Source organism: Dermacentor andersoni, chromosome 1 (assembly GCF_023375885.2).
Source record: "Dermacentor andersoni chromosome 1, qqDerAnde1_hic_scaffold, whole genome shotgun sequence".
Classification (NCBI taxonomy): Eukaryota; Metazoa; Arthropoda; class Arachnida; order Ixodida; family Ixodidae; genus Dermacentor; species Dermacentor andersoni.
In genome coordinates, this window is record NC_092814.1 from 239,871,984 (window position 1) to 240,016,162 (window position 144,179).

Below are 144,179 nucleotides of genomic sequence, written 5' to 3' on the forward strand. Positions count from 1 at the left end.
AGTTCACTTAATTTAACCTAATAACAGAAAAAGGGGGACAACTATGTTACTTTTAATTTTTTTTTTGCTTTCTTGCCTTGCCTTTAACTTCTTAACATGGCGCCAAGAGCATCAGACAGCTTATATAGGCTTGGTGTCTATTGCTCTAGTAGTCACGCTAACACCTACGAATATTTTTCGTCCAATCATATTTCCGTTGACGTCGTTCTTGGGCGCAAAGAAAGGAGACGTACTTGGGGCGGGCAGGGCGGGTTTGAAGTCGTCACTACACTATGTGCATCGAATCATAATTACGTTTACAGTCTCTGGTGTCAACAGCCGCGTACAAGAAACGTGGGCAGGAACTCTTTCAAAACAAACGAATGGATACCGGAAAGCTCATTGTGAGTTTCCCCTCGTAGCATCATGAGAGATATATCTACACGTTCAGGCTTAATACGGCCAATAACCACATTTCGCCAGTGCCTGATGAGCTAGCTGCTCTATTAATATAATTCAGAAAGAAAAAAAAATGTTCTGTCGCCGTTTGTCCAGAACGCGCCTTGCCGCGAAATATGCGTTGACAAGCTTCGGTGATCCGAATGACATATATTACCAATATCTGTTTAAAGGAAAGCTTGTCAAACCTGTTGATGAAGAGGCTTTTGTTGCATCTGGTCACGCAAAAACAGTACATGAATGCATCTTCGGTACTTGTTTCAGGCCCACCCGAGTGTTCGAGTCAGAGGATCCGAACACAGTTTCGAACCTGTCGAATGCGCCAGCGAAAAGTGCGTGGCTCAGCCGGTGCCTCATCTGCACTGTCCGTTCTGCAGCAAGAATTCCGTGTTTAAGGATGCACGTATTGTCAAAGCGCACTACAGGGTCAAGCATGTCGACAAAGGATTGTACTTCGCTGGTGAGCAATAACTTGCATTGTTGTCTTGCTTACTATAGGCTGCACTAATATGCACAGGGACCGTTACCCTGCGGATGGTCCAAATATCTTGCAGCTGAAATGCACCCCCCCCCCCTTTTTTTTTCTCCTTCTCGCTACAGGGTTAAAAATGCTGCGATGCTCTGCTACTTGCAGAATATCGGGGAGCATTAAGGGTGAAAAAAAGTTCAGAGGGCCCCACTGGCACTGCTATAAATGCAGGAATGGTTTTTGCAGACGTGATGAAGCAATGAAGCATTTCGAGACGCATTTCAAGTTGCCACAGACAACATTTCAGATTAACATAGTTCAGGTAAGTTCAGGTAGTGCATTGTAATAGGTAAAATCACCTGTGAAACAATGATCAGGGAATGGCACGAGAAATGCTGACACTTGCATGTGGTCAGCAGCAAAACAAAAGCGCAATATATGCAGACAGTAGTTTGAGCTAAATAAACTATGGGTGGTAAAGACAATAAAATGCTGTCACACTTAAGTGAGCTGAACTGATTATTTATTGTTTTTCTAAAATGACCATATACTAAAGTTCTTTATCAAAGAACCCATTGTTTTGCCTTTTGTTTAAGGTGCACTGTTCACAATCTTTGTAATCATTTTAGCAATTATATGCCATTGCAATGAAGCATGTTATTACTTATTCCTGTAGGAAAAACATAGCAGACAACTGGTTCAATATGCGAGACCTTCACTGTCAGTTATGCTCCACCAGAATTTATCTGTATGTGCAGTCATACAAGACGCTACATACTGTATTACGTTTAACAGTGCCATCATATTGCAGGATGTTAACGAAGGAATGGGACTTCAGTCACGTCTAGACAGCAGTTCGGTTGAACATTCAGAATGTCAGATGTCCTCTGCATCTGATATTAGTACAGATATGGACTCAAATACAGCAGTTGGTAAGTCTACTTGCATTTTCAGTCACTCTTTACACACATTTCAGGTAGAGCAATTTTACGCATACAGGCAGTGCCGTGAACAGAAATGTAGGGCTTTTGATGTCTTACATTTTTGATGAGTGCCTCCAACGACCGATCGTGATGTCCTGAGTATTTTGAATGTGCTACAACTCAAGCATTAGAACGACAGAAAACTGAGCTAGTTGGTAAGGATTCATTATGCAAAAAGGTGAGGCGTGCAGACAGGACACAAGAGAAGAGAAGTGGACAACACGAACGCCGACTATCAACTCATAGTCTGCGTTCGTTTTGTCCACTTCTCTTGTGTCCTGTCTGCACGCCTCACCTTTTTGCACAAGAGTCTTCTCACCGCGTTGGTCCTGCTGTCAATTATGAAGGTGCTGCTGACTGCGTTCTTTTGTTTCTTTAGCTCGTTAGTGTTCTTAGGGTACTTCATGCACTTCCTGGGGGCTAGCTATCTATCTACGTATGTTTGTATCTAACCATTTTTCCACCAGCCTGGGTCACTGCATAGTATATGGTCGAATGTGTATTGCATCGGGCTGCTGTGTTGAGAGAACAGAGTTCGAAACCAACCATTGTGAACCAGCTTGGGTCACTGAGCATGTGGCACTGCCATACATATGTGCCGCTCTTCAACAAACCTCTTTCACGCCAACCTGGGTCACTGTTGGTGTAGGACTGGGGTGGTACCACTGTTCAATGAAACTTGAGGCTTTTATTTTTATTAATTTACATGCCTCAAAATAAAAAAGAATGTTCAATGAAACTAGCCTGTTATACCTGGTGGCACGGGCTGGGGTAACTTGGTTTGAATTTTTCTGTTTAACCCCAACATAATATATGTTCAATCCAACTGACACCAACTTAGAGTACTGGCTATATGTGCCAATCGTTCTGTGCTGGTCTTCAGTCAACCTCTTTGATGCACACTTGGAGTACTGGGTATGCCCCACAGAGAATTTGCCGCTCTACAACGACAAAAGAATCCTTTAAATTTCTCCCAAGCTTGTCCGAATCAAACCCATGCCGAGCACAACCTTTACAGCCACGCCACTAAATGGCACAGCATGTGCAGTGGAAAGCACCAAAGAGGAGACCAGCTGCATTTTGACCAACCGATTTTGCTTTGGGGAATATTGACCAGCTGAATGTAGGATTAGAAAACATTTAAATTTCACCTGTGCTGGGTGGAACCTAACCCGATTCACACTGGTTACTCAAGGACAACAGCCCAGCACTTTAACGTTTTCGCAAGCTGTGCCACAAATGCATTGGGTATGCGACGCTCTTCAATAAACCTCTTGCCAACTTGGGTCGCTGAGTATGTGTCATGGGGCCATGTGGCCAGCAAGGGAACAGTTCTCAGCATTTGCAACTGCCAGTGTGCCATGCATCTCATCTCGGAGGCCGTGCACGGACTTCTCAACAGCACTGCTAGATGGCGCAGCTTGTCCAGAAAAAAAGCACGTATAAGGAACCCAGCTGCCGCATAAGGCGTTTCACAGCATTCACACTTACCAGCGCATTATACGTTTCGGAGGCCAAGTGCAGGCATCATGGCAGTGACCCTAGATGGTGCTGGGTGTTCATAGGGATGTGCGATTGTAGGGTCCCTGTGCAGTACATGCCTCATAGGTAACAAGTTTCATTAGTGGCAATGTGTTGTGTTGCTATATTGCTTCAATGCTAAACACATTTCCGTCGACAGTCGTCGTGAGATAGGTTCTCCCGAAATTTTTTTTTTCTAATTCTTTTAAAAACTCTCTGAGGCAGAAAGCTCTTTCGACCTTCTAAATGGATTTCATGAAAAGGTGGAAATTACCTGCATTAGAAATTGCAGTGTCCAGGTGGCTAATTAAAAACATTCTCTACTTAAGTTAAAGTATAATTATTCATCTTAGGACACATGCTGCAATTGCACAACTGAAGCCAAATGGTAGTCAAGTCTCAGCTGCTTGACAGAAATCCTAAGGCTCATACCATTGCTTTGGGACAATCCTAACTGGAATGTCAATGCATCATTGGCATAACAGTTTGTACCAAATAGTTAAAGGGAAGCTCTTGGGAAACTGGTAACCAGAACGGGAAACTGGTAACTGGACTGCCAATGTATTTCGTAGTACATTTTATGAACAGATATTTGAAAAGTGGTGCTTTTAAAGTTTCTCCTAAGGAGACATGACTTCACTACTGCTTGTCTTCTATTCTGCGAATTTAACTTTATACTCAAGTGAATAATTATAGACTTAATTAGTGAGTCTCATTAATCAGCTACCCAGAGGTCGTTATTTTCCATGTAAGTAATGTCTGCCTCTTCAGGTAGTCCATTCGCACAGGCTGAATTGTGCTGTGGGCTCAACATAATTTTTTAAAGATTGTTTTGAAGCAAACATTAGAAACCAGAGTTGCGTCATCAGTAGGAGCTATCACGACTACACACTATTGGCATGTAAAAGCTCCCTTCACAGCTTATTCTCCTCTGTTCAGTGAAAGAAAAGGTTATGCTGTGGTGTCCCGAAGTATTGCACGAGTGAATAACACAAGCAAGGGCACAAAGTCTTCTTCTGGCTGTGGATAGCCCAGAGGATGACATGTTCTGGTCCACAACAGTATCAAAGATATTTCTTAAGGTTGTGATTAAGACCTTCAGGGTCAAGAATATCTCCCTCCTCCTGTGTAGGCAAGGTCTGCATATTTTTTCTTGTTTGCAAAAAAAGAATTGCTTGTTTTGGTTCCTAGCTGCATGCCCTTGACAGTCTGAAAGGATTGTCAAGGGTATGACAGCCAAGTTTTTTAGAATAGCAGAAAACTATAATGCAAGCATAAACATTTACAGTGCTTTCTAGATGTAAATGTGTAAAGTGCAAGCAAATCAATCCAGTGCTGTATCCATATCACTACACAAATGCATCACTAAATTGATTAGTGAGTGTTTTCACTTGTTGGATGCATACATTCAAAGGGGTTTGAAAAAATTAGATCCCTAAGGAGATTCATGCCATCTTCAGCTGCAATTCACGTACACATTGCATGCACAGCATCAACCACACTTTGCTTTTCTACACACTCTAAACAAAAGTTTGTACCCTTTGGAGCTTATCTTGTCCCTAAACAGTAATCGTCGTCTATCTTGCGTACCTCTTTTTTCTTTAACACTGGTCACCCAGTACTTCCAAGTCACAAATGGCATGTACGTTACCAACGTGACATAGCATTCTTGACAGGATAGTAGGAAGGGCAGGGTTTTCAAGATGATGATTATTGTTTGGGGACAAAATACACTCCAGGACCATAAACTTTTTTTTAGAGGGCAGACATTCCAAAGTTTCATAGCACACTAAGTGGCAATTCGCACTAGAATTTCATTAGACACACACTGTGGTCCCATCTCAGTGAAAAAATACAGAGTACCAGTAAACATATGCAGCCCCTGAAATTAATCCGATAACACCAGGAGTTTTCACCAGTAATTTGCTGTAAAATCATCATGACACATATCTAAAACATACAAGCATCAGTTATGAATGAAAAAAGCCAAGCAGAGCAGGAACGATGACTCAATAAGTATGGCTCTTCCTGTGAAGAGTGGTGCCATCTTCCCCTTTACAAGGCATCTCTTTTGTGCATTAACATTGAACGCTAAAGCCCAAAGATTGCATAATCACACAAGAGCCGGAGCACAACTTATGTGCCGCACATGTGCATGCAGTGCTGACTCAAAAGTCCTTGCATTTGCTGCTGTACACTATACTGAAGCCTTCTGTTGTTGCAGCTGTGACAGTCGATATGACTGAAGAGCCATCAGAAAATCCAGGATCCCCAAATACTGAAGAAGAACCAACAACAGTCATGATCATTCAGGAGGATGACACCAGGTCACTATCATCAGATCCAGGCTGCATTATGAAGACCCGTGAAGTAAGACAGTGTCACTGCGCATATGTGCTACATTACTGTTTTGAATGGCCTGTCTGTACATCCTTTTTCAATTTTTCAGGAAGACCTTTCAGAAAAAAATATCTTCCTTGAAAAACTCTTGGCTGAATTTAAGCAGCAAATGGACAACCTGAAAGCAAAGTATACACGCACTGAGAACATGCTCCAGCTAGAAATCATTTCCTTACGCCGCCAGGTAACATTGTGTTTTTCATGATTTTTGTTTACCTTGTAAAATGTACAAAATTCAAGTAGTAGTAGAGTGTACACCAGTTTATGGTCTAGTTTGTTCAACATACTAAGGCAGCGGCGCAAGAAAGACAAGGGCACAAGAAATGTAAATCTGAAGCCACGAGGGTTGTTTTACACTTCTTGTGCCCTTATCTTTCCTGCATTGCTGCCTTTGTAATATAGTATGTTTGTTGAGTATAAGAGAATAGTGATCTGTTGTTGAAATATACTTTAGGCAATCCATCAGTAAATTTATTGTCAAATATGCTGTGTGTACTGTAATTAGAAAGTGTTGGGCCGAAAATAAATACTTTTGTGAAGTAGAACTTCATTTACATAGCTGGTTGTAGCTGCTGTCAGGATTGGGGGCTCAATCCCACCGTTCGTGACCAGTTGCCAAGATTGGAGTCGGGCATGAATTAGAAGGTAGCTGGCCCATGCCATCGTCCAACTTATCCACGCTGAGGACGTTGTTGGAGGGAAGGACTGCTTCTCATAGAGAACGAGGAATATGGGTTTATTTACAGTATCTAGATGCAGTTCATCAGTCTAGCATGACTGCTTGAGAAAGTGCATCGAGCAGCCGCACAACAGCGGTTTATAAACACACGGTCCTCCCCCGATACCCAGGTGACGGAAACGGCCGACCTGTTATCGTGAACAAGCCGCCTCTCTGCGGGACGGCTTACACACACACACACACACACACTTCCGCACAGGTTCACGGTCCGTAGCCGACGTCAGACGGACTTCGTAGAACTCGGGGCTTGTGTCAGGAAAGGTGCCTTTTATTCCCCGAGCTGACCCCCGCAGCGCGGCCGGGTGCCCATTGTCTCGCGTCTTGGACGGCGCGTGGGAAGGAGCCTTGAATCACGTTCCCACGAGCACTCCCCTGCTCGCAGCAGACCAGGGCAGCGGAGGTGGCTCAGTAACAATAGTTGGTCCGCCGATCCACTAACTCTTTCAATTCATTCCTTAATGTTGGATATCGGGTACAGCTGATCCCTAGTGATGGCATTTAACTTCCTGTAGTCAACACACGGACGAGGGTCCTTGTTAGGGGTTTGTACCAGTATTAGCGGTGACGTGTAGTCACTCTCAGCGGGCTCAATAACTTGCAACTCTAGCATGCGCTGTATCTCTGCCTCCATAATCTCTCTCTGTCTTGAAGACACCCAGTAAGGCTTTTATCTTATGGGTTCAGTCCATGTCAGCTCTATTTCATGCGTTATTAGTTCGGTTCTACCCGGCCGATCGCTGAATCTGTCGAGATATTCCCCTAACACCCCTTTTAGCTCATTTAGCTACTCGGGTTTAAGAGCGTGCGAGCTTACCGAATGTTTTACTACTTCTTCTAGGCCGATTTCACAGTTGGAGGCCGCCCCATACTCTTTAAACTTGGTACTAGTGCCGGTGCTAGTGCCATCCTGATCTTTGATGGTATAGTTAACGACTCCGTTTCGCTCTACATACGGCTTCATCAAATTGCAGTGATATATCCTCACCTCCTTCCTGCGACCGGTCATTTTCAGAGCATAGTTAATATCTGAAAGTTAGCGCAACAAAGTTTGTGCAACACTTTGACGGGCCCGTCCCAGTGAACTTCAAGCTTGTTCTTTCTCGAAGGTTTGAGGATCATTACCTGGTCTCCGGCATTAAACGTACGAAGCCTCGCATTCTTGTCGTAATAGAATTTGGCGTTCTTTTGAGCTACTCCCATGTTCTTTCCGACTAGTTCTTGGGTTGCGCTTAGCCGTTCTAGCAGATATTCTACCAATGTTGGACTCTCTCTTCTTTCCTCCCACATCTCTCTTAACATTCTTAATGGAGAACGGAGTGTCCTCCCATACACTTGTTCTGCTGGTGAGAACCCTGTCGCTTCATGTGGAACTGTTTGCAAAGCAAACAAAGTTGCTGGCAGACAGTTCTCCCAGTCCTCCTTGTGCTCGTAACAGAGCGCACGCAAAAATCGCTTAAGCACTGAATGCCACCTCTCTACACTTTTTGACTGAGGGTGATAGACGTAACAGTGTGTTAACTTTACCCCGCACTTTTGCAAGAATGTAGAAGTCAGTGCGCTGGTGAATACTGACCCTTGATCCGCCTGAATTTTGGCTGGAAACCCAACTCGTGCAAACACTGTCAAAAGCGCATGTACTACTTCGGTGGAGCTGAGCTCTTTCAGAGGGATTGCTTCTGGAAACTTTGTAGCCGGACACAGCATGGTAAACAAGTACCTGTAACCCAATTTTGTTTTTGGTAGAGGCCCTACTGTGTCTATCACAAGTCTTCTGAAAGGCTCTGTTATTAAGGGCACTACCTTTAGTGGAGCTTTCCATGCCTCTCCTGGTTTACCAGAGCGCTGGCAGGCGTCGCATGATCTTACAAAGTTTTCTACGTCTTTGAAACAACCAGGCCAGTAGTATTCCATAAGCAATCTTTTGATTTGTTTATGCCTACGTGGCCGGACCACCCATTTCCATGACAGAGACTCAAAAGGTCCTCCCTGTACTTAGTAGGTACGACTAACTGATCTAAAATCCTACCCTTTCGATCTCTGTAGTGCCGATACAACAATCCTCCTCTCTCATTTATCGTCACGTTGCGCCTAACAATGCCTTCTTTAGCTGTGTGATGTAATTTAGCTAAGCTCTCATCATTCTTTTGCTCGGCTGCCAGTGACTCTCTATCCACACGTAAGAGCTGATCAAAGTTCTTTGAGGCCGGTGATAGTAATGACCCTGTCTCGCTTGCGAGTGCATCAGCGGGCTCTTCCTGCAGGGGTGAACTTTGACACCCTTGCGATACGCTCTCATTGAGCTAGTCAGCTGGCAGGGTTTCCTCAACCGTCTTTTCGTCCCTCGAGCCTAGCTCGGATTCGGTTACTGAAGTTACCTCTTTTGCTACTTCCGCTGGAGCAGCTTTTGCATTTTCAGCCGAAAGCGACGAGATTTTACAAGCGTGGCCTCGCGTCAATGCCTGTACTACGCCCTCTCCCAGTTTAAGCCCTTTGTCACGCAGTAACTGATCCGACCGATTAGAAAAAATGTAAGGGTACTGCAGCGACAAAAATTTGGAAACTGCAGCCTCGGTCACTAGTTCCCCGAACGGTCCACTGATTTTGACTTTGGCCATGAACAGACACACGCTGTGCTCTTCTACAACCTGTTTGATCCATGCTACTTCTCCGGTGAAGTCATCTACCGTCACATAAGACGGATGGACAATGTCTATCGTGGCGGCACTGTCTCTTAGCACCCGGCATGGTTTGCCATTAACTTGCAGGTCGTGAAGATATGGGCTTAAAAGTTCCATATTCTCGTCTTTTTCATCTACGTAGGAAAAAACTACGCTAGGCTTTCCGCAGTTCACAGTGATATGTCCCACTCTGTGGCACTTATAGCAGCGGATCGGTCTGAAAGATTCGAACTTTCTTTTCTGCTCTTTTTGTACGGTTCCCTCGTTTGATTTCTCCTCGCTCTTTTCTGAGGGCTTTTCCTCCACGTCTACAGGCTCCGGTCGTCTAGTCTGCGAACCCTTTTTGAACGGAAATGGTTTCCGCGGTCCATTTCGACTGTCCCAATTTCCATCCTTGGCGTTCAACTTTCTACGCGTTGCGTACTCTTCGGCTAATTCAGCCGCCCTTTCCACAGCGTTTACATTCCCTCTGTCTTGCAGCCACAGTTTCACGGCTTGGGGGATGCTTTAGTAAAACTGCTCTAGACACATGCATTCAATGATCATGTCTCTGCTGTCGTACGCTTCCGCGCTTTTCAGCCACTCGACTAGGTTGGCCTTTAAGCCGTATGCAAACTCCGGATACCCCTCGCATTCTTTATTGTCTGTGCTCCTAAACGTTTGCCGAAAAGCTTCGGCTGAAAAGCGCTATTTCTTCAGGAGACTAGCCTTAACTTTTGCATAATCATGTGCATCCTGTGCACTGAGTCTGGCGATTACTTCCGCCGCCTCACACGGCAACATAGACAGCAACCGCTGTGGTCTTGTACACGGACAGAAGTTCATCTTCTCGCAAGTCCTTTCAATATTGCGCAGGAACAAGCCTATGTCGGTCCCGACCTCAAATGGCTCTAATAGCCTGTCCATGTGGTATGATTCTGCCTCACTTGGATCATCCCAGAGCCCCTTCACTTCCTTGAGACAACTCCAAACGTTTGCTTTCAAGTTCAAGTTGCATTTTTCAAGTTCAAGTTGCAGAACTCGCGTTCCTGTCTCTCTCTGTCCCGTTCTCTTTTTCTTTTTTTTCAGAAGTTCCAACCCCATTTCAATTTCTTCCTCACTGGCCTGTTCAGAAATTAGCTTCAGTTATTCCAATTTTAGCATTTCCTTGCGTACATCTAGGCCCATTTCTTCACCAACAAGCAACAATTTGTCTCTCAGCAGTCTCCTTAACTCCATGATTGCTGCTTTACTGCCTTGGACCTGCTCGCTAAATCTACCTAGGAAAACACAACCTAGCTAACAATCAACAATCTAGCTTCCCTACAGTTCTAAACAGAACAACCACAATATGAAGCCTAGAGAGTCAAAGCAAGAACCAAGCACTCACCGCAGACACAGCACCACATCGCAAAGTCCATCCCACCGCTGTCAGCCAGTTGTCAGGATTGGGGGCTCAATCCCACCGTTCATGACCAGTTGTCAAGATTGGAGTGGGGCATGAATTAGAAGGCCCATGCCGTCGTCGAACTTATCCACGCTGAGGACGTTGTTGAAGGGAAGGACTGCTTCTCATCGAGAACGAGGAATATGGGTTTATTTACAGTATCTACATGCATTTCATCAGTCTAGCATGACTGTGAGAGAAAAGTACAGCAGTCTAACATGACTGCTTGAGAAAGTGCATCAAGCAGCCGCACAACAGCAGTTTATAAACACACGGTCCTCCCCAGATACCCAGGTAACGGAAATGGCCGACCAGTTATCATAAACAAGCCGCCTCTCTGCAAGACGGCTTACACACACACACTTCCGCACAGGTTCACGGTCCGGAGCTGACGTCAGACGGACTTCGTAGAACTCGGGGCTTGTGTCAGGAAAGGTGGCTTTTATTCCTCGAGCTGATCCCCGCAGCGCGGCCGGGTGCCCATTGTCTTGCGTCTTGGACGGCGCGTGGGAAGGAGCCTCGAACTACGTTCCCGCGAGCACTCCCCCGCTCGCGGCAGACCAGGGCGGCGGAGGCAGCTCAGTGACTATAGTTAGTCCGCCGATCGCATTCAGTCACAACGGCGACGAGGCTAGAGCATAACGGTGGCACTCCAAGAAACGTTGCTGTCGCAACTGGCTGGCAAAACTTGCACCTCAGCTGGGCCGTTCTTAGCACTACATAGGTTGCTTACATAGCTCTCATAGCATCTGACGTTCTCATCAGCTGCGAGCAGGGTTTCACCCAAATGCACATCTTCATTGCTATAGTTGAACATGATGTTTTGGCAAATCTTGCCATGCCAGCATAATTTCTCATGAGTAACACAAATTGTGAAATTTCTTTTCTTGTTTGCGTACACTAATAAATGTTTGAGACTTGTAAACTGTAAAGTCTAGGAGGACAATACCTCAGAAACATAACACAATGTTGAATGTTTATATTTTAACTTGTTGAGTTATTCCTAATGGGGTTGTTAGGATTTAAAGTGCCCCTGAAATGGTTAGGACAAATTTTGTAGACGCGTAAGGTACAGCTAAAGTTAATCATTCGCACCACAATTTGTGTGAAACGTCTCATATTAAGAAAGCTACGGACGATTACAAGTTACCCTCCTCCACAGTTATGCATTTTCTCCTCAACTCGTACGCCGAGTGATCGGGGCTAAGCTCCGCCTTCACTGGCTCTGCGTCATGATGGCACGTGGTGTCAACTTCCGGTTCTCTAAGTGCGTGCGTGCGAAGCCTCTCCAAACTCTCCGCCAGCTGCTTGGCAGTCGAGCCCAAGCGAGAGCTATCAAAGCAGCGGGCATTGCGAGCATTCTGTCGAAGCTCCGAACGTGTCTGGTATTCCGGTAACCACAGGCAAGCTGGGCGTTTCGGAAGATGGCTGTAGGCATGAACTCAAGCTGACGAAGGAACTTTAGTGTAGACATACGTGAGCAGCCTGATCGGTCAGCACGGTCCAGCCACTTGTTGGCACAGAGTTTAACCAGCCAAACAAAGCGCTAATATTGCTCTAACCAAGTGTAAAACATTTTAAACATTTACAAAAAACACCGTGTTGATGATTACACTCCTGCGAAAAAATTTACACCAGCAGCAAAGAAGAATACATTTCGTTACTGCTACTGTGTATGGTTGAGCTCTGTGCCACCAGGTGGCTGCTCTGTGCAGACCATTCACATTTGCGCTTCTGCTCATCCCGTTAAACGGCACAGTCAAGCGGCCAGGCCCTGTCCCCTTGCGCTTGCATTTGCCCTGATACTGGACTCGCGAAACACTATTGCATTAGTAATCTTCCGGTGTAAAGTGACGGCCGCAAACACGCAAATCGTGGCGCTGATCAGATAGCGGCAGTCCGATATGCTGCAGCCACGGCGCTCGTCTGCTGCCTTGCAAAGGGACACGGTGTCGCAGCTTGACATATTGCCAGTCACTATGTTTGCAGTCCACAACACAACAAAGTCGAATCATAGTGCTCGCGAAAAGACTGAGACTGACTCTGACCGTGGAGCTCTCGTGAAAATGGAGTATGTCGTAACACAAGCAGACGACGCTTGCTGTGTGCCGGAAGTGCTTAAGTGTAGTGAGAAATTGTTCTTGTGCATTCTATTTCTGTTACTTTCTTTTTATAGAAACAAATTAACTAACATTCCAAGCATTACGAACATCATTTGTTCACCATAAAGGTGGAAAAATTATCGATGACACGTCCTGGACAGCCAATCGGATAGCTCGCCCTAAGGACGTCATATGGGTAATTTATGTCATCTGTCGGGGCGGCTGAAAATTCCGCCGAGCAGTGTGCTGCGATCAGCAGCGATGTACATGTTTAAAACCTTGTTATAAATTACATGCTTCACGCGGAGCACTTGATGCGTCAATTAATGATCAGAGGGGCCTACTCTAACGACCCAGTACGTTTGTACAGTATCGTCAAAATCGTTTCAGGGTCCCTTTAATGAGTGAAGCTCATGTTGTGAAGTGCCCTTGGGCCCATTTGAGATAAAACCCTTTAAAAGCTTTATGTTCAACAGTGCAGGAGAACCATGTCCCATGAAAAAGTGTACTGTGCATACTCTGCTTCTTTCTTTCTTTGCAAAAATTTGACACTGCTTCAGCAGTAGACAAGCAACACAGTACAGTTGGGCATGCTCAGCCAGCAAGGCTAGCAGAGCACTAACAGGTGGTGCCGATACTGAGAAGAAAAGTTACGTCAAACACACACATTAAACACGAACTGGTGAGCAAAGCCTGTGAACACATGCTGAGATACACTGCCGAAACTGTGTAGGCACTTAGCACTGGGTAGGTTATAAAACCATGCACACAGACACATAGTGACAGCATGTCCCAGTCAGTGGGCCACATGTCTCGAAAGTGGTGCAGTTCTTACCAGACAGTATGCTGCAGATACGTGCCAGCAGAGAAAAATGGCAATGAGTCAGCATAGTGACGAATGCATGCACACACTAGTAGGCGGAAGGTGGGTGACGATGATTGCCCAGCTTATGACAGACACAAGTGCATGCAGGCACTGTAAGAGGATGAATGAGCAATGACGAATTCTCTGGCAAGTGAATACAGTACTATCGCCCAGGAAGACACATTCCTTTTTCCACATTCACTAGTGTGTGTAACACTGGCATGATGCAATAAGATCGGCCTTGTGGTGGTCAAGTGTTCATTTAGCACCTGGTTGCAGCACAATCACCCATCATTGTTTCAACTAATTTATTAAATGAGGTGCTGTCCATTGTTTTTCATTCGTATTTCATTCCACCATGGTAGTACACAAATAACAAAATGAGGGAAGATCTAAATAGCAGAGCAAGAGGGAAAAAAATTTTCTAGTTAAAGAAACTTTTTCGAATAACTTCATTCATTTCTGTTTTCTACCAATGGTCATATTCTTGTACACTGTGCAGCATGTAAAACATAGCTCTTTAATGGGAAGGGTACTTGCAAAATGTTGGCATATAAATGCTCTGCTTTGTTTTAACGCCATGGTTTGTCTAAACCTGAATTTGTAAGAAATGATTTTGTAATTGCATGCAAGCAGGGAAATGTCTGTTGTTAACGTCTTTCTAAACTAGTAAAAAATACTCTTTTCCTTGAGAAAGGCACTCTTGAAATGTACTAGCATATATGTTCATGCACATGCACTAATGTCGAAGAGTCTCCGTAAGAATGTTGATGTGAAAAGGTGTGGGTTGCAGAATAGTGCAGTTGGATAACATTTACTTCTTGGTGGCAAGTCTAGTGACATATAAACTAGGGGTCTCGAAACTTGCAGTCAGTCACACTTCAGGCCTATTGCACATTCATTGGAGGGATACACATAAATATAAACCCATATAAAATTGGAATACAACCTCTAACTCTGACACATAAGTGAATATGTTGAATTTATATAGTTTAGGATTCTACATGAATAAATAAAAATAGAACACGCAACCGAATATAAACCACAGTGCATAGGAATTCAGGGATTCAGACACATTTGCAGGAAGAAGGCAAGCAGTATCGCTAGTGTGAATGAATGAATGAATGAATGAATGAATGATGTTTTATTATTAATAGACAAGATATAGCACAAGGCAATAATATACAGGAGGAGGTCCCGAGGTCAAAGACTGTAATGGGACCTCCTCCTGTGTAGTGTAGTGAAGATATAAATTTTACATGCCCATCTTTAAAGGAAGCTGCAAGTTTGGAGAACTCTTACATAGAATGTAAGCCAAATTATGCACTTATAATTATGGGGCAGCTGTGTTAGCTAAAACTGAAAAGCACAGAAAGTGTATCATGCCATGTTTATTTACGAATTCAGGTCTTGCTGAAAAATATCAGTACTTGAGGGCAATAGTGCAAAGGAAAGAAGACATATTCATGTAGTTTTGCCAAATAATTATTAGTTGCAATTTCACTGAAAGAAAGCAGTACAGACACAACATGGAACTAGGAAACGTGAACGAGTGAAGCTTTAGAAGTATATTTATTCTTTTTGTAATGAAAAAGAAGCGCGGGTTAGCGCGGCGCATCTGCAGTGTATGAAATGTAACAGAGAAGTGCAGGTCAGTCAGGCGCATCACCAGCGCTTTACGCCAGGGACCGGTTCTGACCGCTTGCAGGGTTTGACTACCCCACCGAATTCGACCTCTCACTCTTTGCGTACCCTGTCAACAAACACCTTGACATTTGGTGGAGAGTGCAGAGTACGACTCCATCAATGTTGGAACTTCGAAGCCGAACCCTTCAACCATCTTGGTCCATGCAGGACGATTCTGCCCAGCCTTCTCGAACCATGCCTGCCGATCCAGCTCAACAAGCTGCAGTCACGGCACCAACTGTCATCCGTCCTGGCATGCAGCGTCAGCGGGATCCTGCTATTTTTGCGGGTACCGGTGATCAGGACGTCGAGGACTGGCTCGCCTTGTATGGCAGAGTCAGCGTGCACAACCACTGGGACGATACGGAAAAGCTCAACAACGTAATTTTCTGCTTGAGCAACGTTGCGCATTTGTAATATTGTAACCACGAATCCGACATCCCGACATGGTCGGTGTTCAAGATCAACTTCACGGAAGTCTTTGGTCGTCCTGTTGGCCGCAAACTCCAGGCCGAACAATGCCTGCGCGGACGCGCCCAGCAACCAGGTGAGAATTTCACCAGCTACATCAAAGACATTGTTAATCTGTGCAACAGAGTCGACACAACGATGCCAGAAGCCGACAAGATCAGGCATATCCTCAAGGGAATTGAGGACGACGCCTTTCAAATGTTGGTCGCCCGAAACCAGACCACAGTGTCTGTTGTCATTGCACTGTGTCAGGGTTACGACGAACTTCAAAGGCAGCGAGTAGTCACGACATCCGTCCTCGGAATTCGCCGTTGTCTCAGGTCTGACACTAGATGTTGACGAGTCACCTCTAATGCACCAGATACAGGAATTCGTACGAGAAGAAGTTGCTCGGCAGCTTGCTCGGCCATTGTGGTATTCCAAGACACGTTGCCCGCTTTTGTTCACGCCGTATGCCGCATATTTATGATAACCGCGGACCCATGAGCAATTACGCCCCTTGACAGCTACAATCTCCTGTGCCGCCGGATGAAACCCCTGTTCTCAACCATGCTCGTCGTTTCCCATCCCCACGCCGCCGCTCCATCTCGCCAATGAGACGCAGACCAAGCCCTCTACCTCAGGGAAACTAAGTGTCACAGTTCCCGAGGCAAGAACTGCGTCCCCTTCGATTTGCCAAAGGCCTCAAAATAACCCCTGCCATGTCATTGAGGTATACGTCGAAGGGATTCGAACATTCGCACTGGTTGATATGGGCGCAGCAATTTCGGTGTTACGTGCAGGACTTTGCCGATGAATAGGAAAAGTAACGACGTCACTTTCCGGAGTGTATTTGAGTACTGCGAGCGCACAGCTTGTTTGAACCATTGGGAGCCTGCACTGCATGTGTTGTCATCGAGGAGTAGCTTCATGTCATTGAATTCGTTGTGCTGCCGTCCTGCTCCCACGATGTTATCCTAGGCTGGGATTTCCTTTTGTCAAACAATGCCATCATTGACTGTGCCCGCGCCAAGGTGGAGTTGTCTTTTCTTGCCAATGCAGCCATGCTCCAAGATCCTGTGATGTCTACAAAAATGCTTGTGGCCGAAGTTACTGATCATCCCTCCTCAGTCAGCCGCTGTCGTCTCCTTATCTTGTGCATCAGTATGTAACGCAACCGTGCTATTCACGCCATGTGACTTCATCCGTCGTCATTCCCTTCCGTTGCCCTTTGCCGTCATCGCCCTCAGTGCTGGCCGTGGTGTCATGTGTGTGTGTGCAATGTGTCTTTTCTGCCGATTACTTTGCATCGCGGAGAGTGCCTCGGTTACGTGCAAACTGTGCATTCTTCAATGCTCTTCTAATTGCTTCTGATGACACACATTTGACGTCCCTCGCCGCCCTCGGCAGGGACAGTCGACTGCCGTTGGAGTGCTTCCATCCGTCAATCTCCGGTGATCTGACAAGCACACAACGCACGCAACTTATCAGCTTGCTACGCGAATTTACCGCCTCCTTCGACTGCCATCAACATTATGTCGGCCGCACCACCACAGTATCACACAGCATCAACACCGGTTCGCACGCCCCACTCCAGCAGCATTCTTACCGTGTCTCAGCTTCTGAACGCCGTGTCATCGACGAACAAGTGATCGATATGCTTCAGCGTGGCGTGATTCAGCCATCCCATAGCCCGTGGGCGTCGCCAATCGTCCTCATAAAAAAAAAAAATTCGTTCTATTCGCTTCTGCATAGATTACAGACGCCTTAACAAAATTACGCGCAAAGACGTATATCCCCTACAGCGCATAGACAATGCTCTTGACTGTTTGCAAGGTGTCAAATTCTTTTCCTCTTTGGATTTGCGGTCTGGATATTGGAAAGCCCCCATGGCAGAGGCTGACCGCTCGAAAACCACCTTCGTCACACCGGACAGATTGTACGAGTTCAATGTCATGCCATTCGGCCTATGTAATGTGCCCGCAACTTTCGAGCGTATGATGGACAGCATCTTGCGCGGTCTCAAGTGGCACACGTGTTTGTGCCTCCTAGATGACGTTGTTGTCTTCTCACCTGATTTCCCGACTCGCCTCCAACGACTAAGAGAGGTATTAAGCTGCCTTACTTACTAAGGCTGGCCTGCAGCTTAACATCAAAAAATGTATCTTTGCTGCCCGTAAGCTTACCATCTTAGGCCACATCATATCCAAAGAAGGTGTGCTTCCAGATCCTGCAAAACTCCGTGCAGTTGCGGAGTTCCCAAAACCCACCAACCTGAAGACACTACGCAGTTTCGTCGGCCTCTGCTCCTGTTTTCACCACCTTGTGAAGAACTTTGCTATGATGATCGCCCCTTTGAATCAACTGCTGGCTGGAGACAACGCCCTATCCGCCTGGTCGAAAGCATGCTATGGCGCGTTCACGACCCTTCGCCATCTGCTCACCTCTCCTCCTATTTTGCAACATTTTGACCCCGCTGCCCCAACTGAGGTCCATACAGATGCTAGTGGAGTCGGCCTTGGTGCGGTTCTTGCCCAACACAAACGTGTTCTTGAGAAATACGTTGTTGCTTATGCTAGCCGCACGCTGACAAAGTCTGAGCTAAACTGCTCTGTTACAGAAAATGAGTGTTTAGCCATACTCTGGGCCCTTACGAAATTTCGACCTTACTTATACGGCCGCCAATTTGATGTAGTAATGGACCACCATGCGCTGTGTTGGCTCTCCTCATTGAAAGACCCCTCTGGCCGCCTTGCACGCTGGGCACTCCGTTTGCAAGAGTACGACATCCGGGTCGGGTACCGCTCTGGACGCAAGCACAATGATGCCAACGCTCTCTCCCGCTCGCCCATTTCACCTGACGCACACAATCTTTGCCCACTCAACTTTGTTCTGTCAGCACCTGCCATCGATGACATGCACTCTGAGCAGAGCAATAGCCTGTGGATTTCTTCGCTTTTGGAGTTTCTCGCGGATCGTGCCACTGTTACAGCATCTAGGACACTACGAAGACAGGCGCATCACTTTGTTGTTCGCCACCAACTCCTCTACTGTCGCAACTATCTCCCTGAGGGTCGGCAATGGCTCCTTGTAATACCGCATCATCTTCGGGCTGATTTATGCGCACTGTTTCACACTGATCCCCTATGTGCACACGGTGGCGTGTTAAAGACCTACGCCTGCCTTAGGCTCCGGTATTACTGGCCTGGCATGTACAAGTTCGTTCGCAAGTACGTCCGCTGCTGCCTCGACTGCCAGCGCCGAATGTCAATCCCTACTTCCACTGCCGCACCTTTGCAGCCGCTTCCTTGTCCGTCCCGTCCTTTTGATCGTGTCGGAATCTACCTTTACGGTCCACTTCCTTGTACTGGGGTTGGCAACCACTGGATTATCATTGCAGTGGATCATCTCGCATGCTATGCAGAAACCGCTGCACTTCCATCTGCCACTGCCCAAGACATCGGATCATTCATACTGCGGCATTTTGTTCTTCGTCACGAAGCCCCTCGGGAACTTCTTAGTGATCGAGGCCGTGCTTTTCTATCTGAAGTCGTGACGTCGCTTCTGAAAGAGTGTCAAATCATCCACAGGACCACTAGCGCATACCATCCGCAAACGAACGAGTTGACGGAGCGTTTCAACCGTACTCTTGGCGACATGCTCGCCATGTACGTCGCGTCCGACCATTCCAACTGGGACGCATTGCTTCCGTTCGTCACGTTCGCCAATAATACTCCTCAAGCCACCACTGGTTTTTCTCCGTTTTTCTTACTCTACGGCCGCGAACCTTCCTGCACCATCGATACCATTCTACCCTACCAGCCTGATTCATCAGAATGTGTCCCTGTCTCGCAAGCTGCGCAGCACAGCTGAAGAATGCAGACAACTTGCCCGCTGTCTTACCACCGCAGATCAGACGCACCAGAAGCTTCGTCGTGGTGGCTCTCACCCCCCAAGCTTCCCTTTCCATTCATTGGTTTGGCTGTGGGTTCCACCTTTAGCTCCCGGCCTTTCTTCTAAGCTGCTCCCACGATATCATGGACCTTACCGTGTTATTGCACAAGCTTCCCCCGTGAACTGTGTCGTCAAGCCTGTGTCGCCGTCTTCTGATCAGCGCGGTCGTGGTTGCGAAACTGTTCACGTAGATCAGCTCAAGCTCTTCTACGATCCCTCTATGCTACCTTATGCTTAGATCGCCAGCATGGCACCTATTTCTCCGGGGGACAAATGTAACGAACAAGAAGCACCGGTTAGGCCGGCGCATCTCCAGTGTATGAAATGTAACGAAGAAGTGCTGGTCAGTCAGGCGCATCACCAGTGCTTTACGCATGGGGCCGGTTCTGACTGCTCGCAGGGTTTGGCTACCGCACCAAGTTCGACCTCTCACTCCTTGCGTAACCTGTCAATAAACACCTTGACATTTTTATTATTGTAAATAATTGCCGACCAGGAGAAAAATAAGTGAAACTGACGTTTTTTTTTTTTTTCCTGGAATAGCACTTTAGCAGCTGACTCAGAATTATTTGAGAATGTCTGACCATATGTGCAGGTGAATTCATTAAATTGCTTGGTCAATATTTATTGGTGGTTGCATATACCTCATGATTGCACCACCCCAGCCTTGCTGTCTGCACTGTTCATATTTATACACAGACATACACACTGATTGTCCTGTAATAAAATGAGCCAAACAAAGGCTGACTGGAAATATTGCATATTTTAATGAAGAAATGGAAGAAATGCATACTATATTTGTCAAAAATACATCAGTGAGAGTTCCTGTAAATAAAGCACAGATTACTTCCTGTAAATCAAGCTTTCATAGTTTAAAATTCCAGTTTAATCGAACAAATCTCAAACATTTAGTTGGCCCCGTGTTTTTCATATGTTCTGATGCCACCTAATTCAAATAAAAGTTTCGTTAACTTAAAGGGGCCCTGAAACACTATTTATCGAAGTCGAGAAATGCATTTGAAGTTAAACTAGACTCAGAAATACTTTGCAGCAAGAAATACATCAGTGCTTTCAGCAGAAGCGCACTTATTAACAGTCAAAGGTCGCCCTTGATCTCCTTCATGATGCTCTCACTCATTCTTCAATGCCTTGCGCTGCGAAAGCTACGGCAAAGCAGGGTATGCCCACAATGCTCTCTGCCTACTGAACGTCACCGTGGCGCACAGTGCAAATTTGATTTTGGATGTTCGTGTACATGCCACTATTTATGATTTTGGACCCTACGACGTGCCACACACAATTGTTCTCGGCAAGTGAGCTCGTCACAGCGACTGGTATCTATGCTACGTAGCAGACCGCAGCTAAAAAAAAAAAAAAAAAAAAAAAAAAAAACATTATGGGGCTTTACGTGCCAAAACCACTTTCTGATTATGAGGCACGCCGTAGTGGGGGACTCCGGAAATTTAGACCACCTGGGGTTCTCTAACGCGCACCTAAATCTAAGTACACGGGTGTTTTCGCATTTCGCCCCCATCGAAATGCGGCCGCCGTGACTGGGATTCGATCCCGCGACCTCGTGCTCAACAGCCCAACACCATAGCCACTGAGCAACCACGGCGGGTCAGACCGCAGCTACATGCAACTGTAGTGCATATGCGCGGCATTTGCTTTTTGCACGACAGGGCTGAAGTGCACACTTGTGCTTATGTGCTCCAGTCTGGTCATGCTAACATGGTGTGGACTGGCCTTGTCCTGCACCATCGTGACCGACGGATAGGAGCCACATCCAACTTGCACATTTTGAAGCGCCGTCATTAGCGCACTACGGAGCGAGGTCTGCCAAGACGTCTAGCCAGGATTGGCCAGGAGTGAGTGCATGGTGGCAAGCATATATGTGGATTGACCTTAAGTTTCCCATGGTTCGAGGCTAGTTGAATGTTCAAGACTAATCAAAATTAGCGAGAGCTAGTGGCTATGGCACCAATAAGCGGGATGGCCACAGTTGAATTCCTATGCGGGCGGCTGCAGCCGAGCGTGAGCAGATGATAGTTGGCTTCTTCTGGAAGTATGTTATTCTTATCAAAATTTTAAAGCAGATTTTTTCTTACTTCAGCCTGTTTATTCAACTGTGTCAATAAATGTACCCAGTAACAGTAGGAAGAAGCAAACATCCTTCTTAATTAATGTCAGCTATCAGCCAATAGCAGCCCCCTCTATGGAAATCTTGCATATGACGACATATGCAAGACGCCGAAAGCTTTGAAGCTAGTGAGGAGAAGGCCTTGTTTGAAAAGAGAGTGTTTGAAAAATATGCGACTTCGTGCTGTGTTTGTGAGCTCAACGTGCCATGCACAACTGCAAAATTTGGCTGAGCTATAAGCTGCATTTTTTCACCAAGCTCGAGGGGTGGTTCAGCACCGCTTTAAACTTCTTGGCCTACCAGGGCAAAGAAACATGGCCAAAAATAGCTGATGGCAAAAACATCCATAAGGCATAGATAGTGAGAACATACCTATACTAGATATTCAGGCTGCTGTGTATGCTGATGGATGACACTATAAGATAGCAGCACTGACCGGTTTGCATGTTCTTGCCACCCCCATTCCCCCATTTTTATGCACAGTTCCTATAATAATGGCAAGTTTAGTTTGGCAGCCAGCTCTAAGGTGGTCTTTTTTCTATTTTGTGATGGTTTAATAAACAACTTTGTGTATAACATTGCTAAGTTCATTTCATACCATATCTTAATTAGTTCCAGGTAATTTGAACTTTTCATAATTCATAAAAATCTGTTTTGCAAGTTTGAAATGTGAGTCTACTTTTGCGACTATAAAAAGTATTTGTCTTACAGCTGATGCAAGAAAGCTCAGAATTTGCTAGAAATAAACTCCAGAAACGAAATGGAGGGGGTGGCTATATGCAGCTCGTACACATTTAACTCTATTGCCAGACTATTTCTTTCTGAATGCTACCAGGTTTATGGGGCACAAAAAGATCGAGACCAAGTCTTTCAAGTTGTTGTATTACTAAATATATCATACTACAGGGCCCGTAACACTTGTCTAGAGCATGTAAATTATGTTCTCTGGTGACATTCCCCACATTCTTCTGGCATTATGGGTCACACTCAGTAATGACAGGAGCAATCTGCATTTTGTGTGGCAGTGCACGTTCACTTTGAAACTGATCCCACCCAATGCTGTGCCTGCCAATAACTAGGACAGGCACCCTTGTGGTGGTTATGGCCAGTCTTGAGCAGGTACTAGGGCCAGACCTGATCTGGCCAGGCCATAATTTACGACCCCTCGTCTAAATCATTGGGAGTGTTAAAATGACATAATAAACATGTATGTGCATTTTGGCTCGTCATGCAAGGGGTCTTCAGGCCTACACTCCATTTCACAATAATGAGTTACTAGATGGGAAGCTATAGCTGTCATGACTCAATTAAAGCTGTGATCATATGAATACACTGTGCCCCTACACAGTGGACATTGTTTACCTCTGTGACTGAGTTATGTCTGCCAACAAGAAGCATAGTGTGGTTGTGCAGTGTAATCGAAGTGTTCCATCAGGTTTACATGCGACCTGTCATGTCCCATTCGAAACTAAAGGTTGGCGAGCATAATGCATAAGTGTTACCACCTTTTTGAGATTAATGCACCATCAGTTGTGTCAGTGCAAGGCGGATATAAATAAACATCAAGACAGTAGGAGAAAGACCTTCCTCGGTCCTTGGTGAAGCAAGTTGTAGCATTAATAGTTATGCAGTTTTTCAACTTCATGCCTGGTAACAATGTATAATTGCATTGTTTAGGCTTCCAGTAATCACAGTCTACTGATTGCTGTTGCAATCAACTGAGATGTCATAGCATGCAGATTTTTAGTGGTGCCAACCATTTCGGAATAGGTAGCACTGCCTTTTGTTTCAATTTTCTGCCTACAGTATAACTCTTACTGAAGACATGAAAGTCCTGACAAAAATAAATAAATAAATAAATAAATAAATAAATTTCATTTTTTATTGTGTCAAATAAAGAAATAGATAACAAGATATAATTTATTGCATCTTGTTGTTTTTATTATGGTGGTATTAAGGCACAAAATTAACAGTCGAAGGTCTTGCTTGTTCTGGCATAATGTTTCCTTCACAACGCATCCTTTTTAGAGTCGTGGACGCTTGAAAGCATAGCATAATCTTAAAAAACACACACACACACACATTTTGATGCTGAGACTTCAACTAAGGGGAATTGGTGTTGATTGTCAAGCAAGAAAAAGGTATATAAATCAGTGATCTTAGTTATTGTGATAGGCTGAGATTACTGGACATCAATAAATTTGTTGCACTGATGAACTTCGAGTTAATGAGAAAGTTTATATTTGCTATTTGTTTCACGTACAGTCTCTGGCATATGAATATACCTCACAACTTATGTTCCAGTGTATAATTATTCTGAAATGGTATACTATATGTACATTTTATCCTCACTGTTCCCTTGATGGACACGCAATTTTTTTCCTTGGGTAGTGAAATAGCTGGAGGGTGGTCTTGTACAGCTTCAACATTAATGATTGCTAGCAGATATCTGGTGCTTGTGATGTCCTATTGATAAGTAGTATAAGGGCTTGCTGAATGGCTCCACAGTTCTCGTTCATCTGTCATATGTGTGTAGTTGTAGGATATTTTCAAAATTTTTTCCATCGAAGAATTCAATCTATTTATGTGAGCATGCATGTGTTACCACTATATTATAAGCAAATTCCCTTTGCGCGAAATGTAGGGACAAATGCAAAGTCGACGGGTGCCACAATAAGTTACTATTCTGGCTTTCTGTTACTGCACATAGGAACTTATGGCAGCATGATATATGGCTAAAATATGAGCTTTGTTGACAATTTTCATGCAAAATTGTTAAACCTCTTTACAACAGTTGATATGATGTGTTGTTTCAACGAAAAGAAAGAAACAGACTACAGTCGAACGCGCTTATAACAATATTCAAGTGCCACGAAAATTCCTTTGTTAATTGTTATAAGAATGTTATTGTTAACATTGTTGTTATATCATAACATTTTTATTGTTATAATTGTTATAACCATTGTTATAACTGGGTTGCATGAAAAAAAAAATCAAAGTGGAGGATGGCATAGCTGTTCCAACAAAACTATATTTGCGGGGTGGCCAGTTCTCCTCCCCACCACCTTCCTCCATCCGGCTTCCAATTGTGTTGACACGTTTAACTGTTTAACTCTGCTTCCTGCGCGCTGTGATTGTGTATTTTTAACAAGCCGCGGCTGTCACCATTCAACAATGGCACTGCTTTAACAACTCCAAACAGGGGTCACGGGCAGCAAATGACATGTGACTCTGCCGAGGCATCGCTTTGGTGGCCCCAAAAAGGGCCTTTTAAAGAATGCGAGAAGGTTGGCGCTGCAGCATCTCAGCTTGAGGAATCCAGAAGAAATGCTGGGATGAGATCGCCACAAGCATCTCGCCACGTACTTCCCACTGGCTTGCACGAGAAAACCGCATGTCCGTCGGCCTTGCTTGCTTTACGCGAAGCTTGCCGACATCCCTCTCCAAGGTATTCAGGTGCTCCATGTATTTAAGTGGAAAGTTCCTCGTGAAAACAAGACCACGAGGAACTGAAACATATACAGGACCTCCCGTGGGGACAGTGTTGAGGCAGGCAGCCTGCCCTACCGCGTCAGCACTGCTGTCGTCGTCGTCACTGTCGCTATTTGATGCAAGCATGTTCGCGATGATCGCCTTATCGGTTAGAAGCATTTCGTTTCCAAATCTATAGCAGTGCACTTTCTTTTCACTGGCAACGTCGTGCATTGCCGCTGATCAGCCATGTTCCGTTTCGGCAGCGAGTCAAACGAGGCTGAGAAACTACGTGGTCAGGAACGACTTCGATGCAACAAAAGCAAGCACGAGCGACTTAATTTATTTGTATAATTTCTCAGAATGAGGGCCCAGCGATAGGCCCAGCGAGCAATCTAGGAGCAGTGCCGGCAGCGTTGTCAGTCCACTTGGGGCGTCCATTCGTGTTTCGGAGGATGGCGCGGCACAGAGCTATAGGCGCAACCCATTCGTGTTTGGATGGGTGGAAGGGCAACGGCAGAGATGCGTGCGAGGCCGGCCCGCATCTGTCATGGAGAGAAGTGCACGGCAATAGTTGGGGTGGCGGGCGATCATGCAGCAGGTCGCGTTTTACTTTTTCTTTTTTCTTTTCAAGGATTTTGCATTCCATTACCTTTTGGCATGGATACCCAGCAGCCAGACTTCATCGTTGTTACCAATAATGTGGCATGGGGACATTGTAGTAGTGGGTTATTTCTCATAGAAAACATACAAAAGTTGATGGTGCAGCAGCTTTTTATTGTTATAACCAAAATACATTGTTAAAACTGGTATCGCTATAAGTGGGTTTGACTGTAGTAGGTTCACTGCATCTAGGCTTCCTATATTTTCATGTCATTTATGTGTACAATGATTTTATATTTATTCTAGCTGGAAAAGAAGAATGCTGAACTTGAGAATTTGAAGAAGCAGCAGACAGAATTGCTCTCTACCAAGACACCCCAGTTGAACAGCTCTCTTCAGAAGCTGCTCAAAGCCATGCAGAATCAACATTCTGAACTACTCATGCAGCATATAGCCCAAGCACGAAATGAAGCCTTTCAGAGCGCACTGAATGAGCTTCAGGTAAGTGGCGTAGTTTGTAATTTTGCATTCTTGTCACTTTGTTATTTAACTAGTGTCGGTATCTTTAGGGTATTGTGTTTTTCCTTTTTTTTATTTATTTAATTCGGCATACTTCTTTTTGGTGGTTATTGAATGAGCATTTTCGGTGACTGTATTTTCCGAATAAAAGTCTTTTTAGTGCCTTTCCTATGTTTTTTTTTACTCACTCCCCACACAAACGCATAGATTTATTGGGCAATCATTTAAGTATTCAGATTACTGCCAAATACTGCACCAGGTAGGCCAACTCTTCTCTCACCAGAACAGGAATTGGCCTCCCTGGTGCAGTATTCAGCCACCCCCTCCCTCATGATTTCTACAATTAACCCATGGCCCTCAGTCCCCAGCAGCTGCGGAGCACCTGACCAACGCGGCGGTCAGACCTGTAATGCAGCAGAGGGTGCTAAGAATCTCTGGACCCGGACAGGCCACCAATGGAAACTGACCCTGGCAACCTTTAACATCCGAACTCTGTCGAGTGAGGCTAGCTTAGCAGGACTCTTTAAGGAATTATCAGGTATTGTTTGGGATATCATTGGCCTTAGCGAGATTACAAGAACTGGTGATGCTTATAGAGTACGGACTAATGGCCATGTCCTCTACTATAGAGGTCTCCCAGATAAGAAGCAATACAGGGTAGGACTCCTAATCCAAAAGGACATAGCGGGCAACATTGAATAATTCGACAGCATTAATGAGAGGGTAGCACTAGTCGTACTTAAATTTCATCATCATCGTCATAATCAGCCAATTTTATGTCCACTGCAGGACGAAGGCCTCTGCCTGCAATCTCTAATTACCCCTCTCCTGCGCCAACTGATTCCAACTAGCGCCCACGAATTTCCTAATTTGATCACTCCACCTAGTCTTCTGCCGTCCTCGACTGAATTTCCCTTCTCTTGGTACCCATTCTGTAACCCTAATGGTCCCACGGTTATCTAACCGGCGCATTACATGACCTGCCCAGCTGCATTTTTTTCTCTTCATGTCAATGAGAATATCGACTATACCCGTTCGCTCTCTGATCTAAACCTTTCTCTTTCTGTCTCAACGTTATGCCTAGCATTCTTTGTTCCATCGCTCTTTGCGCGGTCCTTAACTTGTTCTCAAGCTTCTTTGTCAGTCTCCAAGTTTCTACCCCATATGTCAGCACTGGTAAAATGCGCTGATTGTACACCTTCCTTTTCAATGATAATGGTAAGCTTCCAGTCAGTAGTTGACAATGTCTGCTGTATGTGATCCAACCCATTTTTATTCTTCTATGAATGTCCTTCTCATAATCAGGGTTCCCTGTGATTAATTGACCTAGGTAAACATACTCCTTAACAGACTCTAGAGGCTGACTGGCGATCTTGAACTCTTGTTCCCTTGCCCGGCTATTCATCATTATCTGTGTCTTCTGCATATTAATCTTCAACCCCACTCTTACACTCTCTCTGTTAAAGTCCTCAATCATTTGTTGTAACTCGTCTGCATTGTTTCTGAATAGAACAATCTCATCGGCAAACCGAAGGTTGCTGAGATATTCACCGTCGATCCTTACTCCTAAGCCTTCCCAGTTTAACAGCTTGAATTCTTCCAAGCCCGCAGTAAACAGCATTGCAGAGATTGTGTCTGCCTGTCTGACTCCTTTCTTTATAGATATCTTCCTGCTATTCTTGGGTAGAATTAAGGTAGCTGTAGAACCTCTGTAGATGTTTTTCAATGTATTTACGTAAGTGTTCTGTACTGCTCGATTACGTAATGCCTCTGTGATTGCTGGTATCTCTACTGAATCAAACGCCTTTTTGTAATCTATGAAAGCCTTATAAAGAGGCTTATTATAGTCTGCGGATTTCTCGATTACCTGATTAATGACATGGAAGTGATTGATTCTATAGAGTATCCCTTCCTGAAGCCAGCCTGTTCCTTTAGTTGTCTAAAGTCCAGTGTTGCCCTTATTCTATTCGAGATTGTTTTGGTAAATATTTTATATAATACTGGGAGTAAGCTAACGGGCCTATGATTTTTCAATTCTTTAACGTCTCCCTTTTTGTGGATTAGTATAATGTTTGCATTCTTCCAGTTTTCTGGGACACTTGCAGTCAATAGATACTTCGTATAAAGAGCCGCCAGTTTTCCAAGCATTATGTCTCCACTATCTTTCATTGAATCGACTGTTACTCTGTCTTCTCCTGCTGCTCTTCCTCATTTCATGTCTTGCAAGGCCCTTCTGACCTCATCGCTAGTTATAGGAGTTTCTATATCCTGTTCATTACTGTTTCAAATGGAGGCATCCTGAGTCCTCTGGGTACCGTACAGCTCAGTATAGAATTCTTCCGCTGACCTTCGAGATTGCTGATGATATTACCCTGCTTATCTTTCAGTGCTTACATCTTGGTTTGTCCTATGTCAAGTTTCTTTCTCACTGAATTCAGGCTGCGTCCATTTCTTACGGCTTCTTCAGTCATTCTCACGTTAGAGTTTTGAATATCACTTATTTTCACCTTGTTGATCAGTTTTGAGAGTTCTGCGAATTCTATCTTATCTCTTGAGTTGGACACTTTCATTCTTTGTCGTTTCTTTATTGGGTCCTTTGTTACTTGGGAGAGCTTGCCTACTGGTTGCCTTGGTGCCTTGCCTCCCACTTCAGTTGCTGCCCCTGAAGCCAGCCTAGCTACGGTTTCATTCATTATCTCTCTGTCATCTTCATCTCTCTGTTCTAAGGCTGCATATTTGTTTGCAAGCACCCAGCCTAAATTTGTCTGCTTTTACCCTTACTGCCTCTAGGTTGACCTGTTTTTTCTGGACCAATTTTATTCTTTCTCACTTCAAATTGAGATGAATCCTAGCCCTCACTAACCTATGATCACTGCACTGTATCCTGCCTATCACTTCCACATCTTGCACTATGCTGGGATCGGCAGAAAGTATGAAGTCAGTTTCATTTATTGTTTCACCATTAGGGCTTTTCCAGGTCCACTTTCGGTTGCTACGCTTCTTGAAAAAGGTGTTCAATATTCTCACCTTATACCTTTCTGCGAATTTTACCAGCATCTCTCCTCTAGCGTTCCTAGAATTGACACCATAGTTGCCAATTGCCAGCATTGCTGGAGCACATGAAGTTTTGCACTTTAATGTGGTACTTTTTTACGTTTAGCATACAAAACTAGAAGAAAGCGCGCACGCATCTCTTTATTAGCACTTCAATTTAAAAATTATGCGACGATACAACACATTTTTATTGAATTATGGTGTTTGCCTAAAGCTTTTAAGTGATTCTCTGGAACCCAGGCATGCGGTAACCATTCCTTACGTGGGGACGGGTGAAGGGAGCTTTCAGAGTATGTTTGCTTCCTCCATCGGTCCTTCGCTGTAAGGAGGCCTCACATAAGGTTAGGAAGCAGTCAAAGGAAAGGAACGTTTCGTTGTTTGGGGCTAGAATTGACGCCGTAGTTGCCAATTGCTTGTTCATCAGCCTGCTTTTTCCCCACTTTTGCATTGAAGTCGCCCATTACTACACTATTCTGAGTTTGCACTTTTCTCATCGTTAATTCAACATCTTCATAAAACTGATCTACTGCCTCATCATCATGACTGGATTTTGGAGCATAGGGTTTTACTACCGTTAATTTATACCTCTTATTAATTTGATTACGACTACAGCTACCCTCTCATTAACGCCCGCTATATCCTTATGGATTAGGAATCCTACCTTGTATTGCTTCTTATCTGGCAGACCTCTATAGCAGAGGACATGGCCGTTATTCAGCAACGTATAAGCCTCACCAGTTCTTCTAATCTCACTAAGGCCGATGATATCCCAAACAATGTCTGATAGTTCCTCAGAGTCCTGCTAAGCTAGCCTCACTCGGCAGAGTTCGGCAATTAAAGGTTGACAGGGTCAGTTTCCATTGGCGGCCTGTCTGGACCCAGAGCTTCTTAGCACCCTCTGCTGCATTACAGATATGACTGCTGCCTTGGTCAGGTGCTCCACAGCTGCTGGGGACTGAGTGCCATGGGTTTATTGAAGGAATCATTTGGGAGGTAGAAACGGAAACCTACAGGAGTAGAAACGGAAACCTGCAAAACCGAATATATGCAAATGTAAAAGAAATAACTAGACGCAAACAACAGCTCTTTTTTACTTGATGAAAATCTGTATGTGAAATTTGGCACTGTTGATGTTACGTTATTTTTTTGTTATTGTTTGCATGCTACTGCAAACCTTCTCATCACTTTTTCTCTTCCTTTAACGCTACAATTTTTTTTCTTTGGGGGGGGTCTCTCACTAGAAAGTCATCCGAGGAATGTCGGTAGAGTCAGTTGAAGTCCATTTAGTAGATCTCAAATGCCTAAAACCATGCTTGAATTATCCACGGTATATGGGCTTTGATGATCGCGTCAGGTGGCACGGCATAGTATTTCTCAGTGGTTCTAACATCGTGGTTTCGGAGTCTCCTGTACCCAAGCGGCCATGAATGTGGCTAGATACACAATATATTCTCGGCAGAATTGAACAGCACTTAAAGGTAGTGTGGAAAAAAAGAAAATGAAAAAATGAAAAAACTTTCAACGCTTACCGCGGATTCACTAGTCGCGTCCAGAGGGAGGTACACCAAACAGTTCACGGTTTCGGCTGACTGTCTCATGCATTGGAGAAGTCTTTCCGAACAAGACGGAACTGGTACTGATGCGCTGCGCAAGGCTGAGACGTCGAACTGGAGGAAGGTGCATTGACAGAGACTTTTGCTCAAAGGCAAATCCTCAGTGGCGAGACGTGCCGCCCAAAAATAGTTCTGAGCCGCACGTAAAATAGGCAACCTTGGAAGCGGCCTTGCTCTATGGTTGGAAAGTGCTTATACAACACCTCCTTTAAGCTACAGCATAAGCACCTGCCTGCGATCAGTTAGACATTGTTTGTATACTTTGCGTGGGAAACCTATCGACGTGCCGTTTGCCGCTAAAGTTGCAATACATGCAATTTAGCAGTTGCGGATATATGTTCGGGATCTACAGGAGTACAAACGGAAACCCGCGAAAACGAATATATGTGCATATATATGCGGCATATATATACGTATATATATACACATACGTATATATACGTGGAAACTTTTGCTCCTGAACGAATCGGAAGACTCCGCCACCGGGTTCTCTGCAACACAGAGCTCATACCGCTACGCGCGTTTAAAATTATAATAACATGCACGATGTGCTCGCTTCGATCACAAGAAGGGGGGCATCTCAAATGTTCTTGCATTCCACATACACTGGAACCAGGTTGGTGCGGCCGAGTTGCGATACCACAAATACCACAATCTGACAGGCACTATACTACTGTGGTGGGGGGAATACTTATGACAGATTTTGCTCTATAGCATTTAACTTAAATTAACTGCATGTACTGTTCTGATTATCATTTTTAACAAATATAGGCACACACATGTTGTGAAAAAGCAAAGAAATGTCAGATTGCATTGGCATAATTCAATTAGGCCTTGAGTTAAAGAACTTCTGCCTTACAAAACCTGCAATTTGTTTTGTTCTCTTTATATTTGCAGCACTTAAAAGACTACTCTTTTCTCAACTTAGTAAAGTATTCTTAATAACAGGTATAGACCTCAGACTCTGCCCAGGTGGCGCTGCGGAAAAACCCGTCACCAGCGCCCCCATCGCAGCCTTGGCATGAACTGAGTAGTGCAAGGAGAGCTGTCCACAAGCGAAGGTGCATAGGCCACAATGGACCTTTCTCTTTCGTTTGTGTTGAGGTACAGTTTCCTAAAAATCAAGGACCTGGAAAGCTTCTTCCGCCCATCTACGCTACGGAAAGGAAGCGCAGCAGGGCTAAGTACGTGTATAATATAAAATAAAGTCTCAAGTGTTATTTCGGCGTGCTGCAACTCGCAAGTACAGAGAGCATCAGGTTTGTTTATAGGCATATCAGCATAAAAATCTAAGCATTTCAAATTGGTTCATATTGAATATATCCTGAACACAAGACTTAAATTATTTATCTCCTATATTTTTATGTATTTTATAGTAATGTTTTGTCTCGCAATTATTTACAGAGTAAATCCTTTCATAGCCTTTTCCAGGATAGCAAACAGAAAACGTTTTCTAAGGCAGCAAACAGCGCGCGATCATAACGAAAGTAAGCTTCCTACAGTGCCTACGCGCTGCATCTTTCTTTCTCGCAGGAGCTACAGAATCGCTCAGTACCTTAATTTGAACTTTTCGCAGACCTTTCGAGCAACAAGCGCGCACAAATAAATGTAAATAAATGCGAAATATTTTTCTTTACACACGTGCATTACTTCGCAATTACACATCCAGTGCTGCTACAGCAACTTTATTGCTCACATTTGAAAAACGCAGTCGAACAGGCTCAGCCCATTGCGAAGCGTGCTTGTTGTATCGGCGCAGAACATACAAAATACCGAAAGTAGAAATGAGCTCGCGATACAACGATGCTCTAGAACAGGATTTCGAATTCATAAACGAACCAAAATGTTTGGTTAAGCTGACCTGCCAAATCTCTCCATTCCACTTGTTGAGATATCGATAGCACTTGAGCAGGATGGTTCGCAACGTTGTTTTTTCTGTTACCAGCGAAGTGGCGGCTGCAGATTCTTGAGTTTTCGCTTGGTTACCACGGTCCTCCGTCAGGGCTACGCAACACGATTACAGAAGAACAAAATTGTCGCACTTTCTCATGCGAGCCGCTTTGTTGTGGGGAATGCAAGTAATCCGATTACCCAACAGGTTGAACGGCCCGTATCTAGCGCTCTCGCCTTTCCCCTTCATATGATGGCGATGGAAATCGGCAAAACTGAACGTTCTTATTCCGTCCTTCACGTTCATGGCAATTTACAACACAACAGTAGCGTCGATTGCGGCGTTTCTTCGTAGCGCGCGGAGCTATCCCGGTTGCTGTCGTTTCCGCCATCAGTCTGAAGAGTGAGCCAGCAAGCGCGGCCCGTCCGGCTATCGTAGAAATCCATAGCTCTCTGTCTGGGTGTTAAATGTGCAAAACACTCGCAATATGGACCAAAATCTAGTTAAATCGTTGTTTCGCAGTCACTAGCTGCATAGGCAACTTAGCAAGAGAGTCGGGCATCGTATTACTCAATTACTGCCTCTTCACACCGGCAGGTGGCGCTACGCGTCTCGCAAAACTCCAGAGTCTGACGTCTATAGATTAAAGGTAGTACAAGCCTACGCTCTAACATCCAGTCACGATGATGATAAAGTAGATCAGTTTTATGAAGACATGGAATTAGCCATGAGAAAAGTGCAAACTCAGTATACTGTAGTAATGGGTGACTTCAATGCAAAAGTGGGGGGAAAAAGCTGGCTGGTGAACATGCAATTAGCAACTATGGCGTCAATTCTAGGAACGCTAGAGGAGAGATGCTGGTAGAATTCGCAGAAAGGAATAAGCTGAGAGTACTGAACACCTTTTTCAAGAAGCGTAGCAACAGAAAGTGGACCTGGAAACGCCCTAATGGTGAAACAAGAAATGAAATTGATTTCATGCTTTCTGCCAGTCCCAGTATAGTGCAGGATGTAGAAGTGATAGGTAGGGTAAAGTACAGTGATCATAGGTTAGTGAGGGCTAGGATTAACCTCGATTTCAAGAGAGAAAGAGTAAAATTGGTTAACAAGAAACAGGTCAACCTAGAGGCAGTAAGGGTAAAAGCAGATAAATTCAGGCTGGTGCTTGCAAACAAATATGCAGCCTTGGAACAGAGAGATGAAGATGACATAGAGGTGATGAATGAAACCGTGACTAGGCTGGCTTCAGAGGCAACAACTGAAGCGGGAGGCAAGGCACCAAGGCAACCAGTAGGCGAGCTCTCCCAAATAACACAGGACCTAATAAAGAAACGACAAAGAATGAAAGTGTCCAACTCAAGAGATAGATAGAATTCGCGGAGCTATTGGTTAAACTGATCAACAAGGCGAAAATGAGTGATATTCGATATTATAACTTGAGAAAGACTGAAGAAGCCGTAAGAAATGGACGCAGCCTGAAATCAGTGTGAAGGAAACTTGGCATAGGATAAACGAAGATGTATGCACTGAAAGATAAGCAAGGTAATATCATCAGCAATCTTGAAGGTAATAATAAAAGCAGCGGAAGAATTCTATACTGACCTGTACAGTACCCAGAGGACTCAGGATAACTCCATTCGAAACAGTAATGAACAGGATATAGAAACACCTCCTATAGCTAGCGATGAGGTCAGAAGGGCCTTGCAAGTCATGAAACACGGAAGAGCGGCAGGAGAAAATGGGATAAGAGTCTATTTAAACAAAGATGGATAAGATATAATGCTTGGAAAACTGGCAGCTCTCTATATGAACTGTCTATCGACTGCAAGGGTCTCAGAAAACTGAAAGAATAGAAACATTATACTAATCCACAAAAAGGGAGAATTTAAAGAATTGAAAAATAATTGGCCCATTAGCTTACTCCCAGTGTTATATAATATATTCACCAAGATAATCTCCAAGAATAAGGGCAACACTGGACTTTAGTCAACCAAAGGAACAGGCAGGTTTCGGGAAGGGATACTCTACAATGGATCACATCCATGTCATCAATCAGATAATCGAGAAGTCCGCAGAGTACAGTTTGCCTTTATGTATGGCTTTCATAGATTATGAAAAGGCATTTGATTCAGTAGAGATACCAGGAGCCATAGAAGCATTACGTAATCAAGGAGTATAGACCGCTTACGTAAATATCCTGGAAAATATGTGCAGAGATTGCACAGCTACCTTAATTCTCCACAAGAAAAGTAGGAAGATGCCTATAAAGAAAGGGGTCAGACAAGGAGACACAATCTCTCCAATGCTATTCACTGCGTGCTTGGAAGAAATATTCAAGCTCTTAAACTGGGAAAGCTTAGGAGTAAGGATCGACTGTGAATACCTCAGCAACCTTCGGTTTGCCAATGACATCGTTCTATTCAGTACACTGCAGATGAGTTACAAGACATGATTGAGGACCTTAACAGAGAGAGTGTAAGAGTGGGGTTGAAAAATAATATACAGAAGACAAAGATCATGATGAATAACAGGGCAAGGGTGCAACAGTTCAGGATGACCAGTCAGCCTCTAGAGCCTGTGAAGGAGTACGATTACCTAGGTCAATTAATCACAGGGAACCTTGATCATGAGAAGGAAATTCATAGAAAAATAAAAATATGTTGGATCCACATACGGCAGACATTGTCAGCTCCTTATTTGAAGCTTACCATTATAATTGAAAAGGAAGGTGTATAATCAGTGCATTTTACCGGTGCTGCCATGTGGGGTAGAGATTGGAGACTGACAAAGAAGCTTAAGAACAAGTTAAGGACCGCACAAAGAGCGATGGAACAAAGAATGCTAGGCATAATCTTGAGAGACAGAAAGAGAGTGGTTTGGAACAGAGAGCAAACGGGGATAGCCGATGTTCAAATTGACATTAAGAGAAAAATATGGCATTGGGCAGGTCATGTAATGCACAGTTTAGACAACCGATGGACCATTAGGATTACAGAATTGGTACCAAGAGAAGGGAAGCGCAGTAGAGGATGGCAGAAGACTAGGTAGTGCGATGAAATTAGGAAATTCGTAGGTGCTAGTTGGAATTGGTTGATGCAGGAGAGGGGTAATTGGAAATCGCAGGGAGAGACCTTCGTTCTGCAGTGGCCATAAGATAGGCTGATTATTATTATTATTATTATTATTATTATTATTATTATTATTACTACTACTACTACTACAGTGTGTGATTCCTCTAATGGTAAATTGATACAAATGTGTTGTTTGACGTATATCAGCTGCTGGAAGCAGTGATTACACAAAAAGTGAATGTTTCTGAAGTGTGGTGAAAAGTATTGCAAAGTGACGATGGCATGACTACTTAAAGGCGTATGCTCAACTGTTGCATTAGACATTTACAGAGTGAAAATTTAAATTTGTGGTTGGTATTTGCATTGTGTGACATAGAAAGGCTGGCGCAAGCCATTAATTTCACGTATTTCGGTTGTAGCCAACTATAGTTGTAGTAATTTTAACCTTGATATATGAAACAGGAAGATAACATATTATCGGATGAAGTAGATCTTAAATGTTTATCGCTGATCTCAGCCTGTAACAAATGTATGTTTATAACGAATATCGGCTATAGTGAAGGTATTTTTGGGTCAGACATTACTTTGTTATGATGAGGTCCAGCTGTAAGCAGAAATTTACTTTTTGCTACTATACATTGAAATTATAGATCTCTTTAATATAATTCTCTACTTTCCTTTTCATTTGCATTTGATCACCTTGGGGTGCTGATGTTTTTTGGTTAAAAGTTAATCTTCATATATTACTTCATGCACTATATGATAAATATATAAAGATCGGACATATTTCTTCAGCAATTTTTTTTTAAATTATTGTTTTTCATACTGTACCATGGAAAACAACTTTCAGCACACTGATCTTGCCCCTGAGTGTCCTGTGTCATGTTTCATATGACGCTCTACCACTGATGAGCACAGGCTTGCAGTTTTGTTTTTCAACACCTCATCATTGAAATTGTAGTGGTGCAAGATAAAAGTGCCAATGCTGTTCAAACATGGTTCTGGAAGTTACATGCGCTTGCCTTCACTGATTGGCACTAAAAACTAACATTCATGTTGTTTGGTCATTAGGCTCGCTTCGGTGTGCTGCAGTATTTTCATCTCATTTGAATAGCCGCTTACTTTCACATCTTCTAATTAATATTTATCTCGTTAAATATATAGACTAGCAATGTTTATAGTAGTGCTGACACAAACATTTTGTGTCTGTTTTTTATGTAGTAGGTAGCTACTGACTACATAGTTATGGTTCTACGGGGCCTAAATTTCTTGAACATGCAACATAAAAGTAAATATATTATCTTTTATTGTGCCAGGTTTAAAATGCACACAGAGTTGAAAACACATGCCAACACTGTATACTGTGGTGTAGGGTGTGTTGTGCAGGACTCCTCTTTACATCATGGAAGTCAGAGGTCAGGGTCACATTATACCACAAACCGCTGATGTGTGTGTGTCAGCCAGCCGTGTACTGTGGTCGCAGTCCACAATGTGACTGTGTCACCGAAAGCTGGGCACAGCTACACTGGCCATTCGTTCCTTCTAAACAATGCAGTTCTCCACATACTGCACTGGGTAAGTTTCACCTTCTAGGGTCACACTAATGAACCACAGAGAACACCTCTCAACCTGTCTTCCCTATTTTATTGTTGAGCTTTCGGTGAGGTTGTCAAGGTGTGGTCTATGACCACTGCATCAGGCTGACTGGCTTGCATGCCAGTGGTTTAGGATATCGTGTGACTACCACCTGTGATTTCCGTGATGTAACGAGAAAGCCTGCTCAACATGCCCAATGCCATGCTCTACATTGAACAGGTAACAGTAAAGCTTAATATAGGTAATATGTTCAAGGAATCGAGGCCCTGTACTGTGATTATGTATATTATATATAATAGATATAATCATTATATATATATTGATTATATATTGATTACATATTATATACATCATCATATATATATATATATATATATATATATATATATGATTATATATATCATTATATAGCTACCATAAGGTAGCTATATAATGGTGCAAAAAAAGACTTTAAAAATATAGTGCGAGTATTCCTTAATGTGCATTTTATATATTGTGTGTAATGTAACAGTGAATACAGCATCTTCCGATGGGTCACTTGATGAAACCGACATTACCTGTGTGTAAAGTCAGGATGTCCAATTAGCTAATCAACCAGTCTTGATTATTTTCTAATTATTTGCCTAAAAGCACATTTTGCAATTGTGGAATTGAACTGATCATTACATCACACCAATTTAGCAGAAATCCTGAGGCTAGCTCAAGTTTTAAGATATTTCCCAAAATGTGTTACTAAATACATATTCATCGAAAGCCTGTCAATATTTCTTCAAAAGTGTCTCTTGCACAATACAGGACAATATGTGGGGCAGATGGTGGTCATTGTAGTTTTGTCCTTTTCTGTTGTGAAGTGTGAACACTATGTTCCTCTTTGCTGGTGTCACTGTACAATTTTAGTCATTTGTGCTTCAACACCCATGGTGCTCTGGTGAATGAGCAGTTGTGATGTTGCTGTGCAGTCATTGGCTGCAAAGGTGCTGAAAGTGATATGAAGGTTCTACTGAGGGCTAGCAAACGCTGAGCTCACATGTAATTTCCTTCATTGTTTGCGACGTGGAAGAAGGATTGAGAGCACTGCAGTGGGAGCTGAAGGGCAGGCTTTACTTGCTCACGTGCTGCAGATTCAAATATTTCTTGCTGGAGAAGTTGCCCTGAAAGTGGCAATTCTAAATGCCAAATCTCACTCGAACAAGTAAAGGTAAGCAAAATAGGCAATCCTTGGGAAGTGGCATCATGATGGTGTTGTCAGTGCACTGTATTGGCACTTTTCACTACTTGTACTGACAAAAAGGTTTAAAAAATAGTGTCAGTATTTCTTAATATGCAATTTATAAATTGTGTGTAACATAACAGTGAATACAGCATTCTTTTGAATGTTTTTAAGAACATAGAGTTTTAGAATAGGGGCCCCAATAGTTTGGGGCCCCTATTTTTTTTTTAAGAATGATGTCAGGAACGCCTATTGCATTTTCACTGGCCTTGTCAAAAAAAGTAGCAAATACCATTTTTATTATTTATTTGTCAAAATTACAAGAAACTGCACATATACACGTGCAAAAATTGCTAAAAGTTCACCATGTGTTAACTCATTGGCACCAGAGGACACTCATTGTGATGATGAGTTGCCTCGTCATTGGCAGTGAAGTCTTTCCCTTTCCTGAAGAAAATAAGTGTTTTTTGTAAGTTACTCCAGAATTTTTTTTTTTTTTTTCTGAAGGAACTACTGCACTCAATATTGTATGTAATACATTAACTAAAAGCAGAATGAATGCACTTTTCCCGCATAAAAGTTTATTAATGAGATGTATGTCATGAAAAAGGTATAAATTACCAGAATCAAGATTGTGGGATAAAATTGAACAAAGTTTGTAAAGCCACGCTTGTATCTACTAAAAAAGATATGTAATAAAAATTATGATATGCACAAAATAAATTGCCATCTAATAGGCACTATCTCCAAAAAAGTCAAAATTTTTCATTGAACAGGTAGTACTCCACTACAAAAATTTAATGGCAAGCACTACAGTTGGGCATGCTGGGCTGCGGCCACTGATGTTCTGGGCTGGTTTGCGTCGTCGCTCTCAGAGTCAAAGTCCAACAAAAAGCCAGCATCCTCAGACTCGCTGCTGCTCGTTTGATCGATAAAATCAGTCGCAAACGCACCGGAATCACGAGATCTGCGATCTTCCGAAGCGCGCGCACTGCTTCCGGGGGCGGCCATTTTTGCTTTTTACTTTGACGATCGCGAAACTTCGGAGCGCGTTCAAAAATTTCCGCCTGTCTGGGAAAAATCGAACTACATAGGAAACAAAAATGTAGCTCTCCTCTTTCATGTCTGACAGAGCAGTGTGTCCGTGAGCAGCGCGGAAGGTATCGAAAGCAGCATTTCAAACCATCATTAGCGGGCTAACAATGCCCAATGGGCACGGTATGGAAAGAGTTAAGGGGTTAGAGGGCCTCTAGTCCATCTTCATTATTTCAAATACACATGAAATAAATGTGTGCATCATTCTGTTGTGATTGATCCTTTTTCGTTAAGGCCACAACACTATGCACACTGGAGAGGCCACAAATTTAAAGGACACTCCTGCACCCCCCTCTGCGACCTTTCCAATGCTCTCCATGCGTGATGACACCAGCACGACCAGATGTGACATCAAGGCGATGGGAGTTGTCAATTGGTTGACCTGTGCATGACATCAGTTCTGCTGCTTTTATGCACACTGTTTGATAGTTGTCATGAAGCCCAGCGATGCCACAGCACAGCAACTCGCCATTTGCATACACTAATGCCAGTGAGGTGCAGGCACAAACAATTGCGTTTAGACCATGACGGTTTTAAATCAACTGCTCTTTGCAGTGTAGGTTGTCTGTACAAGTAGTGACAATTGCCAGTGTGGTGCACTGTCAACACCAGCATGTTGCCATTGCCAAAGGCTGCCGATTTTGCTTCCCTTCGTTTCTCTGAGTGAAATGTTACACAGATGAGTATATTTGTACACATTGTTGTGTTCACACATTATTACATTTCCAAGACACACTGTCTCCCATGCCAACAGGCATTACGTCATTGCCCCTTCAATACAGCTATGAAATAACTGGCTTGCTTGGGTATCAGTAGTGTTGGTACAGGTGTTATTGTTTTCACAAGAAGACTACATGCTTTCTAAATGAGCAATCATGTACACTGCTATCTAACATCACACAACACACAAATTGTATACATGATGACGAGTATAAAGTAAAAACTAGCTAAGTTACCGTCCATACAGTGGTCTCCCAGTTGCCACTGTAGAAGGGGCCTGGTTGCTAATACTGGAGTGTTTCAGAGCGATGCAAAACTGGTTATATACATAAAATTGTGTGTTTTGTTAAATTTCAACATTAGTTCACATAAAGCAGTGCGGTGTTTATATGTCAAGCAAGCAACGAACAGTGGCTGTATGTGCCAATGTAAACAAAAGCACTGCTTGGAGCTACAGCCATCATGTGCACCCTGTAAATTAGTATTCAAGTGTAGAAAGGTGTGCTCTAAGATTTCTTGTAGCATATACTATCTCAAATGTCCTTCTGAGAATTGGCAAAACGTTAAGGAGCAAGCAGCACTGTATCAATGCCGCCAAGGCAGAGTGAAGGACAAGCTGGAGTGTGATGGATAGGGCTACCATGTCATTGCCTGTGTGACAACAAAATTGTCAGAGTCTCCGAACGTTGTGCCACAAACAGTCATCGGCAGCCCACAGACCAAAATCTGCACTCTCCCCTACTGTGACTGCTCCTTTATCTTGGTGAGCATTTCAGATGGTTACACAATACATGGTCAATTGCAGCACATCTACTTCACAAGAGCACAAAGCACAGCAATAATGGCAGGCAGGTGAAGATTGTGGATCCATATCAACCAAAGTAGACTGTGACATTGTGTCTGTGTATCTGTGAGAGTCAGAAGCGATGCAGAGAAGGAAACTCCAAAAGGGGAGGGCAGCGAGGGCAAGCGATTAATTGTGACAGCCGCATACAAGTTTATGAGAGATCTGTAACTTTGTTATTACAGCACTCTTGAAAAATTCTTGTGGCAGCACGCCTGTTGCAGATTAGTATACCATGGCCACTATATCTCTTTCAGGCACTGTGTGCACGACTGTGCACTTCAAGCTACTGCATCAAAAGCTATAGCCACCATGAAAATAATGATATTTAAAATGCTTTGCATACATCTATAAACACTTCTGATTGTACCTGTTCTTCAAGTTTGAATAATATGTGTAAAATGTTTTAGTAAAATGAGTTAGAAAGTAGACAGCTGGTTGTTTACTCTCGGTGCCACTATGTCATGATATAATGAATGAGAAGAAAGGGGTTAATGATTTTTATTAATCATATCATAAGCCAACAAAGATACCAAGGACAACACGGAAATTACTTGCACTTACTAATTGAAAATAATAACATTATAAATTAATGTAATTGAAAGTGGGTGAAGAAAGAGCTTGTTGCAGGTAGGAAACGATCCTGCGTCTCCGCATTACACGTGCGATGCTCTACCAATTGAGCTACCGTGGCACCGTCTTCCCATCCACTTCCTGGGGTATTTATGTGTTACTACTAAAACTAACCCTGGCAGTGTTAGCCAGGTTTCTGGTGGCACTGGCTTTCTTTTTTTTTCATCTTTTTTTTTTGGTCACGAAAAACGGGTGCGCGTTACGATCGAGGGCACGTTAGAATCGAGTAAACATGGTAATATGTTGCCGTGTATGCTATCCTTGTGTGTATCAGTGTGTAGCATAGGTTTGTATATGTTAAAGGGCTATCTTGGCAATGCCTAATAATAGACAGAATCTAACAATAACTGTGACTTGACATTATGCATGCAATTTCAGGACATTGACAGGATGTGAAATTCTAGCATTGTTCTTGTGCACCACTTTCATGAAAGAGCATGTAAACAATGGGGACATGCCTGAGACAGCATTTGTCAAACAGTGAACTCCTCACCTCAAAGTGATGCTCCACCATATAGATCACTAGTGCAGGCTAGACTCTCAATGCTTCTTTCTCTGTGCCCTCACTGCATCTAGCCTCCATAGAAGGTGATAAAAGAGCATGCAAGAGCCCTATGTCACGGAGGTGTAAATCAACACTCCACACACCTCAACTTGTGTAAACTCCTACAGATTTTCTGCTGCCATTGGCAGCTGATGCACCTTGTTTCACAGCAGTGTAGGGACATGTGCAGGTAGCAAACAGAGGGTGGTGATTATGCTGCTAGAGGAAAAATGCAGTGTGTAAACAACTCAAACTGGCTAAACCTGTTGAGGGTAGCTGTAAACCTGTAAAGGGTAGCTGTTTGTGCACTACTTCAGTTCTGTTCATCTCTGGAGGCACATTTGCAGTGCAGTGAACAATCTGTAGCAGTTTATTGACAGCTGAATTGTATACTGTGTGCCAGGAGCTGTTTGTTTCATTTTAGTGTTGCCTCCTATTTACCTGCCCTAATCACTTTTGCTCAAGATATTGTTAAGAGAATGTTTTTTGCATGAACAACACAATTTCAACGCTACATTTTTAATCATTTATTTTCTCCTAGAATGGTACAACAATATTAACAGTGGAGAACAGTAGCACCACCTTTCTCCAACAAGAAAACAACTCAATGGTTGCCATGGTCCTCAACAGCTCTGGTACTCTTGGAATCCCCGTGTCCCTGGCCACGAACAGCAGTCCTTCAGTCGTGTGCCCTCCAGCAAAGACTCTGCTGCACAAACTGGGAACAACAGGAATGCCAGTAATGATTTCTGGTCAGCAGGCGTTTGTTCATCCTCAGCCTAGAACTGTTCAGCAAACGGTTGGCAGTCAGAACCTTGTGCTCACTCTAGCTGACACCAGTGAAGTGTCTCAAGATCTTATCTCCAGTGCACAGCAAGGAAGCACTGTAGTTGCTTGCACAGACCTGCAATATCAGTTGCCTGCGGTAACATCTGATAGCAAAGATGAACAAGAAGCTCCTGAAGAATGTACATCTTGATGCACAGACTATGTGCAGCCTCCATCACTTCAGGAAGCCTGATCTGTATTTGTTTTACATGCAGCCTGCTCATTTTTGTGGTACCTAAGCTTGTACTGATGCTGTAGACACAGCTTTAGGATGTCTCATGTTTTGTTTGTTTTTTTTTCAAGCTTCTTGGCCTTTTAGAGGGCACACATCATCAATCTTTTATGTGGAATGAACTGCCACACTTCTGAGCTGTGACTATGCAGTCTTAAATATACAGGTTGTTTCACATAACTAGATCCAGCTGTTACGCAATATCTGAAGATTGCAGCCGGATGATACCAATAGCGTAGTATTGGCAGTAGTTACTGAAAATGTTTAATTATTCATTAGAGGGTGCTATAATAATTGCAAAAGTTGTGGAGTACATTTAAAAACAATCCAGCTATTTTCAGCAAATTACTGGCCATGTAACTCATTTTTTCAGGCTCTAAGCAAAGCCCATAAAATGTGGAGAAAAAAAATTAGAACTGCACATGCGCTCCTGGACCAAAGAACTGCCCTCAGGCGTGTCTCTAACAAATGAAAGTGGTGTATATTTATGCAGCATAACAAAATACTCAGAGATGACCTGGTTAGACCTTTTCTTGTGGGGCTACATCAAGGATCGTGTGTGCAATGCAAAACCAACAACACCAGGCGCTCTAAAGGCAAAGATTGCTCAGGTTTCCTGCGACATTCCAGAAATTGTGCCAAGGAAAGTGACCAAAAATGTTATTACACACTGTCAGTACTGCATAGCTGTGGATGGAGGTTTATTTGAGCATCTATTCTGAAAGGGAGGGTGTGGCCACAAGCAGTTATGGAACTTTTTAATTCATTATTGTTTCAAGACAGAATAAAACTAAAAGTCACCTCTTTGCCATTTCAATTTTTCACACCACTTTTGATATTACACGGTACATTCCAGCTTTCCATCTTTGGAATGACTTTGGCAGCCCGACATGCCCCTTTCTGATAAGTGATACGGGCTACCGAGCGAATAGTGCAAGTGTCAGCTTTTCGCTTGCTTCCCACATAAAACACCAGTTTAGTTTGTTTGAAACACACCTGAGAGCACTTCAGTCTAAGTTCGCAAGTGCATGGTCTCATTGGCATAGCCGGGAGGGGGGAGGAATGGTTTGAGGGGTCGAAACCCCCCCCCCCCCCCTTGAAAAAATTTTTCTGACAAAACCCCTTTCCCATGGAACCGAAAGTTTCGGGAGGTGGGCTCTGAAAGAGCGACATGAATGAAAGGGAAAGCTTGAATGAAAAAGTAAGGCGAGGGCTAGTGGCTGTCCGAAGGGGGAGGACGGAGTTGTCATTTCACCGTACCTAGAACTTAAGTTTATCCAGTTTTCCCGCAACCGGTGTCGTGTCTATAGTAGTAGCGTTTCCTGGCCTTCTCACGTCGCCTTTTGCCTATCCTATTCAGAGTTTCAACGAGCTCTGCAGACAGCGTCTTCTCACGCGGCACCCCCCTGCGTCCGACGAATCCCTTGCGAGCATGACTGCGGCTCCCCAGATGGACTCCCTGCTTTGCCAGATGAAAGAGTTCGTCCGTGCTGAGGTCGCTCGTCAGCTTTTACTGCTGTCCTCAGCCACGCCACCACCTTCGCTTTTGCCGGCCAACCTTCACCAGGTGATCCACGAGCAAGTTTGTGCAGCTCTCCCTTCTGCCCGAGAGACTCCACTGGTGCCGACTCCCGTTGCTTTTCCCGAGGTTACTACACCTCTCAGCTATGCCGAGGCTCTAGCGCGGCCACCACCTCCGACCTTTGCGCCATCCCCATCAGTCGTGCCACTGCGTCCAGTTCCTCACTTCGTTCAGCCACGGTACCCACACAGCAGTGCACAATGGCGCACTCCTGACAACCGGTCAATATGTTTTGCATGTGGTCTACCTGGCCACGTTGCACGATTTTGTCGTCGCCGTGCAACATCCTACCGCCGTAGCTTCGACACCGAACCATATGTTTCCCCATACCCGTCATCCTCCACGTCTCAGAACCCTGGCCAGATGTCTTCCTACTCGGACCACTGCCCTCTTGTTGACTGCCGTTCGCCATCGCCTGGACGCCGCTCGCTTTCGCCAGTGCGTTGTCGTCCTTCTATGCCGGAATGGGAAAACTAATCGTCGCAGTTCCAGAGGCAAGAACTGCATCACCCACGAACAGACCAAGGCCTCTCCCTTCTCCAACTAATGTTATTGATATATATGTGGACGGCGTCGCTGCACTCGCCCTCGTTGACACTGTTGCCGCAGTTTCAGTTATTAGTGCCAAACTTTGCTGTTTGCTCAGAAAAGTTACGATGCCACTGTCAAACGTGTCACTTCGTACTGCCAGCGCAGACCGCATCACGCCTGCAGCTGCGTGTACTGCTCGCGTTGTGATCAACAGCCTCCTCTACATCGTTGAAGTTTTGGTGCAGTATTCTTGTTCCCACAATTTTATTCTGGGCTGGGACTTCCTTTCCACTAATAAGGCCGTCATTGACTGTTCTCGTGCTGAAGTGGAATTTCAAATGCTGTGTCATGCCCCACTCCTTGACGCTCGTGAACTTGAAGCTAAAGTATTTGTTGCCGAAGACGTTACCATTCCACCGCACTCATCTGCCCTTGCCACAGTGTCATGCAACATTGTTGCTGATGTCAGCGCACCTTTTACACCATCTGCAATTTTCGCTCGTCGCAAATGTTCCCTGCTGCCTTTCGCTCTTTTGGACGTTCATGCCGGCGTCAGCAGTCTGCTCGTCGCCAACCGATTGTCCTGTCCTCTCACTTTGCTTTGTGGGGAATGCATTGGCCGTGCCCAGTGTGTCGACCCTGCTGCCATCATTGACATGCCAACTGGTTCCATCGCCACTCATGAGGTCGCCGGAGTGACCTGTAACCCCGCGCAGGAGCCGACTTCGTCTGATGTTTTACATAGCTCCATCGCCGACACATTGACTGTTTCTCAACGCGCCCAACTTCTATGTCTTCTTGACAAGTTCCGTTCGTCTTTCAACTGCCAGCATGTTCCCTTGGGCCGCACGTCAACTGTTTGTTATCGCATCGACACGGGTACCAGTGCACCATTGCGACAAAGACCATATTGTGTATCTGCGACAGAGTGCCGTGTTATCGACGACCAAGTAGCTGACATGCTCAAGCATGGCGCCATTCAGCCTTCGGATAGCCCCTGGGCATCTCCTGTTGTTCTTGTTAAGAAGAAGGATGTATCGATTCGATTCTGTGTCGATTACCGTCATCTTAACAAAATGACTTGAAAAGATGTTTACCCTCTTCCGAGAATTGACGACACCCTTGACTGTCTCCAAGGCGCTTCTTCTCTTCTATCGACTTACGCAGCGGCTATTGGCAAGTCCCCATGGCACCCGAAGACCAACCTAAAATGGCCTTTGTTACACCAGATGGCCTATATGAATTTCGTGTCATGCCTTTTGGGCTTTGCAACGCCCTCGCAACATTTGAGCATATGATAGACAACCTTTTGCGTGGTGCCAAGTGGAAAACGTGCCTGTGCTACTTAGATGATGTATTTATTTTTATCCCGATTTTCCCACCCATCTCTGTAGGCTGGAGGAAGTGTTACAGTGCCTAACTGCCGCCGGCCTTCAGCTCAACCTGAAGAAATGCCACTTTGGCGCAAATTAGCTCACCATCCTTAGCCATGTAGGATCTAAACACTGTATTCTTCCTGACGCCGCCAAGCTCCGTGCAATTGCTGATTTTCCCAAACCTTCCTCCATAACAAAACTTCGCAACTTCCTTGGCCTGTGTTCTTACTTTCGCTGCTTCATTCGGAATTTCGCGTCCATCACCGCTCCCTTGAATCAGCGTCTATGGAGTGACTCAGAACGATTACGCCTGGTCGTCCACTTGTGACGATGCCTTCCAAGAGTTGGGTTGTCTACTGACCTCGCTGCCTATACTGCGTCACTTCGACCCGACAGCTCCAACTGAAGTACACACCGACGCCAGCGGTGTTGGACTCGGTGCTGTGCTCGCGCAGCGCAAATCTTGATCCGACGAGTACGTCGTTGCATACGCCAGCCGCACCCTCACCAAAGCCGAGAAGAATTATTCCGGTATGTAGAAGGAATGTTTGGTCATAATCTGGGCACTTGGTAAATTTCGACCCTACCTCTATGGCCGCCCCTTCGACGTGATTACAGACCACCATGCACTTTGTTGGCTGTCCACGTTGAAGGACCCCTCAAGTCGATTAGCTCGCTGGGCTTTGCGGTTGCAAGATTTCAACGTGCGCATTCTCTACAGGTCTGGCTGCCGCCACACCGATGCCGACGCGCTTTCCCGTTCACCCATGTCAGCCGAAAGCGATGCCTGCCTCTCTGCCGTTGACCAAGTACTTTCGTTCCCAGCAGGCTGCGACATGGCTTCGGAGCAACGCAAGGACGCCTGGATTAGTGCTCTTATCCGCTTCCTTCCAAACCCGTCGACTGTTCCTTCACCTTCTCGAGCTTTGCACCGTCAAGCATCTCACTTTGAAATTCGGGATGGACTTCTCTATCGCCGGAATTACGTCTCTGACGTCCGCAAGTGGTTGCTGGTCATACCGCGACATCTTCGTGGTGAAATATGCTCTGCCTTCCATACTGACTCGCAGTGTGACCCGCAGTGTGCACATGCGGGTGTCTTCAAGACGTACACCCGGCTTTGCTCCAGGTTTTATTGGCGTGGCATGTACACCTTTGTGTGCAAGTACATTCAGTCGTGCCCTCAGTGCCAACGCCGCAAGGTTCCTGCTCAGCATGTCTCTGGTCCACTCCAGCCAATCCCGTGTCCTGCCATGCCCTTCGATCATATTGGCATTGACCTGTATGGACCACTTCCGAGCACGGCTTCCGGAAACCACTGGATAGTCGTCGCCATCGACCATTTGACGCGATACGCAGAAACAGCTGCTCTGCCTGCTGCCACCGCTCGTGATATAGCATCCTTCCTCCTGAAAAACTTCATTTTCCGTCACGGTGCACCTCGCGAGCTTTTCAGTGATAGAGGACGTGTCTTCCTCTCCAAAGTCGTAAACACGCTCCTTGCTGAATGTCACATCATTCATCGCACCACCACCGCCTACCATCCTCAAACTAATGGTCTGAAGGAAAGATTTAACTGCACCCTTGGCGACATGCTCTCCAAATAAGTCGCCTCTGATCACACTGATTGGGACCTCATTTTGCCATTCATCACGTTCGCCTATAACACTGCACCACAGGCGACCACAAACTTCTCCCCATTTCCTCTTGTATGGCCGCAAACCTTTGACTACCCTTGACACCATTCTTCTGTACAGAGCCGACTCATCCGAATGTACACCCATCTCTGAAGCTGCCCGCCGCGCAGAGGAATGCCGTCAGCTCGCCCGTTCTTTTACAGCCGTCGACCAATGGCAGCAAAAATCTCGACGTGACGATGATCCCCCGCATTGTCACTTTCTTCCGGACTCCCTTTTGTGGCTTTGGGTTCCTGCCGTTCCTGCTGGACTCTCATCCAAGCTTGTCTCCAAATATCAAGTACCCTACCATGTTGTAGCGCAGACATCGCCTGTGAACTATATTGTCGAGCCTGTCATGCCACCTACGGACCAACGCTGTCGTGGTCGTGAAACCGTCCACATACAATGCCTGAAGCCGTATTACGACCTCATGATTCTATGTTCACCATGAGTCGCCAGGATGGCTCCTTTTCCTATGGGGGGCAATTGTAGTGAAGAGGAATGCCCGGCGCTGCAGCCACATGGCCAGTCATCCGGGAGGCACGAGCTCAAGCTTGCCTGAGCTGCACTAATTGAGACACGCTGCCTGCTGCTCTCTTGTACTGTATTCTTATTAGAATATATATGTGTGTGTGTGTGTGTTTGTTTGTGTGTGTGTGTGTGTGTGTGTGCGTGTGTGTGCGTGTGTGTAGTGAGAGAGAGACACACAGACAGAGAGAGAGAGAGGAAGGTGAAGGAGGTGGGAAGGAGTGGTAGTAGTTGTTGGAGCCTCCCCCCCGAATAAATTTCTGGCTATGCCACTGCATGGTATCATTATATTTTCTTTGATATTTCACATGCTTTTACAATCCTCAAATTTAGAAACGTAATTATTGTAACTAATCAAAAGACTCACCTGATAACAATTATTTTTAGCATGTCAGGATGACTGCCATTAATGTGTAGATGGTGTTATCCAACTGCAATCTTCCCCTTTTTAATTCTTTTTTTGTTCTAGTTACATGAAACTCTCTATATGTGACTGCTTACTACAAGGTGTTTTCTGTTTGTTACTTGCGTGCTGTAAGTTCTCTTGCGAGTCTTGCTCAGTCACCTGTGCCCATGTACCACTTCGGTGGGGTATGCACTCCATAATTAAAATGCTGCCATGATCACTGTACCACTTCATCTTGCTCTGTGAGTTTTACATATGCGATTATATATATCAAAAAGGCCTTGAAAAGGACATTTTATGAAACCTCAGGAACATGTCATAATGAGTGCTGTGCCTCTCAAGAAATATATTCCAGAAGAAAATTTTGAAAAGCACCTAACATGAACATGAATACAGTCAAACACCTTTATACGTATTTAAATGCTTGGGATATGGAAAACGCTCCATTATACAGGTCACTTCATTGTAAGGATTGCGCACTATGCTGCTCACACCAGAGCAGGCTAAGCACGTTCTGCAAAAGGAAACATTTGTTTTACATAAATTCTAGAGAGACAGTGAAATAAATCGCTAAATTTTTATGCACACTGCGTCGGACAAAATGTGCGACTGCAACCGACCATATTGCACAAAGTCCACGGCCTGCTCCATGCAGAAACGGGAAAGCGATGCAAGTTAAAGCTGCGAAATGTCAAATGCTACTATTCCATCCCTTGCCGTCCAAAGTTTTGGTTTGTTTATAGCCTCCTTAATAGTGTTGCCTTCGTTGACATTTCGCATCTTTTCCGTGCTATAGATGGCTTTGAAGTCGTTTGTAATCCCTTACGAACACATCATTAAGTCGTCGTTACGGTGTCGTATTCGTCAGCCGTCATGCCCACTGCTGCGTTACAACAAGCAGCATACGACTTCAGCACTTCCTGGTGCAGTGCAGCATGACTGTGACACTTGACGTCGGCTAGCACTGCCATTAGCATAGAGCGCTGCTCATCTGCAATGGGCAGTAGCGGCGTCGCTATATATTGAGTTTGTTGTAAAGCAACAAATCATCTACCAGGATGGCTAAATTCCTTCATTGTACAAGCAAATTCGTTGCAGTGGTTGTCGTTGTAGAGGCGTTCACAATGCACATGAAAGATAGGAATTTGGCTAGGACATAACTGGTCCTTCGTTATAAAGTCATTTTGTTGTAGAGGCATTCTGCTCAGCAAGGGTGACACTGAAAGGAACGCCCTGCTATTTTTCGATTACGTGGAGCTCTAGGTGGGCCTCTGACAAAGCTGCCCGAGAACGACAAATGAGCAGTGAAGGACAGGTGAGAAGTGGTAACAGCCAGCACTTCCCATTTTCTAGTAATCACTGGCTCACCTGAAAGGGTGCTGCATGCACAACCTTGTGCACAAGAGTAATTCGTAGTCAAAAATGACTAATGGTTGGCATTATCAGCTGGTATCACCAGACTTCAATTAATAGCCGGCCACCAATTCCAGAAATGGTAAGCAGGCGCCCTATCTTAAAGAGAGGGGGAAAGATTCCAGCTTCGTTCTCTACCTGCAAAATGTGCTTACTTGCCAAGTTTGATGCTTTGCTGTTAAACAGGCTAGTTGTTTGCTAGAATCTTTATTCATGTTACCAATGCAATAAGAAAGGGACACAAAAGATGCAGACAGCACAAATGCTGGACTACAACTGAAGTTTACTTAACACTTAAGGCTACACAAAGCCAGAACTGTAAAACACAACAAAATCGGAACCTAACTGGTTAGTATTTGAGGCTCTGAACATCAAAAATGGTGATAATTGAATTAGCACAGCTTCTGTTGGCATCACATAGAAAGAAATGGAGTACCTCAGTCAGAAAATGAGTGGCATGCACACATGGTAACAATTCTGTGTTTAGAGTTCTTGCTTTGTGTAGCCTTGTGTTAAGTAAATTTCAGTTGTATTCCAGCATTTGTAATGTCTGCGTGTGTTCTTCGTGTTCATTAATACTGTGCTTGTAACATGAATCAAGAAGCCTAGCTTCATACGTGGTTCAGGACTTATTTAAGGGGCTCCTTGAAATAATTTTTGTTGCATCTTTAAGACAATTATTTAGACATAGAATCTGTCGTGGAATGCATTCTCGCAAAAATTGTATGATTGCACACTATATTAAAAGAGCTACAAGTAAAGAATTTGCCCTTTTCTCAAGCCACATCACTCCCCCACAATGTAGTTAATGTGACAATGGCTGCATCCCACATCCCTGAGCACAACATTATTTGGTGACGCGAGTGTTGTCTACCTGCGGTTGGTTTGAACAGAATATGTTCCCACATCTATTTTCAATGTATTTTCTCATCACTTTGGTAGTGGTGACATTAAAATGAAGTTTCCATCATGTACTTGCTGCAGTGCACTCCCTACACGTGCCTCTAATGCACACGGGTGAGCACTGCTTCACGCATGTATTTGAGGGGGAAAATAAAGTACCACTCTGACAAGCCACGGCACAGCAGGTGCATGCATTCACTAGCCGTGTTACTTTCTCACGCCACTAAAAAACGTCACCGCACCTAATTCTTTTCTGAAGGACCTTGGCACAAATTCGTCTGAGATGGCCCCCTCCCCCCATATTCTGCTGACAGCTACCACCACTGTTTTAACATTTAAAACAGTTTTTCTCACCCCTCCTTTGCTTTGTACAGTCCATAGGTCACACAGAAAGCCCAGCTCTTTAGAATAACCACTTACTCCACTTCTTTCCTGGCATGTATTCACGGCATACATACAACAACAGATGGCCCACATTCTCAGGTGGAAGCGTACCAAAAGAATTCACTCACGCGCTAGTTGGTACATTGTTCTTGAACACTATGATTGTTCAGCATAAATGGACTGGACATAAAGGAACACAAACAATGTAAACCCTAAAATAGGAGAAGGAACAATTCTGGCAGACATCTGGCAGATCACTGCAACCAGTGTACATTGGGTGCACACCATACTTAGATAAGACTACTCTTCTAAAACAGGCAAAAACTGAAACAGAAAGCAAGGTAGTTGAAGCAGCCAACATTAGGAAAGCTGGTGACCTCTGTGTGAGTGCACCTAGCATAAATATTTACAGTAAAGAGCTGCAGTTTCTAAATGGTCATCTCTGATGTGTATTTGTTGTTTGATGACATGTCTGATTGTACAAAACTTGGTTTGACAATTCTGAAATAAAATAGTTGGAAGTCGGCGCCCATCTATGGAGATATTGTTTATGCCCTGTCCATTGTTGCTGCACAATGCCAGTTTTCAGGAAGCATGCCATTGCATTGACTAATAGTCTATTTTTATTACATTTGTGTTACTTTTTACAGCGAAACAGAGTACATATACATATACTATTAAAAACGACAATTAGTAGAACACCATGCTTAATGTAATCATGATGACACCAGATGGTAAACTAATGAGATTGCTCACCTGAAAGGCATCTTGCCCATCCCCATTCTATACATAGGATGGGGATGGTTGAGAGAAAGCATTCAGAGTGGCATTGCTTTGATTGGTAGGAAATTTAAATCTTTCATGTTCATATATAAATTGTATGGTTTACATAGGGCAGGTAAAGTTGACCCTTAGTGTTCACAAGGGTCTCCCTTACAAAAGGAATGTGTTCATGCGCAACTATGACAGTGGTTTCAGGGTCCCTTTAAAATGCACTTTCCTGCACTATATTTTTGGTACAAAGCTGCATTTACTTTGGGGGAATGCTATGGCATTGTACAAACATGAAAAGCAGTATGGCCCAAGTATGAAAATTCACAACAGAAGCGTCCCCCCCCCCCCCATTAGTGGGAATTTCAAATCAAACTGTATAATTAGAAAATAAGTTAAATATTGTAAGAAACTGCACATTTAGCCAGAACCGTTGGCAGTCGTGCTGTGTAAAATGCTGTGCAAATTTCTTTTTGGTTATGTTGTTCGAAGTATACATTAAAAATGTGTTGATAAAATTTCTAGTATGTAATCAGTTTTCTTGTGTGCAAAGAGCTGAAGCAGCGCAGCAGCCATACAAACATTGACAAAGATGGAGTGCTCACACTACCGAAGTGGCACCTATGTGTAATCTAAGCAGTCTGTCTGCTATTCTTGTTTTACAGCAAAGCTGTTAAGGGAGTTCCACAGCAGTTTTCGTGCAACGATGGTGAAAGTTTAGAACAACAGAAAGCTGAGTTAGTTGGTAAGGATTCATAATGCAAAGAAGGGGTAAGGTGTGCAGACACAGACACAAGGAAGAGAAATGGACAAATTCACAATTCGTGTTGTCCACTTCTCTTGTGTCCGTGCCTGCACGCCTTACCCCTTCTTTGCATTAAGGATGGTGAAAGCTGACATTGGTGAATGCCGGCGTGCGGCAGCATGGTCAGTATCAAATGTCAAAGAAAAACCAGTTGCTTATATGTGTCAGAGCCCCTAATTTGTTTAGAAATGTAACTATCAATGGTTATAAGGTAAAAATCAGCTTGCGTGTACCTCACTTGAATAGACAGCTTCTTTGTGTGGCTTATTTTAGCCACTAATTTGCAATTTTTCGCTTCTCACATCACATTTTACTGGCTCCATGTTGAAGGTCAGCTAGGAGGGGCCCAAACTGACAAACACTTTGTGGGTATTGCGTCTGGGCCTTATGATAGCTAAGATAAATCTTACTATCTGTTCTTATGAGTACGTTTTTGTACCGAATTTTTCATGATTGTAAAGGGAAACGCAAGTCTCCACACAAAGCTTAAATATACAAGCACATAAAAACCCTCAGGGATAGCGAAGGAATTTCACCAGATATAGTATAAAGCATTTGCACAGTACTTAGTAAATTTCGGGCACTGGCAAAACACCCCCTAGGACTTCCAAAAAGTGAAAGAACTCCCTTATACAGCTTCGCTGTCTTATATGCATGTTGCTCGGGGCATACATCTGCAAAGGATTATGTTTTTTTTTTTTTTTTTTTTGCCAGAATATTTAGCATAACATATAAAGCTCAATGCGTGTTTTCTGGTGCCAAAATGGTGATATGAGGCAGTCAGTCAGCAGGATGACCTAGCACAGGCAACACTGAAAATTGGCTTTTGAACTGTAGAGCACATTTTAATTTATTAAATCAGAAGCCAATGTTCAGTTGAATCTCGGTACTATATTAAAGAGCTGGCAGGCATACGCAGCCATGCCCATTCGGTGCCAGTTTCACCTGATGAACACTAGTATCATCAGCTTGATGATGCCTGATACTAAGGGCAAGAACAAAGTTAGGTTGGGAGGAGGGGGTAAAATTTGGGTCTTTTTATGGCAACATATTAACTGCAAGCAGTTACTTTGGGCCCTTGTAGCTCTGAAGGCACACTTGGACATTTGTCTTTGAAAACATTCCGAGACACATACAGACTAGATGGGTTACATCATTGACAGCCTCTCATTGCCTTTTTCTTGTCAGCTGTATAGACTTCAACTTGGAGCTTAAACTTTAATACTTTCTGCATAAAGAAATGCTATTCTGTGCATCATTCCATTTTTTGAGGGAGGGAGGGGGGATCTCATGTGCGAAGCATGGAAGTAAATTACATGGCTCCAGTGCAAATTTCATAAATGAAAGGGTGTAATCGTCACCATTTTACTAATTGCTCATGGTCATTTTGGTCCAAGTGCTTGTTAACATAACCAAGTGAGAATTTATTCTGTATTCATACTGCCAAAAATGGGCTTTGCTTATGTCATCTTTGGAGGCCCGATGCAGTGTTGGAAAACGGAGTTAATTAAAGGCCACGCATGCGTGGGCTAGGTGTAATCACATGTTTCTGCACTGTAACATGTTTGCAGGAACTTTTGTCATAATGCATTGTGTCCTATTATGTCATGAACTTTATTTATTACTGGCTCATGCCTTCGTGAAATAATTTCCTCATTTGAATACATCTGCAACCATCTCTTGTGATACTAAGTGAGAGCAACAAGGTTTGCTAATTACCATTGAATTTGCCAGAATGCCTGCCTTCTTCAGTCAGTAGTCATGGTTGTCCACCCTGCGTTTCTTGCTTGAGCTTGCCACACTGATCTCTGATGTCGTTGGTGAAGGCATTCGTGTCTCCTCCTCCTGTACTGTGAAGTAGTGGTCCATGTGTGGCTTGACAATGTCCCAAACCCGCGACTGTTTCAGTAGGTCCGTGGCCGCGTCAATGTCAGGCGCCATCACTCGGTCCTTGTCCCAGGATCTTGAAACAAAGAAGCGTCACTATGCAACTATTCTGGGACAAGAACTGCAGTTGTCTAATGCTGCTGTGGGCACCTCTATGCAAAGCCTCTACAACTTCAGGCCTCGAGTAAACAATGATAACTGCCACGGTAGAAAAATATTTATTCATTTACAAAGGTCCCTTGGGATGAATGCTGCAGTGAAAATGACAAAACTTGCCCCTTGTAAGAAAGTGAAATTTTTTTTCTTTGTTTATAGAATATATGCTTCTCAAATTATTGTTTCTGTCATTACCCAAGAATTGTCAAGCTTACTATTGCTCAGATCACCCACTGCCCCCAACCACCAGTCCTTCGTTTGATTTGTTCATTGATTTTCGGCAGAATGGCATATGGAGAAGGGGGGCTCGCTTAAGGTCCACATAGTGTATTCTAAGAATGGGCATAATGTATTGAGCGCAATAAGATGTCAGTTCTACAACCACTGCCTCTTTAGATTTCACATTGAGTTCTTACTCCTTGCGCCACCTGCTCATGTGTCTCATACATATATGCGACCTGGAACGCACCCAACAACACTGTTCATGCATCATCGATGGTCGTTAACACGGTGCATGTTGCTATGCAGGGGCAATATTTTGCACTGGAAGTTGTCAGACATCAGTATATATGTGTGTATTAGAGTGTGCTAGCATATGGTATAATCTTGTACACTATAGTATGCGTGTGTGCACATGCAGACACACAAATCACACCACACGCAGTTATCTTAATGTAACAGAATTTTAAAAAATCACCTGTAGAATATAGCACAAATCTACTAATAGCTGGATTACTCAAAGAGGAAGACATTACTTACACTGGAAATCAAAACGCATAATTGACAAAATTTCACTTATCAACTTCAATAATTACATTAGCGCACATATGGCAACACTCAGATTGTAGCCAGTGATTTCAGAAGGCTCATTCACTTGGAAATTAGTTTTGAGCTAAGCGTAGTCAAATTTGAGGTAAAAATCCATGGTTGTTCCACTTTTTAACATGCATTTTTATGCAATGGACCTCAAAAAATACTGGAACACCAATGTATATTGTTGCAAATTTTGGGGATCAATATCTCGAAACTGGTGTGGCTTTGTTATATCGAAATTTCGTTGTATTTAAATTCGGCCTTCTATGCAAATAAGTACAGTCGCCGATCGGTTTTTCTTATGCGGAAAGTGGTCGCAGAATTTTCCGAATTATTGGACAATCGAAGAAAGCAAAATTGAAGGAGAAAATTCATTTTGATGAATTTGGGAGTCGGCGACGAATGATACGGTTTCAAGCCACATCGACAAAATCTTCACATCCGCGGTACGAATTAAGCGAAGTCAGCCACGCTTTCGCGTGCACTCCGCCCCCGTGGCTGATAGCGTAGCCCGCACTGGGATGACGCTATCGTGAAAAGCGCCGGCTGCGAGGAGCAAATGCCTCGGCTGCCTCTCGCTCCAACGGGTCACCGAAACTCGAGAACCCGCCGTGGTTGCTCAGTGGCTATGGTGTTGGGCTGCTGAGCACGAGGTCGCGGGATCGAATCCCGGCCACGGCTGCCGCATTTCGATGGGGGCGAAATGCGAAAACACCCGTGTACTTAGATTTAGGTGCACGTTAAAGAACCCCAGGTGGTCGAAATTTCCGGAGTCCTCCACTACGGCGTGCCTCATAATCAGAAAGTGGTTTTGGCACGTAAAACCCCATAATTAAAAAAAAAAAAAAAACTCGAGATTACGCAACCTGTAATACTAAACGCGCGGGAAGACAGCTTACATGATGCCCTGCTGTCTTGGCACGCCCACTCTTTGCACACGCGGCAGATTACCTCTAAAGCAAGCTGCGCGGCTGCATATGTGCTCAGCCGTGCTTAAAGCCATGCACAGCCACGGCCGAGCTCAAGCGCCCCTCGCGCGCTTGATCGCGTTACCGCGAGCTCGCTCCCCGCTCCTCTCGTGAAGCCACAATCTTTCTTGTCTCACCCTCGCACACTTTCACTCGCACCTAAAGTACAAAGCACGCGGGGCGCGATATTATCGCACTTGAACTTTATAGGGAAAATGATGCCGGCTCCACTTCGGCGGTCGCTCTTGTCGCGCCGCGCGCCATTTGAGAGGTGCCGTTTGCAACAGCCACTTGTAGTTCAATCATTTGACCGTCTACGTCCGCGGAAGTTTCCATCTATTCTTTCGGCATTCCTTTGCGGCGGAAGCGAAATTTCGGTATATTGAAATCGCATACACACTTCGTTATATTAAGGTGGTTATATATATATATATATATATATATATATATATATATACACACACACACACACACACCGTGTCCCAGTTAACTTGGACCAAGATCTTTAAAAAACCCAGGAGATCTAGAGAAATCGTACCGACTGCATAGTAGCGGCAGTCGTATGTACTTACAGCCAGTATTTTTTCATCACAAAGTATTAATTTGTTAATTGCTTTTAATTAGTGAACTTTTAATGATTGATTGAATCGGAAACATATTAATTACAATATATATATATATATATATATATATATATATATATATATATATATATATATATATATATATATATATATATATATATTGTGACGAAGAAGATCGGCACGCTGAAGAGCCCGTTGCCATCGCATGGCTTGTACCCAGTTCGCTCTCTGGCTGCGCCCTAGCTGCTGGTGCTGCGTTTGTCGCTGCTGCTCTCTGCGACCCGAATAAACCTCTTTGCAATTGGTGGAGCTGCTGGCTGCTACAGAAATTCTGGAACTTCGCAATCGGACACTGCAGCCCGTCTTCATTATGCCGGAAGAAGGACCACCACACCACAACCCGCTACCCCGGCGACTGCCGTGGTCTGCCCCGGCCCGTTGCGTCAACGCGATGCCCACCCATCTTCAGCGGTACCGAAGACCATGACGTAGAAGACTGTCACGCTGACTGCGACCGGGTGGGCATCCACAACCACTGGGACGACACCAAAAAACTCAATTACGTGTCGTTTTATTTGAGCGGTGTCGCCAGCGTGTGGCACCGCAACCACGAACGTGATCTGACGACGTGGACGGCCTTCAAGACTAACGAGACAGAGGTATTTGGGCGCCCCGCGGTTCGCAAGCTTCGCGCAGAGCAGCGTTTGCGTGGTCGTGCGCAGCAGTGCGGGGAGACATTTACCAGTTATACAGAAGATGTTGTCGACCTTTGTAACCGCGTTGACGTCACAATAGATGATGCCGAGAAGATCCGCCATATCTTAAAAGGCATTAAAGACGACGCCTTCCAGATGCTCTTGGCGAAAAATCCGGCGACAGTCTCTGAAGTCGTCAGTCTCTGTCAAAGCTTCGACGAACTGCGCAAGCAGCGCAAACCCACCCGCAAGTCTCCTCCTCAGGCCACTTCAATGTCGAGCTTGGCTGTTGCCCCGGATAACACTTCGCTGCTGCTACAGATCAAAGAGTTCGTCCGTGAAGAGGTGGCTCGTCAGCTTTCTCTCATTCCACTTACGGCCAGTCGAGTTCTCCGTTGGCGCCCGCTCTCCAATCTGTCATCAAGGAGCAGGTAGCCGACCACATTTCGCCTTCTCTCCAGCAGGCTCCGACTGCCGCTCCCCTGACGTACGCCGAAGTCGCTGCGAGGCCTGCACCACAGACCTACGGTCCCCTGCGTCCGCCTTTGCGCCCGCCAGTATCTCCTCCAGTCCGGCCACTGGTGCAGTATGCACGACCTCAAGACCATTGGCGCACAGAAGACGATCGTCCGATTTGATTTTATTGTGGCCGTGCTGGACACGTGTTACGTCACTGTCGCCTCCTCACACCGAACGTCCCCAACAATGTGCGTCCATATGCGCCACGTTTCCAACAACGCCGCAACTATTCGGACAGCTTTGAATCTCCTCCTGCCGTCGAGACCGCATTCTGCGCTCGCCGTTCATCTTCTCGCCGCCGCTCCCTTTTCCCCATGCTCCGTCGGCGGAGCCCTCTGCGCCAGGAAAACTAAAAGTCGCAGTTCAGGAGGCGAGAACTGCGGTGTCAGCGAAATGTACAAGGCCTCACACTTCCCCGAAAAACGTTATTGAAGTCGCAATAAAAGGATCATTGACGCTAGCACTTGTCCATACCGGCGCTGCACTTTCAGCGATAGATGCCCGTATTTGCCGCAAGAAAGGAAAAGTGACGACGCCGCTTTCTGGACTGTCCCTTCGGACTGCCAACGCGCAGCACGTCGAGCCATCCGGCGCCTGCACCGCTCGTGTCGTCATTCAGGAGGTCCTTTATATCATATAATTCATCGTGTTGCCATCATGTTTACACGACGTCATATTAGGTTGGGACTTTCTCACCACACATCATGCTATCATTGACTGCGCCCGCGCCGAAATCGAGCTGTTTCAGTTTTCCACCGATATTATCACTGACCACAAAAACCCTTGTCGCAAAATCGCCGTTTCAGAAGACACCGTTATACCTGCGTGGTGTTCAGCTCTTGTCAGTATTTGCTGTGACTCTAGATGACGGCACGGTATTCTTCGCTCCGTGTGAACTCTTATTTCACCGCCGTTCACTACCACTGCCGTTCGCTGTCCTCGAGTTAAAAACTGGCGCCTCTCTCACGTGCGTGTCAAATCCATCGTCCGAACCAATTACTTTACGCCGCTGTGAAAGCCTTGGCAGAGCAGAGCCACTGGCCTCATCTTCAATATTTGACACGATGTACGACTCAAATTATCTTGCCGCTCTCGAGGCATCGCCTCCTCAGTCACTGCCGCGTTCTTTTACGCCAGCTATTCCCAGTACGACCACGCAGCGCGACGAACTTCTTCACTTGTTCCAAGGCTTCTTTTCCTCTTTTGACTGCCAAGCAACATCACTCGGCCGCACAACGCCTGTTTCGCACACTATCGACACTGGGAGCCATGCACCCATTCGACAGCGTCCCTATCGAGTATCGGCGACTGAAAGAGGCGTTATCAATGACCAGGTGAACGATATGCTCAAACGCGGTGTCATTCAGCCTTCTAGTAGTCCCTCGGCATCACCAGTCGTCCTAGTTTAAAAAAAAAAAAAAGACAGCACCATACGATTTTGCGTTGATTATCAAAGGCTTTACAAGATTACCCGAAAAAATGTATACCCGTTGCCACATATCGACGACGCACCTGACTGTTTGCAAGGAGCGGAGTTTTTTTTCCTCCTTAGATCTTCGATCTGGCTACTGGCAGGTGCCCATGGCTGACTGTTCTAAAACCGCGTTTGTAACACCAGACGGCTTGTATGAATTCGCTGTAATGCCGTTCGGTCTGTGCAACGCACCCGCAACCTTTGAACGCATGATGGACGGCATCCTGCGCTGCCTGAAGTGGCATACTTGTCTCTGCTACCTCGACGACGTTGTGGTCTTCTCCCCTAATTTTCCGACCCATCTTCGCCGTTAACAGCAAGTTTTGACCTGTCTCCGGAATGCTGGTCTCCAGCTTAACCTAAAAAAGTGCCTATTTGCATCTCGAAGACTGGCTATATTAGGCCACGTTGTCTCCAAAGAAGGCATTCTTCCTGATCCTGCTAAACTTCGCGCCGTATCCGAATTCCCGAAGCCCACTAACTTGAAAGCAATACGCCGCTTCATTGGCCTATGCTCCTATTTTCGACGTTTCGTACGCAATTTCGCTACTGTGATCGCACCACTCAACCAACTTCTCCAAGGCGACAATGAACTTACTACTTGGTCGGAAGCCTCTGAGGATGCCTTTACGACTCTTCGTCGCCTACTCACGTCTCCGCCAATATTGCGCCATTTTGATCCAAGTGCACCTACAGAACTTCACACTGACGCCAGTGGCGTCGGCCTTGGTGCCGTGCTCGCACGTCAGAACAATAATGCCGAATACGTGGTCGCTTATGCCAGCAAAACCTGAGGCGAATTACTCAGTAACAGAAAAATAGTGCCTGGCTATCGTATGGGCTCTTCAGAAATTTCGCCCATATCTCTACGGTCGACCCTTTGACGTGGTGACGGATCACGCTCTTTGCTGGTTGTCTAACATCAAAAACCCGTCGGGCCGCCTCGCTCGGTGGGCCCTCCGCATCCAGGAATATGATATCCGCGTGGTCTATCGCTCTGGACGCAGACACTCTGACGCCGATGCCCTCTCGCGCTTCCCAGTTACTGCAGACAGCAGTACTTCTACCTACAGACATGATATCTCACCACTTGACATCCTGGACACGGCCTCGGAGCAACGAAAAGACCCATGGATCGTCATGATATTCGACTTTTTGTCAAATCCTCCGGCAGCTTCGGCACCTCGAGCGTTACGCTGACAGGCGCAGCATTTCACCATCCGCGACTGACTTTTATACCGCCGAAACTGCCACAATGACGGCCGCACATGGCTCTTAGTAGTGCCCCGCCACCTTCGACAAGATTTATGTTCCGCTTTTCACTCTGACCCGCAGTGTGGCAACGGCGGAGTGTCAAAAACCTACACACGGCTTCGCGTATACGATATTATTGGCGAGGGATGTACAACTTCGTCCACAATTATGTGCGCTCCTGCATTGCCTGCCAACGACGCAAATGTGTCCCGCATCTCTCCACCGCACCTCTCCAGCCACTTCCCTGCCCAGCTCAGCCATTCGACCGTGTCGGCATTGATTTATACGGGCCTCTTCCATCTACTGGCGCTAGCAACCGATAGATTGTTGTGGCCGTAGATCATTTGACACGATATGCTGAAACTGCCGCCTTGCCTGTCGCATCAGCAAAAGACATCACCTTGAGTGCACCAATGCTGTCTGTCTGAGTAGTACGCATAACACACAGCGAGACGTGTTTGCTTGAGTAGTTCTTAATTGTCCGCCATTGTTCATAACCTCCGAGAAAGTTCGCATTATCATTACCTCACACGGCACATCGGATCGTGGCAGAAGTGTTAAACTTTAATTGAATTATAGGGCTGTACGTGGCAAAACCACAATCGCGTTATGAGGCACGCCGTAGTGGCGGACTGTGGATTAATTTTGGCCCCCTGGGGATCTTTAACGAGCACCTAAATCTAAGTACACGAGCGTTCTTGTTTTTCGCCCCCGTCTAAATGTGCCTGCCGTGGTTGGGATCGAACCCGCTACCTCGAGCAAATCCATAGCCGCAAAGCTACCACGGCAGGCACAGAAGTGTTGATTTCACGCGTGACTGCTTCCGTAGCGCCGCTTAGACGCTACGGTGCTTTAATGCGGCTATGCGTCTGTGCGCCGTGCGTCAGTTGACCGCTTGACAAATTTGCATGGTGTTTATTTTTCAGAAATAGCAGGAAGGTACTGCACCATACCTTAAATTTAAATGTATCCAGCTTGTCCGCAACCGCTGTCGTGTCTAGCAGTGGCGCTAGTCGCGTTTCGTAGTCTTCTGACGCCGCCTTTTCCCTCACCCGCCCTCCCCACATATATGAGAACTGCGAGCGAAGAGTAGCAAGGCTGTCATTCACTGGTAACAATAAAATTCAAACAGCGCTAAACGACAGGACCAGAATGAGGAGGAACGAATGAGGAATAGCGCCGTGTTTGTCTCCTCCTCATTCTGGTCCTGTCGTTTAGCGCTGTTCGAATTTTATTGTTACCATGCAACACAACTCGCCCAATCCGCTGCCCTTCTGTCATTCACTCGTTTCGTGGCTGCGTTGGTTCTAACCATTATCTTCCTCCTCTCCCTACCTCGTCTATACCGTTCTATCTCCCCTCTGAACCACTGCACGTTAGTAGAAAGGTAAGCGCTGCCGTTTATGCAATGCTTTTGCGGAGTCACGGATAATTACAGCTGTCAAGATGCTATTGTGGCGACACCTAGGGAACTCCAGAGGGTATTGTGACGACCATCGATGGAAAGCTCCAAACGAGTTTCGCGCGTCGCCCTTCGTCTCTGCGATGCTCCTGCTATTTATATGCACGCTCTGAACCACCTTCCGACGTGGCGTGCGAGACAGCAGCAGCAGTATTGGAAAGGTGGAAGAAAAAGGCAAAGAAAGCTTCACTTTAATAACACATGAATAAGTGATCAAGGCGAACGGAAAGAGAAATTCGGTCATAATGCAACAGCTATATACGGACACGATAAGTATGAGATAGTGCGAGAGGTGTGGAAGGGATGTTTCCAGAGTCACTTTTGGAAACATTTTGTAGTGTAGTAGGGTAGGAACCAGGCAAGCCTCCCATTCTAACAGCTAATCTTATTTTCATCTCTATCACGCATGTTACTCTAGAGTTACTTTGCACCTGTAAAAAACACCGGCCGCTCGATACCACATATGCATACTTCAGGCGTCATCTACAATGTAGCTAAACATGATGCAAATGATCATGATTCATTGTTAATGTCACGACAAGTAGCACAATGTCCTGAACCCTTGTCGTCATATACGTTAAAATGGCATCCGATAACTCTGATCACGCAGCCCTCGTCAGCGAACAATTGTCCATTGTATCTTTCGCTTTTTGTGCTTTTTCACACAGTACACACAGCGTCAAAATAGACGACTGTGTCTGCCCTCCACAAACTCTTACTCAGGGCGTCCCCCCAACGCTCTATTCTTTCCTTATTTCTGTTCATCTTAGCTCCGGATACTTCCAGAGTAGCTTGGTGCGATTTCCGACCTTAAACATAAAGTTTACGCGCACGGTATTACTTCATGTTGCGTCCGCAGCTCACGCAAGCATAACAGAGGTAACTTATTTAGTTTTCTCGACATAGTGCCCAGACAGAAGTGATGTGCAGAGTGCTGGACCAATTGGACAATCGTCCACTATCAGAACTAAAAGCTTTAGGTCAGTGCTCCCAAAGAACATCCGCGTTGAAGGCCTTATACCTCTGACCCACGGGCAAAAGTAAGGTCCTTTGCAGTAAACGCCTTTTGTTACTCTGAAGGACCCTTTAGTGAAAGGAGTTGCGCCGATGACACACGGCACCGCACCAAAATAATTTAGGTGGTTCCTCAGATGAACGCTGCAAAAAAAGTAAAAGAATATAGCGCTGCTTGTTAGAGCAGCAAGAGAGAAAACACTTTGAAAAAACCGCCTATGTAGATTACATTTAGGGATTGTAGAACCTAAAAACATCTTTTTTCCATCGTTGATGGCTTATAATGCGCATATTCGTATATTTTCTTTATGTTTTTGCGTTCTTAGCAACTTACATTGGCCCAGGAACTATGGACATGTTTTACTGTGCATGCTGTTTATTATGGTGCTGTCATGGTACTGCCCACGTTTCTGCCGTCCTTTTTCATGTTTGTGTTGGGATACGAGTGACGTGGTGCGAGCGTTTGAGAATACAGCTAGAGTAAATCTTCACTGTTCGACAAATCGCATTAACGTTAAAAATTAAAGCATTTTCGCAAGATAAAAAAATACTTATGGGGTACCGTAGTTTTGTGACAGGTTTCCTTCTAATGACGAGTTGTTCACGCTGTATGCGACAGTAACGCCATTTCCGCTCGAAAAGTAGATGCGCGATGAGGACTCGCAAAAACCAGTGCCTGTCCCGACTGTGGCGCGTACTAGTCGATTGAACACGCTGTTCCATGGCCTCAGGACAGTTAAGAGGTCCAGTGAAAAGTTAGACAGGTACGATGCCCGTGTTTTTCCTTTTCTATTTCTCTTCCGATTTACAGTGAATCACCACTACTGGCAAATGGGATGCATGGATTTTATATCCAAAGGTCCCTAATTAATATCACGCATGTCATCAACCGAATATCTCAGCCTCGGAATGACCTTTACAAAGGACAATCTTCGCATTATAGAATCCTTTGTTCAGAGCAAGATCGTCTATCTTTATGTCAGCCTGACCTATACACAGGAGAGTTGACTTATGTAGTAGCGTATTATTTGTAAGTTCACCCGGTTAGTGGCCACTCACTTAACGAACATGCGGACAAGCTTGTAGACGGCCTCCAGGGGAGCAGTGGTCTTGAGCGGCCGCAGGAACTCAATGGCCTGGCACGCGCACAGCAGCTCGATGGCGATGATGCGTTCCACGTTCTGCACCACCTGGAGCGCCTTGCGCGCCGCGAAACCACCCATGGATACGTGGTCCTCGGTGCCAGCGCTCGTGGGCACCGAGTCGACTGAGGCGGGGTGGCAAAGCGCCTTGTTCTCGGAGACCAGCGCGGCCGCCGTGCAATGGGCGATCATGAAGCCCGAGTTGAGGCCGCCGTCCGCGACCAGGAAGGCCGGCAGCTCGCTGTACGCTGGGTTGATGAGCCGCTCGGTGCGCCGCTCGCTCATGCTGCCCAGCTCGTGCACGCCAATGGCCAGGTAGTCCAGCGCCTTGGCCGGGTACTCGCCATGAAAGTTGCCGCCGGAGATGATCTCTCCTCGCTCGCAGAACACCAGCTGACAGCGCGCAGTTCAGGATCGATATTGTTGCGTGGCCGCTTTGCCGCAGCCGCCCCAGTCAAGCCTTTACCGTAAATTCGCCTTAGTGTATGCCAAGCGCACATGGTGTTTTTGGCTGGGACGGTTGCGCTAGAGCAGGGGTCTCAGACACGCAGGCCGCATTCGGCCGCCTGCCGAGCTTTTGCGCGCGTCCCGCGGGGCCCTCATCCGCATTACCTCGCAACACATCTGCATTGGTTGTGCAGCCCACCCGATGCTTCATACGAGTGCTTGAGGACCCTGCTCTAAAGGAGTCGGCAGCGATTCAACCTTGCGGCATACCGTTTTCAATCCCCAGCACCTCAGCGAATCCTCGCCTCTCCGTTCCCCTCCCATGTTATCTTCATCCACTGTCATTTTCTTTAAGATACAACTAATATGCAGTGTTAGAACTTGCGTGGTGCGGTTGATTTCGATGGGCGAGTGATGGAGAAGGTTCTGACGCCTATGGCTTCGAGTTCCGGGGCAGCATATTTCGTTCACCCTCCCTTTTACGCCCTTCTTTCTTGCATCCGCCGCCCCGAACCCCTACTCCTCGTCATTTCCATGATGCCTCCTGACAAGAGTGCAGACATTTTGACATAATGTTTTTCTCTTTCTCTCTAACTCATGTATTGAAAACAGCAAGCAGACTATCTAGACCCAGTTTACCCGCCACTAAGCGAGCAAGCTGCAAGAGGATACGGGGTTGTCCGTGGCGCTGTTCATTTCAGTAGTGATGATGCCACGGACAAAGTCGATGGTGTCATGAACAATGCCATGTACCTGCGGACAACACCGCAGCGTGTAGGCATCCTGTACACGATGACAGAACCGGTGGCTCTCTGCAAGGCAACCACACAGGCCAGTGTACTAAGCCCGTTCACGCGTGTGACGCGATCACTGCAGCGTGTAGCGCCATTAATTGAATGAGGGGCAGGTGTGGGTTTGGCGGAAGGGGGGAGGTTAAAAGGACGGGAATGAAAGCAATGCAGCAACAAGCAGCAGGGATGGGTTACTGAGAGTGCAGCGCTTAAGCGATTTTATTTTCGCGGATATGAAGTGTGCCAAAACAGCAAGAACTATTTTAAAGTGAAGCTTCATTTTTACTTGCTTCTTCCTCCTACTTTGTGGGTGCTGTCTTACCGAGTTGACCAACTAGGACCACTGGGTATGTTCTACCGGGTAAGTTCCCGAATTGACAACTCGGGCGCTGCGTATGTGGTATATATTTGCCCGTGCAGAATAAGAGGCAGGAAGTAAAGAAGTCGGTAATCGAAAATTGAAGTCGGCTACAGAAGCAGCCGAGAGTAAAGAAGTGAACAAAATGGGACCAGAGAATGTATTGAGCTTGGAGCGTTGAGCTGCAGAGAAGTGAAAAAGTCGGCTACAGAGAAGCGAAGTATGAAAAAAGAAGTGAACAAAAGGGGGCTAACGCAGCATTGAGCGAGGAGCGTGGAGAAACTGAACAGAGAATTGAAGACATCGGCGATAGAAAATTCAAGTCGGCTATATACAAAGAACTTCGTAAAATTACATTCCATTTGTGCCATGTTGCACAAATATTTCCGTCATTAGCCTTACGTCTGTACAAGATTTGCGTTAACATTTGCAAAAACATCATATAGAGCTTCGCTTAACGCCGATTCCCACATAAGCGTGGGATCCGCCGGATTTTCTGCCTGTCCGGTTGTTTTGGCTCAGCGCAAGAAGACAGGACACAGGAAACAAAACACAGCGCAGTTTTATGTCAGCATTGTGTGTGCTTCGCCTCTTTATGTCTCCTTGTGATGCTTAATCATGTACTGTTACTGACTATCAAAACAGATGAAGATTGCTTTCGCTGCGCGAGCAAACATTTCGGCAATTCATTTTCTATATAGTCAATTTTATTGCAGAAACTCCGGCACTCTGCGTAGGTTTCAACTGTCACGGGGCAGTGTAGCAGGCACTCTGTAGCAGCAATGACAATGCAAAGCTATAGAGAATAGGACGTATACCTTGCTTCTATCTATCCACATTCTGAGGGTCTCCAGTGCTATCGAAAGCCCGCGACAGGGCCCGACAACACTTGCGGTTACGCGCGAAGTGTCCTTCGAAGGCGCCCAGCAACACTTTCACCACACTTTTTTGATGCAACAGGGAACTTTGTTGCTCTAATGGTAACTTCTTTTTTCGACCCTTTCAAATACCCGCTATTGTTTTTGCTTTTTTGCTTCGGCGACATTATGGGTGATTAACGCGTATTTGCCAAATTCCTTTAGACGTCGCGATCAATCAGTGCTTGCTCGCGAACAGAAGCCAATTCCAGTGCGCACAGGGCTGAAGAAAGAAAACACAGTAAAACAAAGGCGACCCACAGATAACGGCCGTGCTTGGATGAGCGCCTGAACACGAGAGATCGAGGGCGCCCTCGTGAAATCCCTGCAGCATTGCGAATGCTACGAAGCATGCTGTGGCAATCAGCAGAATGTGCAGTGAATGTCGCCGCGGATCGTTAAGAAGCTTTAGGTCGGGCCCAACTCCGATGCCGCTAGGGCGTTTTTATGAAACATGCCGCATTAGAGAGAGAGTTGAATTCTAGTGACTGTAGGGGGGGGGGGGGGGAGCGGAACTTTGATTTTAGGCCTGAAATGTTTAAAGGAAATTTTCGAAAACAGGAAAGTTTGAAAAAGATAGAAGCACGCAGTTTACAAATTCGTAGCCTTGCACTAAGAACAGATATTGCAGTTCTGTCAATTGAATCCGTTAGACCATCCAAAGCGGACAAGCTTATTGTATCAAATTATATCTTACGTGAATTTGTTACAATGTTTACAAGGGCTTTGCAATCAAAAGTCCTATTCACATATTATTTGTCTACTTGAGAGCCATTTATTGTCTGCTTTAGATGTACTACTATTATGTTCAATTTACAGAATCGTGATATCGTTTTTTTATTCTGGAGCCGCAGAGTCGTAAACTTGATAGCTTCGTTTTCTGTAAATTTGTGATTTTCAACACTTTTTAATAAAAAATTGACGACCTAAATGGGAAGTTTGCTACCAACAGCCACAAGATTTTAACCTTTTCTTTTAAATGCAACGCACCTCATAAAAGTTGGTGCAATGGTTGCCAAGAAGAACGATTTCTCATTTGCCATGTATTTAGAACCCCCGAGCTAAAGCGTAACTGTGGATGTCCAACTCACTTTTCATTACACTTTAATATCACTATTCGCGGTATGTAAGAAATTCATTCGTTCAAATAACTTTATTCAGTGCCCTGCGATTTTGTGGGGTGGGCCTGGACCCCGCCTAGGTTTTGGCCAAGGGTTGTTGGCCCTTGACGGCTTCCTCGGCTCGCTGGACGGCCCAGAGTTGGTGCTAAATGTTGTGATATTATTCCAATATCGGCGAGCAGAGAACGTGGCTGCAGTTGTGTACGTTTGCTACTATTCGTTAGCGCGAAATCCTTGTTACGTTTCAGCGCGTCCAGCCTTAGCTTCTACAAAGGTGCGTATTTTAGCAAAAATGCGGCGACAAAAGCGACCTGCGAAGCAGGAAGGAAGAGGGTGAAATGTCTTTTGAGTGTCGCTTCGAAAAAGGCGAAGACAGCGAAAATGCAGCACGGCCGCCTATCACTAAAATGAGCCTTGTCCTCGATCTGGGGAACCGCGGCTTCGACGCAGTTAAAGGAAACCAGGAGAAAGTTCCAACCTTTCGCTCTTCGCAGCTATGATTGCACAAAGCGCGGTATTTATTTAGTTTTTATTTTTCTTCTTTTTTTCTCTTATTTTGCGAGATGAATTTTCTGAAGCATTTCCCCTTCATGCTAAGCGTATTTTGTTTGACCTGCCGCGGTGGCTCAATTGCTACGGCGTCCTGCAGCACGAGGTTGTCAGTCACAACTTAAAGCGCCCCTTTAGATTTGACTGAGACCGCACGGCACCTATTCTTGAGCAAACGAAACGTCTGTCCGATTCTGTCTTCGTGTAATCTACATGCTGTGTCGAAGACATGCATGAGTCGCGGCGAATAGAAGCATGGCAGGCACCGATACTTTCAAAGCAGCTGAGCTGAAACTTCTGAATTCTTGTGGCTATCGACGAGAAAATGCCACTACTACGCGGTATCCCTGTACGCCGTTCCAAGAAGAGTTGTAGAGTCGACGGCACAAAATGCATATCATATGTACTGTGGTAGGACGTATGAATTCACTGACTCGATAACGTGAAACGGGAAGCTAGCCTCTCGTATGACTCTGTCTTAAAAGCGGTCTATAAGGCGAAAAAATCGCTCCATTTATGCAGGGAATATCGAAGAGGATGAGAGGAGCGGTTACTGCCCGGTTATAGCTCCTCTTCGATCCACCATCTTTTCCCCTGGTTGGTGTGAGGTCATGTGTTGAAAACAGTGCAGAGACGAGAGGATGGCATCACTCGACTTGAAAGCAACCTAGCATATGCCTTAGCGGGAACCATCGCACCGTAAACGGCTTCTGCTAGCATGCTAAATTGCCCAAACAAAGTGCGTTTGCAAAGCTTGCAGTTATGTTCTCACCGGCAATTTCCGAGGGAAAAGTGTCGGAGTGGAGAAGGGCGCGCAGCCTCTTGGCGACAAGGCCTTGGCCCCAATGTGGCCGAATCTTCTGGATGTCTGCAAGGGAAGGAAGTTTGCTCTATTAGATAAACAAGAGGAAGAGCAATAGACTGCAAGGCTTGAAGAAGGCTCCTACTTCTGTTGGTGTGCGGCCACACAGGTCATGGTCTGAAGTTGATGTAACATCACATCACATGCCACATCTATGTAACAATTAAAAGTGCCAAGTGGAAGTAAGCATCATGTTATATGTACAAAAGGTGCGCAAATTAACTACAACTATGAAGAAACAATTACGAGAATCAAATGAGCAGAGAAACAACGTTAAATGTAAAAAATGTGTATTATACAATTTGAACAATTAGGACGTGGGAAACAACATAAATTATTCACATAATATTGCAGTCCGAACATTCAATTTCAACAATTATACCCATTGTAAACAGCTGCTAAAGAAGACATCATCCATATTATACGTCATGTTCTATCACATGCACAGTCTTGACATATTTTTCTGGTGGATTCGCTAAACTGAGACAAGAAAATCGCGGAATTTCCGCTAAATTTTGCTTCAATATAGTTAAAATTATCTCTAGGACTGTCGAGTAAATTTGAAATAATGTAGGCGTTTTGGAAAACTATAACATATGCTAACGTGGCATAAATCATCTGCCGAAGCGTTTCACATTTGTCTAGTGTTCGTGCATGTGAGGAGTAAACAGTACATTTAATGTTAGGGTGTACAGGGCTATTAATTTACTGCTATAGCTACATAACAACGGATGAGACAAGTTGAACTTTAACTTTTACCTTCATATTGCAGGGCTACAAATCCGGGACGATTAAAAAACACTGATAACCTCATTTTCTACGACGGACATTAAGGCGCTTGAACTACTATATTCGTGCGAATTTTGTACTTCTTGGCGTCATGAAAGGAGAACAATGTTCTTTTGCACGCGCTTGGTTGTATATTGTTAACACGGCGATGACAACTGTGTGATCTTTATGTTAGTCAACGGCTGGTCTGGAGCGCACGTCTATACTGTTCCAGACGCCACACACGCTCCAGACCGGCCATGGTGGGTCTACCCTTCCTCCCCTTGATCCACCTGGAAGCATTGTGTAGTATTGATTTGTCCGAAAGCCGTGAGAAACGTGAGCAGCGTGTTCAGATTCACGTGAACGAGCCCAGCCACTCCAATATTTAAGCTGTTCTACAGACGATTTGTCCGATTATGCACCTGCTGCGTCATAGATCTCACCATACACTTTATTGCAATAAGTTTTGATACTGGGTCAATGCTTGCCAACGTTCACCAATCACACGCACTTAGTGAAACTGCAGCACATGCAGCGTTGAGACCCATTAAAATCGGTTTTGTAAAAAAATCAGAAAGAAAACATGCATTTTTCGTTAGAAAAAAAATTGCGTTGTTGTGAAAGCCACCGCGCTTTGAATGAAGCACAAGCACGGCGTTAGCACCGCATATGTGAAAAAAAAAGAACATTGTTTCATCACAGTCATAGAGACCATGGGCCGTACAGCCACTTCTGACCACTTTATTGCAGTTGTTAAATAACAACATGCGTCTTATAATGTCGTTTTCAAAGTAACTTTTCTATACTCGCGACAACTTCCTGTGGCTATGAAGGGAAAGCTACGCGCGCGTGTATGCTGCACATGTGTTACAGCGCCAAGTAGTCCGGCAGCGCTTGACAGTGCTCTTGGTGAATGACGCCGAATCGACGCAACTTCCACGTGAGAAGGTTTCGCGTCTGCCCAGACGGGGAAGGGAAAAGCCGCAAAATAAGTAAACCTTTGCACTCAGTGGTGTGTTTATGTTTTCTCTTCCCAGCCTAAACTAGCGTGGATTACAAAACGTGGGGCTTTTTTCAGAAGCGCTCTCACTTGTGCGCGCTTTGCCTCCGTAGCTTTCCCTTGATAGCCACAGAAAGTTATCCGCAAGCATAACTTATATGTCGCTAAAATGATGCCAGTTGTTCTGTCATGGCGATAAAAAATCGCTGGTCGCTAAACAGAAAAATTTGTCGCTAAACAGACAAGAAAGTCGCTAATTCTAGCTACAAAGTCGCTAAAATGGCAACACTGTAGGTGTATTCTAACGATTCTTCGGGCAATTTGGTTCAATCAGTTAAATTTATGCGATTTAATTGGAATTTTATAGCTTAAATTCTGTCTGCCATAAGTTCAGAAGTGGAAGTGTTGGTATTCGAACTCGGATAACGTTTTAGTGCCAGAAGGAAAGAACAGGGGACGTGGACACCACGAGCGCATCGTGCATTTACGTCACCCTCTTGTCTACTGGCGCTAAAATATTATCCAGGCCGGGATAACGTTGAATTATTCCACTTTGTTTTCCAATCTATCACGAAGGGCTAATGGCGGATTTGGAATAAAGACAGATTGGAATAGTTTTACGTTATCCCGGCACAAATGCCATAAGTTGTGCTTGTTTCTTTTTTTAACTGTTGCAGTTTCTTTGCGTGGACAATAGTGAGATTTTGACTCGGATGATTTTACTGCACATTGTTAGTTATTATATGTCGCATTAACTTATAACCGTATATCCGGCTGGCATTGAACATTATGTGTTTAATGAATAGATTATACGTTCTTAAATCTTGTGACCTACCTCTAGAGTTCTCGAAATACCTCAGGACTCTTTTTTACAGGGCTATCAACATGCAACAAGTAACATGTAAGTCGTGAATAAAATAGCGAGTAATATAGATCTTTTTTGTTAGCCAAAGTGGAATCAGATCGCTGATTTTATCGAAACATCCAGCAATTTTGCTTAGTTCATCAGACAATTTCTCCTCGTGTGTTTTCCAGGACAGATCACCTCTAAACCAGACCTCGAAATACTTGTAAATCTCTACCTGTTCTGTTTGCGCACCTCGGAATCATATATTGTTAGGTTAAAACCCATCGACTTGTTAATTGGCGCAAATAATATTTTGTTTTATGGAAAGTTAATTGTAACTTGTTCGTAGTTAACCAAAACGGGCACAATAGAAACGCACTTGAACCTTCAGTGCATCATCTACAATGTGACTTGTTAAGCACAGGTGCGAAGCTGGTGCTCTAGCGCTACCTGCAACCTTAGTGGGCGTAGCTGTCCCGCCTATGTTTGTCGTCAGCGCTTGACTGATCGCATACACTTGAACAGTTACGAAATACTTGACGACTCGCGGGTGTTTTTCTTGGAGGTAATCGCGCACCGTGTACTAGTACAAATGTTTCAAGCCGAGGTAAAGCTTACCGCTCTCAAATGCTCGGGTGGTTCCTTTGAGGACTTCCAACGTGAGCGCCGCCACCACGTCCGCTTGCTGGCTCAATATGATGGAGCGCTGCACGGCTGTAAGTGCGGAAGGACCAACAGGAGACAAATGACTACGATTTGGTCAAGACCCGGTAAAATTTTCGTCCTTTTAGGCAGACAACTTGAGTGTAATTGTGCAACACTGAATATTGTATTCTACCGAATCAAATAATAGCCGCTTGAAATGCTGCAGAGTGCGCGAGGAAAGGCAGCTGGCGTGTGTTGCTGCGTAGCGCTTGCCGCCACACAGTGACTGCCACAGTTGCGCTAGCTTTTTTTTTTTTTTAGGACACAACTATATATCACTTGCAGCGCATAACAACGGGACAGAGACACAAACGTATAGTCGCTTCAGATGTGAGCCGCAACATGGTGCCCGTTGTCGAAGGGGTTCCAAGACTGCACGGTGGTGCCGTCATGCAAAAATTGGTTTAATAACTACCAGTAATTGGAATGCTGTTCAGTTCTCCAATTACTGATAGTTATTAAACCAACTTTTGCATGCCGTCTTGCTGACAGCGATTTCGTGGCGCTGTTGCGGGAGAGATACAAGGACAACCGAGTACAAATCGTATGGGAAGGCCTTAAATGCAAATAACTAATGGAAATTCACCGAGGACTTGTTCACGCTATATGTCAATGGCATACAAATAATACTGGAAAAAGTGAATTAGGTTTTGATTTTGATTCATCCTGCATCCGTAATGTGTAAAGGGTGCTACAGAGGGTCACTGGGCTGATGCGGACGACATAGTGGTACCAGCGGATAATTAAAGGGATTCACAGTGCATTGCGAATACGTGCAGCAATGAAGTGACGTATCTAGGCCTTAATTTTCGCACAGAGGAATCAAGAATTATGTCGTTTAAAAAAAGACGAGTAACGACGTAGTACCAATTCAACAGCAAGTCATACCCACAGTCAAGCAATATAAATAGCTGGTGATATGCATAAACGAAGAAAAAACCTACTCAAATATCCATCAAGATAATCTGAGGACGAAGCGGAACTGGAAAGCAGCAATAGTGAAACATACAACAGTGTGGGGCTATATATAATAAATATAAGGTGGTGCAAGGAATTTAGAAAGTAGTAATGGTGCCAGCGCTAACGTTCGCAGGTGAAATTTCGGGCTTAAAATCAGAGATCTTGTCGGAGTTGGAAGTTAACCAAAGGTCGCTGGGCCGATTGACCACAAACGAGACCGAGACCACAAATTAGTCAGTGCAGGGTGACATGGGTTGGACCTCATTTGAAGTCGGATAAGCGCATAGCAAAATTAGTTTTGAAGAAAGACTCGGGAGCATGGATGCAGAGAAATGGACGGCTAAAGTGCACAAATATCTGCACCGAAAAAATGTAAATATGGAATGGAGGAAGAGCTAGGTCAAGAAAGTTGGCAGCCAAGTACAGGATAATTGAAAGTGTAAATACACAACCCGGAGTCATTGAAAAGAAAGTGGGAGAAACAGACACGGTAAATTAGATGGAAAGAGTGTAAACGAAAAAGACCATGGCTATTAACAAATACGGCAAGAAAGAAATCAGGAAGCAAAGTCTGTACGATATAACATAGTGCAGTGCCTGGATATATGAGGCCCGAGCTGGCTCCTCGAGCACCAAAACATAAAAATATTCGCCAGAAGATGAGTCATGTGTCTGCTGCAGCAAAAGTTCGGAAGCGACTCAGCACATCGTAATGGAATGTCAAGATATTCTCACAGCAAGGCCCGTAGGGCACGTCCAGAAGGCGCATGGGAGTCAAAGCAGATGGCATTATTGATTGGCCAGCAGTCGAGATAAGCAAGGGGCGTTTAGAGTAGTGGTGGCAAAAAAGCGTGGAGCAGATTGATAGAACTGAAGTTGTTACAGGAATGGGTAGCTGTACAATATGAAGATACAGGTTTTAATGAAGAGAGAAAAGCTCAAAAGAAGATGGGCAACATTCTAGACTGCGATATATGTATAGTAAAACCTGGTTAGCTCAATCAGACTGGGTGACTGTTTGTCGCTGCCCCGTCGCAAGGGAGTTGCCAATAATAATAATAATAATAATAATAATAATAATAATAATAATAATAAGGTAGAGTGCCTCAATGCGTTCCTCCTACCTTGCTCCAGAGCTGGAGAGGAGAGCGTCGAGGTACCCTGCTACACGGGCGCCGTGTAGCAGGTCATATTGAACGCCACTGTACATATAGGAGTGACTGGCGACTGAGTCTTTGAAGATGGACCTTTTATACAACAAAGCAAGACTTTCCTGTTCCCATTATAATACTGTGTAATGATGTTTATTTTTCTTCCTTTCCCAGAGAGATACACGATTGTGTCGGCAGCCCTTCGGTGGGTCTCTCTTGAAAAGAAGTTAGATATCTTTCCTCAGCATCGTAATAGGTGATAGCGTGGTGGGTGCCTGATGAGTTATCGTAATAAGTGATAAGAAAGCTTGGTCGTAACGGTTGATACAGGAGTCATTGTATCTAAGGCCGATCTTCGAATAAATATTCAGTCGCCAGCCAGCAGTCACGGTATGCACGTTTGTGTCTCTGTCCCGTTGTCGTGCTATGCAAGGTATACATCATGAACCAGCTAGCCCGACAGTGCGTTCTTGCGAACAAGCACACAAGGCTATTTAACTTTTTTATATCTGATTTTCTGCAAGTGAGAGAGCTTGATATATAATTATTGTATGTCAAAATATAAGCCGCTTTAGAGTCGCGCACTAAGGAATTCAGAGTGCTGAACCGAAATATATAAGGGTTCGGTTCGGGTTCGGGTTCACGTTTCTCAATTCGGTTCAAGTTCAGCTCTGGTTCAAGTTCAGTAATGGTTAGAACCGGTTTGGCGTCATCACGAGCCGGTTCATTGAGGTTCAAACGCGTTCGAAGAAAATAAGAAAGGTCGCGCGCCTCCGGTTAAAGAACGTACATTGCCCTCTTAGAGAAACATACAAGCACCTTGCGTGCTAAATATGCAAACTTGCTGCAGATCGTTTTATTTTGCGCGGGCATTAACTTGAAGAAAAAAAATCACGAAAATGATGCGCCATGTATAGTTGCATCTAGGGGTTGGAATTCGTACATTCAGTAGGCGTCGTGCCTCTTTCATTCGATTCTCAAAGTTGCCCATGCTCGTTGTCCATTCTGTACAAAATACACTAAGATACCTAATCTATTGGTAATTACCCGTGTATTATATATTCATATTGTTTTAATGAAAGAAGGCACCTAGTTCTAAGAGAACATGTAACATAGTCAAACGGACTGCCGGACTCGTTGGAATACGTTGATAGCTAAAAACCGAGCACGAGAATAACACAGCACGAGAACAAGACAGCACGAGAGAGGTGACTGGACAGGTGCTCGACTCACAACTATATGTAGTACACTCCGTAGGTGTTGTGCGGGACGCACCTCTGATGGTGAGTAGGAGAGGGCGTTGTATGGAGGTGGATTTGGAAGTGACTAATTGAGAGGTCGGAAATGTTGGCCACCAAACGGGTGGGGCAGATGATATAAAAGGCGCATGTCAACTGGGGATACAGAGTAGCGCATTTCGAAAACTGTGAGTGAACGGGAGCAAATAATTTCTGCTTTCGTCCGGATGTAGTTTGGATGCTCAATGAGTTTGTCATTTGAAGGTGATGCCATTTAAACACACGGTGGGGTTGCGAATTGGTGTGGCTATCGGGAATGTATATAGGCAACATGATTTTCCTGTGCTGATAGTGACTTTTGCACGACGTGCCCAACCGGAGATAATATTGAGTACCTCGCGTGCCCTTGCTCCTAGATCCGAGCGGTTGGTCGCAGAAATGACAACCACCGGCCATGTCGTCGGCGTATGCCTGTGCTGACAGTCGAAAATTTAAAAGCTTATAGACAATAATAGGGGACTTCCAATTTAAAGTGTGGCTGACGCCTCGCCGATGCTAGAGCGGTAAATGACAGCTCGGTTTTTAGGAAAACTGGTAAAGGTCTTTAGGGCAGTTATAGAATCTGATCAAGGGTAATGCAATGAGATGTCGAAACGCTATATTGAAAGCGCCTTTGAAATCAAGACATATGACTAAAACGTGTGGCTTTTTATCTTTAATTTGACAGAGTGTTTCCCGGAGCGTGTATAAGGCGAAGGGCGCACTCTTCCCGTGCTTGCGCAAAACTAGAATATTTAGGATAAAATAAATTATTAGATTACAGGAAATAATGTTGACGGTTGGATATAGGTTGTCCTAAATTTTTGCCAAAAATGGGATTCATTGCAATAGCTCGCTATGATAAGACTGTATTTGGCGCTCGGTTAGATGTTGCAATAAAAATAATGTGAGCTTTCCGCCAACAAATAGGGAAGTGCGTTAGTTTTAAACAAAAATTAATTATGAAAACAAAAAATGTCGAGTCTTTCGAAAAACAGTTTTTAACATTGGAAGAGCGAATCCCTGCCCTTAGCAGAGCGCGTGTTACCTAAGGTTATAGCATGTTCAATTTCTCGAATGGTGAAAGGCACGTCGTAAGTCAGATTGTGGCAAGGTGTACGCATCAGTTGTCGAAGCCGAGGTGATAATCATCGTCAGTGGAGAGGTTATATATAGAAATTTGGGTGTTTAACAACTCATCGGATTGCAAAACACTAGTTGTGTAACTATACCGTCCGGAATCGGAAGCGTTGATACCGAATTAGATTTGAAATGGGAGGCCTAATATTCTTCTCTTTGTTTAGATGCGCAAAGAAGATTAAGAGAGGTTGTTCTGGCAAAACCAATGCGCATTTTATAGGTGGCAAAAACGCTGTACTATTGTTGTAGAAGTCCAAGTCGGGTTTCTGTTGTTTTTAGAAATCGCTCACGCGTTGCCCAGGTGCGTCTACGTTTAATCGTGAAATCTGACGTCAACCAGGAGTTGCTCCCGCCTGGTAGCAGAACAGCTGGTCGTAAATGAGCTTTACGTAAGCGTTTGAAAATTATATGGTATTAATAATCGCGAATTCTAGAGCTTCTGTTGAATGAAGAGGAAATTGTTGAACCAATTGAAGACAATTTGTTAGTGATTCCAGAATTTCTTGTGTTCCAACTTTTGTTCTCGTTCAGGCTTTTTTTGACCGGAAAAGGACAACTTAATGTTTTGACGGCCAGAGTTTCGGAATCGATAACCAGTCGTAGCCGTAGGAGGCGAGAGGAAGAGATGCTAACGTGCCATCAATCCAGCTGTAAGCGCCATGCCATTGAAATTCAGGTTGAGATCGAGGGTCATTGAGTACTGCGACACTGGCGGACGCGCATTGTGATAACAATGCGCCGCGCGTATCTCCGGCAACCGGGCCCCAAAGCGAGTGATTCGCATTGAAGTCGTCGGCAATGATTACGAATGAGTGCATGATGTGAGTGATGAAAAATTTAGTTTAATTGAGCGATGGTGCGAGTGGAGCATGAAGCGGTGCATAAACCGCGATGATTGCAAATGTAATACCGGGAGCAGGGCAGTTCGCTGCAACTACTAATTTCGAGGTGTGAATATATAAATATGTCGTGCGCCTTAGTGTGTGCTAATAGGCTTAGACAGTACGTGCAGACAATGCGTACAGTTGAGTGACCTGTGGCGACTCATATGACTGTTCCCGAGGTAACTGACGCGAGAGACGTCGCCGGCTCAGCTGCCTGCATGGTCATAGAAATTCTGCAAGAATGACTCAGGTCTGTAGCTGTGGTCGAACCGGTCCGGAATGGTTCCTCCGAAACGTTCCGGCTCGGATTCGGCTCCAAGGTGACGGAAACCATGTCGGTTCGGTTTCGGTTCGGCTGAGAATAACGATTCAACGCAGATTTTCGGTTCAGTTCCGGTTCGGTTCCACACCTTGTTAAGGATGGCTCATTGATGAAAACATCCGAGTATGGTACATAGCGTTCTTGTCCTTCTTTGTATGACCTGCGTTCCGTGCGATTCTTACTTTTTTTTCGCCATTTAGTATAACGTGCAATGTATATTGTATTGTAAAGCCGCACTCGGAAATAATTGAGTGACACACATAAAGGTATTGTCTAGTAATGGCTTAATTGTGAGATGCCATACCTCTCAAAGTGAAAAACCTTTGTTATCTTACCTTCAGCACCAATGGATGTAATTAGCTGTGTTCCATTCAGGAGACAAAGACCCTGCGCAACGCACGTCGACATCTTTAGCTTTCATAATATCCAGGCCATCTTATTATTATAATAATATCATCATTATCACCATAACTCCAACCCTCATGAAAATAGTCAAACCTACCTCCTTCGGCTTTAGTGTAATCGGCTTTAGCTTGTGCGATTCTAGTACCTGCAATAAAAAAAATGGGGATATCGATTATTACTGAACACTGCGAGCAATACAGAACTTTACTTACCTCTCTCAACGTTGCTGTTACACGAAGAAACGTTGCCTCATTATTTTGCACATTAGTGCATTTTGCGTTACAGTTACAGTTATAATGAAAAGGATGATTGGCCACAACCATACAGCAGGCCCTAGCTAGTAATGCACCCGAAGGGTTGAGACAAGCTACATATCATTTATACTTCGATGGAAGTGCGCAGCCAGGAGGCAGTCGCATAGAGTGTAACACATGTGCGCTCCTAAAATAAAAAAAAAAAAAAGTGTTTTTGATGCAATCCTTCTTGGGCGCCGCTGCAGCCGATGAAAATTCTTCAAAGAACGTTGAAACCCATTTTTAACCCCCCTCACCTCACCCCAACCCATTCCCTCCTCTCCACTGCACCACTGTACGGGTACCATTCAGCGAGCTTTCGCGTATTTTGACTCTGTGAACGTGTGGCCCACTATGCATGAATATCGCAAGCGCACGGAATCGATAGCCGGACACGAATAAGAGGGAAAGTGATGCTTGGGAACGCCTTATACTCACGTATTGGGCGTCGCCCCAGCCAGTCTCGGGGCTCCACATCTTGCCCTCGCCGATCAAGCCGAGCGCCAGGTGAGCTAGGGGTGCCAGGTCACCGCTGGCTCCAACGGTGCCTTGCTCCGGCACCCACGAAAGGCAAGACGCTGCAACGCACGTCAACACGACCGTTACAAGCACTTCGCCGTTGGCATTGCAGTTCCAAAGTACACGCGCTGCGGTACAGTTGTGTTATGATTGATGTCGTCGGGTCATGCATGTTAGGGTGTGAGTTGCTCACTCTGAATCCAGCTTCAACAAAAAAAAGTTACATAAAAAAAGCTGAATTGATGCTGAATCGGAACTGAAATGCATGTAGTCTTCAACTAAGCACTGTTAGCATCGACGTGTCTAGCGTACATTATCAATTTTAACACCTGTAGGTGACATAATAGCGCCTAAGACAAAATCGTGGTAGTTGCAAACATCAGACCATTTTACTGTGTCATCGGTCATGAGGTAAGAAGCCGCGTCGTTGTTTCCGCAACACGCTGAACCGTTACGCCCGGGGTTCTTCTCACGCTGTGGCGCTGATGTGAGGAAACCAGACTGACGGGCAGGGCTACGCGCAGGTGTTGGTATGCGGCGGCACTGACGTCAACGCCGAGCGGGTTGTCGTCAAATTCGCGTCCTCGTCCAACTCATGCACTCCTATCTAAGCTCCAACAGCACAGCGTTTTATGAAGCCGAGACGGTTTCTTCGCATCGGCTTACCGATGCTGAAAAAGCCGAAGCGCGCCGCGCCGTGCTGCTGTGATGGAACGAATGAGGGCGTATCGATGGCGCCGCGCAGCTAACCTGAGCACCTCGCCGAGGCCTGCCCGAGGAGTCCGTCGAGTGAGAATTTTCGTTTTATTGGGTATAAGTAGAAATGTGATACCTGAGGTACTATGTAGTGCATGGGGGAGGGATGGAGGTCGTACAAGAGTCGTCTAAGGCATGTGCTTGATGTGTGGAACCAAAAATTACATTGCTTGACTCAATACCTCTTCTCGAGGTCGCCATAAGCCTGACGCTTTTTAGTTATATGCCCAACATGACGTCACTTCTTTTCTGTGCAATGCTTTACCTTAAAATAACAAGTACTAAAATGGTCGTCTGACTAACATCTGAACGGATCATGTTCGTGAGTGCTAAGCGTTTTGTGACCACTTTCCTATTTGAGGCGGGCAGATAGGTTTCTTAGGTGCATGTCGGGTTTTAGGCAGGTCAACGTACTGTGGACTACATCCTGAACATGTTTTTTTCTTCCTTTCTTTCTTTCTTTCTTTAAAGATCCCACTCAGGGGTATTACGAAAGAGGGTGGTGGGGGGGGGGGGTAATGTAGGTTAATGTAGCCTAATTCTTAAATGTTCTTTTGCCTCGTTTCGCGCTGTTTAACAAGATGGAACACTAACTAACCCTGTCTGATACCCTGCTGCAGTTTTTAATTGTTCCGTCAACCTCATCATTTATAAGTATTTCTTTCTCTGATAACTTTCAAGGGGCAATGACAGAATTTAAGAGGTCATATGTCGCATGCTGGTAACTGTTGCGAAAGCGAAGTTGTGCAGTAGCTTGAGCAATTATGGAAACCGAGCTATTGGCAAAACATTCGCTGAAAGATCTATTCTTTGGGCTATATTTCTGAATTTAAAAACGATAACTGCTCAATTTCAGCAACCCTTATGAAACCGTAGACGCAAGTACGCCATCAGCTCTTCGGGATCGTCAGTTTGCTGCATCGCTGCGTTCACATGTGCTGGCAGAGTCTTGCACGCGTAATTTACGCGTTCTCAATGACCAATATATTCAGGTAGATTCAAACTGTACACCCCACATTAACATCTGCTGCGCATTTCATGACTCGTGAGTCACCGGACCCGACGCGGCATGCCCGCGGCTGACTCGTACCAAATGAGGGTGAAAACAATAAAGCTGCAGTCACCGTTAAAAGCTTCCACAAGTTGCTGCAGGCAGTCCAAGGATATGCCGCTGTAGCCCTTGGAGAGGACGTTGATGCGAAGGGCGAGCAGCATGCGCGTCTTTTCCGGAGACAAAGGGTTGCCAACTCCTGATGAAGGAAAAGAAAACTTCGTGTTGCCGCTGCGGCTGGACGCACACAGGCGATGCCAGGTGCCAATCGAGACACGAGGACTACAAATCGCAGCATCACAGCACGCGACAATCCGTAGGGAGGACTCGTTTTGGATCGTGTACACGTGGGGATAGTCGCATCTATAGGTAAGAGCCATATGTTTGTAATTTCAGGAGAAAATGCCAGCGTCGTTTATCTCAAAATCGATGTTCAAGACACGTTAAAGGCCTGCATTAAATGTTTAAGGGCCGCTACGCTTTTGTAATCGTCCCATACGACGTCGTCCTGGTTGTGATGAGAATACATGCCCTGACTATACTCTCTGCATCGGGCGCTTTGAGTCAGGGAAGCAGCATAAGCAGCCGTATTACATCACAAACAGTTTTCGCCTGCCATTTAATATGCAGGATTGCTGACGACCGGAGCCGGGTTTTGGCATACGCTAAAAAACTTTTCTACGTCATTTTTTACACGTTTTTAAACGAGACGGCTGCTTTTTCAGCAAACATATTGCGCTAAATGCATCCCCTTTTCAGTGCCGGCGACCTCGTCTCGCGTGCTTTTGGAAGGCGCACTGACGTTTTCAGCATGTCAGCATGTCAGCATGCCATCAGTTTAGCTGTTGTGGTGAAATCCTGAGCTCATGGCACTAGAACACATGCCTCTGTGAATTCACAGGCAGGAGGAGGTTAAACTACCAGTTGATGACAATAAGTCCGCCACGTGTAGATGAGGAGGCTTTCGCCTTTATTATTATTATTATTATTATTATTATTATTATTATTGTTGTTGTTGTTGTTGTTGTTGTTGTTGTTGTTGTCACTGCCGAGTCCTCAATTGACTCAGGTACAACAACGAAAAGCCGATGTGAGCTGGTGCAACAGGCTCTGCCTTTCACAATATGAATTCGCTAACTTCGCGCGTGAAAAGGGTCGACGAATTTTTCTTCGAAGTGGCGGTTTGAGCTAAAGTGCATTGCTAAGCATACTGAAATAGAGGAAGAAAAAGAGCAAAAAAACACATGGACTAAAAGGTTCGAACAGTGTACGTGGGAACCTTCTAGTACGTGCTTCTTTACTCGCTGTTTCTTTCCCTGTTTGAGTTTTCTGGTCTCTTGTTGTACGAGTATAGTCTGGAAAAGAAAGAAAATTGAGGACAATATGATCATGAAGCAACAACTACTCTTAACTACGCTCGGTGCAAGAGAGAGAGCACTACGTGATGCTAAAAGTATTTTCAGCTCCATACGGTATGACAGTTGATTCTTTATGCTGAATGTTTTCCATAACTTACGCAGTATGTTAGTATGTTTCTAATATTAGCCTATATATTAGCGTACTTCGTGCTTAGCCTAGCAGTAAGCTCGTTTTTCAGGGGTGCTGGACAACGATTTAAATCTTGGCCATAGTTAAAACTGCGTTGACCGCCTCGCAACTGTCTAGAGGATGACAAAAGGTCAGGCCTATCGAAACCGCCTCATCTTGTAGTATGTAGTCGCATCCTACTGCCCATCCTCATCATCACTCCTCACAGCCATCCTATTCCTCTTCTACCGTCTGAGAAGAGCAGCAAGCTAAGGAGCCTCAGGTTGACCTCTCTACATATCAGCAAATAAATTATCCTCCCTTTCTCTTTCTCTCTCTCTCTCTCTCCAGATGCACCAGTCAAGAGCACAGCACGCGCGTGTCTCCACGTGGTGCGACTACCTCCAGTATTTAATAAATAGCCATGGCGCATACTGCGATTTGAAATCTGTAAATATATTTTGATCGACCACGGCCGTGCTGATACATGAGAACTCGTTCGGCACAAACATCTCGCCGGCTCCGGTGCCGAGCATCGGAGGAAAACGTCGTGGGTGCTCAAGGCTCGGCGATTGCGTGCGTGCCTTTGAAATTTCGGGGTGCACCCAACGCGTCATGCGAGAATATGGAGCTGGACTGCGATGGTATAGTAAAAAAGAGAGTTAAATTTTTTTTTTAAATTACAGAAATAAGCGTTTGTTCATTCATGTTCATTCACTTCCTTCTCTTTCTTTTTTTTTTTTTCATGTTGAGTCCAGTGTCTTCAGCGTAAACGTGAACGCGCGTTCAAGTATTTGACTATTCACAGCTAAATTTCATCAGTATAAGGAGAGTTTGAAAGAACAGTGCAGCCAAGTAATGCAGCACGAGTGGGATTTAAAAATGTTTAATAAAGCGGTCTATCTCAACTGCTATTAATGTGTTCTAATAAAGCTATGAGCCTGCTTGTCCTTAACTCAGAATAATAGTGAAGCCACTTAAACTGGAATAAAGAGTTTCGATGACCTTACCTGCCGCATGCGACCGAACTAGATTTTCTTGCAGCTCCCTAGAGTGGACGAAACGGAATTGCTTGTAAGAATTTTTTATTGTGGCTCACACTTTAAGGGGCAAAGAAAACGCAATCGGGTCTCCTACTTACTTGAGCTTGTCGTCGGGAATAACTACTCGGGCAAATTTCCCAAAGCCCGTATTTATGCCGTATGCCACTGAAAAAAAGAAGGAAAATTAATATCTTGAGTTTTCTGACATACAATGTTTATGCATCATGGCTTGCTCTCGCAAAATTTCGATAAACTGACGTTTTCTCAAAGCATCAAGGGCAACTTAACCGCCCCTTCTCTCTCTCTTTTTAACAATTTATTAATGCTACGACTTCTTAATTTTAGGGTTTAAACAGGCGTCGCGCGATACTCATGCGACTGCGCACTGCGATCTCATGCATGACTGTGCGCACTGCATGAAATGGAGAAAAATGATTGCGCGAACTCCAGCGTTTGAAGACATTCTCTGCAACACAGTAATTCGACATCCATCTGCTCCTACGCAATATCACAGTTTTGTCGCTTCTGTACCAGCTGCGTTTGGATAATAGGAAAGGTTTATTTTCCTCTGCAGAAAACGTAATACCGAGTGGTGACTAAATGCTTTTTTTTTAGCAATTGTATTTGGTAAACCATGAGAAGCAAACTGTTTATAAGCAATGATGTACATTTCTTCTGCAAGTACGCGCCATTTAAGACTTTCCGCAAGCAATTCTTGTGTATTCGTGGAAATGCGCATACTATATGAGGCACGCGACGCGATATTAAAGTCTAAAAAACGTGGTCAGTAATTTATTTACCGCAAATGGTGCCATTTGTCGCGCACCGTACACAATATAGCACCAGCCATCGAGCATACCTTTATTTTCCTTCAGAATTGCCTCCAGCATTTCTCTGGCCATTCTGACTCTTTCGATAGAGTCGCTGCTCAGCTGCGAGTTAAAAATGATAGCAAAATGAAAAAAAAAAAGAAAACGACACCGTGATTTCACAAATGTACTGCGCTTCCAAGTCCACACGAATGCAAAAAAGCACATATGTACGCACCTGAATTTTGTAATTCCCCTTGCCTAGCTCGAGGAGGACATCTGGAGTAAGATTGTTCCCGTCTATAGTTACAATCTAAAAAGATACAAGAGGAACGCAACTTATAGAAGGTGTTAATCACAGGCACACTCAGACAGCATGGCGCTAAGATATGCACGAATTAATCCATGCGAACTTCGCTCGTTTTGCTTGTTCGCAGGTGTATACAATTGAGGGAATTGTCAGAAACTCATTCAAAATGGATCGCATACCTGTGTGGGTGGTTTGAACTTTCCTGGGCTGCGGGTGTTTGTGAAGGAATTTTAGCAGCAGTCGTCCATACGCACCGTTTAATACTTATTTATAGTATGTCTCAGCAAATGTTTAATATCGCAAGAATAATATGCACTACCTAAATACAACCTTCCTCAAAAAAGTTTCCGGACTGAGTTCGAAAAGAAGAGAACACTGTTTATTCAATTTTGAAAGCAATGACTATCGCTCTTGTCGAAGTAGTCCCGTCGGCTATCTACACATAGCTGCCACCGTTTCTGGAGGTCATGGGAGCAAACAAAGAAAGCTTCGTCCGGGATGCTCTTCGGCACATTACGCAGAGCAATTGGGATTGCTGCAATATCCTCATGACGCTCCCATTTCAGCGGCAGTTTCACATGGGGAAACAAACAAATCACACGGCGACAGGTTTGGTGAATATGAGGGGTTGTGTTTATAATAGGAATATGGGCGTTTGGCCTGATATTCCCGCATTGACTCAGCTGTGTGGAACACCTTATGTAGTGCAACAATAGCAAATGTCCAGATAAAGACTGATCAGGATGGCGGCGCCAAATCGCCTCTCGCAACAGTTTTACCACGTTCGTCTATTGTTTATCCTTCTGGCAGGTAATCGCGGTGCATCAAGCCTCTAGCATCAAAAATACGATCAACATTGTCCTTCTTTTCAATGATTGTCGCTTCATAGAGAGACGTAAACCGTGATCTCGACGGTGCTTTGTCGCTTCCTTTGAGGGTCATATTGGGAGCACGAACTTTATTTTCCGGCAAGGTTGCTTCACACATATGTGGGATCACTTCTGGCCCTTTCCAAAAGTCCAGCAACAAAGCTTCGTCTGGTTTCTTTCTGTTCGTCTGTCATTGTGTGGGGGACAATTTAGTATTCAGTTTCCGTTTCCCTAAATCGTTGTGTAAGGTCTGGTGACACGCATGCCTGTTAAATTTCCGCTCTTTTGTTATCATACGTGCAGTAAACGCCAATTTTCATTCAGTATAACTGGCTCATACGTTTCATATATAACGTGGTGCGTGAGCGCTGCCATTCTTTCCTATGATTAAAAAAAAAGTAATAACAACCGAAAGCCAAAAAACATATCACAAAAACGTGACGTTGACGCCGACTTTGGGATCGTCTCGTACCAAATCTATTCCCTCCTGAAACCTTTGGTTCTATTCAAAGACACGGCTTCTCGATTATGCTTGGTCCCTATATACTTTGCTGAATCATGTTCCATGACTCGCTAGAGGTTTTCCCTGGCCTAACCCAGAACTTCATGTTAACTCTGCTCGGAATTTGTATCCACACGTCACTCGTGTAGCGTCCAACTAAATGAGCCAACAAGTCAGATAATGGGTTGTCAAACACAGTTCTGCCGCCTGCTGAGTTTACATGGAAACCATTCCAAGGCTATGTCTGTCTACTCTGAGCACATAGGGACTCAATAACACCCACTTCTTGAGTTTGAATATCATTAAAAAGAATCACTCCTGGAACATTTCTGACAAAATGTACATATAAATGCATTCAGGGCACAGAGAATTAGCCAAACGTGTCGGAGATTTTCGAGCGCCGAACCGTCATGTGCGCAACGCTGTTTAACGGCTTGAAATGCCGCCAAATTAAGTTCACTATATGTTGCACTCGCTCGGTAGTCAAGCGTAATTCGCTTATTCATTGATTTAATGCGGATCGCGATTTATCACTGAAGGAAAAAAGACACCTCCAGCTACAACGTGCCCGGAAGAGCGCCAGTTGTAAGCACAACTAAACCTCTTCCGGTTTTTGGGTGCGTAAATAATTTTATATAAAGGATACACTTGCTCCGGGACGTAAGTTATTTCAGCAGGGCCGGTAACCGGTGAAGGCCGATCCGTCTCGAGAACTGCGTCGAAAGCATAAATGAAATGAGGCACCAGCTTTCACATTCAAATGTGCACTGTGTCTTCATGCGAACAGTGTGTTACAAGATGTTGCAGACGAACGCAAGATGTTTAGGGTTGTGCGAATATTCGTCATTTTCGAATATTCGATAGAACGTTATGCTATTTCATATTCACTTTGCCACCAATTACAGTATTCGACGCAGTGGCATAGCCAGGGGATAGCACACCGAGCACGTGCCCCCCCCCCACCGAAATACTTGTTAGTATGCGCCCTACCAACTACCCTCTCTCCTCCCCCCCCCCACACCCTACCCGTCCCCGGTCAAGTGGGTAAACATCCGAAAAATATTTTTGGCTACGTCACTGTTTCAGAGTATTCAAAACGAATGAATATACGTATTTTTCTGCGCCACACCTCAAGTCGAAATTCGCATATAACCCGCACCCGGATTTTACTATTAAATCTTTTTTTCAGTATTTGGTGCCTGTTATAGGCACAGAAATGTAAATCTTAAAACGTAATCGACAGCTTCGGTTTTGGTGAGCAAGTCGCATCGCATAGCTCATAGCCAAAATAAGGCAAAAACGAATTCGTTTACAATCGCCTGCTGATTCCTGCACTTGCTCATTATGCAAACATATTATTCGCAGCTGCTGTACGGCTTCCCGAGAGCCGTGCGGCCGCTGTGAATAGAAATGCGTCACTTTGGTAGCCGACACCATGCGAAACAGCGCTGGCTGTTGTTCCTAGTGTTTCTGCATATGCTCCCGCATATACAGGGACACTAGCTATGCCTAGCAACCAAAGTAGGCGCGGCGTTGAACGGCAAACTGTCGTGGGAAGTTTGCCGCTCATTGGTGATCGGGCCCCAGATCATTTGCGCGGCCTAGATTAAGGACCGCAAAAGCGGCGAGCGTGCCTATCAAGTTCATCTGTGCGCTTGCAGAAGCTGAACTTGCGCAACACGGCATAAACAGCCAGCGTCGCGCAGTCACGGTCGCACTTCACAGCATTGCGACGACGCACGATGGGGAAAAGCGAAGCGCTCCTGCGGCCTGAACCACCACGAAATGTTCAGTAGACTGAAGCAAAACAGTGAGCAAGGGCCTGTAAACAAATTTTCGGTGGTGCTGTAGTTGCAAGAAATGTTGAACTTGCATTTTTTGCATGAAAATATCTGAATAACGGCATTTTGGAAACAAGCTGACTCCAGAAATTAACCTGGGGCGCTATAACGTAAAACTATTCCAATCTTTTCTGTTCCAATTCTGCAATCAGCCCACCGCGATTGGTCAAAAACATTTTTGGGCCACCTCCCCTTCACCTGTCAGTCACGCGACATCATGAAAACCGCAATAGCGCCCCATCTGATATGACGTGTACACACTGCTTATGCATAATTTGACCGAACAAAACAAAAATAGTTATTTCTGATTCGACCCCTTTTTTCCATTAGCCTTCGGCTATTGGTCAAAAGTTTTCGGGCCGCACCAACTTCACCTACCTCCCGCGCTACGTCAGAAAACCATAAAAACTTACCGCGTCAAAGTGATGTGTACGCTTCGAAGATGCATTAATGTGCCGAACAAAACTGAATTTTCTTCTGAATAGCCGCAGGCTGCCCCGTTCCGAAAGAAATAAAAGATGGCTGCCGCTGATCGCTCCGGCACTGACTACTCGCCCTTGCCGGAGAGCATGGGTTTATTTGCGCGTAATAAAGCTTTTTGCGTGGCCGTGTAACGTTTTCGAGAACTTTCGGCACGTTTACGACCTGGTTCTACCAACTCTTCTTTGCTGATGATCCGTTTTAGAGTCATTCTTAAGCTTCCGTTGCATGCCGCCGCGATTGCCGACGAGCCACCGCAAGCTAAGTAAGAGAAAGCGGACCAATCGCAGAAGTGGGCACCACCCTCTTCATCCGGTAATCGGTATTCAGTGCAGTGGTTTGGCCCCATCGAATTCCTCTCCACTTGAGCGTGCTCCTCGCCTCTTGTCAGCCAATTAGGTAAGACAAGCAGCTCAGTTTAAGCAATGTTATTCGTTTTTTAAGCAAACAAAAGTGACCTCCTATGAACGAGGGGAGCATTTGGTTGGTTTGTTCAGACAACCCTGCGAGTGACCGCCCGATGCTTGCGTCGGCGGTTACGCAAATTTGACGTAAGGATATTGGAATAAAAACATATTGGAATAGTTTTACGTTATAGGGCCCCTGTTTCCTTTTTTGCAAGCAAAGAACCAACTTTTTTTTAGGTTTGTCAACATCTGACATTTGAGTCAAGGTTTTATGCAAATCCCACAGCTATTTGAACTATCCGCTTGGAAATTATTTGATACTAATTACTATTCGCTTGGACTTTGCTTCGAATCAAAAAGTGATATTCGCACAAGCCTAAGGTTGTTGCAGATACTACATCTTTCCCACTGCATTTCAATCTAAGCTACCATTGTGTGATGTTGTCAAAGTAAAAGAAAAGACATAGGCAACATGGACAAAGTTGCCAATATCTCTTAAACACACCTCTGATAATGAAAAAACATTTTTGCGTAAACGTAGATTAAATGAATGAACAGAGGAAGTTGGGCAAGTTTAACTTTGTTAGTGGGCAACATAAATGCCCACATGAAATTAACTTGAAAGCGATGCACGGTAAGTTTTGAACTTTATATCCTCAAGAAATTCAAAAGACTCGCTTTAGCACATCGATACTGCGAAACAAAAAAGAAGGCAAATAAAAACAGAAGTAAGGGCTTTCTTGGGAGGTTAGGTGGCAAAGCCACTTAAACCCACCAGTGCTTTCATGAGGGTAGCTACAAGGGCTACCCCCCCCCCCCCGCCCCCCGCCGCCTTACTGGTTTAGCATTTTCTACTTTGATGAAGCGCAGGCAGAACGACAGAGACACAGAAAGGCACATTAGAGCTGTGTGTTTGTCTAATGTACCGTTCTCTGTCCCTGTCGTTCTGCCTGCGCTACCACAAAGTAGAAGGTGTTTTCATTCTAATAATTATTTTCAGTCCTCGTTGCCTGGTTCTCTTTATACTTACATATTTAATTTGTCTCTTGCAGGTGGGGGAAGGGGAACGGGGCTAAATGTCATGCACCAATAACGCCACGGCGTCATCAGTACTAGGCACTAACCCTCACAATTCTAAGGACAACCAGTTGTTCCGATATTCTCTTGACAATGTGGTGGCGTGTTGACTGTTGCGCCGGATATTGCTGTGCAATATAAACAACTCTTCTTGTTACTAGAAGTTATGATGTACCCATCACTCTCATACGTGCGCGCCCGCCATCTTCGAAGCATTTGAGGCTTTAACAACTTCCAAGGTGGCAGTCGCTTTCGAAACATACACTATCAAAAAAAGAAAAAAAGAGGGAGGGGGTTAATAGAGGTACTCGTTTGGGTTGAAGTGAAAAAGCCATGAAGCATATGTACGATTGTCCGTCAGCTTACCATCTTTGTCAGCTTAACACATGTTATAAAGTTTAGCAGCAGACTGGTTAAGGTATTTCAGACACGCGGCGCATGAGACTCGTAAAAATGGATTCCCCACGCAACAAAAATTATTTTCCTATCGGAACAGAGAAGTTACACACTAGCGCGAGTGCATGCACTTTTTGTGGGATAAAATGAGGTACATATGAAAGGTAGTTCATCAATGTTGATATTGATGATACTCCGTAAATTCACATACACACACACACTCACGCACATTGAGGGTATGAGCGCCCCGCTTATCTCACCCTTCTTTTTACTCTTCACTGAATCTTTGACTCTTCTTTGAATCGTGTGTAACGATGCAATGTCAGAGCTGAGCGCTGGGGAGGAGGTATTCTGTAAGAGTCCACCTAGTGGACATATTCATTTCGTCTCCTGCTGACGTTTTGATTTGCTGGGCTGGACTGCGCGTCCACAGCAGCCAGGCGTCACAAACAATCAGAACTTAAACAGCAGACCAAATGGACATGTCCACTAGCTGGACTCGTACAGAATACCTCCTCCCCAGCGCTCAGCCATTAAACGAGAACCCTACTGCGCGTGTGTAAGAACGATAAGCATAATGCTGCTGGCAAGTCAGTAGGACAAAACCACTTCCGCTTTCGATCAGACCAACGATTTGCGGAACGGTGACCTCCGACGTCTCTGTCCTTTCGTAGACTGAGCAATATCATCAGGCCATCTTACACAGAGCTTCATTGCAGCTAAGCGTGTCACCTGTAAGCGTTAAAAATTCTGGGGTATTATGTGCCAAAACCAGGATCTGTAAGCGTTGCGAATTGCGACATGCATTAGGCGAAATCACTTTACTGACACCTTTGGTTCATCGGAATTCTTGTGTGACGTCAAGTACCGTGCTCCATGGCTTTTCCTTAATTTTCTTTTTTTGCAAACAGCAGATGTTTGTCAGCGAACCTTTTAGCTAAGGGATCCGCTAGCGCGAGTTACAACACTCGAAGTGTGGCGGGCGCCTTGTGCTCACCCACTGAGAGGAACTCATTGTCGTCGAGGACGTTCCTGATGACGTCGTCGCCGTCAATAATAGCACCGCCGCGGGTCTTGCGGATCTGGTAGACCTTCTCGGTGCGGCCGTCCAGGAAGGAGGATGGCTTGAGCTTCATGTAGCGCCGCAGCGCCTCCTCGCCCAGCCAGCGCACAGTTTGGCGGCCGTCGCGGCAGGGCACGGCGAGCCACTCGCCGCGTACCCGCACCGATACCTTCATCGACGCCCGTGCGTGTCAGCTGGGTCGAACCAGATCCGTCAGCGCTGGCGCCTTTTCCGATCAGCTGGCGCGCACACCTACGTGCACGACGGCGCTGCAGATCACCTTGCGCCGAGGAAAGCGTCCACCGTCGATTCCCATGTATATTAATTAAGCCTTAGATGGCTCATGGGACGAAAATTTGACCGTCCGGTGTTATGGCACCAAAATTCGTGATCTAACCCTCGATCTTTGGTGCTAATTACGCCAAAGTGAATTAAAGTACAGGTAGTTAGGATAACGTTAATTAAGGCACTCGAACTCACGACCTTTGGTGGATGGCGAACCCACATGGAGATACGGGCGAAGCGGCCATATTTCCAAGCTGTATTCCAATTGACATCGGGAATGTCGGGAGTCAAACCCACTGCCTTTGGTGTTAATTAAGGCGATGTTAATTAAGGCAGAGTTAATTTACATAGAGTTAATGAAGGCACTCGAACCCTCAACCTTTAGTGGGAGTCGAGCCCACTTGGAGATGTGGACGAACCGGTGATATCTCCAAGTTGGATACCAAATGACATCGTGAAGGTCGAGAGTTCAACCCACGACCTTTACTGCTAATTAGGGCGAAGTTAATTAAGGCACAGCTAAGATAAAGTCAATTAAAGCATTCGAACCCACGACCTTTGGTATTAATTAGTGTGAAGTAAATTAAGGTAGAATTAATTATGGCACTCGAACCCACGAAAGTTGGTGGGAAAAAACAGGTAATAGAAAGTAACAACGCATTCGAATGCGAACGTCAAGTAATTTAATGGATGTCTCGCGAGCGCGCAGGCTTTCGCCTTCCTCCTCTTTAGCGCATGCTAAAGTGACTGCTAACTTTTTACATGTATATTTACACTACATTATATTTACATTACTACAAGACAACGGTCTGATTGGAATTTCCTTGTCAGATGATGTGGAAGAGTTGTTTTATTCCGTGCCCCAGAAAGAAATGTGCGCTCCCGTTAAGGAGTGCATAGAGTATAATCGTGCGGCGGCATTCCAGAACTCAGTGGGTATGTCTATAGATAATTTCATGGCATTACTGTAGCTTTATCTTCAATACACTTTTATCTGTTTTGACAATGAATTCTATTTGCAAAGAAAAGGCATCTGTATTTGATCGCGCGTAGCCCCTGTGCTCTGCAACATTTTCCTGTCTTCTATTGTCCACGAATTACTATCTGTTTTTGACGAACGAACTTTGATGAAAGATTTTAGACATGTTGATGAATTTTTAATTATTTTATAGAAGAACTGTGCAGTTGGTCTTAATCGTTCTGTTGAACACACTTTAGCCGCTTTTCGGCAACATTGGAAGGGCATGCTCGTTACACATGAAACCCCTTCCCATGTTTCAATCCAGTTGTCAGACATTCTAATACCTTTTAAGCAACATCATGTTTAACGGCCATATAGCCCACGGTCGCAGATAGCTCTTTTGCCTTACGATTCTGCTCATTCAAAGCTCGTTAAGAGAGGAATTTCCACCCTATGCCTAGAATCCGCGCTCATGAATTTCCTGTTCACATATGATACAGGGCAGTTTTGAGAAACAACTGACAAAGCTCACTGCAGCAGGCTATCCGTACTCGGTGTTGAAAGCTGTCTCGGAAACTCTCCTGAAAAAGGTAAAGGGCTCCGGACGTATAGCCAGCACCTCAGCCCGAAAAGAGTTAACGTTCAAAGTAGTCCCCTACGTGCATGAGATGTCCCAAAACATCAAGAAGGTCGCTAGTAAGTACGGTGTACCAGTGTTTTTTTTCGGCGCCGCGCAAACTAGCAGGCCTGTGCCCACGCATTCTTCGCGAACAAAGAAGGCTTGATTGCAAGAAGAAGCACGCCAGGCCGTTCGTTAAATGCGCAACTGGTGTCGTCTATATGATACCGCTGTAGTGTGAGACGGCTTACATAGGTCAAACCGGGACATGCATTAACGACCGAGCACGGAAGCCCGAACTGTCAATCATTAATAGTGGCAATGCGCATCTGCCTGCGCATCTGCCTGGCATGCAAGCGTGAACCACGGTTGCGCAAGCTTAAGATTCTGTGCAGAAGCAAGGATACTAATCCTATAGAACTAGTGGAAGCTTATCATATTAGAAAAAGAGACACTGATTGCGTCAGCGACAAGTCGATCTCCATATTTGGTAGCGAGATACGCCTTTTTGAATTTTCTTATTCTTTGCCACGAAGAATGTGTACTCATGCGCTGTACTGTGTATGTCTATCCTTTCCTATTTTTCTGGGGCCGACCCAATAAACCATTTGTGAGTTAGCGCCCGTGATGTCCTATGCTTTTCTTTGTCCGTGTTTCTTTGCGCTACAATGGCTTCAATGCGTGTCAACCAACTTGCCCGTTGCCCAAGAAGTGTTACTATATTTAGAGCACGGGAGTACTGAAAAAATTTACTGTCTAGACAAAAGCGCACTCCAAACTGAAGGGTAGAAAAAAGGAAGGACAAGAAGGGTTCCGTTAAAAAAAAAGAGAGAGAGAGATGCACCGTCGCAAGTAGTGTCGTGTTCGTGCAAATAAGATTGCCTTGACTCTCATGCACGCATTTGATAACTTAGGTCGAAGTTTTACCGCAACACATGGAACTTTAAAGTGAGTTTGTGAGCTGCGTGTCATTGAAATGGGAGAACATTTCGGTTTCAGAATATCGGAAGCCTTGACTGATAAGCTTTCTTTTTTTTGGAGACGCCGCGAACCCTCAGTTGAGAAGAGTCGACAGGGTGACGCCAAATTTTTTGTGTGCACTCTCAAAGCTTAAGGGAAGGGCAAGATACTAAGCCTAGGATGCGTGATCACGTGAGCATGAAATTTATACGTGTCTTAAGCTTAACTAAAGAAAAGGCAAAAAGAAACACTTGGTGTTGACAATGGAGTAAGCCTCAGCTATATCTTTCGGATATAGTCAACAAACAAAATGTCAGCAGTATAAGGGCATGCGCAGCACTGGTTCAGTAAATCCTGAGAGCGATTTCATTTTTTATTGCCCAATTTACACTTCGACCTTGGACTCCAGCCGCAGCCAAAAGCACGTGAATACGCGTCTTAATTGAAAGACGCTCGGTGGACTCGGCCGAGCAACAAGCAAACGCACTCGGCGGACTCGGCCCAGCGCGTTTGGTTCCCGGCAGGTTTTAATCGATGCGCACTTGTTCGGCTACTTTCTCAACAGCTATGTGCAAATTTTTCTCTCTCGATATGGTTGTGCAGCTTCGGTCATCGGTTATTGCGACGTTTACACTTATCGACTTCGTTGCCACGCGCGAGTGCGGCAGCCGCTTGTCGCACCCGTTCTCTTTTCGGAAGAGCGTGCGCTGATGAGATGGCTTAGAGATGCGGTGGGAAACACTACCGGCGACATGATCACGCGTCGGGCTGACCATTACCACGTCACGCTCATTCCTGCTGTTTCCTTCCTCCATGCTTGTTTTACCAAACCGCCGTCACAGCGCCACTCGCGTCGCCGCCGCATGCTGTTCGAACAGCTCGCGCAGCTGTTCGTTACCGTGTGGTATCCATAAGCAGCACGGCCGCTTGCTAGTCTCAAAGAATGCGATCATTGAAAAAATCGCTTCGGTTATGGAAACGTTGAAACATCACTTTAGAGAACATTCCGGGCAGGTATTCGCGCAAGACCGAAACCATGTGACTATTCTTTCCCTTCTAATCATTTCCTTATTCGCCAAGCCTTAGGCGCTACTTCTGTAAACAGTACGCATCCTTCCTCAAGATAGATGTTTTGTGTGCATGAACCACAATCGAGGTGCCTGTCTTACGCCATTCGAAACGTGACGCCTAGGTCGATCTATCACTTTCCCGGGCACTCTCGCTTTCGCACGGTGTAACGTCCAGCAGGTCCAGACTGGAGCGACGAGCATCCTGCCTTTTGACTCGCGAAATAGGAAAAGTCAAAATATAGTTGATCGGTGTTGTACAATTCTTTTGATGATATCCACTTCCGTTGGCTTAGCCGATCAACGCACGCTGAAAGTGACATTCTTAAAAGTGATCGATCGAGAACCTGGTCTCAAGTCCAACTCAGTGTCGCGTGATACGGCGTATAAACTCCGCACCTGATAAGGCTCGCACCACAGGTGCTAGTGAAGACCGCTCAGAGCCGAACAGGAAACTGAGTTGCTTGAATAGGAACCGGGGTTTCAAGTCTCGCTAAACTCTGGGGCATAGCCAGAGACACAATACTGCGCTGTGTCTTACCAAACAAGTGTTTTCCCTGTTCTTTGGTATCTTTCTTTTGTAATGTGCGTTCAGAAAGCTTCGCAAACAGAGGCACTTCGCGTACGCTTAATGTGGTATACGCTCGTTCCCAAGGTTATACTCGTGACTTTGGTGATGGCCTTGACATTGAAATACCAGGATAGCTTGTCTGTAAATCACTGCGGGCAGCTGTTCGTTTCCTCGAAAGCTGGCATGGACGCTTGAAGTAGCGTGAGACCCTCAGTGATAGTGTTTCCTTGGATATCATTTTGGAGAAGCCACCGTAAAGAACACCACTATAGTGTCGCGAACAAAGGCAACATTTCATTCGCTAGAAAATAGACCCTACAACGCCCGCCACGGTCTACGCTCCGCATGCTTTCTGCCATAGTGTCTATGTTTTCTTCTGCTCCATCCCACCACACGTGCTCCGACGTCGTCAAAAAGTGATTGCGTCTAGCTGCCTATGGTGTGCCAATACTAGACACGGCGTTTATCCGAATAGTTTACGTCCTGCGTACGCTTTTGACGCTACGTGCGAGCTGATTGAGTTGAAATAAGAATTATCGGTCCTTGGCCGGGTATTAAAAAAAGGAAGCATCTTCGAGGTCTTTCATACGACCGTTTTTCTTTTAAACACGTGACTGTCTGTACGTTATGCAGCCAAGAAAGTAATATCAGAAGTGGCGTTTTCGATGGACGATTTGGGATAGTGATTCAGGTTCCACTATCACGCCAATTGAGCTTTCTATATTTGGTGAAGCAATGTGCGAGAAATGATGCCGCAGAACTCGAAGTTAGTTACTGTTGTGTTTCAATGCATAAAACTACATTTTGTTAAGAAAGTAAGTGGAGCGCCAATGCATTTCTCCGCAAAGTTAGGGAATTAAGATATTGAAACTGGTGTCATCCTGAGAATTCGTTCTGAGTGGATCCGCCTAGCGAACTCCTCAGCTAGAATTTGTAAGTTGCAATATGTGCCATAAGGTAATTAGATAAAAATTAATTAATGAGTTCATGTTAATTAGTCGATTATTCATTTCAATTTTTTGTGGAAGTAATGTCCGCCTCTTCGAGTAGACCAGCTCATGGACTATAATTGTGCTATCTGCCACAGGCAATTGAAAAAAGAAATTTGAAAGTGTTCGCTGAAACACCCTGTATATACGCCTGAAAGTCCGTTCTCGTCAGATGAGAAAACCGCGAGCTTTAGCAGCCGTGACCCTGGCATGGGCTTTGGCAAACTCATCTTTGTAAAACGTTGTCTTTTCATTGCTACCGGGCCTTGTTGTGAGGTATCTGTATAGCGCAACAAAACGAAGACACAAGAAGAAATGTCCTTATTTTGTTGCGCTATACAGATACCTTTCAATGATGACGGACCAACAAGCCCATATCGCCACCCTTGTTGTGAGGCTCATGTGCTGCTCCAAAGGTGCGGAGAGCGGGTATGCGAAATTTCTCCTCGCCCTCCATAACTTTGGCTCAAGCACTGGGTGCCCACCGTGAACTCGATTACACAGTCTGCAGTCGGCTGCGCTCAATGGCTACTTTTCACAAAGTCGACACTTGCACAAAACTTATTTGCTTCAACGCTGTGCTGTGTTGCACATATACAATATAATTTTGCATGTGCTTATCAGATAAGCTCACTGTCACATGGCTATGAGCATAAGGTCAAGAAATGGCTCGGAGTGCCCGCAGAACAGCACAAGTCTAAAAAAATAACTCTCGCTTAAGAACTACCATGATCGAATGTCTACGAGTGATTGCATACTGTGTGTTTCGTTGCAAGTTATTTCGGTATTCCATAAGTGTTCGCGCCCGTAAGAGACGCTTGACTCTGCGTATCTTGACACGCAAATACGCATGCTGCGACAACTTCTTGCGTGAATACCTGGCCTTTGATACAAACTGCTGCATTTACACAGAAAGTAGTTTTATCATAGCCCATTTAATTAGGTTCCATGGGCGCCGTAAATTTGGACTGTAAGAACATTTTTTTTTAAATTCTTATGCACGGCTCAGTCAGCCTAATACGTAGTGCATACCTGCATAACCATTTTTGTCTACGAAACAGTCGTAATACCGCTTGTTGATTATTCAATAAGCAAGGAAAAAAAAAAACCCTGTTAACAGGTCACGATGCATGGTGGCAGTACACCACCCCTTCTAAATCGTTTATATACCAGAATTTTCTTTACGTTAACACAATTTTCTTTAATTTGCATGCGGCATATAGCACAAATGTACTTACTGAACTGGATTACTCGAGCAGTTGGATATTACTTGCATAAAAATTTAAATGAATAATTGAATAATTAACAAGATTTCACTTCTAACTTTTCTCACTAATCACTTTAGAGCACATTGCAATTTGCGCATTGTAGCCAGTCAGTTCTCACGGCACATCCACTGGGAACTAATTTTGAAACTAGCGCCAGCTTAGATATCAGCGCCGTCAAGCTTAGGTTAAAAAATGTGTCGTTGCTCCACTTATTTAACGAAACGCCTTTTTCTGTACTGAAGATCAAAAATAACTGGAACACCGAAGTATTTCGTCGCACATTTTGGGAAGTCATATCTCGAAATTGGTGTCATCCTCTGGATTTGTTGCAAGTGGGTATGCCTGGCGAACTCACCGGCTACAATTCGGGAATTGCAATATGTACTGTAATTAATTTGAATGTTAATTAGCGAAATTTTTGTGAGTAGTCGATTGTGCATTTCGATTTCTCGTGCAAATAATGTACACCATTTAGAGTAAACCAGATCGTGCAGTAGGATTGTGCTATACGTGCCACAGGCGATATTGAAAAATTGAAACACCGAATATATGACGGATAGCGGATCTGTAGTATACGCGGATGTACAACCGTCACGCACGCACTCTATCGAGCATGCGTGCTCTCCAGAGCGTACGTGCACGAAAGGCAATGTGCCCAATAGTGTTCTGTGCATGCGCACTCCAGGAGTCGCTTACACGAATAATTTTACTCGTTGGTAAATTTGCTTATAGTGTACAGAAAGCTTAACGCAAATGACATAAGTTGTCGCGCACTAATTTTTCATGCAAGTAGAAATAACACTTGTGCGAAGATTCCTCGTCGCTCGACAGCTGAATGTGCCGCGGCTAAATGCAGCTTCGGTTAAAATGCACGGATCGCACAACGCAGGCGGTTCTCCTAACCACACTGCACTAAAAACTGTCTGGCGAGTGTGCATCGTGAGCATAATACCGGGTTCACTGGTGCGTTAAACGCAGAAAGCTTGGGCGATTGGCGGAGGAGAAAAAAAAAGTCTGCGAAGGCGGCTTCGTCATGTCGTACGGCAAAACGAGCGCCAGTTGGTCTACGTACCTGGCCGAAGCAGCACTTGACAAGCACGCGCACAGCAGAGCACACTCCGTCCGCGTAGAGCAGCCCTGTGACGGAGGACAGCGCTGCACAGCAAGACAACCGACCCGCGCAGCCCTAGATTGGGCCAATGAGAGTTCCGGCCACGGCCAAGGTGCCGCCCATTCGTCCGATAAGCACGCGACGCCGCACGCGTCCACACAGCGTGCCGAGGGCAATCTGCCAGCAAAGGTGTTGAACGGTCGCGAAGACGTCACGGCTGCCGTAACGGCTCGCCCGACGACGGAGGTTCTCGCGTGGTCGTCTCTACTTATCTCTCGATTATTCTTGAGAGGCACTCCGAATAACGACTGGCAAGATAAACTAGCATCTACCTATTATCATTTCGGTCTGTTCGCGCTTGCTTTCTCTTACCAGATATGGTAGGTGAGTCGGTGACGAACGGATTTAAAGGGGTGTTACAATAGGGATTGTGTGCAGTCACGCCCATGAACCCTATTTAGTTACGGTGTATCCAGAATTTTTGTTTCTTTTTGAGTTTCACGAAGATTGGTATAATCGCGACCTCTCGAACGCGAAAGGAGTCTGCCAACTCTCAGGGGCCATATTTAGTGCATGCGTGAAGTTCAACAACGAGACGTCTGCAAGCACCGCATCTTGCGGTTTACATGCGCAAGACCATAGTGTCCCATTTGCGTGGCAGGTGCCGTATTTAAGGCGCACAAATATAGAGTGGCACGACCACTCTGTATTTTCACTAAACATTCTTTGCAATAACAGTAAGATAGCTGTGGCAGCGGATTCGTGTTCTCACGGGCTTCGACTTCAACTTCGAGCTTCTTGGAAAGTAGCGGCGTGGTCACGCCGCCGCCTCGCCTGCACTCTCCGACTGTCTCAAGCTCATGCTGACACGCCAATATCCTGTTGCTAGCAACCTTCAACGGGATTCATCTTATCAATGCAGCGTGCAGAGCGTGTCAGCCCCGTCACTTTCCAGCGGAGGACCGCTTGTTGACCTCGTTTGAGCAGCCGCTGCATTTGATGGCCAAGCGAACAGTTCCCGGCAGGAACAGCCATAACGACTTGTGCATACCTCTCCTGGAGACGCCACATCCAAGGGACGATGGCACCCATCGCTACTTCGCCCCCGGGAAGCGCTACCTCCAGAAGCAAAGATGACTCGAACTAGAGCAGTCAGTGAATAAAGTATATCGTCCATCACGGAATTTATTAATGACTATTCCTTCTCAAGGCTCATATGCAGGATAGAAGCGATTAAGTGTTGTTTGAATATATGCACTGAATGCTATTGTTAAAAAATTATTATTGATGCGAGCATCAAATGGCCTATTGAGCGAAAAAGCCGGCGGCGTCTGTAGCAGAGAAACTCCCCACTGGCTTTAACGCCAAGTCACGAGCGGCGTTTGCTTCCACGGAGCAGAGCGGGCGAAAGGGAACACCTGGTGCCGCGATATTGCGTGAGTAGAGAGGGCATCGCCGCGACGCCACGTCACCATCGCTCTCGCTTTCGGAAGCCTGTGCTATCCGTGAGTTCCTTGTCCGCGCATGCTCTCGCCTGCGTTCTAACTACACCTCGGTAAGGCCAAATCAAAACGCGCCAAGCGTACCAACGCGCTTGCTTGACCGCAAGGAGTTCGTAACTCGAAGGACCACTCAGCGGCGTTCAATTGGACATTAATGCTTTCACATTCACAAATCATAAGAAGTGCTTACGCATCCTCGGATTTTTATTTCGTGAGTTACTCAGCTGCGTGAGTTAAAATACCTCTTTCCGTACATGTTTTACGACAGCTGCGTATGGTTGGTTGATCCGATGTGGTTTGCAACTGCACGTGCGCATCTTGCCTCGCCGAGGATCAACGGGTGTTTCGAAGATAATTCCGGTTACAGAAGACTGCGGCGGATAATTACCGCTGCGCGAGGATGACCGAGGAAGGAAAGATGGCACGAACTGCGTGGTGGTGGTGAACTGTTTATTTCGCCCAAAAACAGGGGACCACTCCGATGACTGGTTGCGCTCGCTTATTAGAGGAGGTCGGCAGGGATCCCTTGGGATACCGCGGCTTCCACGGCGCGCTGGATGAGCCGGCATTGGTCTGCTGGCTCGGAGGTACGTAGGAGGGACTTTCACGACTCTGGGGTGTTTACGTTGTCTGCGTTATAATGCGTACATGTCCATGTCATGTGTATGAGAGTGGCCAGAGCTGAACAGTGTTTGCACCCAGGCGCTGTCTGTTGCGCAAAGATTCTACTGTACAAGAGGGGGTGCGAGACGCTGCCTGTTTGTAGTTTGCGCCATTGGACGGCCTCGCGTCTTCTTAGATCGCGGTGTACGGGAGAATATATGCATCTTCCGAGTCGGTAGTACTGGAGGATGTCCGTGTAGGTGGTGAGCAAAAAATCATGCGAGATAATCGCGTCAGGGGAAGCGGGGCGGTGGGTCCTACACTCTGTTCGGCAGCTAAGATCTCGGGCAAGTGTGTGCACCTGGGCGTTACCGCTGAGCGACTCGTGGGCTGGAGCCCAAAGGAGTAAGCGGGAGATGGATGAGGGGGGAGTAGAAAATAGAATGTGCGACGCCTGGCGAGAGATACGGCCGGCATCGTAGTTGCGGATCGCCTGTTGAGAGTCACTGATGACGACTTTTGTATAAGATCAGTTAGCGCCAGCGCAATGGCAGCCTCCTCTGCTGCGGTACTGTTTCTGCGTTGCGAATGCTGCAGGCTGTGTACCAGCTACGGTGCGGGGCGAGGGCTACCGCCACCATCGCTGGCGTCGTGGGGTGGTAAGAGGCGCCCGTATATGTGATCCCAACGTACGCTGAAGCGTTCTCAAATTGATGTGCACGGTCGGCCCGTCTTTCGGCGTGGTGTTCCCGATGCTTCCGTTTGGGAATGGGAGGCATGCGGAGATTTTCACGATATTCCGGTGCAAGGTCAATATAATTGGTAGCCGCCCTCGTTGGTGAGGTTCCAACTTGCTGCAGCACCGCTCGGCCAGCGTGCGTGAGTGAGAGCGGCTCATATTGGGCGGTGTGGGTAGCTTCGATCAGTTCACTCACAGTGTTGGAGATGCCGAGAGCCATGAGCTTGTGAGTAGCTGTGGACATTGGAAGCTCCAGGGCCGTCTTATATGCTTTGCGAAGTGACGCCTCTAGCCGTTCGCTTTCGGAGCGGTTGAGACGTAGGTAAGGAGTAGAGTAAGCGATGCGGGAGCAGATGAAGGCTTGAACAAGGCGCAAGAGGTTGGGCTCTCGCATACCTCGGTGCTTGTTGGAGACTCGCTTGAGTAGGCGTCCGATCTGTACCACCGACTGGTCGATGCGTTGGAGCAACATATTGTTACTGCTGTTTGCCTGTAGGTGTAGGCCCAGAATTTTGATGTGATCTGTAAGAGGGATGGGGTTGCCTTGCACCTGGAGGTTGATCTCAGGAAGTACCTTTGGTGAGCGTCGTCCTGTGGACGGGATGATGATATATTCTGACTTCGTCGCCGAGCAGCTGAGGCCAACTGTATCGAGATAGTCTCCGACCAGATCGATGTAGAGTCTGTTCGATCTGGCCGTCACTGCCGTGTGTGATCCAAAGAGTGAGATTGTCAGTATAAAGGCTGTGGTGTAGGTGGGGGATGTAAGCCAGAAGCTTGGGCAGGCCTAGCAATGCAACATTGAAAAGCAGCGGCGAGAGCACGGAGCCTTGCGGCGTGCCGCGGTTGCCAGGAAAGATGGTGAAGGGATGTTCCGTGCCGGTGCCGAGTTGTATTTTGCGGTCGGTGAGGAAGTCTCGGACGTACGCATACGTGCAATGTCCGACGCCGAGATTTGGGAGTTGTTGAAGAATCGCTTCATGGAGGATGTTGTCGAAGGCCTTGGCAACATCGAGGACGACAATGACTTTCGTGTCTACTGTGCGACGCATGACGACCTGGTGATGGAGAAGAAGCATAATGTCTGGAGCTGCTAAGTGAGGGCGGAAGCCGAACATCGTGTTTGGTAGGAGGTGGTTGTCTTCGAGGTATCGAAGGAGTTTGGTCTGGATAACATGTTCCATTAACTTCCCAACGTAGGGCGTAATAGAGATGGGATGGAGGTTGACCAAGGTGGGTGGTATTCCCGGCTTGGGAATGAAGACTAGCTTCGCGCACTTCCATTCCTGCGGGATGGTACCGCTGGCCCAACATTCCTGAAGGTAGTCGGTGAGGGCGTGCATAGAAGCGTCACCTAGATTCCTAGATGACGTGTTAGAAATGTGGATGGGGCCGGCTGCCGAGTTGGTGTTGAGGCGATTGAGTTCTGCACGGACCTCCGCTAAAGTTATTGGAGAGTCTAGACTAGGGTTGGCCAAGCCCTGATGGAGGGGGGGGGGGGGGGGGCGAGGCTGGTTGCTGGTTCGGGGCGTATGTAGGTGTCAATGAGCTCTTGATTCGCTCCAGCTGTTGGCGTGCTCGGATCTTGCCTCCAGCCGGGTCCAGTAGATGTCGGAGAAGGTTCCACCTGTTACGAGCGTTAGGAGTCTTGTTCATCTGGTCACAAATGTTGTGCCAGCTCTGGCGGGTGAGTTCGATTGCATAGTTCTCGACGTTTGTGTGGGCGCGCGCCAGCCGACGGCGGATATCGCGGTCCCATTTTCGAGTGGCGCGAAGAGCTTCGAGCGATTTCTTGCGCTCCCAGTGATGAGCGTAGTAGCGGTCGCAGTGTGAGACTGAGTCCTCGAACTCAACGGTTTGCGTTGCGTCAGCCACTTGCTTGACCATTTCGGTTGTCCATGTTTTGATGTCGATAATGGCGGGAGGTGTGGCCTGCTCTTTCCTGTGCTTGCGAAAGGAGTCCCTGTCAATCACGTGAGTCGGCCGCGTAGGTTGTCTTGTGGGCTCTTGTACCACGATCTCGAGCATGAAGTGGTCGCTTCCAAAATTTTCGTGAGTGTGGCACCAAGTAGCTACGACTCCGGGACTCGTAAAGACGAGATCCGGTGTTCTGTCTCGGTGTAGGCTTGAACCGAGTCTAGTGGGGTAGGAGATGTCCATGATGAGGGTGAGCTGGTGTGTATGCCAGTCATTCCAGAGGCGTCTGCCTTTAGCCGAGTCGAAGTGGTAGCCCCAAGCGCGGTGATGCGCGTTTAAGTCACCGATGATGAGGAGAGGTTGCCCTTGCGCTAGCTGCGGGACTTTGAGGACAAGGGGCCCGAAAACGTCTTTATGGGCCCGGGGAGGGCTGTAAACATTAAGCACAAACAGACTAGTGCGCCGTTTGCTCGAGGGTCGAGGTAATATTTCTAACAATACGTGTTCGGGGAAAGTAGGATCCAAATTGTGTTCGAGGAAAGTAAGATTACGTTTGAGGAGAGTGGTCACCTGAGGCTTTACTCGTTCTGGTAGGTATGTACAGAAACCGGCAATTTGCGTGTTCTTGCCACCTTCTTGGAGGGCTATCAGCTCGGGGCGATCACTCGAGGTGAGGAAATGCTGGATGACCGCACACTTACGTGCGAACCCACGACAGTTCCACTACCAGACGGTAGTGTTACACGAGCTGATTGCCATGATTGGGCTGGGAAAGTTCTAGAGTTGGAGGGAGTGCCGCCGCGGAGGCCGCGAGTTCAGCGACCGTTCCGGGGTTTCCCTGGGCTTCTATAGCTGTGCACAAGATCTCAATTTGTTGGGCGACCTGTGAGCCAATTGTGTGGAGTGAACGTTCGATGTGTGCTTCTAGTGCTCTGATGTAAGTGTGACGGAGTTGGCATTTTTGTTCGAGTCTGTCGAGACATGCCTGCCAATCCTCCGCCTGGGGTTCGTTGTCGGCCGGAGCTTTACGTTTGTGTGTGGATCCGCTGGAAAGTGTGATCTCCATAGGTACCGCTGTAGGGGCGACCTGTGGAGCGGGCGGAGACGGAGTGTGTGAAGCGACTCGTTTTTCGAGCGCCTCTACTCGGAGTATGAGTTGTTGGATGACTGCTGTCAGATCTACGATCGCTTTCTGTGTGTGTGGAGTACAGGGAGTTCCATCCTGCGTACTCACCGGTTATTGATGTTCTTGTTGGACGGGCGAAGGTGGTGGTGGCCCTGGTGGCTGCCGCAGAAGAGGAGAAGGAGCTCGGAGCTGGTGGATGACTGCAGGTGGCCCATGACTGCTCCGGGAGAGAGTCTGAGACCGTCTCCGGTGAGTAGTGGACTCGAGCAATGGAAAGGAGCTCGAACGGTCCCGGAGATGCCGCTGCCGGAGCGTTGCCGATCCCCTCGGCTGGTGTGCTGAAGCGTGACCTGCTTGGCGGGCTCTTGGGGCTTGGGTCTGTTTGCCTCGGCTTGTCGGCGATTACCCCACTGCCGGCGCTTAACCGTGTAGGGGATCCTGTAGATTCCCTTGCATCGACTGTCACCCGTGAAATGTTCCGCGCCGCATAGGCGACAGGTTGGTTTGCATGTGTGGTCGTTTGGCGGTTTTGATAGCCCACAGCCGGTGCATTTGGTAGTTGGGCTAGCGCAGACGTCGGTTCGATGACCGAGCTCACCCCAGAATGATAGCACACTTCGTACTTCTTCTTGAATGAGTTACATCTGTATCGACTGTTGCAGAAGTAGACCCTGGTCGGCACTTGGGGCTGAGCGAACGTGATGAGTACTGCGGTGGTGTTCCCGAGCCGCCGAAAGTCCACAATGGGTGGGTTGCGGTTATCTTGCAATTCTTCTTGAATTGTACCTCGGTCCAGTCGGAGATCGACACCTCGAATCACAGCGCGGCCCGAGCTATCGTCTGGAGCACAGTAGACGGATACCACGTGCTCCTTGTTGTCGATGGCGATCGCTTTAAGTCGTAGAAACCGTTCAGCTCTTCCGACGTCTGAGGTGCAGTACGCGAAGGTGTTCTGAATCAGGTTAGCTTGTATTAGGTCTACGTGGCGCACGGCGTCCCTGGTCAAGCGGGCAGCCATGCAGACTGCTTCCAGTAGTTGTTAGGTCGAAATCTTGGAGAGTAGCAGTCCGTCACGCGGGTGCACAATCAACTTGAGAGCGTTGCTGGGTAAGCGGGGCTGGTTCGAAGCTACAGAATTCTTGGCTAGTAAGCGTCCTCGCTGCCGAGGCGTTGGTTCAGCTGCCGCCTTCCTCGCAGGTACACCCGAGGCCTGGCCTTTGTTGATTTGGCGCGGTCGATCCGCTCCCGCTTTGTCTCCGGGAGAAGCGGGCACGGCTGGCCCCGTTATTGTCCGCGCTACCCGGAGCTTGTTAACTTTAGTCAACCAATCACTGGCTGCTAATTCTTCCCAAGATATTGGGATGCCCTCTACGGCGACCTTCATGGTGAACTACGGCGCGGCGCGGCTGGCGGGCGCGCAACTGCAACGCGGAGCTCTGTAAACTTCGGCGCTGCGTGGTAGGCCTAACGAGGCATCCGGCGTGGTCGCGGTAAAAATTTGGTCTAAAAAGGTCACTCGTCGTCGCACGTACTTCTGGTTGGTGTCTCTGGATTCCTCTCGTCGTTTTGAGGCTGACGACCTCAATGAAAGTGCGATAGGATCTCGCTGTCCGGGGTGAAGCCAAGAAATCGGCGCAGCCCATATGAAGTGCGTCCGTCGACGTCGTCGCTCGCGCACAGTGGCGCCGCCCGCATGAGCTGCGTACGAGCAATGGAGACTCAATCAGACGATGGTCTCTGAAGAGGCCGAGAACGACTTGTTGCGATGATCCAGGTAGACAAGCTGCAGCGGGCAGAGTACCTGTAAGAACGGCAAAAACATGTTGCCTTGCGGGACAGGATGTAACTTGTTGAGGATTCTTCCATATGCATCTGTCTCTGAGATCTGTGCACGCCGAGGATTCGCACAGATGTGTTTCTTTTGTGCATGCGATAGCGAGTTATACCGGTGTCGAGCGCTCACTTCTGATCGTAATATGGACCGAGCCGAATCCGATTCCTTGATCGCGATCGACAATGATCGCTGCTACACGGTCCAACGATCCGGATCGAGTTTGGGTGAGCTAAAGCACATCAGTTGTCATTAGTGGGTCCAAAGCACTTATACAATTTGTCCAACATGCTGTAAAAGTTGTAAAGTAAAACTCCTTTTCTTCAAAAAATTTTCGTTTGTCATTGCAGGTAAGGCTATTGTCGTCTGCTGATCATCTGCAACTTTCAGAACTACATGGCCGTCAGCCGGCAATCACGATCAAGAGGCCCGATCGCGATGCATGGTGTTACGACTTTGCACCGCTGCACCACTATTACGACTTTGTGGTCCCGTAGCGCTCGTCACCCGTTTCGTGACAGAGCGTTGGTAGCGAAGACTCCGAGCCAGGCGTCGATGAGAATAACAAAAGGGACTTTATACACTATATACAGGTCATTATACAGGACATGAAGGGATCGGCACTGGGGCCGAGAGCTCACAGCAAACGCGACTGTTCCCGCACGGCGACGTCCGGCGAAAACGCGTGACACATCTCACTCCAGTCCAGAGCGACACTCGCTCCCGGTGAGTCGGCGGATCCCGTTTTTCAGGCGGCACGCCTCCGCTTATAAGCCCCCAAAACCATTGTCACCCAAACGGCCCAATACAAAGCGAGCACTCGACGGTCGTCCGAGAGGTCCAACCGGCGACCGCGCTGGCCACCTGGTTCAATTGTGGCGGGCGCGGTGACCTTCAGGCAAGGGCCGGAGGTCACCTAGTGGGTGTCTACGGCGCCGGGCTGTCTGGCACTTGGCGACACGTCCGAACAAAGTGGCTCGCCGATGCTTCTCTCGCAGGACACCGCTGCCTGACGGCTCAGCATCTTGACTTTTCAAGGGAGAATTTGGGCGCCCGAAGGATAATTTTGCATCTTGCAGATTCGGAATCCGGGCTGGAGGTAATGGCACAACAGCATCCCCGCCCTCAGATAAGGCGCCGGGAAGACGAGCTGCCTCCACGTGGCTCGGATGCCAGGCGCGCACGTTCGTCAGGCTCGTCCAAGTTCACGTCCAGTGTCGGGACGCCAGGTAACTTCACGTGCCCAGGTCCGACTCGCCAGGACAGGAGCTCTGCTCACCGCGTTGTCGCCAAGGCACCTCGACCAGCTCCGCTCGGGTCGTTCCTAAGCCCTTGTTTCTCGCCACTGGTCCCGGTTGGTCGTTCTGCAGCTTGCAAAACCGACCGGCAAAAGGCAACACCCAACACGAACAAGTGCCCTCTGTCTCCCGTCAAACACCAGACAAGGCTATAATCCAAATCAACCTAACTGAATTGCTATCCCCCTTTTTGCTCCTGCTGCAACAAGAGGCAGGTGTACGATCTAGTACACAAGGCTCAAACAACCAGTTTTCAACTTAACAACACACCAAAACATCAGGACAATTAATAATCAACAATAATAATGACAAATAGAATGGTCCCCTTGAAATCACTTGGACCGAAAACATACTACTGAGGAAGCAAATGAGGTCATTCATTTTTCCCGGCGATATTTTCGCGGAATCTGTAGCTGCTTATATTTGCGACCCTGCTTATCCGTGTAGCGGCGGTACAATAAGCCAGATTCCTTTCAAAATGAAGCCCTCTTTTTTTTCACTCCCCGTTTGACGCTCTTCCTCAGATCGGCTATTGAACAATCTTCCTGTTGCTCGCGAATCCGAGTTTCCCTTTCAACTGCAGCCTGCTCCTGCCAGCTGGCGGAAACCGGAGCGAGTGTGGAGCCCGCGTCGCCTAATTGCGGCGTCGCGTCTATATCGCGGCTAGCACTGCACGCGTCACTCCCACTCACTTCCAAAACCCGCTCGCCTAGGCCAGCCTCCGAGCTCTGCCTCTCCCGTGCCTGCTCGCCACTCAAGTTACCTTGATCGGTCCGTGTGCCGCACCGCTGTTCGCTCACCGACGCAAAGTCAAGTTCCCTCGACAGCGGGCGCGCTTTGGATCGCGTGAGGGCCATGTACGCCCCGTCGGCAAAGAACGATTTGCCCTGATCCTTCAGCAGCTGCTCCGAGCTATTTGAGAAGAGGTAGGGAAAGTGCTCCGGGAGGGCGGCTGACACAGCGGCTTCGGTGTTAAGTTTCCCAAACTCTCCTTCAATGATAACCGTTGCGATCGGTAAACAGACACTCTCCTCCTCGGCCACTTGCCGTATCCTAGCACACTCTCCCGTAAAATCACTCGAGGAGACGAAAGACGGGTGAACAACGTCCATAGTTGCTGCAGAGTCCCGAAGTGCACGGCACTTCTTACCGTTTATCTTAATTTCCTGCACATAGGGCTCCAATAGACGTATGTTTTTGTGAGTTTCCTGTATTGTTGCAAAAGCAATTCTCTCTGGGCAGCTTGCAGCGATGTGCCCTTGCTTTTTGCAATTGTAGCAGGTTAACGGTTTCCGTTTTTCAAAAGAACGCGTCGTATCGTTTCGCTGTTTCGGACCATCGTCATCATTCTGAGATGCATTCTGTCCTTCCCTTACAGTTTCTTTGGGAAGGGACTCGTCTTCCCGAAACTCGCGACGCGTGATTTGCTTCCGTTCATCGGGCTTCCCGGAAAACCCATCTCTCCTATCTGCTTTTTCTACTCGCACTGCCTTGCTGTGCAAGCTGCGGCGGGTGTAATACTCTTCCGCTAACTCTGCTGCCTTGTTTAGCTTAACCTCCTTTAGCCTATCTTGCAGCCAGAGCCGGACATCCTCATCAATGCAACGGTAGAACTGCTCCAACGCGATGCATTCGACGATTTTGTCGCGGTCGTCGTAAACCTCTTCGCCCTTCAGCCATTCCACCAGGTCGGCTTTTAGACGAAACGCGAAGTCAACATTCGACTCCTTACCCTTTTTTGCATACCGGAACCTCTGCCGGAAAGCTTCGGGCGACAATTTGTACTTCCGCAGTAGCGCTTCCTTCACATCACTGTAGCTTTCAAACGCCTCTTTCGATAAGCAAGTTATTACGTCTGATGCCTCCCCAGGAAGCAAGGCTAACAGATTCTGTGCCCAGAGGGATCGCTCAATGCTATTCCGTTCGCACACGTGCTCAAATTTCACGAGGTATTTGGCCATATCCTCTCCGACGACAAAGGGTGGAAGTTGATCGCGTATTCTTGGACCGTTAGAAGTTAGACTAGGCGCCGGCGAGCTATTTCGGGTCTCCAACTCTTTCATTTTAAGCTCGTGCTCGCGACGTTCCCTCTCTGCCTGCCACTCCCGACGTTCCTTTTCTTTCCTTTCCTCCTCGCAACGTTCCTTCTCCCTCTTTTCCTCCTCGCGACGTTCATTGATATCCGCCCAGGCCTCTTCGGCTTCCTCAGCCGTTACGTCCCCAGTCCTCATGACCTCAAGGATCGCATTCTTTCTTTTGGTTGAGCCCAACTCAATGCCCAACTCCTCACAAATTTGGAGAAGTTCCTTGACCTTGCACTTCTCCATCGTTCACACTGTCCTCCTGCTGTTTACCCTTTTTGAATATACCTGCCGTACGCTACTATAATGCTACTAGTAAGACATATGCCAGTATTTCACACACTGCCCTGTTTACCCCCTCAGCATCCCCTGGTTTTCAAAACACTCTAACTAGGCTTGAAACACACAAGGTTAACACAATGCAACACCAAATCCTTCCCTGAGCTACTATAACCTGTGTCAGAGAAAGTCTGGTGTTTGAGGTAAACTTCAGGCACTCACCGCGCCGAGGTAGCCGATGCCGGTCAATCCCGTAGCTGCCATCCACTGTTACGACTTTGCACCGCTGCACCACTATTACGACTTTGTGGTCCCGTAGCGCTCGTCACCCGTTTCGTGACAGAGCGTTGGTAGCGAAGACTCCGAGCCAGGCGTCGATGAGAATAACAAAAGGGACTTTATACACTATATACAGGTCATTATACAGGACATGAAGGGATCGGCACTGGGGCCGAGAGCTCACAGCAAACGCGACTGTTCCCGCACGGCGACGTCCGGCGAAAACGCGTGACACATCTCACTCCAGTCCAGAGCGGCACTCGCTCCCGGTGAGTCGGCGGATCCCGTTTTTCAGGCGGCACGCCTCCGCTTATAAGCCCCCAAAACCATTGTCACCCAAACGGCCCAATACAAAGCGAGCACTCGACGGTCGTCCGAGAGGTCCAACCGGCGACCGCGCTGGCCACCTGGTTCAATTGTGGCGGGCGCGGTGACCTTCAGGCAAGGGCCGGAGGTCACCTAGTGGGTGTCTACGGCGCCGGGCTGTCTGGCACTTGGCGACACGTCCGAACAAAGTGGCTCGCCGATGCTTCTCTCGCAGGACACCGCTGCCTGACGGCTCAGCATCTTGACTTTTCAAGGGAGAATTTGGGCGCCCGAAGGATAATTTTGCATCTTGCAGATTCGGAATCCGGGCTGGAGGTAATGGCACAACAATGGATCGTGATTGTCGGACCAAGCAAGATCACGTTCGAATGTGACCGTATAGCAGCACTTGATCCAGACCGAGCTCAAACCATATCGGACCCGATCGCAATCAAGAGTGACCGTATGACACCGGTATTATACGTACTATTCGCACTGGTTCATGAAGTCTCTTGCCTGAAGCCTCTTTACTTTCACATACGCCTACAAGATGTGTAACCACGAAAAAGTTTACTTACAGAAAGCACGTTACACTTAGTGTTCGCAGTCGTTCATGTCGTCTTGTCTGAAGTATCCCGTATGTCACTTGTCTCTAACTGAATACTAATCAAATAGCAAGAATTATTCTGTTCGCATTGAAACTATCGAATATTCGCCCCGCCCCAGTAATTTCGTTTCACAACGTTTCTCCAAGCAGGGTGCATTTCGCACGGAGCACAAATTTTTTTTAATAACTTTGAAGGAAAGAGTGCTTTATTTTTCTTCTCGTTCTCTTATTTTTTCTTTTATTTTATTTATATATTTATTTTGTTTACATTTTAATACGTTTTTGACTATTTCTTATATCTTTGTTTTTGTTTTTTCTTGTTTTTCTATGCCAAATATTGTTCAGAATGCCGTTTTACATTGCTACGTCCGTCTTAAATCTTATACGCACGTTTGCAGTTACGTTTATGCCATGACTGAAAAGCTGGTGGTACCTTTAGAGCTGAAATCACACCCACGCCCTCTCTCTAACTTTCACAAGCTTTGCACAATAGATAAGCTATAACGTACTTCGCTACAAAGCACAGAGATGATCGCTCACAATTGCACTAGCTCGCTTTGGTCAAAGACAAACTATTTTGGAATGACGACGTTATAAGTCATCGCAGCTGAGAGCGAAGACAGCACTGATGCAGCTTTTTTTAAGAACGTACCTGCGAACGTAGCATGAATTTATGTTCGTTGTGCTGCGCGTGATCCTGTGCTTTGATAGTCTGTAATGATAGTGACCGGCTGTGATCGTGTGTCTGTGCTCCCTGTTTCTCTCTTTCTCTACGTTCCTAACTATACAACTAAATCTCCTTGCTACCCCTTTACATATCCTTACCTTTTTGTCTGTGTGCGGAAGTGCTTTTGAACTTGAGCTGCCCCATGCAACTGTAGCATTTAATGCAGTGCAATTACACGCGGGTTTTGATGGGACTATACATACTACTACCCGCCTTGGTGGCTTAGCAGCTGTGGTGTTGTGCTGCTAAGCACGAGGTCGCGGGATCAAATACCGGCCCGGCGGCCGCATTTCGATGGGGGCGAAATGCAAAAATGCCAGTCTCCCGTGCATTGGGGGCACGTTAATAATTCCCAGGTGGTCAAAATTAATCCGGGACCCCCACTACGACGTTCCACATAATCAGGTCGTAGTTTTGGTATCTGATCTGATCTGTATCAAACTCAAACAATTATTTTCACCGTTGAAGCGTTGCGAAAGCAAAGCTAGCCCTGCATCATTCAGTCAAGGGTGCGGAGCCAGCCATGGAAAAAATTAAGCGCTTATGCGAGGGAAATGCGCGTGTCGAACTTTTTCCTGCCTGCAGCACATATTAAATGTCTCTAAGGCAAAATATGTTTGAACGGCGGTTTTTGAAGTTCAGTGCGATGAGACACAGCGCAAGTAAACAGCTGTTCACAGCTGGTTCTTCAACGCTGTGTGTTGTCTCATCTGCCTTCTATGACCGTTTCGTTCAGCCTGCGCTACAACAATCTACAAGATGACCTATCAACAAGTTCATATAGCTACCCTCACCGCACGTGCAGTATTCGAAATTCGGCTGCCACGAAGTCGTCGTGTCAGCCGAACGAGATCATCGCGCTGCCCGTGCTCGGCGTCAGCTTGTGGAGAAACGATGTGCGTATATTGCCCGTGATTTCGAATATGTGGTGCCTGGTCCTAGCCATATTCTTGCACCAAATGCAACAACAAGCACCAGCCCGAAAGCCCGCGTCTGCTCCTGAACAAAGCCGCAAATGATCCGTGTGATTACTGAACGTGGAATGGAAATTGTGTTGCGAAATTCAACCTTAGCGCTAGCCTGGTTCGTCCATCGCGGTGCGTGTGCTGTGAATATATATATATGGGAGTCCTCTCTGAATGTTTCTAAAGGCGCAAAAGCCGAGGTCTCAAATTTTTTTAGCAGTTACCGTCACTTTTGTAGAAACCTGTACGTTGTACCACAGCAATCTAAAAGACACGCTTCTCGCACACTTTGTTGTCCTGTGTCTCGCGCTGGTAGTATACTCTGAACTTTTAACAAGAAGACAATATCAATACGCACTATCCATAATGCAGAAACGTAGGCCCACGGCAGGCGCACTTGCCGTAGGGTTTTTCATCTTTCTGCTCAGCCTCGCACACCGCTCACTGTTAGCCTGTTTCGTGGAACTAAATATTATTATTAATGTTATTAGATATTTTAGTTCCTTCACTGTAATTTATAGCAATCATCCGGATTTCTTAAGCTAGTGATGCATTTAACCTGTATTAGATCAACATTGTTACATGCTTATGGGAGTCATTTCAAACTGGATTTCTCAGCCAGAGAAAGTACGAATGAAAGCCTCAACGTTTATTCCTATCTGGTATTCCTAAACAGATTATATTTGCAGAATGCCTGCTTGCATTTCCTACAATTCAGTGCTCAAAGCTGGATAAACTTATTCTTTTTCTTGCTGTCGAAAGCTGCTTCAATGTCCATAGCAAGCTATAATTATTCATTTCGAAAGTGTTAAGCAATGACTATATCTCTAAGCTTATCAATGCGATTTTGTTCCATGACCACAACTAAGTTTTCTTTCTCCCTCTCATTAACAGCCATGGAATAAAACTGTTCACTTTTATAAGTATCAGGATGCAAACATTCTGGAGTTTCTCCCGAGCATCCTATAGTTTGCGTGTTTGTATCAAGTTCTGGTGTTGCAATCGCAGTGGTGTACACATTTTTAAATATGTTGCAACAAATGAATTTATTTAACTTTGTTTCTAAATCTACAAGGTGGGTCATGCAGCAACAACCAGATCAATAAGCAAAAAAGCTGCAGGTTCAGTGCACGTGTTGTAATCTATGCGAAGTGAAGTTATATACAAGAGGTCAATTAAATGCTGTTAAAGTAACTGCGATATATACAATTGCTCTTATTTTCAACAATCCAACATGTCATCTTTTGCAAGGTTTGTTTATGCACCGCGTAGGTCACAACCTTAATGTCATGTAATGTTTATTCACTACACTGTTCACAAGCTATACCAAAATGCAAACTGCAGTTAATGTAGATGCACACTGCGAGACATCAACACAGTGACGTTTGTTGAGGAAAGGATGGTGCGAGATGTATGCAGATGAATGAATGACATGTCCTTATGTACTTATTTATTTATATACCTCGCAGCTGCACGGATGGAGTATTAGGTGAGGAGGAATAAAAAAGTAGTTACTAGAGAAAGAAGGGCACAACATTAAGAAAAAAACAGCGAAAAAAGAAACGCACCAACTAGCCCAACAACGTTTTTTACTGGCACAACATAATACAATACTTAACAATAACAGAAAAAATTACCACCCATGCTGATATGTGCAGCCCTGGTGTTTATCACTGGGTTAATTCCGATGGTTTATTAAAGTCTCTCTGAATTATTGATTCAGTGTGTTTCTTAATGAGGTTACGCACACGTTTCTCTTGGGTTTATCACAGTGTTTATTTGAAATGCCACACATCGCGCTTCGCACATCACCATCATGTAGGGTGCAAGGAGTGGTTCATTGTGTTAATTCAGCGGGTCCATCAAAGTATTTCTGAATTACGTTATACATTTGTGTTTCATGATGCGTTAATCATAATGTTTATGACACACCGGGGCCGCAAATTTTGTTTAAATTAAATGCAGTGACACATTTTTGAACATATTGCGAAGTCGGAGAGAGACTGCTGCACGCGCGCTCTACTGCGAGAGAGAAACGACCTCACTATCGGTGTATTTAATGGCCCGCCACACCTTTGCTGCGAGATAATTATGTCATCATGATTTTGTCTTAACCCCGTCCTGATCTATGTCCCTTCCCTGCAATAATACGTAGACAAATGTTTATGTTTTAAATGCATAAGAATTTCTATGCCTACCCAACGAGAAATTTGTCAGTCCGTCACGTAAGATGAATGCAATGGCTCATACCTCCGTAAACAATGGCTCATACCCCCGCAGTAGGGTTTATGTGGTCGGACCACGAGCGTTTTGGCATATACAGGCATATACAGCTTCGCTGTAAAAAGAATGAACACCCTTCTGCTGGAGACCAAGACGATCATAAGGCGCACTAACAAATGAAAATTTATTGAATATTCCGGGTAAATGCTGGTTGACAAGGAATAAATCGAAGTTACACAAAAAGGAGAAGCAAGAACTGATATGTGTCCATACAGATCCCAACAGAAAACGCATCCATCTCTGAAAGTCTAACAGAGGCCATGCTCACATAAGATTCTCCCAGTGTCTTTGCATCAACAGCTTCCATAATTTCTCTAGGCAGCCGGTCTCCACAATATGCTAGCTTCTTGCTCTACAATGCACTCTCGACATCTGAGCGTGCATTATAGAGGAAGCCAGCATTCTGTGCAGATTGGCTGCTTAGAGAAATTATGGAAGCTATAGATCTAAAAACGCTGGGCGAATCTTGTCAGCATGGCCACCATTAGAAATGGGTTAATTTCCTATCAGGAAACAAACATTAATTTTTGCTTCTCCTTTTTGTGTTTTTAGTTTATTGTTTGTCAGCCAGCATTTACTCGGCGTGTACATTAAACTTTTGGTTGTTAGATAATTTCAGTTTTCTTGTTCGTCCTATGCGTTCTCTGGTGCCGTTTGCAGCAAGGCTATTCTTTATTTTTTTAGACTGTAACAAGTCACTTTAATGGCCCTTATGATGCTCCTGTGTACCTTATATAATTTATTATGTGGGAAATGTTGCAAGAGCATACAGTGTGAAGCAGTAAGAACAGGGTACGCTAATTTCTAATTAAAAGGTTTATTGTGAAAATGCAGTGATTTATAAAGGTTACCCAGAAAGTAGTACAGCAAGAAAGCCTGATAAACACTAGTACTTGATGAAACCATACATAATTAAAAACAGGAAAGAGAGAAAATACAAATAAATATACTAGTCCAGGGAAAAAAAAAACGTGATCACCAAGTGCGCATGTGGCTACCTTCCAGAAAACTCTTTTGTTTTTTTTTCCAATGGCATGGAACTGGAAGAGTGTGCTTGCATAATCAAGCTGTCAGTCTGTCCATCGGAATAAGAAAACTATTACTTGAAAGGTGCTGACATGCACGATTGGCTATTGTAATGACTTTTTTCCTGCACTTGGAATTTTTCTGTATTTTCTTTCTGTAGCATTTTTATTTGTTTGGTTGCATCAAGCACAAATTTTTATCTAGCCTCCAAAGCTGTCCTTTTTTTTTGTAATCTGTATAAATCGCCGCATTTTTACAGTGAACTCTTGTTGGAAGCTAGCCGTCATCCGTGTCTAGTGTCATCCTGTTGATGCTGCTTCATGCTATGCAATCTTGCAACATATATGTGTGTGTGTGTGTGTGTGCGTGCACGTACGTAGATTTGGATGTGAAATCGAGGCCTTGGGCGGGGGTATCATTCTTCTCCTGTGCAGCCTCATGAATTCATTAACTATAGTGCAACAGTAATACAATGGACAAGAACGAAGTCAAGACAAAGAGTGCTTTGTTCTTGTCCATTGTCTATTTGTTGCGCTTTAGTTAATAATGAATGCACACCAACTCATCCAGTTTTCAGTTCCTATGTCGTGCTCATAAGCCTGCTTTGTCCTGGAATATCTGCATGGTTACGTATCCTGTAATTAAATTTTTGGTCATGTGCTTGCAAGTCGCATGTCAATCTCCTGATTTTCCTGACAATCTTGTGTGAGGTGCAGGCCCAGACAGTTTCTGGTGAAGCCATGTAGGCATGCAGGATGTTGTAGTCTGCAAATTTGCACTGCAAGTGCTACTTTGATTGCTTTCAGTTCAGCTTTTCTAGGTGTAGGATGACCTGGAATGGTACTCACTTGTATGGGGTTTAATTTTATGTAGTGTCATACTACTGTTACACTGCTATTGCCACATCAGTGTACTATATGTGCCTGGTGTTTGCTTGCACCTTCATGATTAGCGACCTCCTCTGTGTATTTGGCGGTTGCATATAGTCTCCTGGCCTAATTGTCTGCCCCCATATTGCATGGTATGGGCCTGTTGTGTTTCAAGTTCAGGTGCTTCTGAGGTTGTGTTTCTGAAGGGAGGGGTAATCATCTTTGCATATCATATGCTAGCTGGCATAGTATCTTGGGACAAGGTTCTGCGCTCTTGATGCAAAGAAATTGTGCTGCAGGCTGCAACTCTACTCTGTCTCAGTGCTTGTTCGTTTGCTCTTCCTCATAGAATACTTCGGGCATGGTAAAGTTGGAAAGACCTGTCATTACCCGATACCTGTATTCGATGAGTTGTCTTTTTTGTGCGCTCCTGGTAATTCATACCGTACAATACCTTGGACACAAGTACAGCATCTGCAATTTTCTACAGTATCCACTCGTCCACCTCCCATGATTTCGAGGTTATTCTTTTCACCAGGTGTAGAATTTGCGTCCATGCAGGCATGGCATAATTGTTTCACCAATGTGCTGGCTCTGCTGTCATGGTCTTACACTAGCTGAGGGTTTGTGGATGTTGACTTGCGGGTATATTTGTCCAGCTATGTGGAGCACAATATGCAATTTGGAGTAGTTCTTGATTCTAGTCTTTTTTCCGACGTCGATGTAAGCTGACTTATCAGAAAGCGAGAGGCCAAACTGGCCAAGAAAGTCTGCAGTGTTGTCGAGAGTATGTTGCATCATTCTTGATTTCTGTATAACTTTCCCATAGACTGCAGTACACGACAGACTGTAGTACTTCTTGCAGTATGCCTCTGCAGGTGTGGGTGGGCCAAATGTACCTCCAACTCTCACCTGGAATTTTCTCTCTTTCAAGAAGTTACTGTTGAACTTAAGTGCTTTACCAGAAATTTTCTTGCTCATCGTTCCTCTTATTAGAGTAGTATGAGGTACTGCCGTTAAAAGCTTCTTCACTCTCGTCATTCTTTTATAAGCGGTATTACACAATGCCCTGTAATTAAGCTTCTGCTGCTTGTGGCCCACTCATATCTGCCAGAAGGGACAGCGCTTGAAAAAGGGTTTCTTTGTGCTGTGTGCACGATGTAGTATGAGCATTTATGTCTCGACATTTATACATCTGTAAAACCAGCTTCCTGACGGAGTACTTGCTATGCCTGATCATGCTTATTTGTGCAGTGCTGTTGAACAATACATATTGATGCAATGAATGTTTACGCACTCGAAGTACCGGAAAAGATGCTTGTTTTACAATTGTGCCCATTGCTTTCGATTAGTGTTAGATTTTGCATAAGCATGCCCCCATATGCAATAGTATGTTGGAAGTTTAAGGCTTCAATAAATGATGATGAACTAAATCTAAGTGCAAGAGCGTTTTGTTACTTATGACTCCCATTGAAATGCGACTGCCATGGCTGGCAATTCAACCTCTCGCCTTGTGTTAGCAGGGCGAGAGGTTGACTATAGCCACTGTGGCTATAGCATAATGCTATAGCCACAGTGGCAGGAGAATAAATTAAAGAACAATCTTGTTGTCTACAGATTTGTTTTTTTTCTTGCCTGTTTATGTAGGTAAAACTTGGAATAAGTTTGTCATTGCAAAAAAAGCAGTTTATGGTCCTTTATTGAATAAACCGCATATTGTGTATTGTTGAAATGTTGAAATTTCTTTTGAAATCTCAGGGTGATATGTCCTTGCAAGTAGCGTGGTATTTCATTACTTTAAAGGTAGTAATCACAGTGGATATCGTAATATGGGCTTACACCCTCATATATGTGATCACAAACTCATTAGAAGCTGATATTAGAAACATGTAAGGCATAAATGTTTCTGCACACTCGATCGCTGTGAACATGCAAGAATCGTTTGTACTTAAAAGATTCAAAGATTCACGGGAAGGGATGCAACTGGCTTAGTTCACTGCACACTTTTGATTTACTTTTCTTCAACGCGTCGTCTTCTACTGCTTCATCTCCACAAGAACAGGCTGAATTTACAGGCAGAATTTACTAACTCAAGAGTTAATTACCGTTCAAAGTAAATGTTAATACAGGTGCAGTAAGGACACAAAGTCCGCAACATATTCAATGTTTATTGGTTTCTGTGCAAGAAAAAAAATTCTCCAGAGAAGAGATGCAACTTAGCGTGCATGAAATATTTGAAAACGAATTAACGACGCTTTTTATTCAAGCCACGGAGTTAAAATGCTATCGTAGAAAATTCATTACGATTCTTCATGAAGAAGACAATAAAGCTGGCTTTCTTCTTGTTGGCATCAGGAGTACTGACGTCTGGTCACTTCAGCCTACACGTTTGTTCTGTCAAATTTAATAAGTAATTGAGGTAAGATAACCTTTCAAGATGCATCGGGAAATCACGCTTGAAAACCGACAAGAAAATGCAACTGAACGGTACCGCGTTCAGCACAACGTTGAAACTTCGGGTACTTTACTGTCTTGTCATTTGACCTTGCCGAGGTTGAAACTATGTAAGCTGCTCCGTACGCGCGATTTTTGTATGCTACTCAACAAAAGAAAATTGTGACTACTCCTAAAGGTCATGTCGTCTCGTGGAAATCGAACACCTCGCATTATTGACAGCTCGCGAAGGTGTACGAAGCAAATGTGAAAATGGACTTCATTTGCTGCGTAGCGTGTCAACGAACGCATAGAAATGGGAGAATGGAATCTGCGGTACAAGTTTTTTATTCTCCTTTTGCGTACGTACCGAATTCAACAATCCACATCTCCGCGCAATGCACTTGTTGAGCGAGACGCCATTTCCCCAAATAAACCGGCAAAATAGCTCTCCGCGCAATTTCGACGGAAAATTGCAGCGCGCGCTGCGACAGTGCGACTGTGCGACCAACCGGTTGGTCGCAGCCGAAAATCGGGGGGCCGGCACTGCGACTGCGACTGCGATTTTCATCGCAAACGACTGAAATCGCACTTCCGGTGCGACGATAATCGCATCATGTGAAACAGGCTTAACGCTGTGTTGTTCTTCCAGAGCACATCATGCAGTGTGAGAAATGTTAGGTTATGTTAAACTGCGAGGTTTAGCGTCCAGAAGCTTAAAAGCGGACTATGAGGGACAGCGTGGTGGAGGCCTGCGTATTTAATTTCGCCATCTGGTGTTCTTGATGTGCACACCCCAAGCACGGTACACGAGAACTTTTTGCGTTAAATCTCTCAGAATGCAGCCGCCGTGGCCGGCATCGAACCCATGGCCTCGTGCTAAGCAGCGCAACGCTGTATAGCCACCGAGCGTGTTGAGTAAGCGGAGCAAATGGGAAATGAAGGCAATGAGCTCCAATATGCGTCTATTGATATAACTCCCTTTCTGTTAACCTTTTCCTTCATTTTTTATTGCTCGTGTTTTTAACTGGCAGAACAGTATATCTCTACTTCCTGCTCTCACCAAACATTGAGCCCCTGGGATTGACAGGCCCTGCTTACATGTGCGGACTCTTGTCTATTTCGCATTCTTACGACCGCTTGAAAAAATCAGCTGGACCTCCCCGCTTCACTCCTTTCCTCCGCCTCCTTCTGTGGCGAACACACTCTCGTTCTTAAGCATTTTTACTTCTGTCATCATACTCTACATACGCCCAATTAGCAATTTCGCGGCTGTGTGTTGTCATCGAGCATCCGTGGCAGCTGTTGTCTCTGCGATTGCAAGTCCCATTGTTGAAACGCTGGCTCGAGAAACATCCCTAGCTCCTTCAACCAGTGCTGATGTTTTCACGTGAATCGAATAAAGAAGCGGCCACGTGCAACGCGAGCGGGGTGCAGCCTAACGAATCGATAAGCGGAGGAGACGGGCGTGACCACCCGCGAAAGCTCGCCTTGCTCCGGTAGGGGAATGACAAGCGCTGGCGTCGGCGGAGAAACTTGACGTGGGCTGGCGCGGACAATCTGTCTCGTGCGGCACGTTCCAAAGGGAGCGAAGTGTAGCGCGTCTGCCTCGCTAATCGGGAGCTCGCGAGGAGATCGCTAATCGGGTGACGCGTGGGTGCGATTCACAGCAGCCGCCACAGACAGACCTCCGCTCATGCAGCGCTTTGTTTCCATAGAGACGACGCGGTACTCTGGCGCCATATCGTAGCTATCGTCGCCGCACAGCCTGCACGGCACTCCGCTTTTCTTCTCACGCTTTCGTTCCACCAACGACGAGCACGGCCCTTCGTCGCGGGTAAGTCGTGCCACCAGTGTCAGCGGCGACAACACCCGAAGGGAGCGTCACATCGAGCCTTACTCGTAGCCGTTTGCCATCGCCCCTTGCAGGAGCAGCGATCCCCATCACACATGCTGGTACTGCGGACTGACCTCAGCAGCTGACGCCGTGGACGAGCACAGCCCTCTCGACCTCACGGCACCCTGCCCCCCCCCCCCCCGCCCCCCACTTTTGGAAGCGCAGATGAGATCGCCCACGCGGCTGCGGATGCCTAGGCCGCCGGCAACTCTGCGCATGCGCAGACTACTCCGCTCCCCCTACGCTTTCCGCCTCATGGTTCCGCTGCACCCTCCTCCTGCACTCTCACGTTTCTTTCATCTCCCGCTGCACTCCGCGTTCGCTTTCATTCTTCTTAACGCTTGTTCGCTCGGTTACGCCGCCGCCGCCGGACAACGCCGACGCTCGCCGCAGGAACGGGCGCATAAGAGCTGCGCTCTAAAACAGTGACGTCAAGACAAAAGGCGTTCCAAGTTACGTACCACCAAATTGAGAATCGCTTTGTGCTATCTTCATCGGAGGCGTTAAGCGATCATAACGGTGATTGAAAGTGTTTGGGAATGACAACCGCAGTAACAAAAGTAGAAAGATTCTATGAGGGCGTCAAATTAACAGTGACGAAGGTCAAGGCTCAGTATACTCTAGCCTAGTGTTTGACGATTTCAATGCTAGAGAGCGGGAAAAGCAGGACGGCGAACAGACAAGAAATCGTGGCGTACACTATAGAAATAGCATAGGTGGAAACTGTTAATGAAGTTTGCAGAAGGAACTAGCTTGTAAGGGGACATGAAAAATGTCCAAAAGCAGGAACAAAAGCTGACATGGAAGCAACGCGGAAATCGCAAGAGAAATAGAATACGCGGCTTTGTATTTCTATTGTAATCTTCAGCTTAATCCCTTTCTTTCTTTCCTCCCCTTTCTTTCTTTCTTTCTTTCTTTCTTTCTTTCTTTCACAGAGAAGCTGTTAGAGCGACTAGAACCACTTGAAAACGTTATATGCTTGTTTTCTCGGTGTCGTGGAACAACCAGATGTAGCACCAAATGTAAATACTTACGTGGAACGGGAGCATGGTATGGGTCGTGCGCTGGTAAAGATTAACGTGTGTAGGATAATTGTGGCTTTTTGCTATAAATTACTTATACAAGCGCTCAAAGTGGAGTATGATCCATGTTTTACGAACCACGTAGAATATTTTTGTGCTGTCCTAGGGGAACTGAGTGTGACAACAAATTAAATAGTTGATGGAACTGTGCGGCACATTATGACTGACGTGCAAGCAAAATTAGGAGTATGTAATTTAATTACGACCTTTGCAGTAAATTAAGTATTACACCGCTCCAAAGCGTTATACGGGGTTTGTCCGTAAAGTAATGATACTGCCTGCCGCGCGGCGTTGCAGTCGCCAGTAGCGTAGGATGGATGGATATGAACGTCCCCTTTGGAACGGGGCAGTGGGTTGCGCCACCAAGGTCTTCTTATTATACTGCCTAATGTCCTACCTAGGTTAAACAAGAAAAAAGAAGAAAAAAAACAACTATGAATTCCCACAACCAAATTTTCTGATCCCCTATTGCGAACTGTGCTTTTGTACGTCTCAGTTTCTTGTCGTTTACCTACTTTTCTTCCACCAATCCTTCAAACGCCTCTTACTAATCCCTATTGCGTACATGTTTACTTTTCACCTGCTCTCGCTGAACCCAAGGGCTTCAAGGAGGTCAGTAGTGCCTAAATCGACCGCTGGGCAGATGTCTTCACATTCTAATAAAACACGCTCCATCGTTTTCCTATACTTTACCACAGCAAGCATATGCTTCTTCTTCCTTCTTATATCTCACTTTATAGGTGCGTGTTCTAAGGCATCCCGGTGTAGGCTGCCCCGGTGTCAGCGCCGCCTGCCGCCGTTCAGGGTGGTGACGCCCTTTGACCAGGCCCACGCCGCACCTCCGCCATATTGTGTCCGAGCCGTTGAAACGGTCCTGCATGTGCGAGCATACAGTGGGGCGCGGTCGTATTGCCTGGTGTTTGTGTTTGTCATTTCAACGATACTGCGCACGTGTTCGCTAAGTTGACTTTTCGGGCTCGCGACGTGAGATGGAAGATGCTTGAGAGTTTTATCGATAAAAATACTCCGTCATACCCGTTTGCTGCGCTCCTTAGTGCACCAGCTCGACGGAAAAACGAAACCTATGTCTTAGATTTCCCCACTACCCAGAACCCAGCAAAAAGTCGACAACAACCTTGTTCATCTAAGCCATAACGTTTAAATTTGTATCTTCCTGTGAAACGGTCAAGAAATTTTCTGATGGACTAGGCGTTTGCCGTCTAAATCATTTAATCAAGGTGAGGAGAAGCCTCAGGGTGTCTACCAACCGGGAAAACCGGGAATCCTCAGGTATTTTGAATAGTCTGGACATACTCAGGGAAAACTCCGGGAATTTCTGCTTCTATCAGGGAAAATTTGCTGTACTTTTATCGAAAGGGAACAAAGGTCGCGATAACGCTAGCTGGCTCGAGTAAAACAGAGAGGAATCGTAACGAATCGTCGTTGACGCCGTGTCGACGGCTGGAGGAGTTGCCATTGTACAGTCAATGACCGACTTCCGCACGTCCGACGGCTTCGTGGCACCACCACGTATACACCATAGGGTGAATGTATAAGAACGTCTGAAATTTCGGACGCAAGAACCTTTCGCTGTCCGACTGTCCGGACTTTTTGCCGTCACCGCAGGTCCGAAACGGCATTAGTCAAAGCCACCACCTTCGATTTTGAGTATGTCGCCGCCTCGAACCGGCGCTGTCACGCAGATCCGCTGGCAGCCGTAGACATAACCGCAGAAACGCCAATCGTAGCTGCTTCGACGTTCGCTATTAAGTTTCTTGCCGTTTGGTGCCGTGTTTTTTATTGAAAGGATTCGCCGCTGTCAGCAATGGCACCGACTCCGCCTTTCTGCTACTGGCGATTGGCCTCGGAGCTCGGAAAGCACGGTACGTTGCATACTGCCGGGTCCCGAAAGTCAGCTTTGCCTCACTACAGAACTGTTACGGGGTGACGCATAACAAGCGTGGGAAGGGGCAATTGTCACGGGACACATTACGTATTCCTTAATTATACACGCGCGCAGCCGCCTTCTCCTGTCACAGTACGATTACCAATATGCCTAATAACTGTACTGGAAGTCCTTCCGAGCTTTCTCAGATGTGTCCGTGGCAATTTTGAGCCCTCAAGGTCAGTAAAAAACATGCATTCAATTTTTTGTCATCCTCCCTTTTTCGAAATGCCCGGTTTTTCGGATGTTTTCGCGGCCCCTAGGGAGTGCGAAAAATTGGACGTTGAATGTACAACTAACCAAGAGGATGCTTCAAATGGTCCGTGGGGCAAACGCGCAGTGGAATGACAACGAGAACAGAAAGGGCCTACACATTGAGGAATGAACGGGAAAGGAACCGTGCCGCCTATTCTTTGAAGGAGCTTGAGCTCAAAAAAACAATGTGTTGGCTGACGCTGATATACAGGTTTCCTTCATCCAAACCAAAATAAAATCTTTAAATCAGTGAAGTGCAACACTGATGCATTGTGCGGGGTCTGAGAGTTTGTCAGGACTGTTGAGGTTGACTTAATTACCAACTGTTGAAAGAGAATCTCATTTGTGACAAAGTTCGGGCCTCATAGCAAGCTCATTGGTATCAGTTGATAGAAATAGTTCATATTCGAAAATATTTCATTCGGTATGCATCTACTTCTTATTCGTACTTGCGAATGTTCAACTCGATTTTCAGTGGGTTTTATCATTCCTTTCGAAGGTATTTTATTCACTGTGCAGTTTACTAACCCCTTGTTCCTTCTGTTTTCTTTTTTAAATAAAATAAGCGCTACTCCTTACTATTCAAACTGGATTGAATCATTTTTATTTTTTAACATGCTTACTAGAGAGTGACAGCATTTGGCAACATGGTGTGAGCCCGTCTCGACCAGATTATGTGCATGGCCACCTGTGGCTTCATGCAGGTGAATGTGTTGGTTTCTGTTTTAAAAGTTTTGTTCACTCAGGAAATTTTGCAAAAGCACTCAGGGAAAACCTGGAAAACTCAGGGGATTTGGAAATGTCAACTCGGTAGACACCCTGAAGCCTACTTAATGTGTCCTTTCAACAATCTCATGCACTGAGCATCCAAATGTTAGAAAAATATCCGTGGAGAGTTTTGTCGTGTTGCGGCTCAGCATTTATACTTGCACTGATTGTACCCGACAGATGTAAAGAGTGGGACGGAATATGAAAGTAAAATGGCTGCGGGTGTAAACTTGAACTGATCTGTTTTGATGTTTATAATGAGCATATAACTTTAGCTTTGCTTTGTCAACGCTCTCAAGATTATGTGCATGGCCACCTGTGGCTTCATGCAGGTGAATGTGTTGGTGAAATTCCTCGAACTACATTTCGGTTTCCGGGCTATCTTCCTCTGGTTTTACTCAAGTGACAGGTATATTAACATTCCGTTTCTTTTAGTGAAATGTGCCACTACGCTTTTCTTTCTCACATTGCTGCGGTCATCATGGGTCGTTGCATAACGGAACGTAAGACAAATTTCTTTCCAGCAACATATTTCGGCACTATACTTATACAGACAGAAAACATTATACATGCAGGAAACTTGCTAGAGGCAAGAAATTTTCACAAGCTGAACACATGGGATTATATTTTAGGCTATAGTATACGGTCGTGCGATCGAATCCCGGCCACGGCGGCCGCGTTTCGATGGGGGCGAAATGCGAGAACACCCATGTACTCAGGTTTAGGTGCACCTTGGAGAACCCCAGGTAGTCAAGATTTCCGGAGTCCTCCACTACAACGTGCTTCAAAATCAGGTCGTGTTTTTGGCACGTAAAACCCCATAATTGAAACACTTTAGGCTAGATGACTACAATGATGGTGTTCACTTACCAGTGTTTAAAGATCGTACTTTGTGTCTTGCTTTTGCTTTTCTGTAAAACGAATAAATTATGTGGTTTTACGTGCCAAAACCACAACGCTGATTATTAGACGTAGTAAGCGACTTCGAAATAATTTTGACCACCTGGATTTCTTCAACATGCACCTAAATCTAAGTACACAAGCGTTTTTTGCATTTGAAATTCGGCAGCCATGGTTTTGATCGAAACCGCGAGCTCGAGCTTGCTTTTTGACATTCGCAGAGTGTGCCTGCTAATATGAGACTTTTCGGCCACGTGCTCTTTATCATTCTTGCTTTCACACGCACGATTTGTATCTCGATGAATACAGTGCCTTCAGTTATTGGTAACGCTGCCGTATTTATTCACATTTATTTATTTATTTATTTATTTATTTATTTATTTATTTATTTATTTATTTAATTATTTATTTGAACAGTGCTGCTAGCCTCCAGATGAGACCGTAAGCAGGAGTGGGTGACAAAAAAAAGAGTAAAGTGTTCCTGCATAAATGAAATAAAGACACAACAAGTGTGTTACACAAACCGACAACAAGAAGTTAGGTAATACACTCACGAGAACCACCTGCTGCAACGTTCTGTGCAAAAATAAAAAAAAGAACTAGTAAAGCACACGCGCAGCGTTTGAAGCTCTGGCGATTGCAACTGATTGCAAGAATGATTACAACTGAAGTGCTTGTACAAATGTATCGTTAGTTTCGCATGCCACAATACTGGCTGATAGTCAGTTCCATTCACGAATTGTCTTCGGAAAGAAAGCATTTGGAAAGGTTTCAGTGCAGCAAGAATATTCAAGAATTTTTTATTGTGATGTGATCGGGTGGTTCGCCTGGACACTGGCTCTGTGTGTGTTTGTGATTACCAAGTTTATCGTGTAAAAGCGAGTGCATGTACTTTAATGGATCACGTTGGCTCCGCTTTTGTAGACAATCTAGACCTTTTTTTCATCAGAGCACTCGCAGAAGTACGCCAACTATATAAACAGTATACAAACCTCACCGCTTTCTTTTGAACGGATTCTAGCTTGTTTGTGTTACCTCGAGTGTACGGATCCCAACAATTGATCCATATTCTATTACAGGGCGAACTAAAGCTTTATATGTTTTTAGTGAGGCCTGACACCGGCAAAAGATGCCCAGAGCGAGTGGGGCTATACTAATCTAGGTACAACCAAATTAGGAAGGCCCACTAAGCTTCGACAAAGACACTCCCGCACCAGAACAGGAAATGACCTCCCTGGTGCAGTATTCGGCCACCCCCTCCCTCATGATTCCTACAATTAACTCATGGCCCTCAGTCCCCAGCAGCTGCGGAGCACCTGACCAAGGCGGCGGTAAGACCTGTAACGCAGCAGAGGGTGCTAAGAATATCTGGACCCGGACAGGCCGCCAAAGGAAACTGACCCTGGCAACCTTTAACAGCCGAACTCTGTCGAGTGAGGCTAGCTTAGCAGGACTCTTTGAGAAACTATCAGATATTGTTTGCGATATCATTGGCCTTAGCGATATTAGAAGAACTGGTGAGGCTTATACAGTGCTGACTAACGGCCATATCCTCTGCTATAGAGGTCTTCCATATAAGAAGCAATACGGGGTAGGATTCCTACTTCATAAGGACATAGCGGGCAACACTGACGAATTCTACAGCATTAATGAGAGGGTAGCAGTAGTCGTAATCACACTTAATAAGAGTGTGACGCTTCAACATCCAGTCACGATGAGGATGAAGTAAATCAGTTTTATGAAGATGCTGAATTAGCAATGAGAAAAGTGCAAACTCAGTATACTGTAGTAATGGGCGACTTCAATGCAAAAGTGGGGAAAAAGCAGGCTGGTGAACAAACAATTGGCAACTACGGCGTCGATTCTAGGAACGCTAGAGGAGAGATGCTGGTAGAATTCTCAGAAAGGAATAAGCTGAGAATAAGGAACACCTTTTTCAAGAAGCGTAGCAACAAAAAGGGGACCTGGAAAAATCCTAATGGTGAAATAAGAAATGAAATTGATTTCATACTTTCTACTGATCCCTGCATAGTGCAGGATGTAGAAGTGATAGGGTAAAGTACAGTGATCATAGGTTAGTGAGGGCTAGGATTCACCTCAATTTGAAGAGAGAAAGAGTAAAATTAGTCAAGAAGAAACAGGTCAACTTAAAGGCAGTAAGGGTAAAAGCAGATAAATTCAGGCTGGTGCTTGCAAACAAATATGCAGCCTTAGAACAGAGAGATGAAAATGGCATAGAGGTACTGAATGAAACCGTTAACTAGGCTGGCTTCAGAGACAGCAATTGAAATGGGAGGCAAGGCACCAAGGCAGCCAGTAGGCAAGCTCTCCCAGATAACAAAGGACCCAATAAAGAAACGACAAAGAATGAAAGTGTCCTACTCAAGAGATAAGATAGAATTCGCGGAACTGTCAAAACTGATCAACAAAGCGAAAATAAGTGATATTCGAAATTATAACGTGAGAAAGACTGAAGAAGCCGTAAAAAATGTACGCAGCCTGAAATCTGTGAGAAGGAAACTTGGCATAGGACAAGATGTATGCACTGAAACAGAAGCAGGGTAATATCATCAGCAATCTCGAAGGTATAGTAACAGCAGCGGAAGAATTCTATACTGGCCTGTACAGTACCCAGAGGACTCAGAATGTCTCCATTCGAAGCAGTAACGAACAGGATACAGAAACTCCTCCTATAGCTGGTGATGACGTCAGAAGCGCCACGCAAGACATGAAACCGAGAAGAGCGGCAAGAGAAGATGGAATAACAGTCCATTTAATCAAAGATGGAGGAGACATAATGCTTGGAAAACTGACGGCTCTCTATACGAAGTGTCTATCGACAGCAAGGGTCCCAGAAAACTTGAAGAATGCAAACATTATACTAATCCACAAAAAGGGAGACGTTAAAGAATTGAAAAATTATAGGGCCATTATCTTACTACCAGTATTATATAAAATTTTCACCAAGATAATATCCAATAGAATAAGGGCAACACTGGACTTCAGTCAACCAAGGGAACAGGCTGGTTTCAGGAAGGGATACTCTACAATGGATGACACCCATGTCATCAATCAGGTAATCAAGAAATCCGCAGAGCACAATCGACCTCTATATATGGCTTTAATAGATTACGAAAGGGCCTGTGATTCAGTACAGATAGTAGGAGTAATAGGGGTATTGCGTAATCGAGGAGTACAGACCGCTTACGTAAATACCCTGAAAAATATCTACAGAGATTCCACAGCTACCTTAATTCTCCACAAGAAAAGTGGGACGATACCTATAAAGAAAGAGGTCAGACAAGGAGACATAGTCTCTCCAATGCTATTCACTGCGTGCTTGGAAGAAATATCCAAGCTATTAAACTGGGAAGGCTTAGAAGTAAGGATCGATGGGGAATACCTCAGCAACCTTCGGTTTGCAGATGACATTGTTCTATTCAGCAACACTGCAGACGAGTTACAACGAATGACTGAGGAAGTTAATAGAGAGAGTGTAGGAGTAGGGTTCAAGATTAATATGCAGAAGACAAAGATAATGATGAATAACCGGGCAAGGAAACAAGAGTTCAGGATCACCAGTCAGCCTCTAGAGTCTGTGAAGAAGTACGTTTACCTAGGTCAATTAATCACAGGGAACCCTGATCACGAGAAGGAAATTCATAAAAGAATAAAATGGGTAGGATTGCATACGGCAGACATTGTCAGATTCTGACTGGAAGCTTACCGTTATGATTGAAAAGGAAGGTGCATAATCAGTGCATTTTACCGGCGCTGACATATGGCGCTGAGACTTGGAAACTGACAAAGAAGCTTGAGAACAAGTTAAGGACCGCACAAAGAGCAATGGAACGAATAATGCTAGGCATAACGTTAAGAGACAGAAAGAGAGCGGTTTGGATCAGAGAGCAGACGGGTATAGCCGATATTCTAATCTAATATACATTAAGATAAAATAAAATGGCGCTGGGCAGGTCATGTAATGCGCAGGTTAGATAACCGCTGGACCAATAGGGTTACAGAATGGGTACCAAGAGAAGGGAAGCGCAGTAAAGGACGGCAGAAGACTAGGTGGTGCGATAAAATTAGGAAATTCGCGGGTGATAGTTGGAATCGGTTGGCGCAGGACAGGGGTAATTGGAGATCGCATAGAGAGGCCTTCGTCTTGCAGTGGACATAAAATAGGCTGATGATGATTATGAATTTAAGCTCGTGTGTGCACTGTCGCAGGGTTCTTCTTAAGTAACCAAGTTTCTGCATGGCCCTGTTCACAACTTCCGATATGTGCTCATCCCACTTTAGATCCGATGTTGTAGTTACATCCAGATATTTACAGCTGTTTACCACTGCGAGAGGGTTGCCACCTATGCAGTATGAGAACCTTAACGGCTGTCGCTTCCGTGTTATGGTCATCGCAACTGATTTTTTATGTTTATTCTCATTTGCAGATCTCAGAACCACGTTGCAATCTTTGCTAAAGCATTATTAATTTCAACCTAGTCGCTGGAATTGTGAATGTCATAATAGGTTATGCAATTGTCAGCATATAAATTGATTTTGGCGGGTAGGTTATGAACTGTCATTAATAAAGATTAAAAAGAAAAGAAGCCCGAGAGCAGATACTTGTGGAATGCCCGACTTAACAGGAACAGGAGAAGAGCACTCTTCACCATTTCTCACACGCTGGCTTCGACCACACAGATAAGCTTCGATTCATGCAAGAAGCAAATCATTTAACAGTGGTATTGTTATGGAAGAAGCTGGCTGTGAGGCGCGATCGAAAGATTTTTCGAAATCTAGAAATTTAATGTCGATTTGTTTTTGGATGTCAATTGCTGCTGACAAGTCGTGTGTTAGCTCTATGAGTGCCGTTACAGCTGAAAGTCCTTTTCGAAACCCATGTTGCCTGTTGTCGATTATGTTCTTATTTTCAATAAATGTCGAAATATGATTGAAATTAATATGCTCAAGGACCTTAGAACATGTGGACAACAATGATATTGGCCTAGCTATAAGACCAAAGTAATGATGAGTCATCTACTTTAGGTATGTGCACAATTTTGCTGCATTTCCAATCAAAGGGAACGTCTGCTTTGGATAACGAACAGTTGGACATAACATATAAATATGTTTATTGCGCCATTCGGCCTACCTGATGAGGAATGCAGTAGTAGACATTCACAACCTGCAGATTTCTTGTGTCAATATTGAGCAATAGCGACAGAAAGCCTTGTTCAGATACAATATTATTAATTCGCTGACAATGGGCCTCTGGGTGGAAATGTGGCGTTCTACCATCATCATTTGTGAATACAGACAAAAAAATTATTAGAGGCTGCCACGACTTGTAGATGTGACGTTGTCGCTTCGCCATTTATGCATAACTTGTATTATGCTGCTTGCTCTTTAGGAGATAAGTGCCGATAAAACTTTTCTAGAGCCGTGAGCAGGAAGTTCATCAAAGTCCTTCTTGCTCAGTGATTTACCTGTGTACGTAACAATGAAAACTTTGCTTTGCTGCAGCCGTAGGGGATAGCCGGGTTCGCTTTCTTAACTTTTTTTTTGTTTTGCTTTCTAGCTGAATAACTTCTTTAGTCATCCAAGGAGTAGTATTTAGTATTCGTTTTGTTATAGTTGGCACAACATCCTTCATGCACTTCAACACAACACTCTTGAAGAAACACCATAATGCATCGACAGAGCAATCGGTTGAATCACTTAAAGCAACAAAATGAAAAAACGAGCTGTCCGACAAATCTAGAATGGCAACGTTATTGGCCCGTGTGAAATTCGGGACTATGCGCACGTCCTTATTTTTGCTAGTAGCAGAACCACATGTGAGATTTACCGATATCATCTTTTGATCACGTTAAAGAGCCCCAGGTGGTCCAAATTTCCGGAGTCCCTCACTATGGCGTGCCTCATAACCAGAAAGGGGTTTTGGCACGTAAAACCCCATAATTTAATTTTCTTTTGATGAGATATGTCGTCGTAGATCTGCGTGACTGTATTTCGGCAAAGCAGACTGTTACTCACGAGGAAAATATCTAAAATTGATTCGCTGTCTTTTTGTATGCGGGTAGGTTCCTTCACCTCTTGAGTGAAGTTGTGAAAAAATATTAAATGTAAGAATAGTGTATGTATATATATATATATATATATATATATATATATATATATATATATATATATAATGAAGATAAAGAGAGTTCGACGTACGTTGAATTAGCACAGTATATTTCACTGACGTTTCGGCTGGTGGGCCAGCCTTTGTCAAAGTAACAAGTACATGCCTTTGGGCTTCTTTATAAACCCGCGATACATGAGATAAAGTTCTGCGCAACAATAACAAAAAAAAAACATAAATATAGCGATACCACACACGTGGCGCACAGTGCAGAAATTAATCATTAGTTTACTCAATATTACGATGTAAACCACTTAAAACAAAAAAAAAATTTTAATAAAATAAAAAGAAACATGGAGATAATAAGGCACCGCGCGACAGTACATTCAGAGTGCAGGTGAAGCGCACTGCTCCGTAGTCGTCATAGCGAGCAGGATGAACGATCAGTTTTATTGGTACGGTGGAATACAGTGTCGTGTGCAGACTATGGACATTATGTGACACAGAATTGACGTAACAGCGAAAGAAAAAGAGGGAAGGAATAATTGAGGGTTCTTGAAAGAAAGCTGCGTCTCATGGCATACATAAGGAGTCGCGGCTAATGTCAAGGATGCTTAGTAGGCACGCTGGTTAGTGTGCCTGTGCTTTCATTAATGCCAGATGACACGGTGTTAAGCTTATAGATTAGGTAAAACTCGCGGACTTCGTGATCGTGATGGGAATGAAAGCCTGATTCAAGTATAGTGGCCCTAAGTTTTTCGAAAGAATGTCCTGGTAAGCGAATATGTCTTGATAATGGTAGGTTAGGAAGTGTATTAGCATGCGATCTGTGGTTATTGAAGCGTATTCGAAACGAGGTTTTTGTTTGGCCAATGTACTGTTTTCTGCAGACTGTGCACTCAAGCATGTATACAACATTCGAGGCATCGCAAGTGAAAGATCCGCGAAGTTTTGGGGTGAAGTCTGAGGACGTACTAATCACTCTCTCTCCGTGGTTTGCATGTGCACACACACCTTGCAACGCGCTTTGTTGCATGGGGCGCAGCCAAACGTCTTGTTATGCTCATATAATTTTGAGGATGTTAACATATCGCGGAGGTTCTCACACCATCGGTACACGACGCGAGGCGGTTCAGGAAAGATATCGAGAATATGTTCACTTTGGGAAAGGATATTATGGTCGCGTTTCAATATAGAAAAACTTTTGGCGCTGATACCGAGAATGTTAGTGCAACATTGGTGCTGTTACGTCTTTCGGGTAACTGGTTTCCGCTAAGAGTATCGGCTCTGTTCAATTGATCTGCTGGGCATATGGCGTCGTCAATTAAATTTGACGGATACTGCCGCTTAACGAGAACACCTTTGAGTTCGCAATTAGAAATGAAACTTTTGCGATCGGAACACAATCGCTTGAAGCGGTGAGCCTAACTGTAGAGGGTACCGGTTTCGCAATGTCGCACATGGCTGCTCCGGAGATGTAGAAGCTGGTTTCTATCAGTAGGTTTGCGATAAAGGTTTGTCAATAATTTACCCTGGGATAGCGTAACTGTGACGTCCAGAAAGTTGACCGAAGTTGACGAGTAATTGTGCGAAAATTTGATTGAAGGTTGAAAGTGATTGAACCCTTCTATGAACTTTAACAGGCTAGCCTCTCCGTGAGCCCAAATGAAGAAGATATCGTCAATAAAGCGCTTATAAAGAAAAGGTTGCAGGTTAGTACTGGATAAAAAATCATTTTCCAGAACACCCATGAAGATATTAGCGTAGTTCCCATTGACGTACCACTAATGTGAACGTAGTGACAATTATTAAATTCAAAGTTATTGAGCTCAAGAATAAGCTTTAACAATGATTCCGCAGGGTTTCTTTATCAACGAGTTTCTCGAAATAAGAATCTTCATAAGTCTTAACAGAAAGCTTTAGCTCGAGTGCTCCTAACTAAATGCATGTAAAAGGAGAATTCATTTTTCTGCTGCACCACTGCACCGAATATGACGTCGTTTGTTGCATTTAAAAGAAGAACTTAAAATCTAGTGACTGTTGGTTTCGAATTTTTGAGTTAGGTCGTAAACGTTTTATTAAAAATCGGCAAAATCGAAAATTTTCAAGAACGAAACTATCAAGTTTACAACTCTGTAACTCAACAACGAAAAAACATAATACAATTCTTTGAATTGCATCTAATAGTACAACTAAAGCGGACAAAATTGATATGTTACACATGAATATAACAAAATTTAGTAATATGGAAATACAGCTTTTGCAGAACCTTTGTAACCAACGTAACAAATTCACGTAAGATGTAAAATGACATATAGAATATGTCCGCTTTGAATTATCTAATGGATGCCGTTTTCATAACCGCCATATCTGTCCTTGATGCAAAGCTATGAATCTGTAAACTTCGTGCTTCTATTTTTTTCAAACAGTCGAATATTTGAAAATTTCTAAAACAAAATTCAGGCCCTAAATCGAAATTTCACATTTAACAGTCACTAGAATTTAGCTTTCTCTCTCAAATGCAACAAACGTCATTAAAATCGGTCCAGGGGTTATCTCAGAAAAACGTTTTTGCGTTTTACATGTATTTGAATAGGCCGCGTCGGAGTTGGGCCCGAGCTACAGCTTCCTCTTAAGGACTGCTGCAATTCCATCGGCATTCGGTATGTTAGTAGAAAGAGAGGTGACGTCGAGCGTTACAAGGATTACGTTATGCGGAATGGCAAGATTTAATATATGTTGAAAAAAGTGATTGGTATCGTTTACAAATGACGGAAATGTTCCGGGAATCTGGTTAATTAACCAGATTCCCGGAACATTTCCGTCATTTGTAAAAGATACCGACCCAGAAAATTCCGGTCGGATAGATAGAACCCCACCAGTGGACTCTTGATACGCCGTGGTTGCTTAGTGGCTATGGTGTTGGGCTGCTAAGCTCGAGGTCGCGGCATCGAATCCCGGCCACGGCGGCCGCATTTTGACTGGAGCGAAATGCGAGTACACTCGTGTACCTAGGTTTAGGGGCACGTTAAAGAACCCCAGTTGGTCCAAATTTCCGGAGTCCTCCACTACGGCGTGCCTCATAATCAGGTCGGGGTTTTGGCACTTAAAACCCCAGAATTAAATTTAAATTTTAACCAGTGAACTCTTGGAAAAAGAAGCTCGCTTCCATCGTGCTCGCGGCCGCGAAAAGCTTGTATCTGCCAAGGGGAAAGATTCTCCTTGCGGCTACTAATCACGACGAGGGGCGAAGGTGTGAAATGCGCGCTTGCGCTTCTCCTGAATGAACGCTTCCAAGGGACTTCTCTATGCGTTTCCTCTAGCCGCAGAGCTCAGCAGAGGGCTCACCACATGCGTCAAACAAGGACGGGCTGCTCTTGGAACCCAGTATCTTGGGTAAGAAACAGTGGCATAAGGGTCCACTTTCTGTTGCAGGCGTGTTTTACTCCGAGGGCAGGTTCTGCATGCGGCTATCTCATTGACCTAACGAGAAATTCCAGTGGCTGCCTGGCCATTGCGGTATCTCCGGCAACGACCTCGCTGACAAAGCTGCTAGGAAAGCGCACGAAGGAGCAACCCTTGTTTCTGTACCTTTATCGCGGACCGACGCAGCCAAACACCTAAGCAAGCTAGCACACCGTATGACATTAGAGAAGTGGCACACACCTGAATTCACCCAAGATCGATTCCGTTCCCTCGACCCCTCTATGCAACTGCGGCTGTTACCAGGGCTTCCGCGAAATGAGGAAACAATGCTGTGCCGCTTACGCTTGGGCGTCTTATTCACCAATGCATATACGTTTTTGATTGGAATGGCTGATAGCGCCAACTGCAATGCCTGCGGTGTCGAGGAAACTATAGAACATCTACTGATCTACTGTGCTACTGCCCATCTTTTGAAAACGAAAGACATGACCTCTGCACAGCTCTCAATCAGCTAGATGGAACACCGTTCACCTTGAACAAGATCTTGGGACCATGGCCTCGCATATCGCAGCTACAAAAGGCCACAAAAGCGCTGCTGCGATATTTGAAAGCAACTGCATTGAGTCCGCGTCTGAGATCCGGACTGAGTGACCGAACGATATCACCAGTAGACTTTCTCTTCTTCTTTTAATCTTTCCGTCCCCTTTTCCCTTTCCCCAGTGTAGGGTAGCCAACCGGGCTCAGTCCTGGTTAACCTCCCTACCTTTCCTTTATCATTTGCTCTCTCTCTCTCCCCAGACGGCCTTCCACACACATCCAGGCTGGCGTAACCAGGGCGGCCGTGTCCGAGATTCAGGCCGGTGACAAGGCTTCTGGATTGCGATCTAGCTGCCCGTCTTCGCTTCTCCTGCGAGACCCTAAACTGCGACAGCGCTTCGCAGATAGGTTCGCTCCGGCGCAAAAGACGCAAATAGTAGGAAATGCACGTGGGCGGAAAGAGCGCTGTGTTGCACGCGTGTAGTCGCAGATGCGATGAGCCTATAAAAGCATTGCCTTTTAGAGCGCAGCTCTTAAGCGCCCGTTCTTGCGTTAAACGCCGTCCGCGTTGCCATCGGCGTAACCGAGCGAACGATCTATTGGGGCCGGGAAGGATGAAAGAGAGCGAACAAGGAGCGAACAAGGAGCGCAGCGGAGAATGAACGACAGTGATAGCGAAGAGAGTGAGATGAGGAAAGCGGATGAGGAGAGTTGCGACCGAGTAAAAACCGCTGCATGAGCAGAAGTGGCGCCAGAGTAGCGTGCCGTCGTCCGTTCGCCGATAACTTAATCAGTAAGGTGCGCGGTGATCGCGTCTGCCAATACCATAATTGGAAATAAGCAGTGCCGTCGAGTTTAAAGAAATTTCCCCGGATCTAGGGAACTTGGGCATTGTTTAGGGAAACAAGGAAACTTATTCAAATCTAGGGAAATTTCGCGCCAGGGCATTGAAGTGAAAAACTGCTGATGTGACGGCGTTTTTTTTTTTTTTTTAATTTCCAGCCGCCGTAAATTATCTTGGCGTTAGCATGCGAACTATGACTTGATTGTGCAATAGTGCAGTGAACACATATCTCGCCCAGTACACGACAGGGTGTGGATGCCCTGAATCCTTTAAAGAAGTACTGTTTCTGTGATGTTGCAGTTCATACCTCTAGCTGGGCTGTCGATGTCTGTGCATTCTGAATGAAAAAATTCACCGACAATTACGATACTCCCTAATGCAAAATTTGAGCGCAGCTCTATGCGTGTTTTCATTTCGCGATGTATTGGCTGGCGCGGACAATCTGTCTCGTGCGGCACGTCGCAAACGGAGCGAGTGTGGCGCAGCAGCAGCCGCCACAGATAGACCTCTCAGACGATGGATGGATATTATGAGCGTCCCCTTTAGAACGGGGCGGTGGGTTGCGCCACCGCGCTACTCTGGCGCCATCTCGTAGCCATCGTCGTGTGTGTGCGTGTGCGTGTGTGTGTCTGGCGCCGCAGAGCCTGTCTTGCGCGGCACTACGCTTCTTTTTCGCGCGCTTTCGTCATACCCTCCTCATTCACTTTGCGCCTCATGGTTCCGCTGCACCCTCCTCCTCTCGCTGTCTTCGCTATCGCCGTATTTCATCTGCGACTGCGCTCCGCGCTCGCTTTCATCCTTCGCTGCCTTCGTTCGGTTACGCCTACACTGACGCTTGCTGCAGGAACGGGAGCCTAAGGGCTGCGCTCTAATATTTGACTGTAACCGGCGAAACAAACGTATGCTGCGACACCAAACCAAGCAGGACGAGCAAACCTAGTAAACAGCCGATTACGCACGCGTATACTAAAATCTGAAATTTACCGCGAATCGCCCACACACAGAGCAGCCTTGGACACAGTCCCGGTGGCCATGTGTTTGGGCGAGCTTTGCTTTGAAGGAAAGCTAAAAATTAGTCGCGCATCTTCGTGCTTGGCTGCAATGGACGCATAAGAATGACACGTACGGCAGCACGCTGCATTCAGAAAAACATATTCACATATTTTTCGTCGTTTTTTGTGAAGTGGTGCACTGTTTTTGTACTGTTACATCCTATAAGGGAGGTCAGGCGCCGATCTTCCTTACAATTTGAATATGGTTCCGTGTAATCTTGGCACTTTGTTCTAGAGAAAGAGAGAGACAAAAGGGGAGGACTTTGTTCTAGGTGCACAACAAATTATATACGGGCTGACGTACGTGTTCTCCTGTGAATATGGCTTCAAGCAGGAGGCTATGTTAGCATAAGGCGCAAAACAACTTTGGACGACAACAAAGTATATGCGTGCTGATGTCTTTTCCTGTACCTATGGCTTCAAGCAGATGGCTGTGTTAGCATAAAAACTTGCACAGCGACATCATCTGCACTTGAGTCCAAGGACTTCATAATGTTAATATCATAAGACAAGCTTAGAGATAGATCTAAACTATAAAATTTGCAGTTGTGACGATGTTTATTGGACTCGTCAAGCGTCAACCAGAAACACAGCGGCAGTAACGATCGCTCAGCCAGATCGGCGAACTGACCGCGCGACACGCGATGGCGACGGAACTTTCCAGTGATACTTTTCTTCCTTACAATCGCTTTCCGGCTGAAGAATTAGCCATCCTGGCGACCTCCGGCGATGACAAAACTATGGGCTCATAATAAGGCTTGAGCCTGTCTACATGGACAATTTCACGTCCCCTGCGACGATGGTCACTTGGGGGCGTCAGTGGCTCGACGACGTAGTTGACGGGCGAAGTTTGAGCAATGACGCGACAGGGGCCATCAAATTTCGGTAGTTTTGAAGAGAGGCCAAGGCTTGTATGTGGGACGCACAGCCATTCAAGGGATTCAGTCTGGAAGGTAGGAGCAGGTCGGCCGTCGTTATGTCGAAGCTTTTGGCGGGATTGGTCTGTGGTAGTGAGCGAGCGGGCCAGCTGCTGACATTCCTCGGCATGCTTAGCGGCGGTGGAAACCGGAGTGCATTCTGAAGCATCATAATGATATGTAAAATTTGTGTCCGTGGTAAAGGAAGGTTCACGGCCGTAGAGAAGGAAAAACGGAGAGGTAATCTGGTTGTGGCTTGTTTTGCGGTGCTGTAGGTGTATGTTACGAACGGCAGAACAAGGTCCCAGTTGGAATGATCCGAGGTGGCATACATCGGCAGCATGTCGCCGAGAGTACGGTTGAACCGTTTCGTCAGTCCATTTGTCTGGGGGTGATATGCTGTGGTAGCGCGATTTATAATGTTGCATTAATGAAGGAGAGACTTCACTACTTCAGAAAGGAACACGCGCTCTCGGTCACTCAAGAGTTGACGAGGAGCGCCGTGGCGTAGACGAGGTGATGAAGAATGAAGGAAGCGACGTCGTGAATTATGGCCGCTGGGAGGGGAGCGGTTTCCGTGTGTCGCGTCAGGTTAGACAAACTACAAAAAAATTATCTGAGTATCTCCAAGCGACGGCAAACAACATTCTGTCGAGATACGTGGCATCTGTTTATTTTAAAATCTAGGTGCATGATAGTTGGGACACCCTGTATATTGTGGAATGCTATGTGTTACACAGCAAAACAAGTCGCAGCGCGGAGTTTCCTATGAAGGTCGAAAACAGTCAAGTATCTTACCTGTAGCAATGTTGCAACGCCGCGCACAAGTGCTTCTACCTTTCGGAGAGGCCCGCTATACGCACGAACATTTGCTTTCTTCAAACTCCGGCTGGTTTGAGAGGTTCTTTGTCTTTAAAAAAATCTGATGCGACTCGCCGAGCTAGCCGGACTTGTGCACGCACAGCTCAAGTATTTCCGCGGTTTTGAATTGAAAAATTATAGGCTCATTAGCTTACTACAATTGTTATATAAAATATTCACCAAAATAATATCCAATAGAATAGGGGCAACACTGGACTTCAGTCAACCAAGGGAACAGACTGGCTTCAGCAAGGGATACTCTACAATGAATCACATCCATGTCATCAATCAGGTATTCGAGAAATCCGCAGAGTACAACTAGCTTCTCTATATGGATTTCATAGATTACGAAAACGCATTTGATTCAGTAGAGATACCAGCAGTCATAGAGTAATTACGTAATCAAGGAGTGTAGGCCGCTTACGTAAATATCTTGGAAAATATCTACAGAGATTCCACAGCTACTTTAATTCTCCACAAGAAAAGTAGAAAGATACCTATAAAGAAAGGGGTCAGACAAGGAGACACAATCTCTCCAAGGTTATTCACTGTGTGCTTGGAAGAAGTATTGAAGCTATTGAACTAGGAAGGCTTAGGAGTGAAGATCAACCGCGAATATCTCAACAATCTTCGGTTGGCAGATGACATTGTCCTGTTCAGCAACACTGGGGACGAGTTGCAACAAATGATTGAGCACCTTAAAAGACAGAGTGTAAAAGTGGAGTTGAAGATTAATATGCAGAGGACAAAGATAATAATCTATAGTCGGGCAAGGAAACAAGCGTTCAGGATCGCCAGTCAGCCTCTAGAGTCTGTGAAGGAGTACGTTGACCTAGGTCAACTACTCACAGGGAACTCTGATCATGGGAAGGAAATTTCAGAAGAATAAAAATGCGTTGGAGCGCATACGGCAGACACTGTGAGCTCGTGACTGGAAGCTTACCATTATCATTGAAAAGAAAGGTGTACAATCAGTGCATTTTTCCAGTGCTGACATGTGGAGAAGAAACTTGGAGACTGACAAAGAAGCTTGAGAACAAGTTAAGAACCGCGCAAAGAGCGATGTAACGAAGAATGTTAGGCGTAACGTTAAGAAACAGAAGGAGAGCGATGCGCATCAGAGATAAAACGCGGATAGCCGATATTCTAATTGATACTGAAACAGTTTGCGCGGAGACAAGAGGACAAGCCGAGAAAAAGCACGGACGAGCGCTAACTCACAAATGAAGTTTATTCCAAACACGTGCACGAATAAATAGAAAAACCGAAACATAACAAAACAAGGCTATATATCA

General features: G+C 45.5%; 2 protein-coding genes and 1 pseudogene across 2 annotated transcripts; 1 reads left to right on the plus strand and 2 right to left on the minus strand.

Moving 5' to 3' along the window:
• Window positions 1-241: 241 nt before the first annotated feature.
• LOC126548264 (uncharacterized) lies at window positions 242-50,102 on the plus strand. Its single transcript, XM_050196420.3, has 8 exons — window positions 242-383; window positions 703-898; window positions 1,039-1,229; window positions 1,719-1,839; window positions 5,636-5,781; window positions 5,861-5,995; window positions 26,232-26,426; window positions 43,257-50,102. Exons 1-8 carry the CDS (start codon window positions 363-365, stop codon window positions 43,692-43,694), a joined length of 1,443 nt encoding a protein of 480 aa, XP_050052377.1. The 5' UTR covers window positions 242-362; the 3' UTR covers window positions 43,695-50,102.
• On the minus strand, window positions 43,343-101,458 carry LOC126548262 (histidine ammonia-lyase-like). The gene is made up of 18 exons (XM_050196417.3): window positions 101,364-101,458; window positions 93,506-93,823; window positions 88,954-89,020; window positions 87,116-87,143; window positions 86,865-86,939; window positions 86,677-86,749; window positions 85,916-85,982; window positions 85,785-85,822; window positions 83,321-83,446; window positions 81,360-81,499; window positions 80,726-80,773; window positions 80,559-80,610; window positions 74,403-74,498; window positions 71,077-71,172; window positions 67,241-67,380; window positions 66,039-66,514; window positions 55,873-56,116; window positions 43,343-43,433 (listed from the first exon to the last, which is right to left on the minus strand). The coding sequence occupies exons 2-17, from the start codon at window positions 93,744-93,746 to the stop codon at window positions 55,906-55,908; spliced, it is 1,974 nt and encodes a 657-aa protein (XP_050052374.1). The 5' UTR covers window positions 93,747-93,823; window positions 101,364-101,458; the 3' UTR covers window positions 43,343-43,433; window positions 55,873-55,905.
• A 1,948-nt stretch (window positions 101,459-103,406) lies between these two features.
• Window positions 103,407-105,430, minus strand: LOC126548261 (uncharacterized; annotated as a pseudogene).
• Window positions 105,431-144,179: the final 38,749 nt, after the last annotated feature.

Excerpts from the sequence above, each read along its gene's own strand:
- LOC126548264 (XM_050196420.3), top strand. The coding sequence starts at position 363 with ATGGATACCGGAAAGCTCATT. Across the intron at positions 899-1,038 it reads CAAAGGATTGTACTTCGCTG|GGTTAAAAATGCTGCGATGC; the intron begins GTGAGCAATAAC and ends TTCTCGCTACAG. Across the intron at positions 1,840-5,635 it reads GGACTCAAATACAGCAGTTG|CTGTGACAGTCGATATGACT; the intron begins GTAAGTCTACTT and ends CTGTTGTTGCAG.
- LOC126548262 (XM_050196417.3), bottom strand. The coding sequence starts at position 93,746 with ATGAAGGTATCGGTGCGGGTACGCGGCGAGTGGCTCGCCGTGCCCTGC. Across the intron at positions 86,940-87,115 it reads AGTTCAAACCACCCACACAG|ATTGTAACTATAGACGGGAA; the intron begins GTATGCGATCCA and ends GTATCTTTTTAG. Across the intron at positions 71,173-74,402 it reads CACCCGAGCATTTGAGAGCG|ACATCCAGAAGATTCGGCCA; the intron begins GTAAGCTTTACC and ends CTTCCCTTGCAG.